The sequence below is a fragment of the Microtus oregoni genome, unplaced genomic scaffold (assembly GCF_018167655.1).
Source record: "Microtus oregoni isolate MIOR12 unplaced genomic scaffold, Mior012 000074F_002, whole genome shotgun sequence".
NCBI lineage: Eukaryota > Metazoa > Chordata > Mammalia > Rodentia > Cricetidae > Microtus > Microtus oregoni.
Genome location: NW_024543989.1, coordinates 10,017 through 154,195, shown reverse-complemented (window position 1 = coordinate 154,195; position 144,179 = coordinate 10,017). Strand labels below are relative to the sequence as shown.

The following is a 144,179-nucleotide window of genomic DNA, read 5'->3' as shown; positions in this document are numbered from 1 at the left end:
ATGTCTCCATCAAATCCCTTTCCTCAGGGCTCAGGGAACCCTGCAGAAGAGGAGGCAGAAAAAGTCTAAGAACCAGTGGGAATGAATGACACCAAGAAGCAAGACCCTCTTCAAAAGAGCAGGACTGCCATATATATGAGCTCACAGAGACCAGTGGCATGCACAGGTCTAAGCCAGATGGGGTCCCGGTGCTGAGAAAAGAAGTAGGCACAAGCCCCAATCCCTAACCTATGAGTTCTCTTTAATTGCTGCTCACAAAGGAAAAATTAGTTTTCTCCAACACAGTCTCACTGGGTACACAAAGCACTCTTAAGGGGTAGCCCCATGCCCATACTAAATGACCAACACAAATTGAACTCAGTGACATTTTTGGAGGTTCTCTGTCTCATAATTCTTGGTCAGGGCATTTTTTCAAAACAGTACAGGCTTTTCACATATTTATTATGGTTTCAGATTTTGTGTTTTTAAGAGATTTCTGTGAGTGCAAATGTATTTCTCTGCATCTATTTGTGTCTTCTGCTTTTGTTTGGCTCTTTTCTTTTGCTTGTTCATTTGCTTCCTATTCTTTTTTTAAAAAAATCTTATGGTATTTTATTATTTTTTTTTAGATGCCTGTTTGCTTTCTAACAAGAAAGAAGGCAAAACGGTAAGGATTTGGGTGGAAGAGGAGGTAGGAAAGATCTTAAGGGACAGGAAACCAGAACCAGAAAATACTTTATGAGAAAAAATATATTTTCAATTAAGAAAACAATGTTTTTTTTAAAAAAAAGAAACTATAGTTTTATTGTGCAAGGAGAATGTGCCTTTTCATGGACAAAACTATCAACTGAAAAAAGTATAAATTTCTTTAAAATATTTTTGTAAAATAGATCAGTGGTTTTACTGCTTCCCCCAGTAACTACTCTGTGCCAAATAAATGAAGTACTTTATCATATATTTTATTGAATACAAAACAAATAAAAACACTTTTAGCTTTCTCATGACATTATCAAAAGGCACAAAAGTCTGAATATGATATTTTCAAAGTCAGTTGTTATATTCTAAAATACATAATTATTTAAAATTTGTCCATTAAAAGAAGTCTACTTTAAGAGTTGTTATTTTTAGAATATGCAATACTGTCCTCAAATCTGAATAAATAGACAAACAGATCCCTGGGACCAAACTAGCCTTACTAGCTAGCTCCATGTCTTAAAGACCCTGTCTTATAAAGCTCCTAAAGAACAGCATTAAAGTTTGATCTCTGACCTCCACATTCTTGTCTGCACACACCTACACAGACACATACACACAAATATTGTTTAAATCTTAATAAGGTTTTGAGTTCTGTATAAATTGTAAGTAGTCTATCAAAACTTTTTGTGAATGATTCTTATTGAAATTGTAAATTTGGGGGTTAGTAACTTCTTGCTAGGACTAAGAAAAAATGTATTATCTGCTAGCAAAGTTGTAGGCAGCACTTCTATTTTTCCCTAACAAGAACGTAAAAAGGAGAGCAGGTTGAGGTGGGAAGGTTTAAAGGAATGAAAACATTAATTTTTTTAGTGAGGGGGAAATAAGTAAAAAAGGGAAATGGATAAGTTTTTCTTTTCATCTAAAACTCCGAGTGTTTTATTTTTATTGCCTAAGTGGGGGAAATGAGCAAGAAGAGAGAGGAGGTAGAACAGTGTTTCTCAACCTGTGGTTGCAATCCCTCCGAAGCCAAATGACCATTTCTCAGGGGTCGCCTATCTGCATATCAGATATCTACATTACAGTTCACAACAGTAACAAAATTACAATTATGAAGCAGCAAGGAGATAATTTTATGGTTGGAGAGAGTGAGGTCACTATAACATGACAACCTGTATTAAAGGGTCAGAGCATTAGGAAGGTTGAGAACCACTACTTAGAGGGTAGAGAGAATGGGTAATTGCCAGAAAAGAGAGGATATGCTATGTCATCCCTCCCCACCCCAATAGAATGCCTTGCCTGGAAGCTGATGGAGACAGAGACTGTGAGAGAAGCTGCAGTCCAGTTGTAAATGAAGAAGCAATGGGGATTTTAAATCAAAGCCAAGTCACAGAGCAGTAAAGCTGAGATGAGCTCAGGGAGTACAGTTCCACAGCAAGCAGAGCAGAAAGGAGCCAAAATTAGCCTTACTAAGAGCATTAAAAGGAGACTAGGCATCACTCTGATTATCAAACGGTGAACAAAAGAGCCATTTTTAACTTAGGCCGGTGTACTACCCAAATTACTATTCAAGTTTTAAATGCTGTCTGTTCTATGATAGAAGTATAATAAACAGATGCATATTCGAAACGATAGTGTAGAAAATGCATAGCTACTCATCCCTGAAAGATAATTTAGGCAGAAAACACAATGCAAGATTGAAGAAAATTGTTGGCCCAGCTACCCTGAAATATTACCAAGGCATTAGCACTAAATTGGATTTTAATGACTATTTGATGAAGAAAAAATCAATGAACAAATTAATAGATGAATGAATCTTTAAGATGGCAACAAAATTGTGCTAAGACTGAACGATGCAAACTCTGGTTCAAGGCTATTCAGTTATAAAATAACAGAAGCATACCCTCCCTCCAAGCATTTGAAAGCATCCCTCGGCATATGCATATTTACATTGAATGTAACATATACACTTGACAGCTTAGTTTGTAGTCTCCCCATCCCCACTTCGTTTCTTAAGAAATTTGCTAAACAGGAACAAAATGTCCAAGTATATGCACTGTGGCATTTCGAATGTTGAATGGTGATGAGAAACCTCTATGACATCGTGTGACAAGGATTTCCTCCCAAGAAAGCTTTTCCAGGATATAAAATGGCATCCCATTTGTGTTGCTTGAGACAGAGTGATTTGCCCTTAGTTAAACTTGCTTTGCGCTTAATCCTCTCAAAAGTGTGCTCCTAAGCCAACCAAAGAGTTCTGTGCATTAAAGGATTTGGTCAATAACTACGTTTTAATGACCATGAGATCACCAAGCAGTAGAGTTCTTTTCCCTGAAATTTCCCTTCTGACTGGCACTGTTTTAAAAATGCAGGCACAGGGAGACGGGCTAGGGAGTGAAGCCAAGAGGAGAGAGTGTAAATTTTCAGCACATCAGAGCCTGGGAAACTAATTGGCAACTCTAGCATCCTGGGTAGAAATGCCCCTTAGCACAGGCAGTCTGTTTCCCATTCCATGTTAAGCCTTTTACGTGTTCTTTTAAGTTACAAAATTTGGCATGGCAGGAGCTTGCCGCCAAAGGACAGATCCTCAAGCATAAATTAATGGCTCCATCAAAAATCACTAAAACTATTGGCTATGAACCTGAAGGCTAAGTAAAGCTGGCCCTACCATCCCTTTCCAATCTGACTTAGCACTTTTCCATGGTACACATGCCTCTGCCACTATGAAATAGCCCACCTCATCTTTATCTCCTCTGTAGTTATTTTATAATCTTTACATAGATTTTTGTGATATGAGTTAAAAATAAAGTTAACTATTAAAAACTCCTACTGCTATTTTGTTCTTATTTTGGCACAAATTCTGCATATCCTACACCCAGAGCTTGTGATTGGGCACTTGCTGTTTGAACTCAACATCCTTATTTTGACAATGTAAGAAATACCCTCACTGGGAGTCAGTTTCTTTATCTGAATGTGGAAGAATCCTTGTGTTGTAATAAGATTGGCGGGCTGGGCTGCATCCCGCCACCCGGCTAGCTTTACCCGAAATAATTACACAGAAACTGTATTCTTTTAAACACTGCCTGGGCCATTAGTTCCAGCCTCTTATTGGCTAGCTCTTACATATTGATCTAACCCATTTCTAATATCCCTGTAACACCACGAGGTGTCTTACCAGGGAAGATCTTAACCTGCATCTGTGTCTGGTAGGAGAATCATGGCGACTCCTCTACTCAGCTTCTTTCTCCCAGCATTCTGTTCTGTTTACTCCACCCACCTAAGGGTTGGCCTATCAAATGGGCCTAGGCAGTTTCTTTATTAATTAACCAATGAAAGCAACAGATTAGAAAGAAATCACTCCCACATCATCCTTGTATCTCCATTATGAGTTGTAAAATAAAATGGGAAATGCATGCAAAATGTTTAACAGATTGTTATTTATATTCATTCAGTAATAATAGCCACCTGTTACAATTATAACTATTATTTGGAATTATCAAACCTTAAGCATAGCAGGGTTATAATTTACAATAAAAGTAAAGTTTCCCTGTTTTAAAAAGTTCTACTCAAAATCTGGGGATATTGCTTAATTAGAAGAGTTCATGCCTATAAGGCATGACACCCTGGGTTTGTGCCCCAGCACCGCATAAACCAGATTATAGTTCCAGCACTTTGGAGGCAGAGGCTGGAGGATCTGAACTTTCAATGTCATCCTCAGCTACAAAGAGAGGTTGAGTCTCTGTGAGACCTACCTCAAAAGGAATTTCTTGCTATTATTTTGTTTTGTTCACTTGTACAAAGCCTACAGGTGCCTTCCCCAGACCTAGTGACTGAATTAGGATGGTGAGCCCCAGGCTTTAAGGTGTTTCCCTACTTCTCCAGTTGTTAAAATTAGAAGCCAAAGTTGAAAAATCCCACCCTGTTAATCTTACAGAAATGTGAATTGATATGGTTATGTTTTATATACATGACTTAATGACCATAGTAATATTTGCCATGACTTCAACTCAACTCTAAATTCTATAAATACTCTTGAGGTTTTTGTGAGTATAGTATCAGTTTTGTTGCTTTGTTTTGCTTTTTCTTATAATCTTAAAGTGGCCCCACAGTAAAGTTTTACATCTTGTCTTCCAAAGTACATATTTTTTCCATAAAATGGCTTTGGAGAAGAAAATGCTCAATCCTTGGGTGGCAGGTTACCCCTAAGAGGCAACCCAATCTCAACTCTGGGGATAATAAGAGATCAGGGATCTAGGACCTGAAGACAATCTCTGAGTCCTGGAAGCTGAAAAGATTTCCAGACAGTGTAATACACGAGGGCTCTAGAGTCCTGCAGGGAATGAGCACTGTAAAGTAGTTTCAATTTGTCACTAGAGGATTTTGTGACTAAGGGCTACTGTGGTACAAGTTATAGCCAACACACAGGACACCGACAATAAAGTTCCATTTAACAGAGCCTACTCGGTATCTAGGCCATGCTATTGTCTATTTCTACTTCCCCTCCCTTGTAGACTTCGGATTCCCAAGTATGAAATATGAAGACTTAAAACATAGATGTGTTATGCAGCAATCTTAATTCAGTGCAGGCTCATTTCTGCCTCTGAGTCTTTGATTATAGTGCACCACTCTTTATTAATATCTCCCTTTTCTTTTGCTTCTGTATGAAACTATACCACTTCTCAAGGTCCACTCTTGTCTTAACCATCGCTACCTTGAAATATTTCTCTTGCCTGTGCACTATCACAGTGAGTCAATATGAGAGAGTCCAATATGTAATCCAATTTAGAAACTCAATTAGGAGCTCCCAAGGGTAAGAACTTACAGGAACATTTTTCTGTATCTAATAAAACACCAGACTATGACTAAGAAGGCATTAGAGTCTTGAAAGAAAACTATGGTTTATTGTTGATTTCTTGTGCAACAATAAGTGGGGTAGTAAAGAAATAATATTTTGGATAAGCTAGAGCCTCTAAAAATTGAACATGGGGGGGGGGCAATAAACTGGAATGAGAGTGAGTCACAGAGAGTTTCAAATTCATTTGTGTAATGTTTAATTAAGAAATGTCAATGTTCTTCCCTGCCATAGATGAGATACAGCAAGGAGAACATAGACGGAAGTCAAAAATGTTTTTGTGTTATTCCCTAGTTGTCATGCATTATTTTCACTCATATGAGCCATGGAAGAAAGGAAAAGTAAGTGTCGACAGAACTAAATGACTGATATAATCCTAGAGAAAAGTAAAAATATGATAATAGGCTATTCTCAGGGCAAGAAATAAACAACCAAGAACACCAACAAAAATTTTAAAAATAAGAGAAAATTTCTGTGGGAATTCTTTCAACCAATAGCCTTTAAGATACCAACCCACTTTGGTTTTTTTTTTTATTTTTTTGTTTTATTTAAATCACTGCTTGGTCCATTAACTCTAGCTTCTTATTGGCTAACTCTTACATCTTAATTTAACCCATCTTCATTAATCTGTATAATGCCATGTGGCAGTGGTTTACCGGGTAAAGTTCCAGTATGTGTCTCTGGTGGGGTTACATGGCTTCTCCCTGACTCCTTCTCCTTTCTCCCAGCATTCTATTTAGTTTTCCTCTCCTACATCTATTCCCTGCACAGTCCCAAGATAGTTTCTTCATTAACCAATGGTATTCACAGCATACAGAGGGAAATTGCACATCACCTCTCCTTTTTTGTTTAAATAAAAAGGAAGGTTTTAACTTTAACATTGTAAAATTACATAAAACAGTTATCAAGCAAGAATCACAGTTATAATATTTATATCTATTTTATCTTTTATCATAACTAAGGAAAACTTTATTATTACTATCTATTCTTCAACTACATCAAGGACTCCAGAAGGATATGATATTACCTAAGTTAACAGGAAGTACATTGTAAGCAACTTCCAAAACTCTAGAAATGACAGAGACATCTCACTGCCTGGACATTCACCCAAAGTTCTTCTGTATTGTTGGGGCATCCATCGTCAGCCTAGAGGCCCATAGCATCCAGCAGACATTTCCATGAAGCAGGAAATTTCAAAGACAGTTCTGCCTATATTGACAGTTTGCTAGTCACTTTCTTCTGTATCCTGGAGAATGTCTGGTAGACTCTTTCATGAAGCAGGAACCCAAAGGATTGTCTCATGGGCGTGGTTTCATGTATTATAAATGCAGAGTTAAAGCGTTCAGGCACCTCTTGGCTGTTGGATTCAATTCCAATTCACAATGCACACAAAGGACTGTGGATAGCTACTCTTTCTGCGAGTTTATACCCTAACAAGTAAACCTTTGTTATACTTTATTGCTGGCTATTTTAGAACTCTTTTGTATGCCAGCAGAAAGTGATGCTGAAAAGCTAAAGGATTTAAAACTTTAACATCTTAGCTCAAACTACCACTACCTTTCAGTTGTATACACACACACAGGCACATACATACCTATTTACATTTTTAAAGATAATTGACAAGACTAAATGTAATTTATCACAGGTACATAAAACTGGCTCGCTATTCAAAAATCAGCATAATTCATCGCATCAATATAAACAGGAAAATACATGGTTACATCAATATATACAAAGTACATATGCAATATAATCCAGTGTATATTCATGACAAACAAAAGTCTCAGGAAATGAGGAATAGAGCAGAACTCTTTCAATTTGGTAGGATTATCTGGAGCAATGTATACAGCCAACATTATACTTTATGAAAAGAAGCTAAAAGCTGGTTTTGAAGTTTGAATTCAGATACAAAAGATATAAGACAGTCAATACCGTATTGGAGGATTACAACAAAATTGGAAAAGAAAATGAGGGTTTGGTAAAGGAGTATACAAATAGATCAGAGGAACAGAAGAGAGCCCAGAAACATACCAACACAAAGGCAACCAGCTAAAGCAATGCAGCAGAGCAAGGATGTTTGACGTGAAGACAAAAGAATAATCTAGACAGAAATATTCTATATTTTTTCCAAAATAGCATTGAGAAATGAGTATAGGTTTAAATAAAACACAAATCTATAAAGTTATTATAGAAGAAAACTATAATAGATGATCTTAGGAATGGCAGTAACATTTTAAATGTAAAAGCAAAACCACACAACAGTAACATATATGCAGACGGCCTAGGTCAGTCCTATGCAGGCTTTCTGGTTGTTGGTTCAGGCTTTGTGAGCCCCAATGAACCCAGGTTCGTTGATTCTATATGTTTTCTTATGATGTCCTTGACCCCTCTGGCTCCTACAATCTTTCATCTCCACCCCTATTCTGAAAGATTCCCTACGCTCTTCCTAATGTTTGGCTGTGATCTCTGTATCTGTTTCCATCAGTTGCTGGATGAAGCCTGATGACAGCTGGACTAGACATCAATCTATGAATACAGCAGTATATCTTTAGGAATCATTTCATTGACATTTTTACCACTCATGTTTGGTTCTATCGCAGGTCTTTTTCTTCCTGTGAGACTCTTAACAGTGAGAGTAGAGGTTGTCTCTGATTCTGTTGCCAGCTTTTGAGAACCATTCATCCTACAAGATGGCCTCATCCAACATTTGATAGAAGGAGGCCCCTAGGCTCACAGCAACTAGATTCACCATAGTTGACTGATGTCCATTGGAGGCCAGCCTGTCTCTGAAGAGAAACAGTAGAGAAGTAGTGGATGGTGGGGAGGGGAGGAGGGAAGGGAAGAACTTAGAAGAGGGGAAGGAGGTGAAACTTTAATTGGGCTGTAAAAACAACAACAACAAAATAAACAAGCAAACAAAGAAAAGTCACAGTCCATGTAAAGAATGTTAGGATGATTTTTATTAAAATTACAACCTTCTGTCCTATAGAAAACAATGTAAGAAGTTGAAAAGAACAAGAAGCTAAACTCAAATTTGAAGAAAATATTTTCAAAAGATGTACATAATAAAGTACTATTATCCAAATATGCAAAAATTTTGTAATAATAAGAGACTTGAGAATTAAAATAAAATACAGACCAGTAAGTAGGTACACAAAAAAAGTGTACCATATATCATCAGGGATATAGAAATTGAAGCAACAGCGAGAGACCACTACACACTCAGTAAAGCAATCAAAGTCTAGAACACTGACAACCCAGAGTACTGACAAGGATGTGAAGCAACAGAAATTTTCACTCATTTATTGATTGGCCTATAAAATTATAGAGCTACTTTGGAAGATAGTTTGTGGTTTTTATTTTTGGTTTCTTTTATAAAAATAGAAACTTACTGTACAAGTAAGCAATTGTAGTCCCTGGTATTTACCCAAAGGAATTGGAGACATGGTTACAAAAGCAACTGCAAACAGGTATTCATAGCAGCTTTATCAACAATTGCCAAACCCTGTAGACAACCAAGATAACCTTCAGTAGTCAGATGGACAAATAAACTGTCATATACCAGGCAGTGGTGGCACACACCTTTAATCCCAGCACTCGGAAGGCAGAGAGAGATAAAAGGATCTCTATGAGTTCGAGGGCAGCCTGGTCTACAGAGCGAATTTTGGGTCAGGCTCCAAAGCTAAAGAGAAACTCTGTCTCAAAAAACCAAAAACAAGCAAAAAAAAAAAAAACCCAAACAAATAAATAAATCAACTGTCATACATCCAGACAATGGAGTATTGCTCAGAACCAAAAGAAATGAGCTACCAGGCTAAAAACTGATAGGGAGGGATTTTAAATGTGCATTGTTAAGTGAAGTCAATGTGAAAAGAGCATATGCTATACAATTCCGACTCTGAAACCTTCACAGAAGACAAAACTATGAAAGTAGTGAAAAGATGGGGGTGGTGGGAAGGTGAGGAAGGAATAGTGAGAGGAACATCAGATTTTTAGAATTTTAAAAAATGTTCTGCATGATGCTCCAAAGATGGACGTATCATATACCTATCTAAAACCATAGAATATACATCTAGATTTGGCCCTAATATAAATTATGGATCTGGGGTTACTAAAAAAGATTCACACACTGTCAAAATAAGATTCATTCATATCATTGATGATTTATAAGTAGGCCATGATTTGTTGATTGTAAGTATGATGGTATATAATATCCCACTCTCTACATAAACATATATTAATATCATACTCATATACACATAAAGTGAAATGTCTGTCCAGTTCCCTGCACTCAAAAACCTGTAAAAGCTTTTACATTCTCAAATATGTATCTGTATATGTTAATGTGTATCTATACATATTTTCTCATAAATTTCCATTTTTAACAAAATATAGATAATATACTATATACATTACTCTATCTTCTTTAACTACATAATATGTCCTGGATAATTTTTCATCCAAGGACATAGAAAATGTCTTAAATGGCAGCATAATATTCTATTCTGTGATTGTTATTATGGCCTTTTAAACACCTAATAAAACTGTATGGTTGCTTGAATAATTCTAAGTTTTATATTTCTTAGATACAAATAGTTTATCAACACATTTATTAGAAATTCAAAGTTAAAATGCAATAATTACAGGATGAGTTTTATAGTTTCTAGAAAACAATTTCTGAAATGTCAGGACTCTTAATTCAAAAAGTTTCAAGAATGTCAAGGTCTTGCTAATGTAAAATACCAAGAGCAACAAACTAGAGGTTACCATTGCTACCAAAAGAAATGAAATAAGCGCATATCAGGGAAGCACCCCTAAAGCATCAACAAGCATGTCTTGTCTTACATGGCTGTGCTTGAAAATTTCCCTAAGCAACAAGTCAAATCACATAAAGCACATTCCTGCATTTTATTTTCTGTTAAGATTCTAGGTGTGTGGCTTCTGTTTCCAGGGTCTTTTGGGTCGTGTTTTCTTTTGCTTCTGTTCTCTCCCAGGGCACCATCTGGAATTGGATTCATGACTATTCAAACTCTTACTTTTGTAAGATCAAATTCTGTGCTTTTCAAAATCTTGAAAGGTTTTGAAAACCCTATAACAGCTTAAGCTCTTTTTCCTTTTGCTGATTAAATCCTTAGCTTAGTTTTGTCTCAAATAAATTGTAGCCATTATTATGGGTATTTTAGTCATCAATTTCCTGACAAATTCTACCAAGATGTAGCAGTTGAAGACAAAGCTTTTCTTTCCCTCAAAGTCTTGTGGGTAGAGAGTTTAGGAAAGGCTCAGCACAGAAGCTCCTCTGTGACCCACGTGATAATAACAAGGGGAGAAAGAGAATTGAGGGTGTAGATTAGTAAAACAAGGCCAATGCACCCAGAAGGCTCTGGGTACATCCTTAACACACACACACACAAAAAAAAATAAAATAAAATAAAATAAAAGCTTCAAGAAATGAGGGCAAAATGAGCTTTTAAAATCCTTCCATTCGTATTTGGCAGCTTCAGCTTCCCATGTAGGCTAGGCTTCTCTCAGTGTGGCAGTATATAGGTAAACAGGTTTCTTCTCTGGCAGCTCAGAGACCTCCGGGAGCATTGCTAGGGACGGGATATGGAACACACCCCTCACTCTGGGCATAGAACTCACCTCTTGATAGGAAAACAATAAAGCAGATATAATCCATTTTATTTCATAAAAATTTGCTTCCCTTTTAAGTTATGCTTAGAAATAAAACATTTTTATCAAATTTATTTGGGTTTCAAGAAAGTTTTATTAATTTGTACATGTCTATGCCATAAAGAGCAGCAGGGAACACAGTCTTGTGGATATACCTTAGTCACATAGCACTGTGTGTTCCTTCAGTGTCTCAAAATGACATCTTAGCATGATATTCAAACATACAAGAGAGTATCAATGAACTAACTTTAAGAAATTAACAATCTTTAAGTTTAAGAAACCCTGAATGGCGATTGTACTTAGAGATTGACGGTGAGAAAGTTTAATACTTTGTTCGACTAGTCATTCAAATTTCAAAGCTAAGACAGTCTTTTGGCTTTTGCAACAAGCTTCCAAGTCCATCATAGCTGCTGAAATTCAGCTGTCAGATGAGAGAAGTAACAGAGTAGGGGATCTTTCTAGAACGTCCTAAGGATTAGACCCAGATTTAGCGCAAGTCATTTCAAGGTATATTCATTCCATTGGCCAGGGACCCCTTCTAAATGCCTCGTATTGGTGAAATGTAGCTGTTAGCTGAAAGACACTATCCAGTAACATTATTACATTATGGGAGGGAAATCACAAATAGTTGGTAAACAACAAAAATGTCTTCCATAGTCCTCAGTAAAATTTGCTTTTCCCATGTAGTACAGTGTCTTCCATGCCCACCCCCAGCTACTGAGCCAGAAACCTAAATGAATGAATTGATGAAGAAAAAAAAGAAAGGAAGGAAGGAACAGAAAGACAAAAAAGAAAGAGGAAGCAAAAGAAAGAGGTTTAAATCTTCTCAAATAGAAATAAGCTGGGGTGTCAGATTACTACAGGTTATCCCTTCTGTCATACCCTGTCTATGCCATGATACTTGAATCTCAAATTTTCAAATCCTGAAGTGAATTCTCAATAGCTTCTTTGTCATTAGATAACTACAGTAAATTCTTCCTAGCCACTGTAGAATGAGCCAGCATCCTCACTGGGAAGGCTAATAATACAAGTCTTAGCATCCTCACTGGGAAGGCTAATAATACAAGTCTTAGCATCCTCACTGGGAAGGCTAATAATACAAGTCTTAGGTGGCATTAGAGAATAAAGTGAAGAATGGCTTTAGGCTGAGACAGGCCTTTGCTTGCAGGGAATTAGAGGAAACCAAGAATTTTCTTTTGAAGAAAGAGAGTTTCCCCAACCGGCCTTGTTGGAGGAGTTTGACACCAGTGATACAGGCTGAGTGAAATAATATCTAGGATTCAAACTTTAGATTTACACGTTTATTTGAATAAGTAGAATAAACAGAATATTTGTGTAATCAAGATACATTGTTATGTGTTACTAAGAAAACCTCCATGCATATTTGCGTTAATAGCTTTATTTTCATGTACTCTGGGAGATCTTGGGTAATTTCCAAAGGGTCTACTCTTGGAATTATGTGTAAATGTATATAGACCATTAACTTCTGGGGAGTAGAGGCCAGAGATTCTGCTAAATATTGGACCAGTCAACCCTCTACAAGGAAGACAGAGCCTGTCTGAAATGCCAGTTGAGAAACCTTAAATTAGATCTCACCATGACAATGTCTGTCCAGCAGGTCAGGAATTTCAAGGGCTCTGCTTCATTCCCCATTACTGACTCTGCAAGAAGGAGAGAACCTGAGAGAAGGCTTGTGACATATCATGAACAGATGAAAATGACCCCGAGAAATTGAAATTGGGGTGTGAGAAGGACATGGGAAGGATAGAAAGTTAACCTAAGGGCACATAATTAAGCTATCGTTTCTGCGGACAGTTGGAATTTAGCCTTCTAAAAATCCCGAGGGCCCATGCAGAGGATGCCTCACAACTATTTGCCCTAGGGGCCAATTTCTATCTGCTGACTGTCATCCACCATGGGTGGTAAATCCCTTTGAGTCTGAATATACACTCAGAACACATAAGCCATGGAGACTCCATGGATCAGATCATTAGTGTAGCTAATGGAAAACATTTTGTCTCCACCAACACACAGCTGGTTGGCATCTGAGGAAGACTGGTAGGCCATGAGGATATGGGCATGGGCTGCAAGATAACCTCAATATGGTCAGTCTACCTATTCATTTTGTAATAGGGTACCCAAGCATTGAATTTTCTCTGTGAATGCCTTTAATTTCTGAGTAAGGACAAGCTTCCCCCAACCTAGCACTCAGATTTACAGATGGAATCACATAATCAAGTTTCCAGTATTTTATCTACCACTAGTGTGTTGGTCCTTCTTCACTAGTGAGGGACTAGTTAATCTACAAGGAGCCTGCTTCCCTCTTCTGGAATGTTTCATTGCTATTTCCAAAGTTTTTTTCCCCAAAAAAATCTCCTAAGTAACATTCAGGATTCCATATCTTTCCAGATATCACAGTAGGGCAGAATCATTCTCTCCATCCATATTCCTCAGGACTCTGGGCTCTCAAAGCCTCAAAAGAAGGCATGGCCTGAGGGTGAATGTGTGCATACCTGTGGCTACCCTTCAATACCAAGAATTCTGCTCCCACAGTGAGCCTACCACTTGTAACTTCCAAATACCCAGCTTCTTAAACCCTAGTCATATTGTGACGTACAAGAAACCATGGCAACATTGGTCATTCTGGAGTTGAGTGACTTAGCCCAGCCTTCCAGGGGTTATGGTGATGAGATTACCATAGTCACCCATGGCTTTCACTCATTCCAAATGGACTTGATCTCCAGTCTCGTAGATTCTACATCTTTATCCCCAGGACGGGTATTTTCTGCATCTACCGTGGCCCGCTGAACAATAGAAATTCCTTTCATTTAGTATACCAAGTGAGAACATTTGTTGTCAACAATCCTGCATTAAAGGACTTTAAATAAATTCCACCATGTCATGCTACATAAAAAAAAGAAAAGAAATTTGTAAAGCCAGGGTAATGAGAGAAAAGAGGGCATACACGTCCCAGGGTCTCATTGACTACATGAAGAGGCATCCCAGGGCCATGTCAGGGGGATTTTGTCTAAGAAAAACTACTCTTCTCCTTTTAGTTTCAGTTTTATAACAAACGTGATTATAAGTGACTATAGATTCCTGGGTACCTAGGTCTGGTGATCTCGGTCCGATCTGGTCATGAGCAGAGCCTAGGAAACTGAAGCTGGCTGTATTATGGAATCCAAGAACAAGCAAGCATGGGTGCATGGAGTTAATTGAGTCAATCATCTACTGAATAAGGTAATACCTTGTTGGAAAGTGTCTCTCATTTCTGAGGAATATAATTATTTATTTCATACATTCTACACCCTGTTTTCCTAGTTGTACTGTTGAGAAACATATAAGCTGTTTCTTGCTTTGTTTTGTTTGATGGCTCTTTAGTTATCTACATTATTAAGGAAATATTGTCGCCACTTTGTTTTTTACTATATTAGGTAACATGATTGGATTTATGTCTCCAAAAATGATTTTACCAGGAAGGATACAGAAAAGATGAGCATTCATAAACTGTATAACCAGTAAGAGCAAAAGGGTATGCCTGTCTAGTCAGATCATTTTCTAAAGCAACATGATTGAACTACCAGGATCATTATTGTGTAATCTAGTTTCCTGCACCCCAGAACCATTGCCAAACACTAACATGCTACCAGTGACTTCATGCACAATTTCAGCAAACAGTTCTAGTCTTACACTAATGTTTACCATTCATATCTCCTGCTTAAAGCATTTTCCTTGCTCTGCACACACACACACAGATACAAACACACACACACACACACACACACACACACACACACGTACACATCAGATAAAACCTTCAGCTAACTATACTGATTCCTGAATGGGATGTAATCACTAAGGAAACATATTTTTAAGAAACTAGCCAAATGATCATCTAGCCCCTTAAAAATAACTTAAAGTCTAAATAATTAGAAGATAAATTTGTCATCATTGTAGGGAAGTAAGTGTTTGTTTTTTGTTGCTAAAATACAAGCTAGAGGAATTGGAAAGGGCTAATGCTGACTTTTCATATTGTGCAGGGATTCAAGGAGGATACACTGACAAGGAAAACATTGCCTCTGTCTACATTGGCTCTCTGGCCACTACTGTGTCCATTAATTTTCTGCCCAGATGAGACAGCATGCCTCCTAATGTTTGTCTTGCCACTTCTATTTTTCCAAATCAGTTACAGCACAATCTCCTCGAAAAAGAAAGTAAAACAAATGCCCAGAAAGGAAAACACAACTACAGCTTCATTGATCTAGACAGACATGTGCCATCATCAGCTCTGACAGCAGCCTTAGACAAGGCACAGCCCAAATGCTTCCTCTCCTCTCTTAAGACACTCAAGACACAGACAGGAACAGAGGGAGGGGGAAATGAAGAGGAAGGGGTAGAGGGAGGGAGGGAGGCAGGCAGGGAGGGAGTGGATAGGATAGAAATAAGAATGAATGAAATCATAATGCATATTGGGGAGTTTTTTTCCAAATGAAAGATGCAGTGAAAAAAAAATATTTCCATTGCATTTGAACACAGTTGATTTCCAGTGTGTTTATAGCAGGGTGAAATAAACATGAAGAACTGCAGGTAAACAAAACTGCATATGTCATTTAGTCCTGAAGGATGCTGCACCCAAACAGTACATGGAGAGAATCAGTAATCACGTTTTCTTTCAGCCTGTGGTTAACAAATCAGATAGACACACAGGGCTCTCTAGGTATAATGGTGTGCTAAAAATAACCTCCTTGCCTCTTTATGTAACCCAGAGGCAATCTCATTCAGATCCTAAATTTAGAGCCCTCAGCAAAGGCCAGTCTGGTGGGGAAGTGGCTGGTGGTGCCAGTTAGCAGAATGACGCACAGCTCTGAGCTAATAAAAATTAAATTTATCTCTCCCTGGAATAATGTATGAAGGAATCCAGGTATAGAAAGCATTTTTAAGAGCCCCAAATAAGATAAAGCGAGCTTCACTGTTGTAATCAGGGCAAGAAAGGATGAAAGGGGACCACTTAGACTCAAATTATTTTGTAATAGAAACAAAAATTATATTCTATTTATCTGGTAATCTTACGAGGTAGAAATCTGAAAGCATCAACAAAGCCACAGCAGGCACACTGTTTCTGAGTCTATAAAGAATTGAAGATGGGGGGATGACAATTTCTGAAACCAAAACAAGATTTACCGGCTTTCAAGTTTTCCATTAAACAGGCATATGCTTTCCTTCTCTGATCCCATTCCACTTCGCATCTCTTATACCAGCTCTCACACCTAGTTTATGGACAAAATTTCCTGTGCAGAAACACCCACTACACAATTATCCCTCCCTCATAACTCACCAGGATGATAAAACCATAAAGCCGTCTTTGTTCTATAGTCTCTAATCAAACCATTATTCGCTCTGACAATATTTTCATTCATCTAGCATACACAGTACCAAAATAATGAGCAGAATTGTTTTTCAGTAATAGTTCACAATAGTATTTGCTTACAATAGTTGTTGAAGTGTTACACTTTCCAGAAGCTTCCTTTGAATTCTGAGAGTTTTGGGATCAGGAAGAAAATTGTTTAATTGTGAATGGGAGCCAGGAAAAAAACTGCAACTTACGGCAAATCTTCTGTCATCTACTTCAGGAGAATTTCCTTAAGTATTTTAAGCCTTTATCTCTAAAATGGGACTTATAATAAATATCCGAGCAGAGTACTGCGTGTTTCAAGAGAAATACTATTATATACTACAAAATTGATGTTTTATCCCAAAAATAGAGTAGAATATAGTATTTATGACTTTAACCCCTTTCAAGACATCAAATATATTTAGAAAATCTTTATTAGAACAAAAACTCCTATACTTTAAAAGTAAAAACACTTATTTGTTTTTTGAAAAATGCTCCAGTATTTTTAACACTTCGACAAACCAGTAGAATAATTGAGGAATTCCAGATTAGGTTATGTGTATTGTCTATTTTTAAAACCATTTCCCACAGGGAACCAATAAAGTGTACAACGAACCCAGAGAAATATGTTTAATAATCATATACTTTTGTTTTCAAAGAAAATCTAGTTATCATTTTCAGTGGCCTGCCTTATTGTCACCAGATGCTAGCTACTATATGACAAATTATAGTATTTAAAGCACATTGACGAATGACAGCACTGCAGAAACTCAATGACTGGTTCATTCTAATATACTCTGATTACAAACAGCATATCATCCCATGATTAGGTTTTAAAAATATAACTTTGCAATCACAATGCCCTTCTTTTATGTATGTGGAGTTAATCAAGGAGATAATTTACATCTTTGATAATTATGTTTTCTTTGGGGAAGAACACTTAATGTGAGGCCTGCTCTGTTAAATTTTTCATGTGCACAATACAGTACAGCTAGTCATAGCCACTACAATGTACAACAGAGCTACAGAGCTTACACGCCTAACACGACTGAAGCATAATATGCAGTAAGAAACAACTTCCCACTTGCCTTTCCCCAGGTACCTAGTAACTACAACTCTGTTCTTTGTTTCTGTGAGATGAGCTATTTTAGTTGCTTTATATGAACAGAGTCAGGAAATGAAGTTCATGGGACTTAATCCATGTACTCGTATGAAAACAAGTTTGGAAATACATCTACAAAGGAAGAAAACATTAATCAAATTCATAACTTGAACTTTTATTTATGCACCCATTTCCAAGTCTAATTATTTATTCTGGGTATCTTCCATAACTAGGGCCTGCAAGTAAATATACTAGAAAAAAAAAGGAAAGCAGATAGTAACAACTAAAGCTGATATTTTCCTTACATTCCGAGTATCATTTAGTACCATTCTAAAAACTACACAGATATCAATACACCAACTCTTCCTAACATCCATCTGTGTAAGAACTATTATTTCTGTTTTACAGATGGAAAATTGCAAAGCTGAACATTTAAAAACAAATTCTCTAAAACTTGTTGGTCTCTGTTCAGCAGATGAGAAAAATCAGAGAGGCTCTGAATCTATACTACTTGGCCATGAACCCTGAATTTTCCTTTTTCTCACAGGAAGGATATACACAGACTGCTACCCTAAGCTTAAGCTTGTATTCAGAATTGTCCCAGATACTTAGTAGTTTCTTTTTCTATTAAGGATAAATATGACTTATAGAAGATCTTGCTGGATCTATATTAAACAATGACAGAGTCTCAGTTGCAACACAAAATGAAGTTCTCCCAGGCCACTAAGGCCATCTTTGCCCGAGAATCAAACATACTCAAGACCCACACACCAGCTCTTTTTCTCTACCTATAGCCTTTCCCTTTTGTGAAGTTTCTGATGCCCAAGTAAATAAAGCAATAATTTTCAGTGTGGTGAATGTGCATCTACCAATATTCCATAGCTGATGAGGAGATCATCACTATTAAGCTTCCCTAAACTTGACAAATATATTTTCTTTCTCCACAGCACCTAAAAACCAAGGAAAACCTAGTTTGACTAGTGTGCTAAAAATACTAGACAGCAAAACTAATCTGTGACCTACTTCTTTGTCATCTTTGTCACTAGCTTGGAAGTAGTAGCTCATTCAATATCAGAACTCCTTCAATACCATCTCTAAACTATGCTCATTGGGGAAGAAGAATAATTTAAAAGCCTTTTATTCAAATTCTGCACCTCTGAAAACATAATAATCTTGACTAAAAGAAATAAAACAAATAGCAGAAATAGGTACATAAGTGAGGTAGGAGGAGCGGGCAGTGTCCTGCCGCCCAGCTAGCTTAACCCCATAAATAACCACACAGAAATTGTATTAATTAAAACACTGCCTGGCCCATTAGCTCTAGCCTCTTATTGGCTAACTCTCACATCTTGATCTAACCCCTTTCTAATATTCTGTGTAGTACCACAAGGTCATGGCTTACCGGGAAAGATTCTAACCTATGTCTGTCTCAGGCCAGAGCTTCATGGCGTCTTCCTGTCTCCTTTCTCCCAGCATTCAGTTCTCTTTTCCCCACCTATCTAAGTTTGCCCTATCAAAAGGCCAAAGCAGTTTTCTTTATTCAACCAATGAAAGCAATACAAATACAGAAGGACCTCCTACACCACATAAGAGAAAGTATGATTTTTCCTTTGTTTCCTTCTACAAGATTGCCTAAAAAAACACTGTTGCCCCAATAGCTTCTTGTCCTGAAGGTAAATGAAGCCCTAAACCTCAATCAGAAAGTGATACTGTGGCATCCAGATTCAGAGTAAAAATATGTAAGAAAGCATGTGGAAATACCACACGATGAATATGCTTAAAATCTTACGGTATATACTTACCTGACAAGATAATTCAACCTTAGAGAAATTAGTTCTGTAATTACAGATAAAGTCTTTAGGCTACCAAATTAGATGGCATCATATGCACACATAATACATGCCTCTTATAGTCATAGAAAAGAGGGTCAGATCCTAACCATTCAGAATTGGTATATCCTAACTTTACTTGCTATTCCAATACCCCTCTTCACACACACCCAAAAGACAGTTTCAAGGTGGGAATAAAGTAGAATTAACGGGCACACTGACAGGAGTATGCACACAAACTTTAAAGGAAAAACTCAAGTAATACTCAGACACAGATATGATAACGGCAAGCTATTTCCAGAACCAACATTCTTTGACTGCATCTGTAGAATCTGAAAATTCACCATAACCTGATGCTGTTCATGATGACCCTAAATCATCTGAAACATTTTGGCTACATTCAAGGTTCATAAGCAAAAGAATTAAAAAGGAAGAGAATACATTAATAAAGATTCCCATCTTTATTAATTAAATTTGTTAATTAAAATAACAGAAACGTTACTCTGTCTTCAAAATGGAAAGTTTCTTTAACCAGATCACATAATTTCCTAATAACACTTGCCCACATATTTACTGGTTCTTATCCTTAAGAATGCTTGCAATGCACCACTTAAAAGCTTAAAGCAATGCCATGTAAATTAGGATATTTTTTGAGAAAATACAAGAAAGGGTTTAGGAGTTGTTTTCTAGGTCACAAACGAGAAAGGAGTGGGAAAGACATTTACAGATGGAACAAATTATTATTTTAGATACAAAATCCCTGAAGTGGTGATAACATTATCTAAGCTTTGAAATCCAAATCAGATACCTTATCACATGTGAAGCGATGCTATCTCCAAATCTCCCAAATTCAAATCTCTGGACTGCTTTGCTTTTGATTTCTTGAGATTGTAGCATCCAAATCTAAGTTTTCAAAAGATACTTAAAGGTCTCTGGAAAACTGTAATCATCTATAAAATACAATTCCACTGTGTTTCAATACAGTGGAATCCCATGTGGGATACCTGCTGATCTGCAAGCACCTTTAAAGGTGAGTGATGACAGTGATTTTGTGGGTGCAGGACTTGCCTGAACAAATCTCCCTTCACACTTCAAGCTGGACGGGAAATACCAAGCAATGTGGTGCATTTTTCTGCCACCAGAACTAGGAAGTTACACACACACACACACACACAGAGAGAGAGAGAGAGAGAGAGAGAGAGAGAGAGAGAGAGAGAGAGAGAGAGAGAGAGAAGGAGAGAGAGAGAGAGAGAGAGAGAGAGAGAGAGAGAGAGGAGAGAGAGAGAGAGAGAGAGAGAGAGAGAGAGAGAGAGAGAGAGAGAGAGACTAAATGAGCTCACAGCAAAGATGTTCCTTATTTCCTCTAGAGATGCAGAATACCATTCAAACACTGTCTAAGTAGAGACAGAACTGAGATGTCTTTTGCTTACCTTTGTGCTGAAATACTTCCCATCCAATAGAAGATAGAAAAGTACCCATATGATCGATGTGTACTTCTTCCCTCCCTCCCTTCCTTTTTACTTTTACTTTTTTACTGTCTCAAACATCTATATTTTCTGTACATAGGTAGGTGTACACCACAGTTTCCCTCATAACTATACTGAATTACAAGTTGGAATAAGGCAATGGAAATTACCCTTACAGAAATCCCTACTGTCAAACAGCATCTCTTACTGAGTCATTTGCTCCTCTAACTGTCTAGAAAATGGCCTCTTCCAGTGAACTAAATGGCATCTCAAGTTGCTTGAGGAATCTAATGCACCTCCTTCTACCATGCAATCTGTTCTCTTTTCATATGTAGCATTAGGCCCATTATCCTTAATTCTACACCCACACAGGTTGCTTCCTAGGCAACGGCATCCCCAGATAACATTTTGGTCAAACCAAAACGTTATCTGGCTTTGTGAGTCAAATGGGTGGCTAGTATAATCAATTGTATTAAAATTGACTCTCAAAACAGCTATAAATGGAAATTTGTAAAAGTAGCTAGAACCTCAGTGCTCAAAAGCTAGGCTTTGTATGTGTGGGTAGGTGTTTCAGCAGCTGTCAAACCATAATGAGAAGGTCTCTATAAACCAGTTTTGTCTATTCTCACAATTCAAGCAGCACCTGAAAGGTGTCAATGGTTCCAGAGGATTTTTCTGTTCTTTAGAGGAAGTGTTAGTTTGGGATCTCTCGAAAACAGATTCTAAGTTAAGGATTTGAACACAGTTTATTCAATAGGTGGTCCTGCGCAGAGTTCTAAGAGGAGAGGAAGGAAAAAATAAGACAAGATGGGATTAAGAGATGGAGTTAACAATGCATTCATGAGCTATTTACTTCTGTGAACAATTGGGGTGCAATCCCACCAGATACCCTCTGAAAACAATGCAGATCACATTAAAAATCATCTGGCTGATGGTGAGGAAAAGTCGATGATCTTCTGGTTCCTATCTCAAAGGTTGAGGGTCATTCTCATACCTTAAATATCCAACATTTGTCTCCTGACTTGCAAAGAAATGAGAGAGGGAGAGACAGACAGACAAACAGACATACCTATAGACAGACAGAGATAGAGACAGAGAAAGCCCTCCCCCAGCAAAGAAATACAAGAACCTTGCTATCAGTTAGTAGAATCATCTGCAGTGACCTCCAGAGTCTGCACTGCAGTACTGAAGGCAACTAGAAACATAATGAAATTCCCAACCAATTTCAACTCTGATCAATAAAATTTGCAAGAGTTTTCAACATGCAGTCAAAAGAAGATGATTTGAAATGGGATGAATGGGTGAAAAAGTACAGGTTTTATTTAGAGCCTATACTGAGTACATTGACATTTTTTCACAGCTCCTGAAAAATGTAATCTATTCTCTGAAGGTGACATTTTGACAATGGCATGTATATACTTTAAGTCTTTGCAGATCATAAAAGGCAGTGGTATATTGGGAGCAAAAAGAAGCTACCACATTAACAAAAACAAGTCAAAGGAAGGCTGATGTGGGATTCCCTTCTGTACACCATTGGTTAATAAAAAGTCTGCCTTGGGCCTATCACAGGGCAGAATAGAGTAAGTTGGGAATTCCGAGCAGAGATAAAGGAAAAAGAAGGCAGAGTCAGTGAGAAGTCATGTAGCTGCTGCAGGAGACAGATGCCCAGATGCTGGACGGACTCCTACCAACAGACCACAACCACGTGGTGATACACAGATTAATAGAAATAGGTTAATTTAAGATGTAAGAGATAGCTAGCAATACTCTTAAGTGATTGGCCAAGCAGTGTTTTAGTTAATACAGTCTGTGTGATTATTTTGGGTCTAGGCATCTGGGAACAAATGAGCAGTCTCTGCCAACAAAATGGTGCCCAACGTGGACAAGCAGTCTCTGACAACATAAGACTCACCTTACCAGACTCCTATTCAATAGAGGGAAAAACCTCCACTTCACCCCCTTGAAATGATCTCTGACATCTGGTTGCTAAATGGTTGCCAAAAATAACAACAGTCCAGAAGAGAAGCGTTGTACCAAAGGTTGAAAGTAGATTAGTTTAAGGCTTGTAGATATCCAACTTGAGATGTGACATCTGACCTAACAGGACTATTAACAAGCTCTTAATTCTCCTTATCTACCCTTACATGGTTGGCCTACATAGTGGAGAGATCCTGGAGAACAGAACAATGAGAAAGGAAGACAGTCCTATGGTCAACCCAATATTGCACAGGGTAGAAACACAGTCAGAGGACCCTGGGACTGATACAGGAAACAATATACTGAGAAAGCTATAGATGACAACCTGACTACAGCCCAGAATTCTGAGAAAGACTGGTCTTGCTCCCAGCAAGTTTTCTAACTTCTCTGAGCTTCAGTTTCTACATCTATAAAAATGAGAATTATACTACCACCTACCTCAGAATCTTCACAACTTAAATAAAATGATATTTATAATGTTTTCAAGAGCCTGTCTCACATACTAAGCAGTAGCTTTGGACGAGTTGAGGCGTTAGGCCTTACTGAGGTCTGAAGACAGACACAAGAGTGGGTGTAGAGAGTGAGATGTTGAAAACCAAGGGCAAGGAGGTAGAACAAATAACCAGGCACATTGTAATCTCTAGAAATTCTGTTCAAGGCTTTCTAATAATGATGCAAATTGTTATATCATGATTACCTGTGTAAGTCTGAATTGGAAGCTCAACTTTGAACTCAATCATGAGCCCATTCCTTTTGAGCTCAACACGTATTGGGCACTGTTCTAGACACTAAAGTAGAGTATGTAGCATACTATGCTGCCATTACAGGGTTTACATTATGGTGAAGTGAATCAGGGAATCAGGCAGAATGATACAGACAAATGTAATGCAGAAAATGGTCAAGGAAAGCTGAGTGAAATTATTAAGCAGAAAAAAAGTTAAGAGAGGGTGAAGATGATCTGGGAAGGTTTTGCTTATAGTGATATTTGAACAGAGAGCACATGAACATGGAAGACTACGTAGTTCTCCTGAGAGGATCGTGATAACAGGATCACTGAAGAGTGTTAGGAAGAATGTGGGGGCCAGTGGGACTGGGGGACCAGGAGGTAAGCAAAGAGGGAATGCCTATTAGGCAAACCCTAGGGCAAAATGCATTCACCTGTCAAGCTTGTCAAAGAACAAATTCCAGGCTGCAACATGAAGAGGTTTCATCTGCATGTGAGAATGGGACCCAAGCAGAAGGGATGTCTTAGAGATTCCTCAGATGATGGACAGGGAGCACAATATGAGAACCACTGACATCGCTTTTTAAAGGCCATGTAAGAATTTTCACCTTTGCTGTGAGATGAGAAGTTAGCGAAGGTTTTGAACAGAGGAGGGACATGATTTGTAGCTTCTCGAGTTCACTCACTGCTGTATGCCAAACGGGTTCACTGAGAGAGCAGAGTGACTCAGCAGAACCAGTTATGAGGCAAAACACTCGCATTGATTTTCTGTAGCCTTAGCACTGAGTGCATTTGCAGCCATAAAATTAATATCCCAAAGACAAGCCCTCTGCTTGAAACCTCCAGATCTATGAACGGTTTCGCACGCAATTCCTTCAGAGAGTTGTGCCATAAAATGCAGGATGTCCTATGAAATTCAAACTAGGGATGGAAATCTCAACACTCTCAGCATTGTTAGACATACATAAACTAAAAATGGTTTGATTTTATTTCATGTATACTGTCTTTAATTTTTTAGTATATTTTAAATGGACCCTGCTTTTGCTTTCTGTATCTGGCAGTTCTGCTTCCAAGGATTGCCTAGAGGAGGGTTTTCATAATTACCTGAAGCAGAAATGAAATACTGTTCTTCTGTATCCCTTATTGTCTTCATCTTATGTTCTATTTAAGAGCCCATTGCCTACACGACACAATACACACTAATGTGTCTTTTTGTTGTCTCACCCCCTAGAAAGGGGTGAGAACAGGAATTCTCTTACCATCACTGTGTTACCTACACTACTGTAACAGCATACAGTTTATGCCCAGCAAATAGCTGTGGCAGGAAAGAAGGAAGAATCAAGCATGGGAGGGAGAAAGGAAATGAATCAAGACGGCATGGGAAGAAAAAGAAAAAAGCTATGACAAGACATGTTTTCTAGAGGAGGAAAAGGAGTTTAGAAAGCTCAATTCTGAGAGGTTTTTCTACCCTCGGGGTATAGGAGTGGAGATTATACTTGGAAAACTGTAGGAGATGGAATTGGGCAGAAATTTCAATGAGAGGGAAGAACTTTTAGAAAGGTCAAAGCAGTAAATGGGAAATGGAAGTAAAGAGTGGAAAGGAAATGGTCAACAAGCATGATTTGGAGGAAGGCTCACTTGAATGAACTTGTAATTCTCTACAAGGAAACTCAGCTTCTAGGAATGGCAGACAGTTGGTTTAGGGACTAGCTTTGAAAGTGTCAAAGGACCTAGGAACCCAGAAAATTGATTCCTAATTCAAGATAATCGAAGATTCAGCCTTTATGAGTAGATAAGAGGATTTTGGGGGAAAGTATTAGATTTATCCCTGAAGAACAAGCTGAAAACTGAATCTTGATGCAAATGCTGTAGAGTAAAAATATTGCAGGCAGAGAAAAGATTTTGAGAGCTCCAGTCATTGGAAAGGGTGAAGTGGATAAGAGCAGTCAATCCTCACATCTCTGAGGCAAATCCAGAGTTTGGATCCCACCCCTGCCGTTTAATAACTGTGTAATTATGATCAAGTTGCTTTAATATTTCTGTGCCTCACTGCCAACATCTGTAAAAGAGGATAAATAACTGAATTTAGTACAGGAATTCTGTTAAGGTAATTCAAAAAGTTAATGTGTATACAGAACTTACACCAGTGCATACTGGATAGTTTGCATCAACTATAAAAGTATGGATATGGATTTTTAAATGAAATGAGCATAAAAGAGAAAGATCAAAATAAAACAAAAAATCAAATACATCAGAGCGGTTTCTTCTTAAGAAACAGACAATAATAATACCAATGAAAAAGTAGAAGTGAAACAAACATACAGAAAACAAACAGGAGTCTTCTTAACAACAGAATGACCTTATTAATACCTATTTTTAGAATATTAGCAATTCTATTTTTAAAGATAAAATTTTAAAGACCACTGCTCATGAAACACCAGATAGTCAATAGTCATGATAAGTTTTTATTTTGTGTTTGTTTTGACACAAAGTCTCCAGGCTAGCCTACAACTCTTCATAATCTTTTGCATGTATGTTAGTGTTTGTGTTTATATTCATGAGTATAGATGTAGCTGCACATATATCATGGTATATGTGTGGTAGTCAGAAAACAACCTTAGTTGTCAGTTCTAACCTTCTACCTTGTTTAAGACAGGGTCTCTTCTGCTGTTCACTGATAGGTACACCCGGATTGCCGGTTTGTGAGCTTTTAGAGAGTCTCCTGTATTTGGGTTTCATCTTGCCTTATGAGTACTTGGATTACAGATGTGAAGCCTTATGTCTGGCTTTACATGGATTCTGTGGATCCGAACATAGGTTCTCACACAGGCTCAGCAAGTACTTAACCCACTTCTCCATCACCCTGGACCCCTAGCATAGAACTTCTTTTTGGCCTTTCAAGACAGAGTTACTCTATGTAACTTTAGCTGTTCTGGAACTTGCTTTGTAGATCAGGCTGGTCTTGAACTCTCAGAGATCCTTTTACTTTTGTCTCCCAAGTGCTGGCGTGCACCACCACTGCCTGGAAGCATAGAACTCATAATCCTCCTTTCTCATCTTCCTGAGTGCTAGAATTATAAACTTTTACTCTCAAACCTTCTAAGGTATTATAATTATAGATGAGCTACTAGAAAATAATGGTTTTAAGTCTTTGTGTTGGCTGTGTGTTATTCCAACAATTCACTAAATATTTCTTGGATAAATGTATAAAATAAAGTAAAATAAAATAAACAAATATCAAGGAATAGCCTTTACTGTAAATAGACATTTCCTGTCCTGACAGTTTGTTGCCAAATACCTGTGAGCCACTTCCCAAATTACCACTCAGGTCTATTACTAACTAGCTCCTATGTTTAAGTTAACCCATATTCTTTATTTATGCTCTACCATGTGACAGTACCTTTATTAGCATGGCACCTTCATCACCTGCTTCCTCTGTGTCTCCTGGTGACTCCTCTGACTCTGCCCTTCTCTTTCCCATCATCCTTAATTTGGTCACGTCCCCTACACTTCCTGTCTGTCTACTGGCCAATTAGCATTTTACTAAACCAAATTGAGTGACAAATCTATACAGTGTACAAGAGGATTATTCCATAGAATTTCCACCTTTTTGTATAATTAAAAAGGAAGGTTTTAACTTTGACATAGTAAGTAACATATATACAACAGAAACAGTTTTTATTAAAGCAATTTGAGTGACAAATCTTTACAGTATACAAAATGATTATTCCACAGCACTTAAAGTTTATCATTAATTAAATCTAATTAATTTTAAATGAGGCATGTGTGTGTGTGTCTAGCTTGGGTATGTGTACATGAGCACAGGTGCTCATAGAGGCCAAAAGTGCACATCAGATCCCCTGGAGCTGGAGTTACAGGTGGGCCACCAGATCTAGATGCTGGGGACAGATCTACTGTGGTAGTCTGAAAGAAAATGGCCAGAAAAGGTAGTGGCACTATTAGGTGTGCCTTTGTTGGAATAGGTGTGGTCTTGTTGGAGGAAGTGTGTCCCTGTGGAGGCAAGTTTTGAGGTCTCACATATGCACAAGCCATACCCAGTCAGTCAGACCAGACCACTCTCTGTTCCCTACAAGTCAAGATATAGAATGCTCAGCTACTTCTCCAGCACCATCTGCCTGTACACTACCATGTCACTCCATGATTATAATGGGCTGAACCTCTGAAAATGTAAGCCGCCCCAATTAAATATTTTACTTTATAAGAGTTACCATGTTCATGGTGTCTCTTTACAACAATAAAAACCCTAACTAAGACATCTAGGATCATCTGCAAAAGCAGTACATACTTAACTGTGAATGACCATTTTAAATTCTATTCATGCAACAACAGACTAAGAATATGAGCTTGTTGCTAAGCAGATAAGTGATCAGAACTTAAGGTTTTAGGGACCCAGTGAAAAGGTGCAGAGATCTGAATCTTCTACTTAACAGGTTTTTCTCCCACACCATTTACTGAATTCTGATGCTGCACAGGGCAAGAAGCTAAAAAAGAACTATGTATAGCAGAGGGATAAATTTGACTAGATTTCCATGGTGAGCCGTTTACAAGTTTAAAATGGACCAGAGTAAAGGAGCTCCACAAAATATCCCAGATTCTCAGCCAGAACCCTTGGAGAACAATTATTAGATGCATTTAAGAAAACAATCTGTAGGTAGATACTTAAGCAAACATAACCCCTAACCTAACCTTGAGTGCAGTGTACTTGCCCAGTTAAATTGGTAGTCATCGTCCTTTATCTGCCTAGAGATTAAAAGAAGAAATCTCCGATGAAAAATGGAATTACCTGGATCCTCTGAAACTTCTCCTATACAGTATCTGAAATCAAATATTACCAGACATAAAAGCCCCCAAAAGTCCCCATTTGTGTGTGTTTCCAGTTTTTGTTGTTTGGTTTGTTTTTGTTTGCTTGCTTCTTTTTTAAATATAGAGAATAATAAATGTGATAAATAAAAAACAACAAGCCATACAGTCAAGAAGCGTAGTTTACTCCAAGAAGACAAAAGAGAAAGAAAGCCAAAGCTGCATGTAGTAATGAAACTTGTGAAATCAAAGATAAAAGGAAAACCTTTAAATTCATATATTGAAAACTACATGAAGGTCATATATTAAGACCTATAGTTAACTTCTCTAAGAAAGTGATAGAACCCAGAAGGTAATGGAATAACACTTCTAAGTGCCGAGAGAAAAGAACTGCCAACTTCAAAGGCAATACAAAGTAAAATATTTATAAAAATGTAGGTGAAATAAATATGCTGTCAAAAATTGAAAAAAATCATAGCCAGTATGCATGCCATTCAAAAATCACTATAAAAAGTTATCTTAAAAGAGGAAAATAGTTTCAGAGAGAAACATGGAAATATGGGACAGAATTTTTTAAAGGTTATCTCTAAATGAGTTCTGAAGATATATATATTTTTTGTATTACTATATATATAATTGAGTTTAAAATATATGTTTAATTAGATTACATAATAATATCCCAAAAGAAAAAAAGGAAGAAAATAAAAGTAAAATTAAATAAAACAAAAGCTCATCTATGATCCTGGCATTGTCAGAAAAGTAGACAAATTTTTGTTTAAATAAAAAAGGCATGTGTTAAAATAATTAAATTAAGGAAATATACTGTGGAACCTACAGTAAAATAATCATAAATAAATAATAAAGATATGTGCATGTAGCTAGCTAATTGAGAGAAAAAAATCAATAATAGAAAATTTAAGATGATTCCCAAAAGAATGTAAAAAAGAGAGAGGGAAAACATATAAAAAGCAGGGAGATAATTATAAATATACTATATAGTAATATAGAAAAAATATAACCTCAAATATATCATAATTAATAATAAGTCTCTGTGTCATTTTTTGTAAGCTGGCAGCTGAAAGAAAAATCTATCTAAATACTGTTGTGAGTTTGAGGCCAGCATGGATAGAATAATGAGACCCTATTTCAAAATCTAAAAAAAATGTTTTTTGCCATCTTTTCCTAGTGATTCTTATAGGAAGAGTCTATCAAAATTACCTAATAATTTGCTGTTAGGATAAGTCTACTTATCTTATTTTGAGTTATAATTGACTCACTTGGTTTACATATCTTTTTAGTTTCTCTATTGTTTTTTCATGTGTGGTCTGATAATTAGACATGTATATATATATACACTGTGCCTTGCTTTATGCTTACAATTTTCATGCACTGTTTCTAAATGTACTATTTCATCAGAAAGAAGCTATTAATCTCTTAAGAAATGATTTAATTAGTTTACTTTCTTACCTCATTCCACCATTTGTTTTAAGCTGGTTATATTTTATTTCTTACTGTTTATAATAGCATGACTAATTGAATTTCTATATAATTTGTTGGTTGAAAAACACTTGATGTACAGACTTAAAAAGATGAAGTATGTGCAGTCAATATATGCAGTAAGTAAAACCAATGAATTGGGAAATTTTTCAGTAAAACATTACATATAAAAGTTTAATTTTCTACTATACAATAGATCGATTAAGTATAATTCTCCTAATATTATACCATTGTCTATTTCTCCTTTTAGTTCTGCAAATGATTGCTTAGCATATTTTGAAGCTGTTACATATCTTCACAGTATACAAACATATTATTCTACAACATTTCCCCCTTTTGTCTAAATAAAAAGAAACAGTTTTAACTCTAACACTGTAAAGCTGTAATAAGAACAATTATCAGGTAAGAATTATACTCACAATGTCCAGTCCATTTGCATCCAACAGAGTTAGAGAAAATACTCCATTATCTATGCTATCCTAGTCCAAAGTTTTATACCTAGACCATTTTTTGTCATAACTTGTATTACCATCCTAAAAATATCTTTTCAGAACTTAAAACATCTATTCAGATTAAACAATTTAAGCTTTTATGGTTTTTATCCTTATAAATTTTAGAACTCTTACGTTTCTTTTCGTAATTTGGCAACAAATAAATCTGAAAAACTATAAATATCCATTATTCAATCTCCATTAGAGACCTAAGAAGGATAAAATATTACTTGTATAAACAGAAAGTACAGAGAAAGCAACTTCCAAAACTAAGAAACAACAGAGACACCTTGCTGCCTGTACAGTCACCCCAAGGTTCCTCTGTAATGTATGGGCAGCCATATTCAGCCTACAGGCCTAGAACATCTGATAGACTTTTCTGTGAAGCAGGAATTTTGAAGGACTAACCTACCCTGTCTTGGCAAGGTTCAGCAGTCACTTTCTTTTGTGTCCTGCTTATCCAATTTGGACAGCATGTTTTCATCAATTGAGGCTGGGAAGTTTCTTTACATAGTCACTAAGAAAACAAACCCCATATCAAGTTCCTTCAATGCCCATCATCTTTTCTGAAGTAAATTGGTACTGCCAGGAGCAATATGTCTCACTACCATGAAAACCCCTATGTTAAGAAAACATTTCAAGTCCCCAGATCATTGGGCTACCGGACGGCCCTGTTTAGTTGCTGAGGAATCCCATCTGGACGGGTGAGTGTGTGCTATCCAGGGGCGGATTGTCCCGGAAGAGAGCACAAACCCCCCTCCCCCAGCTACTTCTGCAGGGCTGTCTTTCTTACACACGACCCCCCCCCCAAGTCTTCGTTTTCTGCAAGGTCTTTGCTCAGGAACAGTTTTCTGCTCCTACACTAAGGCTACCCACCCAGAGCGGTGAGAGCCTACCTAAGGGGCAGGCCTCAAGGACCCCCGGTAAGGGAGCACATGCACCTTCAGCCTGTGCGGCGGCATGTCCTGTGTTCTACTCATCCCTACCCTGCCCCCCAAGCTCTGCCTTTTGTCCTAGGGTCATTGGACTACCAGGCATCCATGTTTTGGTGCTGAGGAGTTCACCTGGACGGGAACAGTTCCTGCTTCTACACTGAAGAGATACACCCAGAGAGTCAATCACAGCAAAGACTGGACCAAGACACCAGGCCTCTCCTGGCTCCATTTGAAGGAAGAGATGGGAAGGTGCCAATGCAAGAATTCCTCCAACAACCTGAAAGGCAACATGACACCACCAGAATCCAGGGATCCCGAAGTAAGAAGAATTGTACACCCTACACCAGAAGAATTAGAAGAAATCGACTCAAAAGTGAACTATATGAAAATAATAGAGGACCTTAAACAGGAGGTGAAAAACTGCCATAAACAATTAGAGATTACAAACAAAAAGGTAGAGGAAATGAATAAATCGCTCAAAGACACGCAAGAAAACCAAAGAAACAAGAAAAAGCAATCAAACAGGTTAGGGAAGCGGTTCAAGACTTGAAGAATGAAATGGAAGCAATGAAGAAAACACAAACCGAGGGAAGGATGGAGATGGAAAATCTGGGTAAATGAACAGGAACTACAGAGACAAGTACTAACAACAGATTACAAGAGATAGAAGAAAGAATGTCAGACACTGAAGATACCATAGAGAAAATAAACACACTGATCAAAGAAAACAGCAAAACCAATAAATTCTCATCACAAAACATTCAGGAAATCTGGGACACAATAAAAAGACCAAACCTAAGAATAATTGGGATAGAAGAAGGAGAAGAAGGGCAGCTCAACGGTCCAGAAAATATATTTAATAAAATTATAGAAGAAAACTTTCCCAGCCTAAAGAAAGATATTCCTTTGAAGGTTCAAGAAGCATACAGAACACCGAATAGACTGGACCAAAAAAAAAAAATACATCTCCTCGCCATATAATAATCAAAACACAAAACATACAGAATAAAGAAAGAATATTAAGAGCTACAAAGGAAAAGGGTCAAGTTACTTATAAGGGTAAACCTATCAGACTTACACCTGACTTCTCTATGGAAACCATGAAAGCCAGAAGGTCCTGGATAGATGTACTTCAGAAACTAAGAGACCATGGATGCAAGCCCAGACTACTATACCCAGCCAAGCTTTCGTTCACTATCAATGGAGAAAACAAAATCTTCCAGGATAAAAACAAATTTAAACAATACGTAGCCACAAATCCAGCCTTACAGAAAGTAATAGAAGGAAAATAACAAACCAAGGAGTCCAACAATGACCACAATAACTCAAACATCTAGAGACCCTTCATCAGCACAACTCAAAGAGGGGAAACACACAAACTCTACTACTAAAAAAGTGACCGGAGTTAACAACCACTGGTCATTAATATCACTTAATGTCAATGGACTCAACTCACCTATAAAAAGGCACAGGCTAAGAGATTGGATAAGAAAACAGGATCCAACATTCTGCTGTTTACAAGAAACACACCTCAACCACAAAGACAGGCACCTACTCAGAGTAAAGGGCTGGGAAAAGGCTTATCAAGGAAATGGACCTAAGAAACAAGCAGGTGTGGCCATACTAATTTCTAACAAAGTTGACTTCAAACATAAATCAATCAGAAAAGATAGAGAGGGACATTTTATACTCATAACAGGAACAATTCATCAGGATGAAGTCTCAATCCTGAATATCTATGCCCCTAATATAAAAGCACCCACGTACGTAAAAGAAACATTACTAAAACTCAAGGCTGCCATCAAACGGCACACACTAATAGTAGGAGACTTCAACACTCCTCTCTCACCAATGGACAGGCCAATCAAACAGAAACCTAACAGAAAAATAAGAGAATTAAGGGAGGTAATGAATCAAATGGACTTAACAGACATCTATAGAACATTCCACCCAAATAAGAAAGAATATACCTTCTTCTCTGCAGCTCATGGAACCTTCTCGAAAATTGACCACATACTCGGTAACAAAGCAAACTTCCACAGTTACAAAAAAATATTCGTAACCTCCTGCATCTTATCAGACCACCATGGATTAAAGTTAGAATTCAACAACAATGCTACCCCCAGAAAGCCTACAAACTCATGGAAACTGAAGAGTCAACTTCTGAACCACACCTGGATCAAGGAAGAAATAAAGAAAGAAATCAAAGTCTTCCTTGAATTCAATGAAAATAAAGAAACAACCTATTCAAACTTATGGGACACTATGAAAGCAGTCCTGAGAGGAAAGTTCATAGCACTAAGTGCCCACTTAGAGAAAACAGAAAAAGCACACATTGGAAACTTAACAGCCCACCTGAAAGCTCTAGAAAAAAAAAGAAGCAGACTCAGGAACATGGCAAGGCTGTCCACTCTCTCCATACCTCTTCAATATAGTGCTTGAAGTTTTAGCAATAGCAATAAGACAACATAAGGAGATCAAGGGGATTCGAATTGGGAAGGAAGAGGTTAAACTTTCATTATTTGCAGATGATATGATAGTGTACATAAGCGACCCCAAAAACTCCACCAAAGAACTCCTAAAGCTGATAAACAGCTTTAGTAACGTGGCAGGATACAAGATCAACTCCAAAAAAATCAGTCGCCCTGCTATACACAAAGGATATGGAAGCAGAGAGGGAAATCAGAGAAGCTTCACCATTCACAATAGCCAAAAACAGCATAAAATATCTTGGGGTAACTCTAACCAAGGAAGTGAAAGATCTATTTGACAAGAACTTTAAGGAATTGAAGAAAGAAATTGAAGAGGATACCAGAAAGTGGAAAGATCTCCCTTGCTCTTGGATTGGGAGGATCAACATAGTAAAAATGGCAATTCTACCAAAGGCAATTTATAGATTCAATGCAATCCCCATCAAGGTCCCATCAAAATTCTTCACAGATCTTGAGAGGACAATAATCAACTTTATGTGGAAAAACAAAAAACCCAGGATAGCCAAAACAGTCTTATATAATAAAGGAACTTCTGGAGGCATTACCATCCCTGACTTCAAACTCTACTACAGAGCTACAGTATTGGAAACAGCTTGGTATTGGTATAAAAACAGAGAAGTCGATCAATGGAATCGTATAGAAGACCCAGATTCTAACCCACAAACCTATGAACACCTCATTTTCGATAAGGAGCTAAAAGTATACAATGGAAGAAAGAAAGCATCTTCAACAAATGGTGCTGGCACAACTGGATGTCAACCTGTAGAAGAATAAAAATTGACCCATATCTATCACCATGCACAAAACTCAAGTCCAAATGGATCAAAGACCTCAATATCAGTCCGAGCACACTGAACCTGATAGAAGAGAAATTGGGAGGTACCCTACAACAGATGGGCACAGGCGATCGCTTCCTATGTGTAACCCCAGCAGCTCAGACATTAAGGGCAACATTGAATAAATGGGACCTACTAAAACTGAGAAGCTGCTGTAAATAAAGCAAAGGACACTGTCTCTAAGACAAAAAGGCAACCCACTGACTGGGAGAAGATCTTCACCAACCCCGCAACAGACAAAGGTCTGATCTCCAAAATATATAAAGAACTCAAGAAACTAGACTTTAAAATGCTAATTAACCCAATTAAAAAATGGGGCACTGATCTGAACAGAGAATTCTCAACAGAAGAAGTTCAAATGGCCAAAAGGCACTTAAGGTCATGCTCAACCTCCTTAGCGATCAGGGAAATGCAAATCAAAACAACTTTGAGATATCATCTTACACCTGTCAGATTGGCTAAAACCAAAAACACCAATGATAGCCTCTGCTGGAGAGGTTCTGGAGGAAGGGGTTCCCTCATCCATTGCTGGTGGGAATGCAAACTTGTGCAACCACTTTGGAAAGCAGTGTTTCGGTTTCTCAGGAAATTCGGGATCAACCTACCCCTGGATCCAGCAATACCACTCTTGGGAATATACCCAAGAGATGCCCGATCAAAGACAAGGGCATTTGTTCAACTATGTTCACAGCAGCATTATTTGTAATAGCCAGAACCTGGAAACAACCTAGATGTCCTTCAATGGAAGAATGGATGAAGAAAGTGTGGAATATATACACATTAGAGTACTACTCAGCGGTAAAAAACAATGACTTCTCAAATTTTGCATGCAAATGGATGGAAATAGAAAATACTACCTTGAGTGAGGTAACCCAGACCCAAAAAGATGAACATGGGATGTACTCACTCATAATTGGTTTCTAGCCATAAATACAGAACCTTCATCTGGCGATGGATGGAGATAGAGACAGAGACCCACACTGGAGCACTGAACTGAGCTCCCAAAGTCCCAATGAGGAACGGAAGGAGGGAGAAGATGAGCAAGGAAGTCAGGACCAAGAGGGGTGCACCCACCGACGGAGACAGTGGGGCTGATCTATTGGGAGCTCACCAAGGCCAGCTGGACTGTGACTGAAAAAGCAGGGGATAAAACCGGACTCTCTGAACATGGCGGACAATGAGGGCTGCTGAGAAGCCAAGGACAATGGCACTGGGTTTTGATCCTACTACATGTTCTGGCTTTGTGGGAGCCTAGCCAGTTTGGATGTTCACCTTCCTAGACCAGGACGGAGGGGGAAGGACTTTGGACTTTCCACAGGGCAGGGAACCCTGACTGCTCTTCAGACTTGAGAGGGAGGGGGAGAGGAGTGGGGGGGAGGGGGAGAGGAGTGGGAGGCTGGGAGGAGGCGGAAATTTTTTTTTCTCAATAAAAAAAAAGGAAAAAAAAGAAAACATTTCAAATAGCATATTCTATAGGTCTTTAAGGTGACTGAAGACCATCTATCTACCTAAAATGTATCTTTGTAACTTTGAAAACATACATAATAATATACTACAAATCTGATTATTATAGATGACTACTAACCTGCATTTCTTAATTATTCATTACATTTTTAAATAAACTGCATAAGTACAATACTATAAACAAAAGTAGTAACATACATTTAGTATAACAAAATAAATTTGTATCAATATACCAAAATCCATACCCATGTGAAATATTTGAGACTAGTTGTTCAAAAGTAGACTCAACCATTAGCTCTTTTATCCCATCATTTCTATACTATATCCTCGCTTTGTCCTTTCAGAAAGAGATCCTTAAATCTAATCTTCTTTGTTTATCTTTCTTCCTGACCATGACCAATAGCAACTTGTAACCAATCCCTCTAAACTATGACAAACATCCATAACCCACCAAATGAACAAAACCATCTACCCCACCTCTTTGGAATGTGGGCGCTCTGTTATATATACTCTCCTTTTGTCTGGGGGCACTGGCACCTTTAGGGTACCCTGAGAAAATTGGGATAGTAGTCAAGTGCTAAAAGAGATAGCTGTATCATTTGTTGTCCACTCTCTGTGTAATTGGGAAAGTGGGAGGCTAATCTGAAGTCCTTGCTATAGTAGTCTATGGGGATGGACCATCTCAGTCAGTAGTCTTGAAGTTGTTCTGGATGCAGAACTCTGGGAAAACTGGAACAGAGAAACTCTGAGAGACTGGATTACCTGGGCCACCTATTTTCATTGGTTTCTGGTTCCCTTTCTTTGAAAATACACAAACTTTTAAAGGTCACATACATATTTGCATTAACACAAGTATGGAATGTGCAGTGTGTATAAGTCAGTTAAAGATAATGTTTTGTTCTATGTTTGAGCAGGTAAAAGGTATCTGTCAACTTTATAAGTCCATTTGGACTTCATAACCAACTGTAATATACATCTTTATCCATGCCATATAAAGCTATAGCACATAATAATAAGTAATGAGGGCTCTGTAGCCAACAAGATTTATCATGTCTCATCTCATCTCTGAGGTGTTCCAATGCAGAGGGATCAGTTTACAAATCATCTGCCCTGTAGTCTTTCTTGGATTCCTCCCTCATGTCTGTAGCCAAGATACTCAAGAGGTCTTCCCCAGACAAATCTGATCTCTGTTAACCTGAAAGGAATCCCCAGCCTTTTCTTTCCTGTGGAAACAAAGAATAACCTCTTCCCCAACACATTTTTTACTTTCATTTTAAAATTAAGGCATTCCTAAACTATAGAGTTTTGTTTAATTCAGCAGTCCCTTCCACAACCCAATGTCTCTCAGCAGCTATTGTCTGCTCATTAATATTCAATAATATATCAAATTATATTCAATTAATATATCAAAAAATTCAAAATTAACAAAGCACCATATAAGGTCCAAGCTCCCTGTGTTATATTTCCCATCCTTACATGGCTTATTCTTTTTATATTATTATTACTTTACTTCTCTCTTAAAAGACTTTATTTTATTATTTTTAAGCTATTTTATGACTGTTTATGCTTTTTCTTTTTTTCTTAAACACACCATAACCTGTTTGAAGGATTTTTCTATCTGCAACCTTTTCTATCTGTCTGAGCAAAACCTTAAACTGCCATGCAGCTTAGCTCATGGTGCATTGTCATTTCAAGCACAGGCAATGGCCTGGAGATACATTGCTGCACCATGGCCCATATGAGAGGCTGAAAAATTAGGAAGCCACATTTGGCTCTGATTTTGTTTGCTTGAAATGTTTTTTTAAAGCTTTTTCAGGTCTTATGTTGAAATATGTGCTCCCACATTAATTGTTAGTTGTAGACAGATTTTTGTTTGGGTCACCAGCTCACAAAAAATGACTCAGAGACTTATTATTAATTATGAAAGCTTGGCCTGTAGCTTATATTGGTCCCACTAGTTATTATAACTCAAATTAACCCATATCTTTTAGTCTACATTCTTTTCTTTGACTCGGTTACCTTTACTCTGTATTGCCCATGCTCTTTCCTCTGCTTCTCCTCACATCTTCACCCTTCTTCTTCTGAGAATCCTCTGTGCCTGGAAATCCTGCCTAGTTATTGGCCATTCGAGTTTCTTTAAATTAAACCAATCAGAGTGACACATCTTCACAGTGTACAAAAAGATTATTCCACAGCAGCAATCCTTCTGTCTCAAGCTTCCAGAGAGCTAAAATCATAGGAGGATGTCACCATGCTTGGCTTGGCAGAGTAATTTTTAATCTATTTAAAGGGTTCATAATATTGGCAATGTGGAATATTCCTATACACTGTGTGACTATATGTCACTGTGATTGGCTTAATAAAGAAGCTATCTAGTCAATAGCTGAACAGTTTAAGGTTAGGTGGGAGAGTCAAACTGAGAATGCTGGGAGGAAGAAAGGCAAAGTCAGAAAATAGTGAGCAGATGCAGAGAGAAGCAAGATGGGCACGTCGTACAGAGAAAAGGTACCAAACCACGTGGAAAGGCATAGATAAGAAATATGCATTAATCTACAATGTAAGAGTTATATTTTAATAAGTCTGAGCTATTGGCCAAGCATTTGTAATTGATATTAAGCCTCTGTGTGGTTACAAGGAAGCAGTTTACAGGACAGAAACTTCCACCAACATGACAAGATAAAGATGCAAAATTCAGATGAGAATGGATGTCTTCAGAAATGAATCCTATGTTTAGAGTCTATATTTCAAGGTATGATTGATGGTCCTGAGAATCTAAGTAGTAATTCATTAAACCTAGTGAAAGTTAATTAACGGATGGTGACATAGAGAGCTACTATGCAATGCAGGGTAGGGTTAAAGGAATATCAGTTAACCTTCCTCACTCTGATGTGGATGCTATGATTAGCATGAATGAAAGCACATGGGCTTTTTTTTTTTATTTTAATTTATTTATTTATTAAGAATTTCTGCCTCGTCCCCACAACCGCTTCCCATTTCCCTCCCCCTCCCCCGATCAAGTCCCCCCCCCCCTCATCTGCTCGAAGAGCAATCAGGGTTCCCTGACCTGTGGGAAGCCCAAGGACTGCCCACCTCTATCCAGGTCTCCTAAGGTGAGCATTCAAACTGCCTAGGCTCCCACAAAGCCAGTACGTGCAGTAGGATCAAAAACCCACTGCAATTGTTCTTGAGTTCTCAGTATTCCTCATTGTCCGCTATGTTCAGCTAGTCTGGATTTATCCCATGCTTTTTCAGACCTAGGCCAGCTGGCCTTGGTGAGATCCCAATAGAACATCCCCATTGTCTTAGTGTGTGGGTGCACCCCTCGTGGTCCTGAGTTCCTTGCTCGTGCTCCGTCTCCTTCTGCTCCTGATTTGGACCTTGAGATTTCTGTCCGGTGCTCCCGTGTGGGTCTCTGTCTCTGTCTCCTTTCATCGCCTGATGAAGGTTAATATTCCTGAGGATGCCTATGTGTTTGTCTTTGGATTCACCTTATTTAGCTTCTCTAGGAACATGAATTATAGGCTCAATGTCCTTTATTTATGGCTAGAAACCAAATATGAGTGAGTACATCCCATGTTCCTCTTTTTGGGTCTGGCTTACCTCACTCAGGATAGTGTTTTCTATTTCCATCCATTTGTATGCAAAATTCAAGAAGTCCTTGTTTTTTACTGCTGAGTAATACTCTAATATGTATATATTCCATACTTTCTTCATCCATTCTTCCGTTGAAGGGCATCTAGGTTGTTTCCAGGTTCTGGCTATTACAAACAATGCTGCCATGAACATAGTTGAGCATATACTTTTGTTGTATGATAGGGCCTCTCTTGGGTATATTCCCAAGAGTGGTATTGCTGGATCCAGGGGTAGGTTGATCCCGAATTTCCTGAGAAACCGAAACACTGCTTTCCAGAGTGGTTGCACAAGTTTGCATTCCCACCAGCAATGGGTGAGTGTACCCCTTTCTCCACAACCTCTCCAGCAAAGGCTATCATTGGTGTTTTTGATTTTAGCCATTCTGACAGGTGTAAGGTGGTATCTTAAAGTTGTCTTGATTTGCATTTCCCTGATCGCTAAGGAAGTTGAGCATGACCTTAAGTGTCTTTTGGCCATTTGAAGTTCTTCTGTTGAGAATTCTCTGTTCAGATCAGTGCCCCATTTTATAATTGGGTTGATTAGCCTTTTACGGTCTAGTTTCTTGAGTTCTTTATATATTTTGGAGATCAAACCTTTGTCAGTTGCAGGGTTGGTGAAGATCTTCTCCCAGTCAGTGGGTTGTCTTTTTGTCTTAGTGACAGTGTCCTTTGCTTTACAGAAGCTTCTCAGCCTCAGGAAGTCCCATTTATTCAATGATGCCCTTAGTGTCTGTGCTGCTGGGGTTATACATAGGAAGTGGTCTCCTGTGCCCATGTGCTGTAGAGTACTTCCCACTTTCTCTTCTATCAGGTTCAGTGTGTTCGGACTGATATTGAGGTCTTTAATCCATTTGGATTTGAGTTTTGTGCATGGTGATAGATATGGATCTATTTTCATTCTTCTACAGATTGACATCCAGTTTTGCCAGCACCATTTGTTGAAGATGCTCTCTTTTTTCCATTGTATACTTTTAGCTCCTTTATCGAAGATCAGGTGTTCATAGGTTTGTGGGTTAATGTCAGGGTCTTCTATTCGATTCCATTGGTCGACTTCTCTGTTTTTATGCCAATACCAAGCTGTTTTCAATACTGTAGCTCTGTAATAGAGTTTGAAGTCAGGGATGGTAATGCCTCCAGACAATCCTTTATTGTATAAGATTGTTTTGGCTATCCTGGGTTTTTTGTTTTTCCATATAAAGTTGATTATTGTCTTCTCCAGATCTGTGAAGAATTTTGATGGGATTTTGATGGGGATTGCATTGAATCTATAGATTGCTTTTGGTAGAATTGCCATTTTTACTATGTTGGTCCTCCCAATCCAAGAGCAAGGGAGGTCTTTCCATTTTCTGGTGTCTTCTTCAATTTCTTTCTTCAAAGACTTATAGTTCTTGTCAAGTAGATCTTTCACTTCCTTGGTCAGGGTTACCCCAAGGTATTTTATGCTATTTGTGGCTATCGTGAAAGGTGATGCTTCTCTGATTTCCCTCTCTGCTTCCTTATCCTTGGTGTATAGGAAGGCAACTGATTTTTTGGAGTTGATCTTGTATCCTGCCACGTTACTAAAGCTGTTTATCAGCTGTAGGAGTTCTTTGGTAGAATTTTTGGGGTCGCTTATGTACACTATCATATCATCTGCAAATAACGAAAGCTTAACTTCTTCCTTTCCAATACGAATCCCCTTGATCTCCTTATGTTGTCTTATTGCTATTGCTAGAATTTCAAGCACTATATTGAAGAGGTATGGCGAGAGTGGACATCCTTGTCGTGTTCCTGATTTTAGTGGGATGGCTTTGAGTTTTTCTCCGTTCAATTTAATGTTAGCTGTTGGCTTGCTGTAAATAGCTTTTATTATATTTAGGTAGGACCCTTGTATCCCTATTCTCTCCAAGACCTTTATCATAAAGGGGTGTTGAATTTTGTCGAATGCTTTTTCCGCATCTAGTGAAATGATCATATGGTTTTTTTCTTTCAGTTTATTTATATGGTGGATTACATTGATAGATTTGCGTATGTTGAACCAGCCCTGCATCTCTGGGATGAAGCCTACTTGATCATAATGGATAATTTTTCTTATGTGTTCTTGGATTCGGTTTGCCATTATTTTATTGAAGATTTTTGCGTCGATGTTCATGAGTGAGATCGGTCTGTAATTCTCTTTCTTGGTTGGGTCTTTTTGTGGTTTTGGTATCAGGGTAACTGTAGCTTCATAAAAGGAATTTGGCAATGACTCTTCTGATTCTATATTGTGAAATACCTTAAGGAGTATAGGTATTAATTCTTCTTGGAAGTTCTGGTAGAATTCTGCATTGAAACCATCTGGTCCTGGGCTTTTTTTCGAAGGGAGATTTTTGATAACCATTTCTAATTCTTCGCGAGAAACCGGTCTATTTAGATCATTCACCTGGTCTTGGTTTAGCTTTGGTATATGATACTTATTTAAAAAAATGTCCATTTCTTTTGTATTTTCCAGTTTTGTGGCATACAGGCTTTTGTAGTAAGATCTAATGATTCTCTGAATTTCCTCTGTGTCTGTGGTTATGTCCCCCTTTTCATTTCTGATCTTATTTATTTGCGTGTTCTCTCTCTGTCGTTTAATTAGTTTGGATAGGGGTTTGTCGATCTTGTTGATTTTCTCCAAGAACCAGCTTTTTGTTTCATTGATTCTTTGGACTGTTTTCTGTGTTTCTATTTTGTTGATTTCAGCCCTCAGTTTTATTATTTCCAGTCTTCTACTTCTCCTGGGCGCGTCTGCTTCTTTTTTTTCTAGAGCTTTCAGGTGTGTTTTTAAGTCCCCAATGTATGCATTCTCCGTTTTCTTTAAGTGGGCACTTAGTGCTATGAACTTTCCTCTTAGCACTGCTTTCATTGTGTCCCATAGGTTTGAGTATGTTGTCCCTTTATTTTCATTAAATTCAAGGAAGACTTTAATTTCTTTCTTGATTTCTTCCTTGACCCAGGCGTGGTTCAGTAGTTGACTGTTCAGTTTCCATGAGTTTGTCGGTTTTTTGGGGGCAGCGTGGTTGTTGCCTTCTAACTTTAATCCGTGATGATCTGATAAGACACAGGTGGACACTGAGATTTTTTTGTATCTGTGGAGGTTTCCTTTGTTTCCGAGTATGTGGTCAATTTTTGAGAAGGTTCCATGAGCTGCAGAGAAGAAGGTATATTCTTTCCTATTTGGGTGGAATGTTCTATAGATGTCTGTTAAGTCCATTTGCTTCATTACCTCCAATAATTCTCTTAATTCTCTATTAGGTTTCTGTCTGATTGACCTGTCCCTTGGAGAGAGAGGTGTGTTGAAGTCTCCTACTACTAGTGTGTGTGGTTTGATGTCTGCCTTGAGTTCTAGTAATATTTCTTTTACATAAGTAGGTGCTTTTATATTGGGGGCGTATATATTCAGGATTGAGACGTCCTCCTGATGAATTGTTCCTGTTATGAGTATAAAGTGACCGTCTCGGTCTCTTCTGATTGATTTTAGTTTGAAGTCAGTTTTGTTAGAAATTAGTATGGCCACACCTGCTTTTTTCTTAGGACCATTTGCTTGAAACACCTTTTCCCAACCCTTTACTCTGAGTAGGTGCCTGTCTTTGTGGTTGAGATGTGTTTCTTGCAAACAGCAGAATGTTGGATCCTGTTTTCGTATCCAATCTTTTAGCCTGTGCCTTTTTATAGGTGAATTGAGCCCATTAATATTAAGTGATATTAATGACCAGTGGTTGTTTACTCCGGTTATTCTTATTGTTTTTGGTAGTAGAGATTGTGTGTCTCCTTTCTTTGAGATGTGCTCGTGAAGGGCCATTAGATGCCTGGGTTATTGTAGGCAGTGTTGGCAGTGGTGGATTCCTTGGGTTGCGATTTTCCTTCTATTACTTTCTGTAGGGCTGGATTTGTGGCTACGTATTGTTTAAATTTGTTCTTATCCTGGAATGTCTTGTTTTCTCCGTTGATAGTGAACGATAGCTTGGCTGGGTATAGTAGTTTGGGTTTGCATCCATGGTCTCTTAGCTTCTGCAGAACCTCTATCCAGGACCTTCTGGCTTTCATAGTTTCCATCGAGAAGTCAGGTGTAAGTCTGATCGGTTTACCTTTATAAGTTACTTGCCCTTTTTCTTTTGCAGCTCTTAATATTCTTTCTTTAACCTGTATATTTTGTGTTTTGATTATTATATGGCGAGGAGATGTTTTTCTTTGATCCAGTCTGTTTGGTGTTCTGTATGCTTCTTGAATATTTAAATGAATATCTTTCTTTAAGTTGGGAAAGTTTTCTTCCATAATTTTGTTGAAAATATTTTCTGAGCCTTTGAGCTGTGACTCTTCTCCTTCTTCTATTCCTATTATTCTTAGGTTTGGTTTTTTTATTGTGTCCCATAGTTCCTGAATGTTTTGTGTTGAGAATTTGTTGGCTTTGCTGTTTTCTTTGATCTGTTCGTTTATTTTCTCTATGGTGTCCTCAGCATCTGAGAGTCTTTCTTCTAGCTCTTGGATTCTATTGATTATGCTTGTTTCTGTAGACTCAGCTCGTTGGCCTAGATTTTCCATATCCAGCTGGTCCTCAGTTTGTATTTTCTTCTTTGCCTTCATTTCAGTTTTCAATTCTTGAACTGTTTCCATTACCTGTTTGATGGTTTTTTCTTGGTTTCCCAGGGTATCATGTACGTATTTACTCATTTCTTCAAACTTTTTGTTGTACTTCTCATCCATTTCTATAAGGGCATTTTTTACATGTTGTTTAAGGGACTCTATTATCTTCATAAAGTCGATTTTTTCCACTTCTTCTGTGTTAGGTTGTTCAAATACTTCTGTTGTAAGATCATTGGGTTCTGATGTTTTCATGTTGTTTTTCGGATTATTGGGTGAGTTCTTGCCTTGGCGCCTGCCCATCTCCTCCTATTGATCCTATCCAATGGATCCTTTAGAAACCGGATGAGGTTTCCCTGCTGGCCAAGGGCTCCGCTTACAAAATGCCCTCACTCTCTTTTGTGGTTCCTGCTGCAGGCCAAGAACCCTCTCACCCCTCCGAAGGATCTTCAGGACAGGACCAGGCTCCCCTTGTGCCAGTGACCTGGCCAACCAAAGGCCTACCTCTTTGATTCAATCGTAGTAGGGCGATCTGCTCTCCTTATTGCAGCCTGTCCCAGCTGCTTGGGTCTGGCCACCGCTCAGCCGCGTCTGGCGCTGCCGCGGTGCTGCCGCCGCCGCTGCGCCGCGTCTGGCGCCGCCGCCGCTGCGCCTCTGTGCGTCTGGCGCCGCCGCCGCTGCGCCTCTGTGCGTCTGGCGCCGCCGCCGCTGCGCCTCTGTGCGTCTGGCGCCGCCGCCGCTGCGCCTCTGTGCGTCTGGCGCCGCCGCCGCTGCGCCTCTGTGCGTCTGGCGCCGCCGCCGCTGCGCCTCTGTGCGTCTGGCGCCGCCGCCGCTGCGCCTCTGTGCGTCTGGCGCCGCCGCCGCTGCGCCTCTGTGCGTCTGGCGCCGCCGCCGCTGCGCCTCTGTGCGTCTGGCGCCGCCGCCGCTGCGCCTCTGTGCGTCTGGCGCCGCCGCCGCTGCGCCTCTCAGCACATGGGCTTTTGCATGGACTGTAGGTCATCTTCTAATCCATTCAACCTCTGATATTGAACAGACATAATTCAGACTGTTGGTGACTCTCAGAATCTGAAAGACACAAGGGAGAATCCTTTTCCAGGGGCAAATAGCATTATCTTGATTCTAACATGACTTCTACCAACATTTCTCCAAATATGTTGTCTAATATACAGGTAGAAGTTGGCAGGCCAGAGGCAAAAGAACATGAATTAAGATGATCAGGAATACACAAGAGAAAGAGAATAACAAGAAAAGATACTAGAGTTATCAAACAGTTTGAAATAAAAATGTATGCCACATTTGGAGAATTGTTAGAGACAAGTGTAAGTTATATAAAAGAATCAAAGTTATTCTCTATGCATCAAAAGTCTATGTGTCAAGTCTGAAGTTAAGTGGATAATCTCATAGCATTGGTATAGAAAATTATCAATTCACTTATTTAACAGGAATATTCTGAAATATTCTTTCTGTACAAGCTACAATTAGACTGGAAGGGAGATAGAAAAATAAGTTAGACACTGGAACTCTGCTATCAAGGAGTACATGGATTATAGCCACATTCATCACACAAATTATTTTAGTCAAAGAAGCTCTAACTGGAAATGCCTCAAGATTTTCTCTATGTTGTCTTCTAAATGGTTAAAAAAGGAGTAAGTTGTGATGCTAAAATTATATGTTCCTAAATCAGTTCTGGAAGAGAGTTGCTAAAGATGGATGGATAGGAAAGAGACCATCATTACTATAGCTGAGACTCAAGACAGTGCTATTTTCTTCCAGGGAAGATTCTCATGTGTGTGGTGAGGACGAGAGGTGGTCACCTTAATCCTGAATGCCAAGAGAAGAGTTACAATCATTCATACCCCAGAGCACAATGGTTTCGGTGTAAGTACTGCGATCACTCAGTACTTCAGCTCAGCACCATCCTTCAACCCACATAAAAGGCATTAGAAACATGGTCCCAACTATATCTGAAGCTGTATTGATTTGGGGGCTGTGAAAGCAATATATTTCTTTTCAATTTCTTTAAAACAGGAAACTGCTGGGAAAATGCTCAAATAAAATAACCTAGTCTCGATACTGAAAGGATGGTTGAATTAAAGCATAAGTTACTTAACATCCAACATAAATATCCTTCATAGCATTTGGAGCTTAGGAATGAACAGATATTTCTCAGAATTCTGAACTTCTCTTAGACACATTCATGAGCAAAGAGGCTGAGGAAAACCTCTCCTTCATATTCTTGTTATTTGTTCCAAATATACTACTGGCATGTTCTTTAGAAAGGAGCAGGGGTTGGGGGTAGGGATGTGACTCAGAGGCATGGCACTTTCTTAGCATTCATGAAAACTTGCATTAAATTTATAGTATTATATAGAAAGTAAAAGGGGGATGGTACCTAGAAAGAGTGAGCCTGAGCCCACAGTCTCTTCCCGGGGCCAGGGTGAGCATGCATGTCTCATTCATCTTCAGTTACTGGCCTATAGTCAGACACTGAAGGATTTGGGAAATTACTACCAGAGAACTAGTCCCCAGGTTCCTATGTCATGTCTGTGCTCGCCAAGCACAATCAAGATGTATACACACAGAGATAACACCTATACAAGACTTCAGTACCTTATGACAAGTCCACTTCAGCCAGTAATGCTAGGTGATACTAGCTGGAATCAAAGTCTGTGTACTAAACTTATTTCAGAACTCCATGACTTGACATGGCTAGGTATAGGGATGCTAGTATATGTCCAGTTTTAGGTTTTACCAGCCTAGAATTAAACTCTAAGGTGAAGTCCTAGGCTTGTGATTCAATCCTACCCCCATTCAGCAGGAACCGTGTACCATGCTATACTGCCTGATATTATAGTAGTGTTGGTAAAGGCCTTGTCCATGTAGACTGATATTAAACTAGATTTATCTCTTAATCTCACAACCACAACTTCAGGGGCACATAGAAGCCTATGCCAGAGTTGTCAGTGAGGCAGCTGATTTTGAGTCTGTTGTATTAAGAGTACAGGTTTTTGCCTGGTACAGCAGTTGACTTAGAACTCTGGTTGCAAACCTTGGCTCCTATGCTGCAAGCAATAACTGTAGTGCCCTGGATTGGGAAACGTGGTGTAGCAAGCCAGGCTACCAAAGCTCATGATTAGCTGGGTTGCACCTCATTCTTCCAGCTACAGGAGCCTGTATTGTATATCAGGAGGGGTGGGAGTTTTCCAGGCTCGCTTCGAGGATAGAAGATATGACATAGAGTGAAACTTGAGTCCACCCTTACCCTACAGTGCACAAGGCTAGGCCTAATTCTAGGGCTGGTCAGGAAATCTCTGAGCCTTGGCTTGTATCTGTGGTTTTCAAATTATACTGGATGCTTGTTCTTGCCATAATGGGCCTTAATGTGGGATTCCCCTTTATATACTGTGAATATATTTTATTGTCATTGGTTAATAAAGAAGTTGCTTTCAGCCAGCGGCTTGACAGAGTAAAGCCAGGCGGAAAATCCGAACAGAGATGTAGAGAGAAAGAAGGCAGAGTCAGGGAGACGCCATGTAGCTGCTGAAGGTGACAGATGCGCCAGAACCTTACCGGTAAACCAGAAGCCTCTCGGTAAATATAAAATAGTAGGAATGGGTTAATTTAAGATGTAAGAGTTAGTTAATAGGAAGCCTAAGCTATTGGCCAAGCAGTGTTGTAATTAATATAGTTTCTGTGTGATTATTTTGGGTCTGGGCAGCCAGGAAATAAACAAGCAGCTTCCATCTACAGGGCCTAGCACTGGGATTTGAGGCAAAGCCTTGTGTTAGATTTCCTTTACTGATCTTGGCAGTAATAATCATGCACCCCTCTTCTCTATCACTTATCTTGGAGAAGGGGTGTTAGAGGCAGTTTCTCATTCTCACCAGTCTTAAGAAAATTCCAGATTCTTAGTCTACTCATGGGCATTGGCCTAGCAGGGGGATATCTGGCTTTTCTCAGCATTGGATTTTATCTTGACAGGACAGTCCTGGGTTTCTAAGGCCTGAATTTATTCCTCCCTCTCTTCCTCAATAGGAAGGTCTCTCTCTCTCTCTCTCTCTCTCTCTCTCTCTCTCTCTCTCTCTCTCTCTCTCTCTCTCGTCTGTCTCTCTCTCTGTCTCTCTCTCCCTCTCTCTGCCTTGGGCTGCTTGGAGTTAAAGTATGACATTTTTGTTTTGTTTAGTCAAGTGACAACAAGGATTGAACTTAAGGTAACATCCCTTAGACTTTTGGCTGGTTGATATATTGCTATTACAAATACATAATACTACCAAATTGAATCCACAATGCCAATAGCTACTAAATTTCTGCAAGTAATAAAGCCAAAATTGAGTCACAAGAAGGAGGAGGAAGAGAAGGAAGAGAAGTAGAAGGAGGAGGAAGATGAGGGAAAGAAAGAGAAGTAGTAGAAGAAAGAGAAGGGGGAGGAGGAGGAGCAGAAGAAGAGAAGAAGAAAGATGTGATAATTGGGAAAAGAAAAGGGATTGGTGGCAGTAAAAGTCAGACAAAAAAGTTTGAGTATGATGAAAATAGATTATACATATACACAAAATATTTTATTAAGTACTTTTATAATGAATATATGCTTTAAAACATTTTAAAAGTTATTCCCGGGAACAGAACAAATAGTGTGGTGTCTTAATATCTTAATATATATGGTTAAGAATTGGGGATCTTATGTGAACTTTGCCAAGTATTCTCTCAAAAATATCTTACTTCAATTAAAATTGCAATACTTACTCTCTTCAACATGCTTAAACTAAAAGGAAATTTCGATCTGGCTATTTTCAATGGAAAATGTGCTATTTACCCAGTCTTTCTATTTTGATGTGAAAAAATGGTGAGAAATGTCAGATGCTTGTACCTAATAAAGGTTGCCCTCCTTTAAAATATCTGAAGAAGTCTTTCATTTCTACTTCTTAAAATTCAATATTGAATTTATAGTACAAAAGAAATTCAACTTGATTTATATTTAAGAATATTATATAAGTAGTTCTATAAATAAAGATCATACATAGCCACAGAGAGATTCAGAAGGGTTCTAGTAAACAGATAAAACCATTACTAAGGGATAAGTTAAAAAGTATTAAGGTTGCAATTCACTCTGCCTCATCATGTTACTATCCATGAATACATTTCTATATTGACCAATGCTGATCCCAAATGACCCTGCGGGGATGGTCTTTCCCTCCTATCAAAGGTGATATAGTTTGCATTTGAAAAGTATTATAAGCTTCCAGGTGGTCATTTCATAATATTCGATATTTAAAATTCACAGACTTTATAAAACATACCTATGCTCTATTTTCATCTCCCCAGATTTGTATGAATAAAGGGCATGAATGGGATCACTTCAGCAATATGAAAGGATTAAAAGTGCTGCACTATCTTGCGCTAAATCCCTTAAAGGCAAGATGGGACTGTAGAAGTTCTGTAGATCTCTTGATCTTCAGGCATGAAAAGAAGTAGTTGTGTAATGACTGTTGCGCAAGAGTCTCCCCATCACTCAGACTTACCTATCTGAATGTTCCCCGTTTCTCACCCTCACAGAGATCCCCCAAAGGCAACAGCTGAGGCTGACCTATAAAGATATGGCTTATGAAATGTTCCAGTCTTGGATCTCTTTAAAAGAACACATTCATGGCTGAAGACTGGAGTGTATCCATCAGTCAGCAGGACCACTAATCCATACTATAGCTTCCTCAGCCAAATGAAAGCACGGCTGCTATTTTGTGCTCTTGAGGAGTTCAGAGGTCATCATATAAGAGTCAATGCTTTCCTCCTGCCATATTGATGCTGAGGTGTGAATTTAGGTGGTCATGATAGGCAGTCAGAGTCATTGCTTGCTCAGGCATGCTGTAGATTGTCAAATTTTGAAATCAAATAATTAGGGATTCTGAGAGCTTACTCAGTAAAGAGGATTATTGGCAAGCATGATAACTTGATTTCAGTCCCTAGGATCCATGTAGTGGGAGGAGAGAACCAACTTTCAGAGGTTGCCCAGAGACTTCCACATACCATATAAGGCTTGCAAATACATGTGCATGCAGACACACACTCCATAAATAATTGAAACAAAATAAAAATAATCCAAACTTGATTTAAACACAACAAAATTTATTGTTTCTCAGGTATACCATATTCTACATACAATTTAGTCCCAAGACTCCAGACATACGATATTACTGCCCACATTCTGATTGTTTCTCCTCAGTCAAACCTCTGTGGAAACACCCTACCCCACACTCCACACACCTAGAATTGTATCTCCCAGACAATTCTAAACCCAGCCAAGTTGACACTGAAGATGAACCATCACAAAAACATATTCAAATTTTATTCTCTTTCATGGATGGCAATAATTGTGAGACTTTCTGGATGCTGGCAGCTGACCCCTCCCAGTCACTTGTGCCACCACAAGATTGGTGCCCATCAAGTAGTCTCTAGTTCTGTGATTTTCCCTACTGTAAGTAGATGTAGTTCCGAGCACATCTGAGGTAGGCCAGGCCTGTTGATGTTTCATAGCCCAGGAGGATTAACTGGTTTTCAACCTAGGGTGGATTTACAGCACACATTCCATCAACGGTTAATGAGTTCCTGCAGTTCTTCCTGTGGCGTGTTCCCAGTTCTCTTAGGAAAATACTAGTGCATGACCAGTGATACATGGGAGATTAGATCAGCTTCCCAGGAAACCGCAGACTCCTGCAAAGCTGATCAGGGTGCATTCTTACTGCAGTGTTGAAGCTGCTCCATGTCCATGCCAGCACTTGGCACTGTCGGTCATTGGTGTGTTTGTTCTCTTGTTTCAGCATTATAGTACACAAACAGCGATTGAGTTTGCATGTCACTATAGAAGGGACACTCAGTGCCTTTCACTTGTCCACTCACTGCCAGAATCTCTGCCTTAGTCAAGTTTCTGTTCTGATTGTTTAAGTCAGATTTGTTAACTAGAGAAAATCCTTCACATATTCTGTTCAAGCTCTTAGATTCTTCCTATACCTTCCTGGATATTTAGCAATGTTTTCATTTTAATTTTAATAATATCGCATTTTAGTTTCTTCAGTTTTAAAACACTCTAATAAAATATTCTTAGAAAAAAAAAAACTAAAGAGAGCAGTTTGCATTATCCAGGCAGGTCTGATGTATACAGTCCTGAAGTGGAGAGGAGGAGAACAGGAGAATCAGAACCTAAGAGAAGGCATCATGAGAATAGCTCAACCAGTTCTTGCTAGCTTTAAAGTTTGAGGAAGAATCCCAGAACCAAAGAATGATAGTCATTTCTTAACACTGTAAAAAGTACAGAACCAGTTTCTTCCTTAGAACCTCTAGAATCAACTCGGACTTGCATTCTTATTTTTGTATTGCTTTTCTGCTTCCTTTCAATTTAATGGCAATATGTTAATTTTGCCCAGTGATACTTCATTTCAGACTTCTAACCTTTAAACCTGTAAGAAAATTCACGTTATTATTTAAAGCTCCTAATTTGTAGCAGTTTGCTTCTTTAGCAAATTAATGGGATTATGGAAATATTTTGAAGTACTTCATGATTTACTCAATGCTGACAGTGTATTTATGCAAAGTTGGCATGGAGAACAATCTTCACACAGTATTCATGCATCTTCTTCCATATCATACCCGGGCATACCATCAAGGCTAGCCAGTCTCTCCTATCCCAAGATGCCCCAAGTGCAAATGCCTTGGACCCATTAACAGAACATTGGATCTGGGAAAGATCAAGAATTAGAATTTCTAAGAAAAAATTCTCTGAAGATACTGATGCTGCTGGTTAGGGGATACCACATCTGGATCATCCTGGTGGAGCAGAAGAGAAAGGCAGATAAACAGATGCAATATTTTGTACAAAATATACTGTAACTCTTTAAGTACAAAATATATCCAGGACAACATACTAAATGAGGAATGCAGCCATTAGTATAGAGATATAAAAATAATGTAGGTGGTTGGGAAAAGGTTTGAAAAAGAAGTTTAAACAGGAAGGGGGACAGATAAGTCAAAAGATCTGTCTGGAAGAGGGCTACCTGTTGATAAGGAAAATATACAACTGAAAGAAAGAATAATTGGAGGGAAATGAAGCCAGAGAGAGACAAAGACAGAGAGCACAGAGAATCTTTCTGCTCTAAAGTACCTCAATGCGGTATTCCAAATGCTGGAGCTACCTGCTGATATCTATATACAGACATTCATATCAGAGGGTATATGTGGCAGCTGCATCGGACAGTGAAACTGGTTATGAGACTAGAAACCGAGAGGGTAGGAAGAAGTCTCCTCCAGAGATGTCATCAATGACTGCTCTATATAGTAAAAGAAATGGCCTGGATGGCTTAACTATGAGAAAAGTATACAAGTTACCAATTAACCTTTATAAGCCTTTCCAATTAACTACAGGTAGTGGGGGAGGACTGTAGATATTGAAAGGGTGACTGCCAGGGTTCGAACTCACACATTTGGTTAGCTAATGGAGTCATTTACCAGGAGTCAAGGACCTATAAAAGAGTCCTTATTCGGAAGAAGTGATGGTTTCCCATTGTATGTAGATTCACAGTGTTTGCTTAAGGTGACTGGGTTATATGTAAGGGAAGATGGTCAGATGATAACTGTAAAGATCTACTATTTTTCAGGACATCAAATCATAAAATGAAATTTAGTATTCAAGTGAAATAATGTTTGCCTACACCCTGAGACCCATGCCACAAGAGTGAGCCCACGCCTGACACTGCCTGGAAGGCTGGAACCCAGAGAATGACCTGGAGACCTAGAATAGAACTAATCATGATGGGAGAAAATAAAAATGTCAGTGTTATGATGCCCAACGATATTCTGCTAGACTCATAGATTGGTGCCTAACCCAAATGTCATCAGAAAAGCTTAATACAGCAACTGATGGAAACAGATCAAGAGACCCACAGTCAAACACTAGGCTGAACTCAGGGAATCCTGTGAAAGACAGGGAGGAAGGATTGTAGGAGGCAGAAGGGTTAAGGACATCAAAAGAAAATCTATGGATCAACTAACCTGGGCTCATAGGAGCTCACAGTGTCTGAACCAAAAACCAGAGAGCCTGAATAGGACTGACCTTAGGCCCTCTGCATATATGTGACAGCTATGTAGCTTAGTCTTCTTATGGGACTCCTAAAAGTGGAGGCATGGGCTGTCTCAGACTATTTTGCTGACTTCTGAGACTGTATTCCTTATTCTGGGTTGCCTTGCCCAGCCTTAATACAAGGGGAGGTGCTTAGTCCTACTATAACTTGATATGCCATGTTTTGTTGATATCCATGTGAGGCCTGCCCCTTTCCAAACAGAAATGGAGGAGGAGTGGATGGAGGGGGCAGAGAGGAGGTATGAGAGGGAATGGGAGGAGAGGAGGGAGGGAAAACTGTCTTTGGGATATTGAATTAATAAAAAAATTGGAAAAATATCACTGAAGTGAAGTTTTTATCAGATTAATATTGTAAAGCAGTGAATAATATCTTCTCTTTCTTCTCAGACCAAACATATGAACAATCCCTTTGAGAGTCAACAGAATTGGAAAAAGAGTAGACTAAGAAATGATTGAGCAATAACTTCTTCATAACAGAATACAATTAATGGCGTCTGTATTGCCTTAGGTAGATGCGCTTCTGCAAACCAGATGCTTGAGGTTAGCTACTGCTTTATTCCTCTCATCTACACATGGGCATGGCTTTGTGGATGTATCCTATATTTACCCTAAAGATGGAGCAAAGCATTAAATGTCAGCTACATATGGAATAAATTAGGGGTAATGTGTCCAATTTGAAGAGGTCAGATAGATATTTCACTAAGAAATTAAATAATTCACATATATTGACCTCTCATTAAACCATATCAAGTGATAGTCACATCTTAAATGCAATGAGTAATATATGAATAATATTGCTTTAAAAGTTAAAAGTTTAAAGCTGGTCTTCTAATTTAATTCAAATGATTAATTTTTAATAAGAGTTAATTTAAAAGGTGCAATCTTGAATTTTTTTTAGCAGAACACGATCTAAATGCATGTAAAATGTGTATAGAAAACATCACATACAGATGTGATATTTTATAGGTAATATTAACTTTGATTTATTTTAACCCATATTGAACAAATATTTTATTTGATCAATGCTGCTCTTTTAAAACAATATGTGGAAAATACTTAAAGGGCTTTCCTTTTAAAAACTAAAAATAGTTAGAGCATATTACAAACTGAAAATCAACATTAACATTATGCAACCATCTAAATAGATGTTTGCTCAAATATCTAAATGCAACCAAATGTCATCCGACATGATAGCTTGGTGACAGACATACTGACTTACAAGACCTAAGGGACTAATAGCTAGATCATATGTGATTAAAATACAACCAAGAAGGGTATCTAAGACTAAATAGGAGAAAGGTTTCAGGGCATCAATTTAGAAAGTTGCTTCACAGTGTCTTCTGCATATGACATGGTTATTGTGTCCATGAAATCACTGCAGCTATGATTGCCTGCGCAAGACTGGAGCCTATCAACATCCCATCATGAATTAAGGAGGATTTTATAAAGCTCTACACTTCCCCAGAATATACTAACAGTTAATGATTGCTGGGAGTTAGGAGAGGGGACATCATTTATTTTAACAGTTTAGCCACTGGTAAGGTGTCCGTGGTCCAATAAATAAACCCCATCCATGCTTATGTAAGCAAACATAATTAAAAGCACTGGGTCACCAAAAAAAACATGAAGATAGGATGGGGACTTGTTAAGAAGAAGAAATGAAGATAGGATGGGTGTTTGTTAAGAAGAAAGGGTACAGTGAGAGGGAGAAGGGAATGAGGAAGGGTAATGGTAGGTGAAAATGCCCAAAATATATCATATACATATATGGAATTGTTAAATAATAATTTTTTAAAGCTGTTTCCAATTGTTGGGTCCCATGAAGGGATAAGGTTAAAAGGAGACTTTTGTATTCCAAGATATTCAATGCTCACTTGACCCTCCTTAGATAAAAAGATAAAGAATATTCATCATAGTGACTATGGCTCCATGGGCTCCTGAAAATAGACCTGTGAGTCCAGAGCATAGACTTTAATACCTCAACTATGTACAAATGATCCCCACAAATATAGGTGGTCCAAACATAGCAATTCAGAAGAGAAAATGAATTGATACTTTATAAGCTGCTAGTGATACCATGGCTGTAGATAATACCAGTCATATAGGTGATGTCTGCCTAAGTGGAATCCTTTGTAATTTATTCAAGGTTGCTATATTGAAGGCTAAAGACCATTCTTATTTTATTATTAGTGAAAAATCTAATAAATTAATATATAAAGATAAAAAACCTCAAGAAAAGGTTGAGTATTTTAAACCCTTTTGAGGATGATCTCTCTTCATGTCTAAACATTACATATTTGTAGTTCATTTGTAGTTCACCAATTCACATTAGAGGGAATATTAATCACACAGGGGAGCACTATGTGATTCTCTGCGGCAAGTAAAAGTTTAAAATTTGGCTTTTATCAAGCAGGTAGCTAATGTTGCACACAGCATCATGCCAAAATCCAACCTTAACCACTCAATGTTTCAAAACCCATGCAGTGAGTTTTCAGTCAACTTTGGGTTGGGTTGATAGTTACTCTAGTTTTAACTGAGCACTGTCACCTGTCTTGTTCCTGTCAGACTACAGGACAGTGCTGAATATGGGGGAAAGAGTTCTCAGTATACTGTCTCTCTTTCAGCAAGGTAGGCCAAATTTCTTGTCAGGATGGCAGGAACCTCACAGATTTGTATAACATATTTCTGGGCTTCGAAAGTTCTACCACATTCTATTGGCTTAAAACAAAGCGCGCAGCCATGTCACATCCAGGAAAGTGAGGAAACAGAACTTTGTACCCAGAGAACAGGACGTGTGAAGGGGTGAAAAATTAAGGCTCAACTTTGCAACCATTCTGCCACAAACATAATAGAAACATTACATCTACGTCAAATATTAGGGGAAATGGTAATACAGCTGAGTAATGGTCAACTAAATAACTGGACCGCTTTTTATCTATTATATGTGATATATACCAAGAAAGGGCCCAGTTTTATCAACAGAAGAACAAAGTTTTGCACCCGCACTTCACTGCAGCCAAATAGGAACTCCATCAATAGAACACTTTTACCCATCTGACCTTAAAAGATGCTTAAAATACGATTGAGCTCTTCCTATAAGAGATGAAATAGATCTATTGACTATTTTGTCAAAGAAAAATATGCATTGTTTCACTCAATATAACACTGTTGGAAGTGTTATGAGATGTGGCAAATTCTGAGACTTTCAGACTGATTCAGAAGCTAAAGCTTTGCCAAGAAAATTCTAATAAGTGAGACCTTTTCCCCCAAGGTATCCATTTAATGGCCAAATTATTTCTATTCTTTTGTTTTTGTAGATACAATTTAAGCAAGCTGTATTTTCCCATCTGGGACTCCAGAGCCATTTGACAATCAAGAGTAGCTGGACCGAGAGTTGGGAGGATGGCTCAGTGGGTAGGCACTTGCTGTGGAAAGCCAGACACCAGTAATGCCATCTGTACTTCCAGCGCTCATCCGGCAGGATGGGGGCAGAAGCAGGAGAATCTTTGGAAGTCTGCAAGCCATTAGGCCTGGTATATGCAGCAGAATAAGAGACCCTGTTCCACAAAACAGTGGAAGGTAAGGCCAGCTCCTCTGACCTTCACATACAAGCTCACACTGTGGTATTGACATTCATGAACACAGGCACCATTTCAGATGCAAGAATAGTAGTAGTTTGGAACTTCTGACATCACTAAGAGACAGAAATTCTCAGTAAAGCCTCTGTTCCTCTGCTGGCTCTTATAATCTTTCTGCCCCTCTTCTGAAATGATCTCCAAGTCTTAGGTACAAGAGTTACATTGCAGATGTAATATCACACAAACTAAGCAGGTTTAGGCAAAGGGCTGTTCCCATTGCCATTTAGACCCAGAGTTTCTAAAGGAGAAGGTCTGCTTCCTACAGGACACATACTGCCCCTCACTAAAGGAAGCAGCCGCGGTCATCTCACTTAGGTCTTGTTTCAGAGGAATTCCCAGAGGAATGAACTACTCAGCAGAGCTCAGCTGTAGCTACTGCCACTCTCTCTGGGCTCAGAAAGGAATAGAGGATTAATTGGAAAAGTGATGCATTTATCTTCATCACGGAAACTGTGCAGAGAGTCAGATCAATGGGAGCAATTGCTACCAACCACAAAAGTGCTGAGGAAAGAATCAATTCTTAAAATCTTCAGTCAGCTCCAGAAGTTTAAGTCAGTTTCATAAAGTACTAATCAAGGAAAAGTGCTATTTACTTCTCCTTTCCTCCTCTGGTTCCTTGCACTTGAACACTGGAGAGCCAATACCTCCATTTCATTAAGTAATGGCGAAGAAATGAAAAGCAAGTAGAATAGGAGGTTGACCCCAACGTTCTGTTTAACCGCTTCCACTAGTCACACATAGTTAGGGAAGCAGAGAAAGGCACTATCCCTGAATAAATCCCATATTCTGAGCATCACATAGGACGGGGCATTTTAATTAACTGTCTGAAGGACTTTCTAGTTATCTCAGAGTATGGAGAAAAGCTATGAGATGCCCCCAGTTTTCACCTCAAGCAGAATGAAGTATTTAAATGGAGAAGAAAACAGCAGAAAACAAAATTGGCTTAAAATTACACACCACTCTTCATTCTTCTCTGATGGACCAATACAAAAACACCTCTCATGGAGGAACAAAAATAAGAAAGCAAATAATGGCATGGTAATAGCTAGCAATAAAGCATAGAGGAAAACAAAGTCAGGAGCGAGACAAGGTAGTGTTTTATACAAAGTAGCCAGGGACAGCATTTGAAAAGATACATGAAGCAAGAGAGCCAGCTTTAGAAGGGTCTCTGGGAAGACAGTCAAAGTAGGAAATCCAAGAAGTACAAAAGTTCTGAGTCAGGAATGAGCTTGGCAGTCTAAATGTGTCTGTGTACATATACATATGTATATACACATATGTATGTATATATATATTTAAATATATATATATATATATATATATGCATATGTCTAGAATTGAAAAGCTGGAAAGTGAATGTAGGTCAAGAGTCCAGAAAATTCATCAGGAATCAAATCATAAACAATCATGAAAAAGGAACTGAACTCGAAATACAATTCAGAATTTAAGGGCTCATTTCTATTCTAAAATAATTTCCTTGGTTATTACTACATAAAGAATGGATAATGGGCCACCAAGACTGGAAGCTAACTCAACTGGTGAGGCACTTGCTTCTACGTCGCCTAGAGGTGCTTACAGAAGGGGCAACCATTCCAAGTACAACTATCATGAATCTTATGGGAAGAAGGCAGATTCTCCAAGGGGTTTGTTCAGGATGGGACCACCTTATACACTGAACATCTTATAATCACACAGAGAACTTATGCTCAGCATGAGACTTACACTCTCCGTGAAATGAATATGCTTCCATCTACCCTCTAGTTTAACACATTTCTTCCACCATTAACAGCAGTCAGTGCAGGACTTAGCAGCTCAGACTTTTCTTTAGTTCTAAATTTAACTTGGGCTCAATTTTACTATTTATATCAAGTCATTTCCCTCTTCCTCAATCTCAACTCTTTTTATTATTTACACATTCAACTCCTCATTTGAAATAATTTAGCTGCAGGGGCTGGAGAGGTAGGTGAGTAGCTAAGAGTACTGAGTGTTCTTGCAGGCGTTCTCAGCTCCCATGTTGGTGGTTCACAATCACCTGTAACTCCAGTTCCAGAAGGTCAGATACCCTCTTCTGGCCTCCATGGGGATCAACACCCATGTGCATGTACTCCATATACAAAAACAGCTAATCAAAAATAAACACAAAATAAGTTTTCAAACAATTAAACTGTAGCCTCAGTAGTCTTTAACACAATGCACTATGCAGAAATGTAATTTGGACTTATATCCATTCAGCTTTCACGTCTTTTCTGGTATAAGACAAAAATTAACAGCATTTTCCTTTTTAAAAATACTAATAGCAATTTTATTTTTCTACTCAACACTGTCTTTCAGAGAGTAATTGAATGAGTCCATACCTTATACCATTTAATTACATATCTGTAGACTGTTTGCCCTCCCCTGAACTCCTTATTCTGGCCTACAATTTAGGAATAAGATTTTGGCTTTACTGTAAGGAAACCAAGATCTAGGGACTCCAGGTTCAGCAGCTTTACAAGAGGCCAGACTGGTCCTTGGGACTTCAACATCCTCTTCCTTGAGCTCCATACTCTGACCCACAGCCCTGGCAGTTTTACTGTGGTTTAGGCTGGTCATAGGGACCCAAGCAACCCCTTCCCTGTGTTTCACACTCTGAGCCACAGCCCTGGCAACTTTACCAGAGGGCAGTCTTGTCCTAGGGATTCCAGGTAAGACACCACACACTGTTAACTAACACATCTAAAAGTCTGCTCAACAATCCCAGACTGCAGCCCCTCCCCTGGCCTCCATATTTTGGCCTACAACTGCAGAAGACGACTTTGGCTTTATGGGTAGGGCACAACAAAGCTAGAGACCTAAGATCCCCTAAACCCCAGTAGTCACACCTACTGAACCTGAAGACTTGCTAGTAACCAGAACCCTTGTCTACTGAGGCCAGAAGACTAAAGAGGAAACAGAAACAAAGGAACAAAACACAAACCCAACAAAGGCAAATACAGGAATCAGCAAGTAGACCTATAATCATCACAAAGCCATGTGCCTAAACACTAGTGTAAGAACACAGTCAATAACAGAAAAGGCAATATGGCACCACCAGAACCCAACTATCCTACAACAGCAAGATCTGAACAATCCAACTCAGCTTAAACACAAGAAAAAGATCTTAAAAATAACTTTATAAAGATGACATGGATCTTTAAAAAGGAAATTTAAAAATTCCTAAAAGCAATTGAGGACAAGACAAACAAAAAATTGGAAGAAATCAATAAATCCCTTAAAGAATGCCAAGAAAGCCAAAAAAAAAAAAAAACTAAACAGGTGAAGGAAGCAGTTCAAGGCCTGAAAATGGAAATAGAAGTAATAAAGAAAACACAAACTCAGGGAATTCTAGAAATGGAAAATCTTGGTAAGTGAACTGGAACTATAAATGCAGACATCACCAACAGAATATAAGAGATGGAGGAGAGAATACCAGGCATTGAAGACATAATAGAGGAAACAGATTCATCAGTCAAAAAATATTTAAAACTAAAAACTTCCTAACACAAAACACTCAGGAATTTTGAGACACTATGAAAAGACTAAAGCTAAGAATAATAGGAATAGAAGGAGAAGAACCCCAGCTCAAAGGCCCAGAAATTATATTCAACAAAATCATAGAAGAAATTTTTCTAACCTAAAGAAGGACATGCTTATAAAGGTACAAGAAGCATACAGACTGCCAAAGTATCTGTAAAATAAATTCCCCATACAACACAATAATCAAAACACTAAACATACAGAATAAAGAAAGAATATTAAAGCTGCAAACTAAAAAGATCAAGTAACATATAAAGGCAGACCTATCAGAATTATACCCAACTTCTCTATGGAGACTTTAAAAGCTAAAAGGACCTGGAGAGATGTCATACATAGTCTAAAAAACCACAGATACCAGCCCAGGCTTCTTTACCCAGCAAAACTTTCAATAACCATAGATGAATAAAACATAATACTCCATGACAAAACCAGATTTAAACAATACCTATTTACAAACCCAGAATTAAAGAAAGTACTACAAGGAAAACTCTAACCCAACGAAGTTAGTTACACCCACAAAAACACAGGCAATAGATAATCTCACAACAGCAAAACCCAAAAAAGGGAAACAAACACATATACACACAAAACCACCACCAACAGAAAAATAACAGGAATTAACAATCATCACTGGTCATTCGTATCTTGTAATGTCAATGGACTCAAAAAGTGTCATAAGCAAAGACACAAAATATTCCACAACAGACAATGGTCCTGATAATGATTTGAACTGCCGGGTACTATCTCAAGAGGTTGCAGAGGAGAAGAATTTTAGTATATTTCCTGGAGATTATCCCTATGATGTTTTGGTGAAGAAAGTAGCTGCCCTTTGCCCTTGTCTGAAGACTCTGCCTGAGGCTAAAGTGTTTTGTATTAATTCCATAAGCAAAGGAAATCTCAAAACAGCCTAGTATAGACTCTGTTGTGTAGTTATTAGTGCTAACTCTGATGAAGATTTATAATGAAAAGGAGCAAGCTGAGCAAGGAAAAATATTTGAGGAGAAAAGGAGCACCAGAAAGTGGAACTAAATTCTGTGTTCAAGGAGATAAAAATATTAAAAAATGGAATAAGGGGAGTAGTGACCTCTGGACAAGATTCTACTGAGCCAAGTTTCCAATCTGTGAAAAGGAACTAAAGAGAAGCTTAGAGCCAGTTGTGATGGGGCACACCCTTAATCCCAGTACTGGAAAGGCAAGAGGTTGTTGGAGTTTGAGGTCAGCCTGGTCTAGAGATCAGTTCTAGGACAGCCAAGCTTAGGCAGAGGAGGACAGAATCTGGTGAATATGTAATTGAATGAGGGGGCCGTGTTCAAGGCACAGTAAACAGCAGAATTTGGCAGATTCAGCCACATGGTTATGGCTTTAAAGTTAAGGATAGAAGAAATGGGTTGTGGAATTTGCCCCCATGAAACCAGGCATGTGTCAGGGATGTCCCTGAATGGAGGCCTAGCGAGGGCATTGCATGAAGCTATGACTTTGAAGCCTGGATTGCCTTGGAGAACCCACGATGTTAGAGATGCCAGAGCCATGGGATACCTGCCAAGGAAAGCTGCTAACAGGGAGTGGCACAAGCCCAAAAGAAAGAAATGTGTTGCAGTCAGCAAAGTTGAAAAGAGTTGAAGATCTAAAGAGCATTTTGACATCAGACATGGAGATACAGAGTTTGGAGTTTGCCCAGCTGGTTTTAAGTATTGCATTGGTCCAGTATTTTCTCACTATGCTGCCTTCCCTACATTTTGGAATGGTGATTCCTGTGTAAATCCCGTATATCCTGCACCATTAGATGTTGGAAGTATGTGATCTGCTTTTTTATTTTATCAGGGAATATAGTTAAGAGATTGCATGAATCTCTGAAAAGACTTTGAATTTCAGACTTTTAAACATTGTTGAGACTGTGATAGACTTTGGAAACTTTGAAGTTGAACTAAATGCATTTTTGCATTGTGGTATTGTTACAAGCATATGGGGGCAGGGGAGTGGAATGTGATAGTTTGAATGTAATTGGCCCCCATAATCTCATAGGGAATAGCACTATTAGGAGGTGTATGTAGAGATGAGGCGAGCAGGCCCGCTTTTCGTCCGGTCTGACTCCCGCATGGTTAGCTTAGCCTCAGAAATAATAACATGGAAACTGTATTTTTTAAACACTGCCTGGCCCGTTAGTTCTAGCCTCTTATTGGCTAACTCTCACATCTTGATTAACCCATTTCTAATAATCTGTGTAGCACCACGAGGTGGTGGCTTACCGGGAAAGATTCAGCATATCTGACCTGGCGGCTGGCTCCATGACAGCTGACCTGGAGAGGAGAGGCATGGCATCTGCCTCACTGCCTTCTTCCTCCCAGCATTCTGTTCTGTCTTCCCCACCTACCTAATTTTCTGTCCTATCAAAGGGCCAAGGCAGTTTCTTTATTAACCAATGAAAGAAACACATAGACAGATGACCCTCCTCCATCAGGTGTGGCTCTTTTCAAGTGGGTATGTTGTTGTTAGAGGAAGTGTGTCACTATGGGGGTGGGCTTTGAGGTTTCCTATGCTCAGGATACCATCCAGTGTCTCAGTCAACTTCCCATTGTCTGCAAGATATAGGATTCTCAGCTACTCCTCCAGCACCATATATGCCTGCATGCTGCCATGCTCCTCACCATGATGATAATGGACTAAACCACTGAAATGCTAAGTGAGCCACCCCAATTAAATGTTCCTTTATAAGAGATGCAGTGGTCATGGTCTCTTCACATCAACCTTGAGACAAAAACCACCAACAACAGCAACTAACTAAATAAATAAATAAAGTAATTAGCAATCACTTGTACCAGGCTTTTTCTTTTGGGATCACCAACCAGCTTCCAAATCATGATACTATGATTTAATAATAGTTATGAATACTCAGCCTTATCTTATGCTTGTTTCTTGATAGCTCTTATAACTTAACCTGTTCTTCTTCAACTACATTTTGCCTCAGGGCTTTTTTTCTTTCTGTGTGTCCTATTTTGTGTCTGCTGGCTGGCAGCTGCCTGGCTGGCCCTGGACATTTTCCTCTTTTTCTCCCTCAATCTCTCCCACTTCTTCTCTTCTCTCATTATTCTTTCTTGAGCCTAGATTTCTCCTCCTACTTACTCTCTGCCTGCCAGCCTCATTTATCCTTTCTCTGACAGCTGTTGGCATTCAGCTCTTTATTAGACCAATCAGGTGGCTTAGGCAGAAAAGGTAAAACAAATGCAACACAGCTTTACATAATTAAATACATACCCTTACATCGTTAAGAAATGCAGCATAAAAAAGTAATACACCTTTAAACAGTTAAAATAATATTCCACAACAATCACTGGTCATTAATATCTCTCAATATCAGTGGACTTAATTTGCCAATTAAGTTAGTTCACAGGCTAACAGAATGGAAATGCAAACAGGATCCATCCTTCTGCCGCATATAAGAAATACACATCAACATCAAAGATACATATTACCTCAGAGTAAAGGGTTGGAAAAAATTCCAATCAAATGGATCTAAGAAGCAAGCTGGTGTAGCTATATTAATTTTTAACAAAATAGACTTCAAACCAAAATTAATCAAAAGAGATGGGAAAAGACATTTCATACTCATCAAAGGAAAAGTCCACCAAGATGATACCTTAATTCTAAACATTTTTGCTCCAAATGCAAGAGCAGCCACATTTATAAAAGAAACAATACTAAGACATAAATCACACATCAAACCTCACATATAGATTGTGGGAGACTTCAATATACCACTATCACCTATGGACAGGATGTCCAGACAAAAACTAAAGAGAGAAATAATGGAATTAATAGGCATTATAACTCAAATGAACCTAACATAGCTGCAGGATATTTCAATCAGATACAAAAGAATATACCTTCTTCTCAACACCTCATAGAACCTTCTCAACAGATACAAAAAATTGAAATAACCCCCTATATCATATCAGATCACCAAGGATTAAAGATGGAATTCAACAGAATCTACAAAAACTCTACAAACTCATAGAAACTTAACAGCTCTCAACTGAATTACCACTGGATCAAAGAAGAAATAACAAAAGAAGTTAAAGACTTACTAGAATTCAGGAAAAATAAATACACAGCATGCCAAATCTTACGGGACAGAATGAAAGCAGTGCTAATGAGGAAAGTCCATAGCACTAAGTGCCTACATAAAGAATTTGGAGAAACCTAACACAAGCATCTTAAAAGCATACCTGAAAGTTCTAAAACAAAAAGAAGCAAACATACACAAGAGGAGTAGATGACAGAAAATATTCAAACTGAGGAATGAAATCAATAAAATGGAAACAAAGAGAACATTTCAAAGAATTCATAAAACAGTTTGTTCTTTGAGAAAATCAATAAGATAGACAAGACATTATCCAAACTAACCAAAAGGCAGAGAGAGAATATCCAACTTAACAAATCAGAAAAGATGTGGGGACATAACAACAGATACTGAGGAAATCATTAGGAATCATTAGGTCATACTTCAAAATCCTATACTCCAAAAAACTGAAAAATCTAAAAGAAATGAACAAATTTCTTGATATATACCACATACTAAAAATGAATCAAGAGCAGATAAACAATTTAAAGAGACCAATAACCACTAGAGAAGAAGAAGCAGTCATTAAAAGTCTCCCAACTGAATAAAGCCCAGGGCCAGAAAGTTTTAGCACAGAATTCTATTAGATCTTCAAAGAAGAGCTAATACCAATAATCCTCACATTATTCCACAAAATAGAAGCAGAAGGAACATTGACAAATTCTATTTATGAGGCCACAGTCACCCTGATACCCAAAATACACAAAGACTCAACAAAATAGAGAATTATAGACCAATTTCTCTCATGAACATTGATGTAAAAATATTCAATAAAATATTCACAAACTGAATAAAAAAACACATGACATACAAATCAAAATGACTTTCAGATTCCATCTTACACCTGCCAGAATGGCTAAGGTCAAAATCAAAAGTGACAATTTATGCTGGAGAGGATGTGAAACAAGAGGAAAACACTTCTACTGTTGGTGGGAGTGTAAACTTGTACAGCCTCTTTGGAAACCAATATGGCAGTTTCTCAGAAAATCTGGAATCAATCAATCTACCTCAAGACCCAGTAATACCTCTCTTGGGCATATACCCAAAGGATGCAGACCCATACCACAAGGACACCTGGTCAATTATGTTCACAGAAGCATCATTCATAATAGCCAGAACCTGGAAACAACTTAGATGCCCCTCAACTGAAGAATGGATAAAGAAACACATCTACATAATAGAGTATTACTTAGCTGTTAAAATCAATGACATCATGAAATTTGCAGGCAAATGGATGGAACTAGAAAAATAATCCTGAGTGAGATAACCCTGACCCAGAAAGACAAACATGGTATATACTCACTCTGTAAGTGGATATTAGCTGTACAGTGGAGGATAACCATACTACAATCCATAGACCAAGATTGGCTAGTTAACAAGGAAGGATCGGTGGGGGGGGGGATGTTTGGATCTTCCTGAAAAAAAGAAATAGAAGAGATATTGTGGGTGGACTGGTGGTAATGGGGATGGGAACTTGATTGAAGGATTGACTTGGCAGGTGGTTGCGGGGGAGAGTACTGAAAGAGATGACTGGAAAGGGGAGCATTTGGGGATCAGGAAGAAACCTGATGCAAGGGAAACTACCAGGAATCTGTGAGGATGACCCCAGCCAAGACTCCTAGCAATAGCAGAGACGTTGACTGAACTGGCCATCTCCTATGACTAGAAAAGACTTCCAATGGAGGGATTGGGACACCAAACCAGCCCCATAGCTTTTGACCTACAGTCTGACCTGCCTATCGGATATGGTGGGGTAATGGTGGTACTGAGATTGTGGGAGTGGTCAACCAATGACTGAGACCCATGCCTCCGGAGTGAAGCCACCCCTGACACTGCCTGGAGGGGTGGGCTTACTCTGGAGGCATGGGTATCACTCTGGGGGCTGGATGGCCCAGAAACTTAGGATATAACCAAACATGAATGAAAAAAACGTCAACATAATGATGCCTAACTGTAATCTCATAGATCGGTGCCTACCTCAATTGTTATCAGAGAGGTGTCATCTAGCAACTGAAGGAAACAGATGGAGACCTACAGTTAAAACATTAGGTAGACCTCAGGGAATTCTCAGGAAAAGAGAGAAGAAGGACTGTAGGATCCAGGGGTGTCAAAGACATAACAAGAAAACCAACAGAAACAACTAACCTGAACTCATAGGTGTTCGCAGAAACTGACCTGACCACCAGGGAGCCTTCATAGAACTGACCTCTACGTATATGGGACAGTTGTGTAGCTTAGTCTACTGTGGGACTCCTAGCAATGAAAGCAGGAACTGTCCATAATACTTTGGCTGGCTTTTGGGAACCTTTTCTTCATAGCGGGTTGCCTTGCCCCTCCTGAATACAACGTGAGGTGTTTAGTCCTACCACAACTCGATATGCCATGTTTTGCTGCTATGCATGGAAGGCCTGCCTCCTTCAGAACAGAAACAGAGAAAGAGTTAGGGGACAGACAGAGGACAGGTCGGGGAAGGAATGGGAGGAGAGGAGGGAGGGAAAACTGTAGTCGGGGATATAAATAAATGAATTTAATTTAAATAAATGTCTGTCTCCTACAGTATACTCAAATTATCTGCTTTCTCAGGTATGCATTAATTAAACCAAAGAGAATTTCAGACATTTTGAGTGATCTTTATTTGAGCACATGAAATTTCACCATAATGGTTATTTTTTTTTGTCCAACCCATCACCTAAGTGGTTTCATACAACATCCAATAAGTAGGGGTTAGTGAGATATCTCAGGAGGTAAAGACACTTGCTACCAAATCTGATCATCTGAGTTTGATCCCTGTGACCCACATGGTGGAGGAACAGAAACAATACCTCCAAGTTGCTCTCTAACCTCTGTATGCACACTATGGCATTGACATAGGCACACTTGCACATAGTAAATAAATGAATAAATCTAAAAATGGTGAATAGGTGATGAGTAAGAAAGGGAATTTGCCTACCTTCTTATTACATGAAATAAGGAATATCATTATTATATAATAGTACTGTCTTCTAAACAGGGCCAAAGGAAGATATAAGGTGTCATCAGTCTAATAAGTAATGGTAGAAGCATTTACCACCAGCACCTTATACTACCACACTCCATTTTTCTGATAGCAGGGCTTTCTCACTGGAAATATTGCATTAACAGTGGAAACTTAAATGACTAGATGTGGAAAATCAATTACTTAAAATCTATTAATTATTTCAAGCTGTCTAAAATAACAGACAGGTCAAGGTTAAAATGGTCATTTATATTTTCTTCTAACTCGAGTCCCAAGTTCAAAGGCATGTTTGCATCTATGAGCCAAGACTAGAATTTAATTTGGCTAAACCTGACAATAGAGTGACAAATTAGCAATCAGTTCATTCTGTACAAACAGAAATATATTCTAAATGTATATACTGGGAACTAGCAAATTATATCAATATCTTAATTTTCATATTTATATTATAAACCATTCAGTAGAAGGCATAATTCCTTAAAGATTTAAGTACTTAGTATCCGAAGAGAATTAATTATTGCATGTTAATCTGCATAAAGTATAACTGTTCATCTCAGTTTTATAAAAATAAGCCCCCTATGACTCAAAAGATGATTTCAAAGGTACTTTCTTTTTTTTTTAATTGAGAAAAGGAGAAAAAAAAACAAGTTTCCACCTCCTCCCAGCCTCCCATTTCCCTCCCCCTCCTCCCACCCTACGCCCCCTCCTCCCACCCTTCTCCCCCTCCCCCCACTCCTTTCCCCCTCCCTCTCCAGTCCAAAGAGCAGTCAGGGTTTTCTGCCCTGTGGTAAGACCTAGGACCTCCCCCCTCCGTCCATATCTAGGAAGGTGAACATTTCTAAACCAGAGAAAGTCATAGTTTAGGCAATATTTTTTTTCTCCTTTAATAAAAAGTCATCTAGTGACCCTTAAGTTAACTTCATGCTAAACGCTTCAAGGTTAGATTAATTCATCAATAAAACAAAGAGGAAAGAACATTTCTTAATTCCACACTAGAAGAAAATGCTTTATCATATAATAGAGCACAATCAAGTATAAATCTGTAACTGTATAACTGTGCCCTCATTAATATATTATACAAATTCCTCCATGACATTCAGATTGCACTCTAGACCCCAGTTTAAAAAAAAAACACATAAGCACAGGATCAAACTGTACTGTAAAAGGAAAAATTATAACAAAATCTTTTTAGTCCTAAATATTTAGCTTAGGACAATGAGCAGAGCAGGACACATTTTATCAAAATGTCACCATTTAACAGTACTATAGAAAAATGTTACTTAAAAGTAATAAATGAGTTCTGTTATATGACCAGCCATTCTGTTAAAAGGCATCAACCAACATGTAAGAACATTTCCACAAGCCTGAAGCCTACAGAATCAATTACTCTGGGCATATCTTTCCAAGTGACTTCGTAATTCCCTTTAATATTACAAACACAAGTCTATCATAGTACAAGAACTCCACGTATTTCAGTGTTTCTGGAACTGACTAAAAATGAAAAGGCATCAACGGGAAATGCATTATATACTTATTATAGCTCAAAAATTTGGTTCCTAACATGTGAGATAATTCTCTACCATTTAGCTGTCTGTCTTCCACTACAGTCTAGTAGATTTTAACTCCTAGGATCTTATTGTACTTTGGGCAATTATAGGTAAAATACAGTCTGAAGAAAACCAGCATATTATTATGCTTAAAATTCATACAAAATTGGCATTTTTACTACTATATTCAAATAACATCCTTTAATGTGAATTAATAAAATGTATTCCCCTTTTAAAATACAGTAATATGTGAATTTTTTGTGAAGCAACAGCTTTGTAGAAATGTTTGGCTAGAATTATTAAAGATCTTTTATTACCTTGTATTAATAAAAGAGATGATTTAATAAGGAAAATGGTACTTTTAAAGATGGAACAATGTACATTTATTCCTTTAAAAATTTTACCCCAGAAGAACACCTGTGAATCAATGTTCTGCAACAGTGGAACCAAGTTGTTCAAATAGAGCTCTGTCCAACTGAACCATTCATACTACAGCATAGACCTTAAAAGACATCCGTAAGTCAAAGTGTAAAATTATTTTAAGATAGATGTGCTTTATAGCTGTGTCTTCAAGAAATGTCTTTCCTTCCCCCAAACAATCAAAATGTGATTAATTAAAACGTTGACTCTATGAAGTTTTCCTTTCCCATCAGCTCTTCAGTTCGAAATCCTATCATCACTGACATGAGCCTTAAGACTCTTACAGATGAGCATGCTCTCTTGCATCACTAACCCGGGCCACCAATAAAGATAGAACCCCATGGGTGCTCAATTCTCAGCACAGGATTGCTACAGCCCAGTTATACCTTCTCTCCATGTTCTTCCTTTGAGTAGCACTGTTGCCGCGAAAACCATGTTTACACAGAATTACACACCTAAGAGTTTAATGAGTAATCAACACATTATTAACACAGAAATGAACTAGTAAGCCATCCCTTTCCCAAACTTTGATCTTTGTCTTATACTCCTCCCAAAGGTATCCAGGAGTTCATTTCTCCCCCAGGGGTTTATCATTCTTTGTAGACATGTCATCTTTCATTATACTTGTTACAAGTAGGCATCTCATTCATACTTCTTGGAGTTTTGGTGTTGTTGTTTTCAACTGCTCTTAGAAATAAGTTTTTGAACAATTTGTAAATTTCTAAGCCACACAACACTCCAGAAGTGTGAACACATGGCAGCCATTATAGAGTCAGTGCAATAGCTAGCGGTGCGCGTGTGCTAAACTGCATGCTCCCAGGACACTGAAGGAAAATCAGGTCCCTCCAGAGTTGTGGCTTTACCCTCTAAAAGAGTTTCAACTCTTCTCGCCTGCCCTGACCCACAACTGTAGGAAGAAGTCAGGGCAGAGTACGTGGAAGTTATAATTTACTAAGCCTTCTCTTCAGTGCTAAAAGGGGAAATCAGTCATTAGCTGCAGAAAAGGACGGATGTGGAACTGTGAAGAAGTTCCCTGAAAGCTCTGCAGAATGTCACTTTCTCAGAGTGACTTATTCTTGCACTATCGCAGATGTGTAAATGGCCTTAAATCTTTCACAGGAATGAGATAGCATTATGTGTCTATCTGTGTATGTACATATAGTATATAAAACAAAAATACATATATATCTTTAAGGTTTATGATTTCATAATACAATGAATTTTAAATCACCTCTATCTGCAGAAAGAGAGAATTGCACTAATCACCTAAAAATTAGTGAGTAAGAACTAGGTATTTGCTGTTCTTGTTTAAAGAACAGTTAGGGTGTCGGGGGGAGGGAAATTGTAGTCGGAATATACTGTATGAAAAATCTATTTAAAGTGAAAAAGAAGAATAGTTAGGGGTAGCAAGATGGCTCACTAGGTGTTGTATTAGGAGCACAGGCCCCTTGTTCCGTCCCACCCAGCTAGCTTATGCCTTAAATAATCACATGAAAATCTGTATTAATTAAATTGCTGCCTGGCCATTATCTCTAACCTCTTATTGGCTAACTCTCACATCTTGTTTTAACCCATTTCTAATGATCTGTATGTCACCACAAGCTCGTGGCTTACCGGAAAAGATTCAGCATGTCTGACCTGGCAGCTTCATGGCGGGCGGCTCTCTGCTTGCCTCTGCTTTCTTCCTCCCAGAATTCTGTTCTGTCTTACCCGCCTTCCTGAGTTTGCCCTATCAACTAGGCCAAAGCAATCTCTTTATTTAACCAATGAAAGTAACACATAGAAGACCCTCCTACACCAACTGGGTAAAGACACGTATCACCAAGCCTAGCAACCTGTGTTTGATCCCCAGAGCCAATCTGGAGGAAGTGGAGTAAATGACTCCTGCTGGTTTTCATCTGATGTCCACATGTGCCTCCACTTACACACAAAATAAATAAAAACTAAATTAGAAGCATTTATGCCATGGCTTTAAGCCTTCCTTGCCTGCAAGTAGAAACTGACTCTCAAAAATAGTAACACATCATATTGTTCTGGCTCCTAGTGTCTCTATACATAAGAGTATATCTCCCGAATACACTAATTTGCCTTCTTGTCTGTCATCTATCATGTTTCCCAGGAAAGGAAGGAAGGAGAGGAGGAAGAAGGAAGGGCAGGAGGAGGGAGGGAGGAAGGAAGCTGCCAACTCATTGATCAATCAGAGCAAACTCTTAGATTTCCAGAGATAGGAGTGAACCTTCATAGAGTTTAAATATTGTCTCAGAGGGAGAAGAGCAAGATAAGATATTATATACTGGGATGGGTGATCTTAGACCATGTCTTGATGAGGCTGCCATCGAATTTGGAGCATGGAGATTTTATGACATGACATTTCTTGATCAGTGAGCAAAAGGAGGTGAAAATATTGGCACGAATTGCAATAAGAAATGCTGGTCTTGTTAAATAAACTCTTAATTGGCTTGAGCTTTATTTTCAGGAAAAGGTATTTCCTGAAACAAGTGGGTAAATTTATCCTCACAATTGGTTAACACAGAAACAGAAAAGTATTCCCAGTCCCATTATTGTTTTACATGGTGACAAAGAATTATATTGGTTTCAGTACTCAATTACATTGTTGAAGTGATTGGTTTCCTTTATTCTGGCTCTGGCATACTAAATTGATTCTGGGCTACACTAATGGTAAAAACACAACATACAGAAAGCAAGATATCAGTGTTCATCAATGTCCAAGTACTGCTGTGAAAGCAAGGCCACAATGCCCCCTGAAATTCTTACTGCATCCAAAACAATAAATGGATTTTTGTGACTTCTTTTATTTTACTTTATTGTATAACCTGTAAAGCACTCCACAGTTATATTCCCCAGGATCATAAAGGGTTTTTTTTTCTGAAATTGCTCTTTTAATTTTAACTTACTCTTAATTATTGTTCTCTTTTCAAGGACTTGTTGGCACATGGTGGCTGATTTAAGTTTAATTAAACAATGCCACTTCTTGATAGCCTTCCCCACTTCTCGAACCATTTTAGTCTCCAGGCAATGTTACTCGCTCTTTGGGTTTCATTAGCCCACTGGTGGCATCTCCTTCTCACAAACCAAGCAATCCCTATGGGTACATCTCAAGATGCCAGCAACATACCTAACGTACCCCCACACTGACAAACACACATTTTACTCTCAAACCACACCTCTCAATAAGTGCTGAATGTTTGGGTCACTTAGAATTTTTCTGGCTTATAAAAGCTATATTTTAACAGATTATCATGGGACACTGTGTTGTTTCAGTCCACATGTGTATTGATCAACTCAAGTTACTTATCACTCAAGTTGCTCGTCGCTCAAACGTTTGTAATTTCCTCATGATGAAACTCTTCTATCATCTAATTCTTTTGTATCTTGAATTATAACGCACAGTATTTATTATTAAGTCTAATCTCTGTGTAATAGAATTCCAGAACATAGTCCTACTTTCTGGCTGTGACTTTATAACCATGAGGCAAGAGCTTCCCTTTTTCCTTCTCTCCCTGTCCTCTGGTAATCACTATTTTGTTCTCAACTTCTATAAGCTTGGAATATTTTATTGTTAATTTTCATATATTATGTTTTGATCATATTCTTTCCCCTCCCCCACTCCTTCCAGGTCACCCCCTCTCTACCTACCCCAACTTTATGTTCTTACTTCTCACAAAACAAACAAAACAAAGCAATCCAAAAACAGAAAATAAGGAAAAATAGAGTCTGTCTATTTCAAATTATTTTGTAAGGATATTATACATGAGGTTTTTATTAGCAAATATTAATTATACATAAAAATGGATTTCACTATAGCATTTCACACACACACACACACACACACACACACACACACACATCAGCATATTCACCCTAATGTCCTCTCTTTTTATATGTGCTAAATGTGTTTTCACACATGTATAGGTGTAGTTACATGTTTGGCTCTGTATATGTGAAGGCTTGACGTTGATAGCAGGTACACCTTGATTATTTATCACTGTAGTTTATTGAGATGGGGTTTGTCACTGAACCTAGAGCTAGTTAGTCCAGCTAGCAAGCTTGCTCCCTCCCAAACCATCTTACTTCTGCCTCCCAAGTACTCAATTACTGGAAGTCACCTTGCCTGCTCAGAATTTACATGGTTCAAGAGATCTGAATTCTGGTCTTCATGCTTCCATGGCAAGCACTAAATTATGATCCACGGAGCCATCTCCCAATTCCTCCTTCGGTTTCTCTTATCTCTTTCGCTCTTCCACCAGCACTGATTCCCTTCCACTTCCCAACATCCCTACCTATTACATTATTATCTGTGTCTCTCTATTACATTCTTATCTTGTGTGTGCGCGTGCGCGTGCGTGTGCGTGTGTGTGTGTGTGTGTGTGTGTGTGTGTGTGTGTGTGTGTCCCAACTAACTTAATCAAGGTTGCTTACAGAAAGATGAGTGGGGGGTTATTTATAGGAACATGGCAATTTACCAGTGGCTACACCACTAAAGAAACTGTCTCTCCCCACCTCAGCTACCGCTGACTGCCTTAGACCCTTAAGAAAGAGTGAGTATTCCTTTCCCTCCACTCCCTAGCAACATTAACTGTCTATAAATTATCAAGGAGGCCAGAGCCTTAGGAGCCCCTCCCTGATCCATGATGAAATGTTGAAGGGCTCAGTCTTGTGCACGACTCCTGCAGGTCATCACAGTTACTTACATTTCAAGAGTGCAATGACAACGCCATGTTCAGGAGACAGTGTTCCATGTCACTCCAGCCCTTCCTCGGCTTCCGCATTCTTTCCGCCACCACTGCTCCATGATAATCTATAAACCTTGGGAGACTTTGTTTTAGTCTTGGATACATGGTCCTGTGACATCAGGGCTGGCCTCAAAATCTGTAAGATCTTAAACTTCTGATCTCTCTGTCGCAAGTGTTAGAATTCTAAACTGCATCATTAGCATCCCTGGCTTATGCGTTGTTGGAACTAGGACCCAATGTCTAGTACAGGCTAATGAGCACTCTACCAAATGAGCTACAACTTCATTCTAACTTGTTAATGGAAATAGCTTTGCTACAGATAGGTGATAGCAGATCCTACTTCAGAAATCCCACCCCCAGGAAATGTCCTCGCTAGGCACAATGAAGATCTCTGGCATTTGCTTGTTTATAGTGCAGAAATCTGACCTCAAACCCCTTAGTAATTATTATTTGATGAAACTGTTGATAAGATTAAAGGCATTGACCTTAAATTTATCCCTGGATTTAAGAAGCTGCCTTGCTATACTTGAAAAGCTGCCTTTACGATTGATCTTTATTTGGTGTCTTTAAACAAAAAAAAAAAAAAATTAAATGGGTTTCCATTCAGCCACCTCCATTAAGGCACAGTGACTCCATACTTCAATCCTATTGCTCTTAAAAGTTGCAAGAGCAAGCATTCAGCTGTCAAAAGGAAGATTCAGTATCTGACTGGCTGGAACAGTGATTGGATAGGAAAAGGATTAGGATTGGAGATTTAAAGAGATGAGCCTTTTGAAATTGCTTGGATTTATGGATGGCTGAAAGAATGTGACTGCCTCCTAAAACAAAAGAAAAAAATTTAAATGAAAGTGACAATGAAGAGCTACATATTGCACAATGAGGGAGTATCAACATGCACAATTAATAGCAGGAAACAGGCTGAAGCATCTCCCGTTAAGCCACGTGCCATCTGGCCCAGAAGCAGTCATTCTACCAGACTGACACCAAAGGTCGGCAAGAGCAAGAGCCGTATGTCCCGCTGCCAGGCTCCTGGATTTTATTTCTCATTTAAGAGAATCTGATCTGTCATTCCTCTGGCTCCTGTGGGCTTTAAATTCACATAATCAACATATCACTGCCAGAGACTTAGTAATAGCCAAGGCAGTTTAAAGGTGAGTGGAGAATAATCATACTCCCGTGCCAGATGCCTTCAGTTCCACAAAGAAATAAAACGTCCATCTCCCACTCTGAAAGCAAGGCAAATTGCCTTGTCTAAAGGAAATCTCGCCTCTCTTCTCAAGTGAGCTAGGAGCTAGATTTTACTTGCTGGGAGGACTGGGCCTTCACAGAAGTTTCAGCAGCTGTTCTCCACATGTGGCTCCCAGGCCTCTGGGGATTTTCAAGGCCCTTCCTAAGGGGCCTAAAGCTCACAACTATTTTCCTAATATTTCCTCTACTTCCTGGTTCATTGTTTGACGTTTGTAGGGTGATCCAAAAAGTGAGGGTGGACAGAACCGCTGAGTCTGAGTCAAAGCAGCAATATCAAGTTATACTGGTAGAAGCTACACAGAAGACAGGGAGTGCCGGTTTTCTTTAAGAATATTCTCGATGGGGCTCTAAAACTTGTCAATTTCATTATTTCTGAGCCCTTAAGTACACCTTGTGTTCTTGTGTTGTGTGACAGTAGAAAACATGATGAATTACACATGTTTCACTACATGTTGAACCACAACTCTCATTCTAAGAAAAGTGTTTTGGCTACCATTTTAGTTGGAAGGTAGGTTGTCTGTCCTTTTCATGGATGCTACTTTTATGTGAAGGAATTGACAAACTATGGCCAAACAAAATTGAGTATTTGGTCAGCATCTGTCAAAAATGAACTAATTGATCCAGTTACTTCAAAGAACAAGAGTATTTGGTGTTGATGTTAAAATTGAACTTTTGCAATGAAAATTGGAATTTTGATAATCTTGTATCTGCAATCATGAGTGTAGCAGCTTCCAAGCACTAAAGATTTATCTGATGAGATGAGTGATGATTAATAATGAGCTCAATTCTTTTGGAGTTGCATAATGAAATGTGCCAGCATTTGAAAGATCTGTATAATGCAAACAACCAATATTCTCCAAATGTTCAACTGCTTGATTTTAGAAAAACAGGGATGATTAAATTACCCACTATAGGTCAAAATACTAACACAGAATGCAAATTCTGTTTTTATATTTCAAAATCCATATTGAAACTTACCATATTAAATCTTGGTTTAGAGTTTCAAAGAATAGCCACAGTTACCTAAAAGCCTATTCAAATATGCTTCTCCTTTTTTAATACTTTATCAATACAAATTTGGGGGTTCTTCCTATTCTTCACCAAAATTAAATATTATTATACATTGAATTAAGAAGCAGTATGAGAATTCAATCATCTTCTATTAAATATTGAAGAGATTAAAAAAACAAAAACAAGATGTCCCTTAAAGTGCAGGCATAAAATTCCACCTATCAGGGTAACTGAAGCAGGAGAGGCACAAGTTCAAGGCATGCTAAAGTGAATTCAAGGCCAGCCTGAACAACTAAGTGAGACACTATTTCAAAATATCTGATTATATAGCTAAGTGGCAGAGTACTTGCCTAGCACAAGTGAAACACTATATTCAATGAAAAGTACCACAGAAACATAAAGAATAAAATAAAACAGAAGTTGGAAAAAAGGGTGAGTGGGTAAAGTTTACTCCCTGGCATCCATATAGTTGGAGAGAACCGACTCCTACAGGTTGTCTTTTGACCTCCACACACATGCCATAGGATGGGATGTGTAATATATATATATATATATATATATATATATATATATGTGTGTGTGTGTGTGTGTGTGTGTGTGTGTGTGTGTGTGTGTGTGTAGCCACTCTTGGTAACTTTGCACAAAATATTTTATATACTGTACTAATATATTTTATTTTAAAATCAATTTTTGTTTCTTGATAAGCATAGTACACAAAACATAGTCTTATTGGGTTTCTCCATAATATTTAAGAAGCTAAGGAGAAGGACTCCTGTGAGGAAAATATTTAAGATTTACTAATCCATCATAGTAACCGCAATAGTGCAGTACTGGCATGAAAACTGGGCATGGTTGTGCACAAAGCAAAAGAAATTGCCTACAATGTGAGAAAAGCTTTACCATCCTACAGGGAGCTAATATTCTGAACATATAAAGAACGAAAAGAAAAGGCCAAGCAAGGAAAGAAAAAAAGCTTTGGGCTAGAGGGATAGATGAGCAGTTAAGAGCTCTTACAAATCTTGCAGAGGATCCCAGTTTGATTTCTAACATCTATAAGGGGCACCTTACAACTGCCTGTAACTTCAAGTTCCAGGGGTTCCAATGTATTCTTTTCATTCCTGTTGGAGGGAGGTCGCTTGTTGATTCCCGGCCGCATGACTAGCTTTGACCCGAAATAAACACACAGAAACTATATTATTTAAAACACTGTTTGACCTATTAGCTCTAGCTTCTTATTGGCTAACTGTTATATTAATTTAACCCATTTCTATCAATCTGTATATCACCATGTGGCTGTGTCTTACCAGGTAAAGTTGCCAGCGTCTGTCTCCAGGAACTCCATGCCTTCTCTCTGACTCCGCCCTTCTTTCTCCCATCATACAGCCTAGCTTTCCCTGTCTAGTTCTGTTCATCCCTGCCATAGGCTCAAAGCAGTTTATTCATTAAGCAATAAAAGCAACACATAGACAAAAGGACCTCCCACACCAGATTCCCAGGTACCTATACATACCACCCCCAACACACACAAAAAAATAATTAAAAATAAATCTAAGTGAATATTCATTCCAATCATGTTCATAGAACCATTGTTTATCATAGCCAGACCATGGAAACAACCAAAATTCCCCTCTACAGAAGAATGGATAAGGAAAATGTGGTACATTTACACAATGGAATACTATACTGCAGAAAAAAATGACATCTTGAAATTTATGGGCAAATGAATGGCTGTATAAGGTCACCTAGACCCAGAAAGACAAATATCATATGTACTCACTCATAAGAGGCTTTTAGACATAAGCAAAGAAAAACCTGCCTACAATTCACAATCCCAGAGAACCTAGACAACAAAGAGGATCTTAAGAAAGACATACATGGATCTAATCTACATGGGCAGTAGAAAAAGACAAGATCTCCTGAGTAAACTGGGAGCATGGGGACCTTGGGAGAGGATAGAAGGGGAAGAGAGAGAAATGTAGGGGAGTGGAGAAAAATATATAGCTCAATAAAAACAATTTTTAAAAATTACAAATAATAAACAAATATCTAGCTGCTCTAGGCTACCTGTCCTCTCAGAACCCCTGCTTTTTTGTCTGGTATTATTACTCCAAGCTCTGGCCCAACTGATTCGAATGATTCAGAAGCCCTAGAACTTTTCCACCTTCTAAATTAGCTGAAGTTGGAATGTGGAAATGAGAAAGAGATCGAAATCACTTAAATAGCAAACTCTGTGACATGCACCGTGTATGTGATATGTCATTTAATTCTCACAAAAGTCCTTATTATAATATGTCCAAATAATAGCATAACAGAACACACGAGGAGCCAAGTTTATGGACAAGGTCAATAAAAGCTCTCTAGAAATGACAAATGTTTGTAAGCCAAATAAAAACATCTCCCAAATAACAGCAATGCCAATTTTGAAACACATGTAGGTGATTCTCACAATACATATTTATTATAAAGCCTTAGCAAATTCATATAGGATTTTGACCATTACAGTATTTTTTAAAATGTTTTTCAATGAATGACATACATATAATTTTTGACAATGAAAAGATAACAAAGCAATCTTCACCCTGAAATATGCTGAGAAGCCCTGCATGGTTTAATACAAACACTATAAACTCTGAACATTGCAAACTTGGTGTCTTCAGGATGCAGGCTGTGTGGAACAATGCTTTGAACTCTGTAAGTCCCCCATTGCCAGCAAAATAGTTAAAGTAAAACTCTAATCAGTAATGTTTTTAACAACCTGTGGGACAGGAAAGAGGGCTCAGCAATTAAAAAGAACATACTACTCTTGCAGAGAACTTGAGCTCAGTCTCCAGAACCCATGTTAGGTGACAACTGCCTGTAACTCCAGTTCCAGGGACTCTGATGTCTCCATGGGCACCAGCAATCATATCACTCATACCCGTATACAGACTCAGATACATAATTTAAGATAATAATTTTTTAAAAAAAATAATAGCCTGGTATGGTACTGGTTCAATAAGAGAACACAAAAGAAAATACTGTGAGAGCACTAGGGAAGGCTTGGCCCCTGCTATGCAAGTGTTCTGCAACTACACTAAATGTCAGGTCAATGGACTTTCATTTTTGATTAGAGATCAAGTCCAGAGCCTGGTGGATGGCACTAGGCAAACACTTTACCAGTGAGCCACAGGCACCCCTTGGAGCTACATTTTAAAAATAAATGTAAATGAGCAGAGAAGAGAAAAACTAGCCTTCTAAGTCAATGAAGCAACACTAGCAGAAACACACATGGAAAGGGCAATGTATTAGCCACAGTAGAAGTCTCAAGGTAACAGTGAGATACAGCCGGGAAAGGCATTTGGGGGCCAATGTTGGAGGGCTGGATGGATTAATAAGAACTATAAGTCTTTCCTAAAGGCAATTCAAAGCCATTGAGTAAAGAAATAAAAGGGAGCAACCGAGAGTAGATGTGGTGTAGATTGGCAAACTGGGACAGGAATTAGAAAGTTCTATTAGAAAGCAATTCACAATCCAAGACTGAGATTGTTCAAGTCTGACTAGAGAAAATAGAAGTCAAAAGGAGTAAGCATAAGGGAGACATTGAAGAGTCACAGTTTGGTAACCAAGGCAGTGGAGACGCAGGAAAGAGAAGATTCCAAGATTTCAAGCCCAAAAGTCTCACATGGTACAAATGCACAGGAATCACTTGGCCTGGGGTGCATCTGCTTACCTCTACATCCTCCCAAATTTGGTGCTGGAAGGAAGGAGGCCTGGGTTTCCTGCCATGGAGGAACCTGTCTCTACTGGACAAGGTAGAGCAGCATACTGGCCTTCCCACTGGCCAGTCCTTCAACTGTTTGCAAGATGTCTGCTCCTTCTTATCACAGCACAGTGAAACCTGAGTTGCTTTACAAGATGGTAGGTGTTCGCTACTACTCACATCCAAGCTTCTGCCATCACTAAACACTTCTGCTGCCTTTTCCCTCGGGGTTTTCTAGTGACAAGGCATTTGTATCGGGCTTTTATTTTTAAGGTTGCTACCTTGCATTGTAGAACACGACTTTCTGACCCATGACTTAATTGGTCTCTGCTGTACTCAACAGCTGTGGACAATCAGTACCTGCTTCCAATTTCCCATTGCTTTTCCAGATTTGCTTAACCCTAACTTGTGAGTTAGCCAAAGAAGCATGGGGCTGACTGGCATTTCCCACATCAACCCTGGACATGGTGGTATTTATAATCCCAATGCTAGGGAAGCAGAGACAAGTGACTGCCTGGGGTTTACTGGCCACTGAGCCTAGCCTAAACTGTGAGCACTGGGTACCAGTGAAAGATGCTGGCTCAAAAAACAAAATGGAAGACTCCTTAGGAAAAACAGCAAAGGTTGTTCTCTGACATGCACACACAAAGAGAGAGGAAGAGGGATAGAGAGGCGGGAAGGAAAACAAAAAGGAGAAGTTGCTAGTACTAAAGATGAACTTTTTCAGCCTGGAGAACACTGGGGAGGGAGTCATGATGAGGATGAGATAATTGTCTTCCGGTACAGAAAGGACTCTGCTGGAGAGAGGAAGTCTGGTTGTCCTCCCATCTGGCCTAAAGGCAGACCAAGGGCTTTAGCTACAGCATGGGAGATTTACATAAGATCAAAGAACTTCTTGAACAAATGTGGAAATGGGTTTCAGAGGGGTTTGTGCAATTACCTTTTCCGGAGATGGCTAAAAATAGTGTAGCTGCCCAACAGCTGGAAGGCCAGGAGGTGTTCCGTGGGCAAACAGGAGGTAAGCTTTGCTTGTCACCCATCCCAAGCCCCCACCTTCCTCCTTCACACATCCTTTGATCCTCAAGGAAGCACTCTTAACCCTTTTCAAGAGCAAGACTTCTTAGACAATTTCATATATATATTTTTAAATTAGTTAATAAAGCCATTGTCCCAGTGGCTACCACCACACTTACAGAAAGAAAATTCCAAAAGTAACAGAGGCAACTTCTGACAAAATGATGTCCCAGGAAGACTCAAAATTGTTTCTTTAACTGAAGGGTTGCTCGGCTGGCTTTTAATTAGGGTGGATTAATGCAGCGTTCCCGTCTATAGAAACCTAAATTGAAAGGCAGGAAAAGCAATGAGGTCATTTGAGGGAAGGAAAAGCAATGAGGTCATTTGAGGAGGGAAATAGCCTCTTCGTCCTCTCCTTCCTAAATATAACTCTGAAAAAGATGGAAATTCGTATAAAAATTTGTCATTCATTGCATACCCTAATAATTTCTGTATCTGAAATCTCAAAGATGTTACATAACTTTCCAGAGTGTGTAGGCATATATATCACATGCATGTGTATATGTTTCTATATGTATACAATCATATGCATGCACAAAGTATATATGGCAGTACATATATGCACATCCCCTTTTTTCAGTTTCCACAAGGTCATTAAGAGAAGACTAGTCATGTAAATTGCCTGTGTCCTCCCTCTGCCCTCTGCTTCATTTGGCAAAAGCAAGAAGCTTGCACATTAGCGCATGAGATGACCTTCATAATCCTCGACTGTAAAATGTGTCCTTGGCATTCATTTTAAGAAGCAAGAGGAGGCAACTGGGAAGTGAAGTGTTGTCTTTTTGTCACAGCACCGTCCCTTGATGTATATAGTCATAGTAAGATATTAACAAGGGAAAGACGGAAAGAAAACTAAATACTTTTCATCATCAAAATGAGCATCCCCATCATCTTTTACTAGAAAAAAGACCATGTCCATATATCAATTCCGGAGGCACCAATGGCCAACTCTTTTCAGAAGAATTCTGTCTTGCTGGGGCTCACATCTCTCCTCACTTGTCTCTCTCAAAACCATCAGCATATCCTATCTCCTAAGCAGTACTGCAACAGCCTCCTATCTGACCCTCCGGCCTTTAGCCTCAGCCCTCTCCGAATGTTCTCACACTACCATCAGCTAAACAATGATTATACAAAAACCGAATCTTGTCAACAATTCAATTTAAGTTACTCCATTGTTCACAAAAGCCTCCGAGAACAATGCAAAGTTCAACGTTGTGATATTAGACAGCTAGTTAGAAATTAGCAGATTCATAGATCATTGAAGCTTGACCCTCCCTAATCAGTTTTGGGCACCACCTCCTATGTTGTGGATAACGCATTCATTTAAGAAAAGGGAAGTATCTCAGTTGCCCCTTCTTACCATTTGAAATACCATGTGAAGGAGAGAAAAGGCATCCTAATTGCTCCTGCTTAAGATTTAAAATACCACACAAGACAGAGGCAGGTAGAGATAACAGGGCTTTGTTGATGTCCACCAAGGGAAAGCTGGAAGCCAGGGCAATGGCTAAGCTGGTAAAAAGAGCTGGCTGTCCCAGTCCAATAACCTGGCCAGAGTTGAATCCCTGCAACCCAAGTACAAATGCCAGATAAAGTGACATTCATCTGCCATCCTAGCACTCCTGCATCAAGATGACTTGTGAGATAATTGGCCAGAAGCTCTCAGGCCAGCTAGCCTAAAGTATGCAGCATAGTAGCCGAAACAAGAAAGAGCATGCTACAGCAAGGTGAAAAGGGAGAACCAACTCCCAGAAGTTGTCCTATGAGCTCTACCTACACACACACACACACACACACAAACACACACAAAACAAATTTTAAATTTCTTTTTATTCTATATGCATGAGTGTTTGCCTGGATAAATATATGTATATCACATGTAAGCCTGGTACCTGTGGAGAGCAGAAGGTATCACATGCCCTGTACCCTGCAACTGAAGTTACAGTTGGTTGTGAGCCACGATGTGACTGTTGGAAACTGAACCCCAGTCCTATGCAAGACAGGCAAACACTCCTAACTTCCAAGCCACCTTTTCAACCTCATATTGTTTTTAAAGAGAAAGCTATTTACTCCTGCTAATAATAGGACTGCTTTTATAAATTGGTTGTTTATTAAATTTAATTCTTTCAAACCTGCTTTGTTAGAAGATTTTGATCAAAATGACGGGATCTAAGTTGTATCTTTGGCCCTTGGTACAGACATGAGATTCTAAACTGAAAAGATCCTAAGATTATTATCTAACCATGGGAGGCTTTCTGGTAGAGAACGAAGCCATACTATTATCTCCTCCAATAGAATTCATCCAAATGAGCCTGCCTGGTGCCTAAAGAAGAAAGTACCCTTCAGGAAAGCTATCCGTCCTAGAGACCTTGAGAAAATAGGATGAAGCCTAACTAAATATGAAGGCCGGCACAGCGGTCTCTCTAGAAGTAGTCTATCCCCATGAGAGGGTTTTCCTCCTTTTCAATAAATGGCCCTTTTGATCATCGCCCACGCTCATCCTTTGAGGGTATCTCATTTCATCCTGTAATAAGCCAGACTGGCTTCTACACTTCACTTATCTGAACTCATTTAACGGGAATCACAAGGACCAGGGGACTGAAAGGCCAGAGTGTGATCCCAGCAACAATGCCACTTCAGGACCATTCCCGTCAGGCCCCTGCCAAACTCTCTTCCTTATCACAAACTGCTCCTCCGTTGCTCTTCAAACTCTCGCTCGCTTCAGATTTCCAGGAAAGTTATTCTGGATTCTGTTGTTTTCGCAACTACACTTCTGTGCTTTCTGCAAGGCTGGACTTTCTGCCTGAACTCTTGGCGCTCTCCTTGTTTTCCCTGCTGTCTACAATGCATGCTAGGAATCTCTGCTCTAGGGATACAGGTGGCTGAGTACCGGAGTGCTCGTCTAATACAGACAAAGTCCTGGGAGTCCATCCCAGCAACAGAAAAACAAACAAAACTCTAAGGTTCCGTTTCCTGCTGTCTAGGCCAGGACCTCACACCAAGCCTAGTCTCTTAGCTGCTTTTCTTTAACAAGTATAAAACTGCCTAGTAATATCAAAAAGGGGCTTGAAAGAGAGGAAACATTTTGTTAAAAGAATTCAATACTTGATATTTGCTTTAAAAAATATCTGAGTAAAGCTGGGCGGTGGTGGCGCATGCCTTTAATCCCAGCACTCGGGAGGCAGAGGCAGGCGGATCTCTGTGAGTTCGAGGCCAGCCTGGTCTACAAGAGCTAGTTCCAGGACAGGAACCAAAAGCTAAGGAGAAACCCTGTCTCTCGAAAATCAAAAAAAAAAAATCTAAGTGATTATTATTTAGAACAAAAATCAAAAATCACTTGGAGTTTGTGCTTCTGTTCATTTAAAAACATTTATTGTTAAAATATCCTATGGAGTAGCTATTTCCTCCTGGCTTGACATGACAACCGCCATCATGAAACAGAGTTGTTGTAATCTATGGAACTTTATCATTCAATCATGACACCAAAATAAGCAGAACAATACAGTGGATGGCGAAGTCTGTGGTAAAGGTAATGAGACTGTACTAGTAAAAAGGGGTGGAATCCAAGCTTCTAGTCACTATTCTCTCATGCTCCAGCTGCCCCCGTCTTGCTATATAGGAAGCAGAAGGTGGAAATGTTTCAGTGATGCTGGTTTCCTTGAGTCAGATACACTGGGGGAGGGACTTCCTGGTGGATAACTGCCTTTAAGTTGTCACTGGTCTTGTGAGTAACCATGATAAACTCATTGCTTCACTGATGTGGACGTGAATGGGATCCTTTCTTTGATCTATCAGTGCCCTTTTGGCCTTGGGTAAATAGAAACATTTCATACAGCTCCCCAGGAAATATCACACAGTACGTATTTTTATATGTAATTGGAATCATAGAGTATGTTCTGTTGCTTTGTTTATGTGTGTGACAAACATAATGTTGCCTGCAGTTGTAATTTGTTCATTCGTACACATTTCTTATTTGTTTACTCTGATGTATTTGGATCCTTGCCAACATTAGACTCTTACAAATGGTGCTTCTAACGGTTTGACAAGCATACAACGCATAGGCATTTCTTTCAGGTATATATTAGGTTGAACAATATAAATTTTCCAGATTCAACCTTTTTTGTCTACTAAAATGACAACTTACTACCTTGGAATGACTGAATCATAGGATACATGTATACTCAGTTTGGGGAGGCAGTGCCAACTATGTGGCTGGGTTCTCTTTCTGGTCTCCTCTTAAGTTCTGTCAAACGAATTCAAACAAGATAGAGTGTAATGTTGAAGACAGACTTTATTACAGAACCACATGAGGTATTTTCAAGAGTTAAAGTAGACAGTGATCAAAGGGGCCAGTGCAAAGGGAAAAACACTCTCATAGGGTGAAAGTAGACAATGGCCAGAGTGTTGGCATACACAGTTTAGGCTTTATACTATTTTTCTCAAAGGCCTAAGAACAGGCAAGTTTTTCATTTAGGTGATTGGCAGGCCCATTTGAACTTACTCTTTCTTTTAAAGATTATCTGTCTGTCTGTGTGTTTGAGAGAGAGAAAGAATGAATGAATGAATGTACCCTCAAAAGCCAGAAGAGGGTGTCAGATACCCTGGAGCTGGAGCTGGAGCCGGAGTTCCAGGTAGTTTTGAGCTACCCAGCATGGGTAGTGGGAAGCATGAATGGGTCCTCTGTAAGAGCAGAAAGCCTTCTTAACCAGGGAGCTATTTATCCAGCTGCTAGTTTCAGCCTTAAGGAAGAAGGAGACAAATGTGTATCTTTGTTCTTGATCAGGAAGCCTCCTGCTATATAACAATTTCATAATCTTCTTTGGCAGTACAGAAAGTCATATCTCAATTCAGAGCCAGAAATATAACTCAGTTCTCATTGTTTTGACCAAAATCATATCACGGAGCAGTTTTTCACTATCACCATTTATGTTACCAGGAACACAGGAGGAAGGGCTCAAAGCTGACTTTGAGGAAAGGGCTCAATGACCTTCAAACCTGATCATTTAAAGTACTTACCCAACAAAATGGTTTACCAAGTTACTATACTAGTTGTATTTCCACGTTGACTAGATGAGAGGTGTGTTTGTCTAAGTCAATTTTTATTGCTGTCCTTCTGTGAAGGAAAGTGAGTATAACCAAGTCACTAGGTGGCCATCATTTGTACTTAAGGACTAGAGAAGCTGAGTACATTCCATGTGTCTTCATAATTTACATATCTACTATGGAGAATCTCTACCCATTTGTCCAACTTTCTATTGGTTCACTGCCTCATTCATTTTTATGACTACTTTGATTTCACAGCTGAAGGCATTATAATTCGCTCATTGCTTAGCTCTATAAATATTTTGATACAGTCCTTTCCCCCAAAGAACCCTGTGTTTGACTCTATTCAATTAAATATTACAGTACCGAAGTTTTATTTACATATCTTCTCTGGATTTCTAAGTAATTTTGGGGTTGATAAATAATTGAGAACTAGAAGTATTATTCATCATTGCACTCATAACTCCAGTTTTAATATTCACAAGTGATCAATAAATATTTGTCCAGTTTAATGAAATATATTTTTACATTTTATTCTTCCTAAATTTCTGTGAGCCCTTTTGTGCTCATTTGTTTGAAACTCATCCCAGCATCGGAAGTGGTGTGAAGCAGAGTGCTCTGCCCTGCCCCCTATGTTAGAAAGGAATAACCGTAGTCACAAATGGACAAAGGCAAAGACCAGACAGAGCTAGAACGTTTCTCTGAAAATAAGTGAATATAACATATAAGCAATAATTACAATTGACAAGACAGAAACCTTAAGATTCTTTTTGTATTTTAATACTGCAATGGGCAACAACATTGATATATAATTTACACCAGAGTGGTAAGGACTAATAAAGCTAATTACTAAAATTAACCTGCAACAGCCTTACACATGTAATAGAGGCAAAGATTAGTAAAAATGAACCTGATGACCTTTAAAGTTGTATAACTGTGGTGCTTTCTATTGTTTTTAATTGCACTTCACAGAGAAGTTGTTGATTTGCACTTCTGAATCTCCGTCATATTTTCACTTTCCTGTAGAAAAGATCTATTATTTCTAGTTTAGTTCTATTATAAGTCAAGTTTCTTCATATATACAATTGTTTTTATTTTCAGTATTTCTCTCTCTCTCTCTCTCTCTCTCTCTCTCTCTCTCTCTCTCTCTCTCTGTGTGTGTGTGTGTGTGTGTGTGTGTGTGTGTGTGTGTGTGTTATGGTGTGGTGTGCTGTATGTGTGTTTATATCTTGCTGGGGATGGAATCCTGAACCTTCCACAACATTGACCAATAGGATACAACCTCAGCCCAATACATTTTTACTGGGATGGTATTTTAGTACATTAAAGGATAGACATGCCTCCTTTGATCAGGTCAGGTAACTTCATTCTTAAATACTTACTCTAAGAAAATTAGAAGGAAGGGGAAAGCCCTATGCATGAAGATATTTATCTCTATGTTATGATAGTGAAAAAATGAAATCAAGAATTTCTAATAATAAAAAATTAATTGTAACCCAAGCATGGTGCTACAAATCTTTAATCCCTGAACTTGGAAGGCCAAGACAGGCAGATCTCTGTGAGTTCAAGACCAACCTAGTCTACATAGCAAGTTCCAGGCCAGCCCAGGCTACATAGTGATAGTCTATTTTTAAAAAAAATAAGTCTATGAATTATTTTATACAAACTCACCAGAATATTATGTTTCCATTTCCATTACAAATAGAAAATTATGATGTACATATAGGTACAGGCCAATGCTGATAAATTTATAAAATTTTATTGTGCTCCAGATAAAATCATCCCACACAATCATGCATAGACTCATATAGAACATTATTGGAAAAGCACATATAAAATCACTGGAAATTTATAGTGGCAAGATTATGAAGGATTCTTTAACGTTGTTCTTGTTTATTCAGTTACTTTCTCCCCTCTTCCCTCTTGTATACAGCCACCATCATTCCTTCCAAGGACGGTGACAACCACCTCCCAACTAGTCTACAAACTTCTCTCATGCTCTTTAGTCTTCTTCCATGATCTATGCACCCTCAATTTTCCTCACAGCTAGAATCATCCTGAAGATTATGAGTCAGCATTGCCACTTGTGTGCTCGAAACCATCCAATGGCTTTCCCATCTCATATGAAATAGAAATAAGTATTCTTACACTAGTCTGAACGAGCGTGAATGAGCTGTGCATTCACTTCCCTCCTGACATTAACTCATGTTTCACTTACCTGGATCCTCTGTTCCACCCTTAGTAGACTTCCTCTGATGTAGATGACATTAGGACCATTTCCATTCCCAAGTCTTTGTATTGAATCCTACCTCTACCTTGAAGGCTCTTCTCTGAAAGAATGTCTTTGCCCAAATTGTTTTTTATCCATTCTATTTAAATTTCCAATACCGCGACCTCCATATATGCTAACTCCCTTCCCCTGCCCCATGATAATTATTAAGATATATTAAATCATATGTTCACTTTTTTCTTGCCTTCCAAGAGTATGGACTCTACAAGGGTAAGGCCTTTTAACCGTTTTGTGTATCAAAGTCCTCAGCAGCACCTAAATATTGTAAGGCACATAGTAATGATCAAATTTATTTTTTAATGAAAAAATAAAATGATTCAACATATTTTCAAGGACATTTTACATGTTAGATACTGTTCCAAGTGCTAGAAGTGACAATGGAAAACAAGACAAAGTGCTTAATGAAACTTACAAGACAGTGATGGAGTACAAACAATATGAAGTAAGGAAGACAAGAGACAAGAGATAACGGGCAAACAGACAAAAGAAGGGGAAGAGGAAGGGAAAAGGCGGAGGTGGCACACGCCTTTAATCCCAGCATTCAGGAGGCAGCAGGCGAATCTCTGTGAGTTCAAGGCCAGCCTGGTCTACAAGAGCTAGTTCGAGGACAAGCTCTAAAGCTACAGAGAAACCTTGTCCCGAAAAACAAAAAGGGGGGGGGGGTAGAGAAGTAAAAAGTAGAATTACCAATTGTGGTTCGATCCAGGGATGTACAAACCAAGTAATGTGACAAACTTTATAGTGACGAATCTTGGAAGTAATAAAGTCATATAAAAGAAAATATTTAGGTAAAACAACAAAATCTGAGACTAAGAAGGGAGAAGAAGGGAAGGGAGAAGAAGGCTTCATAATGTTAGAGAGGCAGAACAAGCCCAGTGGAGTTGGAAGAAAGGCGATGGAGAAGCGATGCCTGAAGAGGAGAGAGAGCCAGGCTCATGGGCCTCCAGGTCGTGAGAAATCGAGTTTTATTGTAAATTGAAAGAAAAGAACACTGAAGAGTTTTCAGGTAAGGAAATGGCAATGTCATTATAATAATTTTGTTTGTGAGGTTGGGACTTACAGTCTCCAGAGTCTTGGATCAATCAAAATGAAATAAAGCAACTGGCGCAATGACTCATCGGTTGTGAGCAGACAGTAAATGATGGATATTTCCCCTTATTCTTAAAGCACATGCCTTCATACCCATCACCAGTGGTCCAGGTTGAGGGGACTGATTTTATTAGCAGTATGGTTTGCGGAATAATTATAATATTGCTGAATGCCAAAGAACGTTTTTCAGTGATTACGGTAAAATCGACACACTGAGTATCCACTTTTAGAGAAGTATTTGCACTTAAAAAGACATTTGATTGATCTCATCCCAACAAGCTCTGTGCATTAACTCAAACTCAGTCTGCGCCAGAGTCTGTGGATGCAGGATCTGAGGACTGAGCTTGGCCTTTGTTGAGAAGTAAGAATTTCTCTAGAGCATCCATGAGAAATCTCCTTCAACCTTCCCTACAGTACCCCATGCAGCTTTGGAAGGTAGACAGAGACAATCCTTTCATCTAAAGTAGATTCTCCACAGGCTGTTATATGTCTTCAGGAGAAGTAACCAAAAAAATGTTTATTCATGTGTTTACTAAAATAACTAAATATATGTCAGCATCCATATATCCATATATAATACAATATTCAGCGATTTAAAAGAATCTTTAAACTCTAAGAGATGGGGTTGGATAAAAGCAATCATTCAGGATAGAATGTTTCCTTTAGGATCAATTTTTTCAAAAACTGTAAACTTGCATTGAAATGTAAGGGACAGATGAGGATCTACTCTTCTTCCCACAAAATGACTATGTATTTGTGTGGGGTGTGGTTGTGGAGAAAATATATATATGAAGAGAGAGAAAATTTTTAGAAGAAAGTGTAGGCCTCAAATGGACAAAGAATGGCATCCCTACTAGGAGAAAACTGTAAACACCAGAAGGCCTTGGAATCTGGAAACTTTAGTTAACAATCATTATCAGAATGTTTGGTAGGGTTAAAAACAAGGTTATAGCCTTAAAGACCCTCGAATACCCTCAGGCAGCATTGCAAAGGTTTAGTTCTCTGGATAAAATGACCTGGAGACAACATGAGTGTGTGAGACCCGGTTGAAGGTAATCACAGCACTGGACACAGGTAGTTCTGAGGAAGCCTAGGAACTGCACTGATAGCGAAGGGACTCTAGCCCACTTGAGAACGTGGCTCTGGCAGGCCTTGCCTTTCTCCCCAGTCCCTCTGCCCTGCTAAAAACCATTAGATTCCATTCCTAAAGCTAACCACTAAGGTCTATTCACTTATTTGGCCACTTCCTTCTCCTGAGGCTGACTACCAAAGTCCAGCAATTTGCTCTCCGAATTAAGATTTCCAATTAAAATCAAACACCTCATCCTAACTCGGTGTTTCCTTTTCTACCTTTATAAACTGCCATTTCCACGTCTATCTCCTCTCTATCCAGAAGCTGTCCTTTGTCCTCCTCCGGGACTAATACCTGTTTTCTCCTCTCCCTTGTTCCCTTCCCCTTCTCCCTCATCCGCTATCTCCTGTCTTTGACTCTTATTTCCTGCCATCTCTCCTTCTGGGATAAACAAATCTCCTTTGTGCTGAGAACTTGGTCTTGGGGGTCAATACTTTTCCCTTCATTGAGGGGATACCCCAACTGGGAAATCTTATATATTCAGGGCAGCAATTGGGCCAAAATGAATTCAAGCCCAGAATTGCTCCTTGCCAGCTAAAAGCGGATAAGCATGTCATTAACCTCACCAAGTACTTCCTTACCTGTAAAACGTGGGTGGAAATGGGTAACTAAGTTGTTGTAATTATTACATAATATAATATAATTAAGGCGCATAGTTTAAATCTAATAATAAATCTCAATAAACAGTAGCAGGTAATATCAGTGTGGAGCACCTTCTAAATTCATTTTTTATAGGACTCAAGGTGAAAACTGCCATCAAATATAAATTCCTAGAAACCGATTCCATTATTTTCTAACAGAATATTACTACCTATAATCTTCAATAAGTCACACAATCATGTTTGTGAACATCCCCCAATGTCCAATAGGTTCTGAAATCAGACAAAACTATTTCTAGCTCCTCCAGTTGCTGACATGGTCTTAACAAGTCCCAGAGCTATCCTTCACCTGTGTAGTGAGAATATTAACTATCTACATGATTGACGTGAAGATTGGCTATAATGTAGGAACTAGCAGAGAACCTTGGACATAATGAGTCGGCAAACAGATGCGATCTTCATTATGATTACTAGGCAAAAATCATTAACAAATGCCTACTGAAAATGTGTTCAATTTGGGGATAAGTACGCTCTGGGATAGTTGTGCTATACCTTAGATGCCATGGGGATTTCATAGCTGTCTCTTATCTCCTGATTCCATTTGCCTCCAAAACAGTTTGGACATTAACACAATAAGGTTGCTACGTGATAAGCGATGCTTTTCTTTTTCTTAGGACATTACTGACACTTCAGTCAAATTGCAGTGCACATGGTATGCAATATTTTAGATAACTTTAATTATGAATTCTTTTCTCAGTGTTTCATATCGCCTAAGCAGTGGTTCTCAACCTTCCTAATGTTGTGACTCTTTAATACAGCTCCTCATGTTGTGGTGACCCCCAACCATAAGATTATTTTCTTTGCTACTTCATAACTATAACTTTGCTATGGTTATGAATCATAATGTAAATATCTGTGTTTTCTGATGGTCTTGGGCAAGCCCTATGAAAGAGTCAGTTGACCCTCTCCAAAAGGGTTACAACCCACAGGTTTAGAACCACGGCCTATGTTGTCCTTAAACTCACTATGTAGCCAATGGTAACGTTTAATTTCTGATCCCTGTCTCCACCTCCTGAGCACTTGGATTATAGGCATTCACTACCACACCCAATTCATGCAATGCTGGGGACTGAACTTCATGCATGCTAGCAAGCATTCTACCAAGTGACATACGTCTCTGGCCACCAAATAGGGGCTTTTTACCTATTTGGTTCTTTGTGAAAACAGAATCTCAATTCAGAATTGATTAGAAAACAACATTTGTGGCCTATACATGAACAATCACCTTCCTTTCTAAGACACATTCAGGGGGCAAATCATAAAATAAAAATGATCTGAGTAGCATTTTTCATCTCATAATAAATAAATGAAAATTATTTTATATAAGTTTTCTTAAAATAATAGAAAATACTGTATTCTTCAGCAATATTTTACATCCTAGTAGGTATTTTCCTTTCTCAATAGAATATAGCCTAAAAGCTTACAGCGTAGCTTGTAAACCTGTGGCTCAGCCAGATTCTTCTATTCAGTTACCTTCTTAATTGATCCAATTAACAAAACAAAGTACACGTTCAAATTAAACATGTATCTAAAGCATTTAGAAATGATTACAATTATAGATCAGGCTTTCTCTCTCTGATCAGAAGTTACTGGGATGCTTCTGTGGTGCTCAGCTCCCAACTCACTTTGGTATGTTAGTAAGGCAGGGCATTGTCAGATCCCAGGGAGTATCTCATTTTCCTTTTCATATCTCCAATTCTAAAGGGGATTAAATTATCCAATTAAGCTGTTAATTAAAAAGACTCCTACAGAAGAAACTGCAGGCTACTAATAGCATTTGCAGTTTTCATTGTGCTGTGTTCAAAAGCAATCTTCTAAACTCAGAAGAGTGCAAAGTTACTGTCCTAAATTTCACTTCCAAAGGCACCCAACAGCAGCAGAGAGGCCAACCAACCCCCTGGCTCTTCGTACTGGGCACACAGCCGGCCGCACTACACTATATGATGCATCTGCCCCAAAGATTGACTTCAGCCACATGACTGAGTTTTAGCCAATGGAACAGAAACAGAAGTAATGTAAACCATGCCCCGGGACCAGAACTAATCTTCCATTCTCCATGGCCATTTCCTTCCCATCAGCCTCTTCTTTATGAGCATGTATCGAATTGGGTCTTGAACATTGTACAATCACTGTATTGAAGGAGCCTGGGTTGCCAACTGGGGGAGGAAAGTTCAATAATCATTAATCTCCATTATGCATGTAATGAAAACAATATAACTTAAGTTGGGCTAAGCCTTTAAGACTGTCTGTTTCTATAACTAATGTGGCCTTAATCACTAGAGAAATCAGGTAAACTGGAAAGGCATGCAAAAATATCCTTAGCCTAACTAAACACATCAGCCTCCTTCAGATTTTGATGAGGGCTACTTAGATACATACCTGAAAATCTAAAGAAATTCAGTACCTCTTGAGTCTCTTGAAATCTAAGTTACATAAACCATGGTAAGGAAGATTCTGTGTCTCTTTCCTCTGTCTGCAGAGGAAATGTCTCTCTTAAACCACAACCTAGAAATCATTCTGTGATAAAGTCTCTCATTTATAGTCTTATTTCCTTCAAACCATGAGTTTATATACATGCATACTTACACAAACCCTCTCCCTCCCTTTCTCCCCCTCCCCCGTCTCATTTTGTGGATCAGTCCATGAACTAGAAACTCATCCTTAAATGAACACCCCAACAGAAGGCCACCAGGCTACAACTAGACACTTGTTAGCCATTAAGTCTAGAGCCTCTCACTTCTATATCCCATGCATGACGTCATGACACAGTAGATTGACTCAGGACCTCAAGAGCAGAACTTGACCATATAAATGCTAGGAATTTATTTAAGATAATTAACGGGATCCTCTATTTGCATTATCAGCCAAATCCCAGCAGGCTCCATTGAGAAGTTAGCGTGAATTGTATAGTATACCTATAGATTTGCTTGAATTCAGAAGTGGCCAACCTTTTCGATTCCTGTCCATCTTATTGTCTCAGGGCACCAGGAAATTACAGTTCACTGAAAGTGGGCTGGACGAATAAGCCTCACATGCAGGAAGGTATGTATCTAGAGAGCCATAGCCAATTAGGAACCAAAGTACACAGAAGGTGAGTTAGGGCTTCTTGTCAAAGGACTTTGCTAGAATCTTGACAGAGGGTGAACTGATAATGTACACCATAGGAGAGCTGGCTGAAAATTTTTTTACCTGTGTCCCAAACCATACCCCAAGGTACTTACACATCATCAGATGCTATTCAACAGTACAGTTAACAATGTCCATAGCCCTGTTAAACCAGGCAGCCCATTGAAGCCAGAAACTGCATATTATCCACCTGAGTATAGCTGGCTTGGGGATTTCAGTAGAATGGATGCTCAGTTCCCATGTGCTGGATGAATGGCTACAAATTGCCTGTATTATTAAAGCACACTGACAACACATAGAGATTCTTTGCTCTGCTAGCAATGATCTTGTGCATTGTCACTTTTGTGAGACCAGCCCCACTTCGGAGGTCTCTCTTTCCCTCTACAGGAATATTATTGCAAAGGAAATAAACTACACCTGTTGACTTGTATTCTAGAAGGTATGTAATGACCATCTCTCATTGTCTACAGAGAAAGTCACTGCGTTCAAGTCCTACACTCCCAAAGCAAGAAATTCAGATTGTTGTAGTGGTTGACATAGTTTTCTGGCAAGTATCTTTAAATCAGACCTGAATATGCACATATATAATAGATTGTAATTGTTCACAAAAAGGAGAGCAACAGAAATCCTTTAACCAATGTTTTATTGTCCTTACAATGATGATTCTCATTGTTTCACAAGGGGAAAAAATCACATCTACTAGTTTTCTAGTGACCCCATAGATTTGTTCTTTAAATGCGCAATCCAAGAACATCTTTCTTCAAAACAGTAGGGTAGAGCCACTGCTGACCAGGGTGTTATTCTGTGAAACAGCCATATACTCTTTCAGAATTTAAGATGCATCGAGACATTATGTTCAAAATATCAAAAATGGTGGCTACCAAATACTAAGTTACTTTAGAAATACAGGCTGAATAAACATATTAAGAAAGATGATAATCTAAGAGATGCAAGTTAATCCAAAGGTCAGAAGCCCAAAACACGGAGATTATTTTTCGAGGCTCTGAAATATTTGACAAGCAATTTTAAGCCTTCCCATTTCTCTGGCATGAGCACCATCCGTCTGGAAAGCCATGGTTCTTAGTGTCTTCTTAGCACTGCTCCAGGGCTAAATAAGAGAAAAGTTATGGGCTGTGCTGTGAGCTTCATTGAGGTAAGGCACTAAATACGCTTGGGGATGAATTCTGAGTTCTGAGCTTGCATCAGCCGTATCCGAATCCATCTCCTAAAGGGGGGTGGAAATAGGAGGCCTATGCTGAACACGTGCTGAAACGCTCACCAAACTTTAGACAATGGCAGCAAGGCCAAACAAGACAGCTTCAGCAGCTTTAAATATACAAAATCCTTGACTCACACAAGAGAATCTCCCACACATAAAAAAATAAAACCTCGTACATGCCCGGTTAATAGTCCACTTGCAGAACAGCTGCTATGTGAGTCAGAACAGTGTGTTGTTGCAGCCCTAGCCTGAGAGCCAATATTTAATTTCCATTTGATTTCCCATAATTAGTTTTGAAGATTTTGTGGCTCTCCTCCGGTGGCCATGTTTAGCAAGGATTACCAAAACCCTGTCTTGTTTTCCTTAGGCCAGCTACCCGGCTTTTCTTCCATCCCTCCAGGTATGTCTGACCTTCTCTCTACCACTTAATTGGTGTCTATTTCTTTACAAAATCAGTCGCACAGGAGAAGAACAATACTGTAAATTGGAGGGTCAGACAGAACCAGTTGGAAAGCTAGTTCGTGTAGAAAATGTGTGTGGCTACTAGGAGTGATTCTGTTTGTCTTCATAAGCGAAGTTGTACCGAATTAGTCACTAGTTCTGCCATCCAGAAACTTGGAGAGCCCCAACTAATCACAAACACCAATACCATTTCAAAAGTCATAATGCTATAGTTTTATCAAATACTCTCTCTGACCTGCAGGAATGTTTCTTTGGAATTTTTTTAAAAAAAGGACATCTACAAGGAATGCACTATTTATATAAGCATGACAAACCAGCTATTCTGAAGTGCCCGAGTACAGGAATAAAATGAGGATTATCAAATCAAAATGCTTACACCGGAGAAAGGCACATATATTCCCAACACCTGAAATAATACTGTTTGCTTTTAGAAATACAAACCAAGGTCACATTAAACCATGGTTAAGGGGAGGAAAAGGCTGCTGCCCTTCAGAAGTGTATCCACTCAGAGAGGAGGAAGTCAAGGGGAAAATCACTCTCTTCAGACTAATGCAGTGTAATTGTTTTCCTCATGATGGTGCCCTTCCATTTTCCTCCCTTCGGAAGTTCCCATGGTTACAAAAGGACATGGCTCACACTTACTTTTTTTTTTTTTTTTTTTTTTTTTTGCAAAAGGGTAACAAGTCACAAGGATACAAAATGACCTCCTGTGGTTCATCTGAATTTGTCATTTTGCTTTAGAAAGTTTTCTATTGGCCCACTTAACCCAGCACCCCATGCACAATGGTTAATGTGACGGGGGTAGGGAAATGCCTATCCTAAATAAAACTAAAACTAAACAAGAAATACCAAGTAGCCACTTGAATGCCATTACAATTTTATCCTACACACTTTCTTAAATGTGATAACAATTTCATCCTACATACATACATACTAATATTACATTAACCAACACTAAAGATGCTCATTTAAAAAATAATGCTCTAAGGATCAAAATACAGCACTGCTTTTTTAAAGATAAACCCTTCATAACACTTAAAGAGTAAATTTGTGCACCTTAGATCTAGGCAGGATTTTTTTAATTGGATTCATATAGACTAAAGTGCCTTAATTCCAGAAGTTTTTGAAAGGGATTTTCTTTTCCAGGGATGTAACATTAAGTGGGCTGAGATGGAAGAGCCTTTACTCCCTCCTCAATGTGGTGTTTATATAGTTGTGCTAAAGGGAAATGAAAGCCATATGTTCTTGACATGGAAACAGAAAATTCTTTTCTCGATGTCTGCTCGGTTCAAAATTAGGAGATACACATTGAGGGTAACAGTTTCCAGAGACTGGTCCTTTCAATGGATATACTCAACTCAGGTCACCTGCAAAGCTGTGGATTGGAATTCTGTGCCACCGACCTGTGGCTAACCAAAACAGATAATAGGGATGCCAGTTTAACCAAATAGTTTTGACATTTGTTTTCATTGGTTTGCCTTTCTCATGAAATATATTTGGTTCAGCTCTTGAATTCTTTTATAAGCCCAAGGACTTTGAACAGATACTGTTTAGATCCAAGCAAGTCAACTACCCAAATACTAAAAATGCATTAAAATAAAAGTTCTCAAAGAAATAAAGGCAAAAGGCAGTAGGTGCTGAGTCCGTCGTTGCCATCTCTACTGGCATCCCTCAGCTCTGGCAGAATGGTAGGAACCAGCACTCCCAGCTACCAGAGTCGACAGGAATTCAGGCCTCTGTTCATGCTGGAATTCGGAGGACAGTTAAAAGCTTTCTGAAATTCCTCAAAGTTGCTAACAGCACCATTGACCCTGAAAATAAGAGATGACAAAAGTACATTGTTATTCAATTCATACACATCCACAGGTTCTGGATAAAACAGCCAGTCCATTGCTTCAAAAGGATCTTTGCATGCATTTAATCCATTTACAAGGAAGACAGCTAAAGCTCAGCTAATTAAGAAAAGAAATTAATATCATCGAGAATGAAAACCAACATTTCCTCAAAGCATGGCCAGAATTCCTCGTACGCTTCTAAGTCTTAAAACTCCTACACAACTAGATCATCTCCAAGACTTTGTTTTCTAGCTTTTGAAAAAAATTACTTTTGGCCAAGTGTTAAGGATAGAATATAACTGATAGTAAGTGTACTCTGTAAATTATTTGCACAAAAAAAAACATTTCAGTCAACTGGTTAGTAAAATGAGATTAGTTTCTAAAACTTAAATATCTGGTACAAAGGGCACAAATCATAAACATAGAAACCACTATTTTATCCAGATGTGTCTGTCATTACCAATTTGGGATCGAGGAAAGGTATCTCAAGCACTCCAGTTCCTTTGTCTCTCTTGCCAAGACTTCTTCAAAACTACAGCACTAGCTGTGTTTGAACTCCATATGAATGGAAAGTCCACTGCCTACAGCTCTGTCTTTAGCACTTTCCCTCTCCGTAAAATATTATGAAAGCCATCCATCTTGCTGCATTTCCAATTAGTTTTTAACAATGCATTTAATGTACAAAAACACTCATTTGGAGATTCACACTACCTAGAATTTGGCTAAGAATCAACTAACAGATAGGATCTAGCTGTTACAGAAGAATCATTCTGACCTGGCTTTTAGCTCCAGAATCTGGTGTACACGCGCAAGTTCCTGACTGCAATGAGGACCGCCGATTCCTCCTCGGCCCTTTGGTTGTAACTGTCTTTTGGAAATGCTATTTCCATTGTATGATTTTTTTCTCTGCATTCAAAATCTACACTGACTGCAGATATCAGTAACAAGTCAGCTCAAAACCTCCCTCTCATCCATTTCTTACTCAGCTGAATATTTAAAGGGTTTACTAAAATTTAACTCAGCATTTTATTTCTTCCATAATGGCATGATTACCTCAGGGCATCTGAATGAATGCAATGGCCTGTATCCAGCAAATCCCCATAACGGCTCCGGCTTAGCTGGGGTGTATGGATAAAGATTCCTAAATCACGGAATGAGTCACCTTAGGCAGGTGTGAAAGATAGACTAGAGCTGATAATCAGGACGTGCACTCTGGAAATTATTAGCAAAACTCCAACATTTCAGGCAACTAGCTAGTAAAATAAAAGTTGTTTCTAAAACTTAGCTGGTGAGCAATTAATCTACTGTGTGGTTTCCTCTGCTGCATTTTTCAGTGGAAGCACATTTTAGTCCATTAGAAACTGTCAGCCTGCGTGACAGTTCAGCCCAGTGGGGGAGAAGTTCCAACACAGTGATTAGATTTTTATGCTAGTGGGTAATTTATAGTCGATTTCGAAGCATTTCTAAAGCAAGGTTTTAGGAATACGATTTTAAAATACAGAGGAAATCCTAGATTACTTTCTTATGATATGCTAATGGATCATTTAAATATTAAACATAAAGATATTCAGGTATAATGTGTTCTAAGCAGAGTAACTATAAATTAGCATGGTTTCTTGGATTTCTTTATATAATTAACTATCCTCTACTGTATGAAATTTTCTCTCAAGCCATAGAACCTAGTCAAGGATAAGTAATATCAACCTTAATTTTGTTTTTACTTAATAATTTATACATTCTGAAATTACAGTTGTTAATCTTTTTCTTTTTGTATATAAGCAATTGCTTCAAAGGGTAATACAAGATGAAAAACAAAATGCAATGTCTCTGGCCTTAGATATGAATTATAATTGCTTAAGATTACCACATATATCTTCCTTTGTGTTGAGAATGAGGGCATATTTGTTTATGTTTGATAATTTACAGGGTAAGGGGAAAAACAAGAGCTATCACAGAGAATACTTTTAAAGAGAAAACAGACCAGAGTAAACCAGAATTCTAGAAGTTGTAAGCAGACTAGTTCACTAGATAATGAAATCCATTCTGAATTTATTTTTTGCCCAAACCTCCCTGCTAAAATAAATGGTTGGATCAATTCAATACTCCTGTTATTGAGCAGTGACCTCATGGCACCTATGGATTATTAACCTCCAAAGGCAAATTACATAAACATATATATATATATGTGTATATATATATATATATGTGATCATGTGTATGTGTACAATGTGCATGCTTACAGGCCTTGGAGACAGGAAGAAGAATTCAGATCTCCTGGTGTTTAGTTTCCAGGTTGTTATGAGCCATCATGTTGATGCTGGAAATTGAACCTGAATCATCTTCAAGAACAGCAATGCTCTTAGCCACCAAATCATCCCTCTGACCCCATGCAATTCTAATTCGATATCTGAATCTTAATATTAAAACTGATTTGGACTGCAATTACTTCTGAGGCATCACAATGATGAAACCTCATTACGCAACTTCACTTGGAAGGGAGAGGCAGGGAGGGGAGCAGAGAAAAATGTAGAGCTCAATAAAAAATCAATAAAAAAAATAGAAACTTCACTTGATGTAACACTAAGCAGAAATTTAGTTGAAAAGACACTGAGAAGACCAGCTTACTTCTAAGGAAACAAGAGATGCTTAGTTTCTTTGGCTAGATTCCATTATCTACACAATGAAGATTATGTATTTATTTTATTGTGTGGACTTTTGTTCATAACTCCCATCTGGCAGCACATGATTGGGAAGCACAGAATGGGGAGAGACCATTAAAACCTGCTGTCCCCCATTTGCGCATTTACCGAAATTGTGGAGGACTGTGAGCACCAATTTGGACTTGTTCTCTGGCAGCTTCTGGTCTGTAGGAATTGCACCTCACCTAAAAGATAAAGACACCCCTGTAAATATACTTCTACTCCAATCATACCTTTCTTACTTTCTTAACTCATCCAACTTGAGCTGAAGAATAATTCTGGAATTAATTGATAGCAAGCATTTTTAGTGCATCAGCTAAAACTTTAATCAACAGTAACATCTATTATTCAAATCCCCAGAACAGAAGGAATTTATCAATGTGAATTCCACAATTTGAGTAAATTAAGAAGGTTTCCAGGCAAATGATTTAAAGCAAGAGAATCAAATGTGCCCTGGAATTGAACAATGTATTCAACTTATTAATTTAATGTTTTAAATAACTTTTTATCAAATTTAATCATATACATTTTAATGAATAAACTAAGTGAACAATACCATGGCTTAGCATAATCAGGAGGTATACTGATTATAGATGTCCCTGAATGTCTTGCTTGCCTCATCCTGGTCTGGACTTGAGATAAGAATACATGTCTCTACATCCTTTGAAGTTAGTTATGACTATGTGCTTTGTTCTAATCAGTAAATATGAGAAACTATATATTCCATTTCCTGATAAAAGTTTAAGAAAACTTGTCATTAATTTTAATATTCTTAAGACCAATTTAATTTGCAACATTAAGAGTCAATTGGGGCTGAGTAGATGACTCAATCTGTAATGTGTCTAGTACAAGCATAAGGACCTGTGTTCAGAGCCCTAAAACCTATGCAAAAATGCTGGGCATAATGGCATGTGCCTGTAACCCCAGAGCTTGGAAAATGGAATGGGAGAGGTGGTAGAGAAAGGTGGAGCTCATTGGCCAAACAGCATAGCCAAATTGATCAATTTTGTGTTTAGTGAAAGAAACATGTATTAAAAAAATAAATGTGAAAAGCAACCAAAAAAAGACATTCAACATCAACTTCCGGCCTCCATACACACATACAGCTACTAAATAAATAGAAATGGACATTGAAAGAACCAGAAGTATAAAAATGCATTTTAAAAAAGCATGAGAAACAAATTAGCAGGTCATGGCTTCTACAGGCATAGAGAGGGCAGGAAAGCTAATGGGTTACTGTTATTTTGATAAGGACAAATCGTCTCTCGCAATATTTATGAATGTTTTTAAAGATCTTCTTGTAATGCAGTTTCTTAAATTTCTCAGAAGTTAGCCCATGTGAGCTTATTTTTCACATTCAATTTTGCCTCATCTCTTAGGTTATTTTCTCTTTTATACTTTGCTTACATTATTATATAGTATTGATGATGCTTCATAAGTCATTTAAGAGATTCCTGGAAATACATTATGGTTGTTACTGTTCTCGAGTACTTTTCAAGGGTAGAAAATAACATATTCCATATAAACAGATGTAATCCAATGTAGAAAAGAGTGAAAAATCTCTTTTTTCTGTAAGAAGGAGGGACTCGAAGAGAAATTCCTCAATGGTGATTTAAAAAAAAAAAAAATTAGGATTACTCTTTTTCCCCCGAATTGCTTCAATTTGACAAAAATGTTGTATTTGAAAACATCATAGACATTTTAATCGCAGCATCTCTCTCCATTACTTTCATTTACAAGAGTTACTATAGACTAGAATGTAAGCAGTACGAACAGATGGACCCTTGTATCTTGTCGTCTAGATCAGAGCTGATCAAAATTCTTCTGAAAAGAGAGAGATAAGTACTTGAACTTTTAAAAACCATAAGGTCCCTTTTTCAACAACTCAACTCTGCTACTGTAACACAAAGTAACCACGGACCACATGTAAACGACAGAGTGTAGCCTTTTTCCAATCAAAGCGTGATTTATAAATAAAAGCAAACAGCAGGTCTTAATTTGGCCCAGTTTGCCCATTCTAACTAGGGTGTGCTTCTTTGGTACTATTTTTATAGCTGACCCAGTACTGGCGCAAGATTAAATGGCTTTTGTCAGTTATCACTGGGAACTTTTCTTCCACACCTTTGAGTTGAGGGCATAAGTTAACAGCATCCAGTTCGTCTTTTACGCCCTTCCCTCGGTTTACTCACATGAGCATAGCTCAAGAAGAACAGCTGGTTGTTGGTGAATGTGATGCCTGGTAGGAGAGGCTCTTCAACCCCCTGCCGTTTGTCATTTACCCATTTCCTGTAAGCCTGGTGATGGAAGCAGAGCAGGTGAGTCTCATCAATGGCAGCTCTTCCCTCTTCACCATTCAGCACAAAAGTACTAAATACATGTCCTCGCCGTGTAGAAAATTCACTTTTGGGTTTTTCTTTAAGAAAACAAACCTGGAAATACAACTCAGTGCCATTTCACCTGTGCTACCAGAGCATGGTGGTACACATCTGTACCCAGCATTTGGGAGATTGTGGCAGGAGCATTGCCAGGAGCTTGAGATCAGCCTGGACTACAGAGTGACACTCGGATTCAAAATCAAAAGCAACTCAACAATGGGGCGCCTTATACCCTATACATAGCAAAGTAACTGGGCCATAGTGGTCAGATATTAAGTTGCTATTTTAAAGGTGCCCTTCTCATTCCAAGGAGGGACAAACAAATTTACCACCATGCACGACTGCTTTAGCAATAAATTGGAGTGGTGTCAATCTACTATTCTATTTAAATGTTCTCATCAAGAAAACATATCTTTTTTAAACCATTATTTAATAAAATAAAATTCATCTTCAGTAAAATATAGAAAAGATAATGCTTTAGGATTATAGCCTGGTCTGTAAAGTAAGTATATTCAGTTTTATGCAAGTCTTTCCATGTTATCGTTGTTTATTTCTTAACCACACACTGGGATATGATGCAAACACTTCTACGGACTCTCACTGGCCCAATGTATGAGAATGAATAAATAGCTTTAGCCATAACTTAAAAGTTTGAGGCTTTATGATAAAATAAGGAAGGATAGAGAGAAAGCTTTACTTCAAGACAATTTACATGAACTTAGCCCCAAGGAGAGTCCTATGGCATTCTTTAATATGATTCTGAGTATACTATCAGTAAACCACATTGTAAATTTACAACTCTTAACAACCATGATTATTTAGGATGACTCAATACTCCAAAAGAAAAAAATGCAGCTCTATTTATCTATTTATCAAGTATAACAGAGTTCATGTAGAAATACAAATGGGTTTTAGAGAGTCCAAAACACCGCACTTCTCAACACCATGTAGGTACTATGCACTGAAGTGCACCTATGTGTGCTTCCACACGTGATTTTTAAAGCTCAGTAAATGTAATGGTGTGTACCCTGAAGGCCTCCCGCAGACCTCCGTTATCAGCAATATTTTCTCCCAAGGTCCTCTTCCCCTTTACCTAGAAAAAAGGAAAACAGAAAGTGTTCCACAGTCAACTAGCATTCAGCAAAAGGTATGTAAATATTATAGGATCCAAACCTGTCATATTTTAAAGAGAAAATGACATTCAGTGAATCAGAAGTAGACATGATATGTTGTAACATGGCAAACTAACCCCAGCAGGGGTCTTCTGAATGTAGATGTTTTTATCTTATTACTCTCTGCATTATTTTCTCAGCCACCTCTTTATTCTTGCCACTTGAGTCAGCTCGAATAAAATGTTTTTGGTTGTGAGCCTAGCTTTTAACGGTTGAGCCATCCCTCCAGCCCAAAATGCTAACAATATTCTCAGTGGCTCTGGTTTAATAGAAAACTAGAAATTTCAATATTCAGATGACTTCTCTGATTAACTCACATAATTTGAGTCTTTCTCATTGTCCCTGTGTCTCTAAAAAAATCGCCATTCACACAGAAACAAGATTTCAGCACCAACCGTTATCATTCTACCTTCAGCTATTTCTACAAAACATTAAAATGAAAGTTGTTCTCTTAGGGAACAAAAAAATCAAGTAGAAGTGGTACAGACTACAAGGTCAAGGTTTGAAATATGTGTAACACCCAGTCAAGCATGGGGAGACATTCTTCTCAACTGTTTCTTAAAACCATAAATGAGCTAGGATAGAAAGTCAACGTTTATACATCCTACAAGCCAAAGTCAACCTTCCATTTGCTTTTATCTAGTCTAGATTTTATCCTTGTCAGTGATTGAAAGAAAATCAAAAGAACAATATCTTATGCACATAAAAATGATGTAAAATTCAAATATCAATGTCTATAAATCATCTTTTATTAGATCACAGTCAAGCCCACTAACAAACACAGTCTGTGTTTCCTTTTTTTCTTGCTACAAGGACAGTTTAGTATTTCCTACCTAGCTTAAGGCTTTGCTAACCCCCATATAGCACGCAGAATAATAGTAGGCAGAATAGTGGCTTCTTAAAGACATCTACGTTAAAATCCCCAAACCTTCAGGAATAAGTTACCCTACAATGACAAAAAGTGACTTTTAAAATGTGATTAAGTCAAGGATATTGAGAGAGAGAGAGAGAGAGAGAGAGAGAGAGAGAGAGAGAGAGAGAGAGAGAGACTGCCTTAGTGACTTATTCTGGTTTGTCCAGATAAGCTCAATGTAATTACAAAAGGAAAAGGAAGACAAGAGAATACCAGAGTGGTACACCAGTCATTGCTGGCTTTGAAGGAGGAAGGGGTCATGAGCCAAGAAAAGTAGATAGCCTCAAAAACTTCGAAAATGCAGGAGACAGACTCTTCCCTATTTCCCTCTACAAAGGAAGACATCCATGCCAACACCTATCTTTTAGGTCACTGAGACTTGTGTAACACTTCTGACTTAGAGAATAGTATGAGAATAAAATTGTATTGTTTTAAGCAACTAAATTCAAAGTAATTTGCTCCATCAGCAGCAGGAAACTAACATACAACTCCCAAGCTATGGATCCTACTGACTTAATTTAAGTTAGACCAACTTTTGACATATCAAGTGATGTTAACAAATAAAAATACATCTTAAGAAAGCAAGAGTCTATGTTATCACCCAGAACCCCCACCATTCCTTGCTTTAGTCTCCCAAAGTTCCCATTCTGACTCCACCTACATTCATTTTCTACATTCCAATGAGTTAAGGACTATTGTCAACACCTTTGATTAACAAACAAGCATCTGATTTTCAAAGCAGTTTATGGATTGTATATATATTTGAAACTAAAATATGATACATTATAAGCCTTTCCTCCTTCCAGCCCTTCCCGCTTTGCTCTCTCTCAAATCCATAGCCTCTGTTTCTCTAATTGCTATTCATAGAAAGTTACTTGTATATATATATATATATATATATATATATATATATATATATATATATATATGATTTCAGGATCATCCAGTAGTTCCCCTTCTCTACCAAGACTCTGCAGCCATCCCTGTGACTGCTAACCTTAACCTATGGGAGTACTACAGCCCATCTCCTAGTGACTGACTGATGTGCTAGTGCAGATGCCCAACTACTTGCCCCTGCGCTGAACAACTTCGGGGATGATAGTCATTCTCCAGAACCCTATTTAGTATCAAGAGTAAGGCTCAGCTTCCCTCAGAGCCAATGGCAGGTTTCTCATAAAACTACTTTCTCAATGACTCTGTCACCTAAGGAACCCCATCTTGGGTTGTGCTTATCATGAATTTGTCTAAGACAGAATGATCAAGGGAAAAAAATGCTCACATTCGTCAGGTATTCAAACCCAAGCAGACCTCTTCATCTGGAGTTTTTGGTGTGCGGCACATGCCTTGTCAAGTCTGGGTTTTTCTTATGTATGCTTATATATTCTCATGCTTGAATCGATCTCCTTTTCTCACTCTAAACTTTACATTTAAATTATAGCTTCTGGCAGAGCCCCATCCCTTTTAACTCCTCACACTCTGAACCATCACCGTGGAGTACATGAGACCTGGTTTGACCTCTCCAGACACACTAGCTACTGACATTCTACATCTGTGGTGACCCAACTAAGTTCTTCCCTAAACACTGCAAAGAACGATTTGGGCACTGGGAAACTTACTCTTACAAATAAAACCTGAAAAATAAAGCCTGACCACTTATGTCCATAAAGGAAACACACACACACACACACACACACACACACACACACACACACCTTCTAGACACATAGCCCTTCTATGGGAAAGAGACTAAAGCTGTTCTCTGATGGTTGAATGAATTTATACTGAGACAGATTTGCTCTATAATCATTGTCCTAGTGACAAAGATACATGATTTCAAACTTACATTACACTTTGGGCAAACAAAATATATGCTGAAGAACAAAACTAAATAAATGTATTTGAATATATTCATATACGTAAATAAACTTAAAATAAGAGAACAAGAGCATGCTATGGACGCATGTAAAATGACTCTAGAATCATACAGTATTAAACTCGAACCTATACTTTAACAGTATATGAACTCCCCTATTGAACTCCACAGAAAAATAAATTTCACATTCATGAACATTTAAACGTAAAATATCAGAAAAATAAAAACAAAAGTTTTTGGGAAAAAATGAGAGGCTCCTGTGATGGTTTGAATGTGCTCATATATTTGAATACTTAGTCCCAGTTAATGGAGCTGTTCTGGAAAGATTAGGAGGTGTGACCTTGTTGTAGGAGGAATGTCACCGGGGGATGGGCTTTCAGGTTTCAAAAGCCCCTCTAGTTAGCTTGAATAGCTTTAATCTCTCTCTCTCTCTCTCTCTCTCTCTCTCTCTCTCTCTCTCTCTCTCTCTCTCTCTCTCTCTCTCTTTCTCTCTTCCTCCTTCTCTCTCTCACGCCCTTCCCCCCTCTCTCCACCCCATATTTACCTGCTGCTGCCATGCTCCCCACATGATAATCATGGACTCTAACACTCTGAAACTGTAAGACCCAAATTAAATGCTTTCTTTTGTAAGTTATCTTGGTTGTAGTATCTTACCACAACAAGAGAAAGGTAGCTAAGACTATTTCCTATACAATCTGAGTAGAGCAGACATCTTCGTAGGCAAGAACAGAGAGACAAAAAGTAATTTTAAGAGAGATTTAGTATTTTGAAATATTGAAAATGTTTTGATTTTGTGTGCCAAAAGATACTACAGAAAAAAAAAACCTTAAAGGATAAGTAATACACTTCAGGGAGATACATATAATGTGAATAACAGAAGTTCAGCATCCCTGCTATTTTAAAAGGCTCTCATAAATTGACAAGAAAAGTAAGGTTTCATGGATATAACATTCCTTAATCTATCACTTGTAGAAATATTCAATTTTATTCTGGTGACAATAGGAATAGGTCCTACAGGGAAAAAGTATTACACAATAAGGTATTTATTGCATAGACATTTTTAACTGAAAATTCAATTCCTGGGTAAGAGGTTAGTTGACTAGGTTATGGTATATCCACACCAGGAATTCTTAGGCCATCACCAGAAGCAATTAACTAAACCTGTGTGTATCTATCTTTACCTGAATGCAGGAGGAAGTGTATCAGAGCTACTAACGCTGACCTTAGGCAGAGAAGATAAGAGAGAAAAGAAAAGGCAATGAAGATAAAGGCAAAAACAAAAGGAACAAAATCTCACATCCTCAAAGTATGTATACAATTGCATTTTGCCTTCACTGAAAACTATATACATACACATGCCACAAAATAAACATTTCAAAAGTATATTTATTTTGTTCAAACTTCTATAACTAAAAACTTGATTTAATTCTCAGACCCTTTGACTCAAAGTAATGAGACGTTATCTCAGTTAATTCAACCTAAAAATGTAGGAGATTTTTTAAGAATGTTATTGTTTGTTTGGGCTAGGGCATTTGTGATGTCACTAATGGGTAGGCCTACAATTCTCCAAATTCAACCATCTGTTAGAACCACCTGAGGGCTTGTAACAGAATCCCGAGTACCAGACTCCACCCCTAGAGATTCAGTAGGTCTAGGCAGGAGTCAAAGATTTGCATTTCTAACAAGTTCCCAGGGAACACAGATGTTGTAGATCCCAGAAGCATACTTGGAGAACCAATGGTCTAAAGCAAGCTAATGTCTAAATGAGGAAAAATGGCCCACAAGGTGCCCCCACCACCACCACCAACCACAGCTGTACTCACATTTAAACCAGCTTTCTTCCAATAATAGTTGCTATACTGGCTAATCATGCACTTTGTTTTTTCCTTAAACTTTTCTTCCGAGTCCACAGACCACCAAGGATCAAGGTTTCCATTTTTATCGTATTTTCTACCTAGCAAAAAGAAAAGTTACAAGAAATCTGTGTTACTTTCTAGAAGCCAAAATGATCCTCTTGCCTTTCCTTCACCTCATCAGACTTTCCAAAGCAGCCCCAACAGCACAGGATGCTGTCCCTGAGATCAGCTCCCATGTCATCTCCAATGTCATGGACTAATTGTAGAAAGCAGGAAAGGGAGGCACAGAATTGAGCGAGTTCTTTCCTTGAAAGGAACAAAGGGCATTTTCAAAATGAGATTCATCAATTTAACACGTGCACCAGTCTCATCCAATCTCGGATTCTTTGTTTTCATCTCCTCTGACCTGAAACATTTTCTGGCAATCAAAATGAGTTTCCTGTATTCAAAAAGCAGAGGGAACTGGAGTAGCACTACCAGTGAAATTCCAAATAATCCATAGGAATAGCCCCAGTGAGTCATCCAAACCATAGGACCACAGAACCTGACTCAGCCCTATAGCAACCTGCTTCCTCTCAGTTGCCAGGAGCGAAGAAACACATAAACCCTCTGCTATGAATCATTTCACAGTCATCGGTGTGGATGGAAGACCCATCTGTCCTGCTTGGATGAGGAATGTTGGTCTAAAAAGAGAACTTGGAACTGGAATAGAAATCTCTAGAACATAACTGGGGGAGGGGAAATCGTTTTTCTTGCTTTGTGGTCTCTTGCTATCTACAGCCTTCCCATCAATGATTTGGGTACAACTCTTCTATTTCCAAGGTTATTGCTAGAATCAAAGGCATGCTTTTAATTTAATTACACAGAAAGCCCCCTACACAAGAGGCTCCAAAGGGAGAACTTGTAAGAAAAGGCTTACATGGAAGGACCCTAAGCAAAAGCATCCACTGGACCAACCCAAAGCTCTTCAGTAAGGTTGCTTGCTACTAACACTACCCCAAATAATGGTGTCACTGTCCTCCATCCACTAACACATCAGCCATCAGTTCCTGGACACATACTCATATGTGCAACACATTGTGCTACGTATTGTTTACAGGATGGAATTGCCATCGTTAGATTCTATTCCATGGGAGAGACCTTAGAAGTAAAGTCTGGGACCAATGAGCTCCATATGCCTTTGTTTCTTAGTTAAGAATCTTCTCCCTTAGCCAGGCAGTAATGGCACAGGCCTTTAATCCCAGAACTCAGGAGGCAGAGATAGATGGATCTCTGTGAGTTTGAGGCCAGCCTAGTCTACAAGGGCAAGTTCCAGGACAGCTAGAACTTTTACACAGAGAAACTCTGTCTCGAAAAACCAAAACCAAAACAAAACAAAACACATGAGAAACAGAGAAGCAATCCCGCAAGTTATCCCGTGACCTACATACACTCACACTCACAAACACACACAAAGAAATAAATGTCAGAAAACCTTAAAAATGATGACTCTCAAAGGAGATATTTTTAGTTGTTTGTTATTATCTTGCCTTTCCCTTTTGCTTAAATACCATCAGGATACAGAGCATATGTGTATGTTATTAATTTTGAATATATGCCAATATGAAGAAAAATAGAAAAGAAGCACTTGAAATTATACAAAGCAATCAGGCAGCCGAGTTCCCAAGGCTAACTTCTTAATTAAGCCGCACATACAATCATCTCAGGGGCAGAGCTCACACCTCCAGGGAAAACAACATAGGCCTGTGAGGAGGAAACAAATGACAAAGGAGAAAAGCTACAGCGAGATTCCTGCAGCCACTGTGGGAGCCCTGGAAATCCCATCCCAAACGCAAAAGTGATTTCATGGAAACTACAAAGTCTTTCTTTTTTTCATTTGACCCTAAACACCAACTGGAATAGTTATTTATTGCAAGCTATCACAGCAAACCATGAGACAAGTTTTCAATCAGCAATCACATTGCTTGAGATAATCTTCAGTTTATGATGATGCCACTATGAAAAGGTAATAATGACAATTAACACACTCCAATCAACATCATTATAAAAGCAGCAGCTTGTAAAATAAACTAGTACTTACCATTATTATCAAATCCATGTGTAAATTCATGTCCAACAATTACTCCTATAGCACCATAACTCAGGGATCTATGTCAAAAATAGACAATTTGGAACAAATTACAGGCATGAATCTGAGAACATAAGTCTTTAAATTTTTAGTGAAAAGCCAAGATAATGAACCGTTTACTAATAACAGTAAGAATAAAAGTATCCAACAATTATACCCATAAAAGCATAAACCAATTTCTCTAAGCATGCCAGTACTTCTAATGAAAACAAAGGAGTATAATTTCTAACATTGTCACTGTGACCTTGTATGGGTCTTGGTGTCCCACTCAGTGAAATGAGGGATTTCTAAAGACATCTGGGGTTCTATATCTGTTGCAGTGATGTCTTGTATTCATGAACACCTAAAACAGGACTTAAAAACAGTCAATATACTATTTTTTTTTTTGGAAAATTTGTGGCAAAGTCACTATAATCGTAGAAGTCAAATTGTTTTCTAAATGTAGTCATAAAAAAGGAATAGAGCAGAGATTAAAAAGGAGCATTCTGTTTGGGAGTTAGTCATGTTCCTCTGTTTCTGTGACAGACAAGCTGACAGTTGGAATAGCTAAGACTGTGAAGCCTTAATCAAATTCGGGGAAAGTGTTATATTATTTCTCTTGACTTCTGAAGAAGCACGTGATAGATCATCTCTAAGGATGGCCACCAAAAACTCCAGCTATCCTTAAATACAAATGCCCCCACTCCTACCTAGATGTGATCTGATCTCTTACCCTTGAATCTGAACTGAGAGAGGCTACTGGAGCTAGACCTTAAGACACCTTGTAGTTTCCTCCTTTCTATAAGTTAGCAATAATGTAAAGAATCTGACTGCCTGGTTGAAGGGAAAGGGGCCTGGAAAAGCGATGGAGAAACTCCAAAACGTAAGGAACTCTGAAGGGAAAGGAAAGACTTTACTGGGCCCCACCTATTAGAAGAGCAGGAGGGAGGGAAGGTATCCTGAATAGTTCAGCCCAGTGGAGCAGCCCCTGTCAAAATCATAGACTTGTGAGGCAGAAGATGGCTGTTTGACAGGGCTTTATTATACAGTATAGGTAACTGGAGCACAGCACAAACACAAGAGCTGAGAAAAATCAATGGCCTTCCAGATGCACGCGTCTAGAATGTTCTCTCTAGCATAATCTCCATGAAGACCAAGCCCTCCCCTTAGTCATTTACCGCTAAATTCTCTGTTCCTAGTACAACAATAAGAAAATTAACTGCGATTTAATTCATGATTAATCAGCCTTTAAATGTCATGGAAAGGACATGTCTTATATGGAACTTACTTAAACCAGTTAACCTATAGGTAAGAATTATAGACAATTTAGACCTTTTAGTCTAAGATTTGTAATTATGCTAAAAATATTTCACAGTTGGTTCGTGACATATAATATCAACATCAACCAGCACACAGACAGGACCAAAGCTGGAAAGAACAGAATTTTTTGAAGCAACATGTTATTACAGGACGTAATGATCCTTAACATGCTAATTGTTTGTCTCAACTATACCCAAGGAAGTGCTGTGAGATTTAATTTTTCCCCTTGGTGGCAATTCTTTCCTTTGTTATTTCTTTCTTGCAAGGTAATTTGCATTTGAAAAAAACGTTTCCTACTGTTTTTCCATCATTGCAAACCTTCATTAAAGAAGTAAGAGTAAAATTATGCATTTCAATCATAGAGCTATCATGGCCTATGTGGGACAAACTTGTAATTTCACATGGTGCTAATTTTTTGCTGTAGTAGCCAGCATTGTGTGACCAGCAACATTTCAATTTCCAAGATTTCTCAGTCCTCCACAGCCCTCAGTCAATGCTGTTGACTGGATAAGTTTAAGGGATGGACAATGGGAACATACAGAAAGTACTCCACAATAAAAATCCCTTAAGAAGGGCTGTTCCAAAAGTTTATTTGTGAGGAAAACAGGGAATTTGGAAAATGATTGAATCATTGTAAGTCTCAATTTTCAGTTACAAAAACACAATCCCTTGAACAAGAGACAAAGAAAAGGTAATTTTGTATGACTAGATAATGTTTTATATTACATTGATGTCTTCTAGTTTTCAATGGAAATTGTTTAATTTAGTATGTCATAAAAAAAAAACCCTCACGTGCCTTTTAGAATACAACTGACTGACTAGGCAGAAATTGGAAGACTTCCGGCCTTAAAAATAAAGCCCTTGGCCAGTACTTGGAAGGGAGAGGCAGATGCATCTCTAAGTTCAAGGCCAGCCTGGTCTACAGAGTTCCAGGAAGGCCAGGACTACACAAAGAAACTGCCAGGAAAAGGGAAAAAACAAACAAATAAAAAAAAGTGTTCTAAAGGGGAAGGTAACAGTGTTACTTTATTATCTATTCAGTTTCTCTCATTGTGAGCCGGCTTTAACACACACATGAGATTTGGTCAAATATATTGCTGTCTGGACTCACCATGAGCTCAGGCTCTTATCAAATATGGGCTACCCTACTCCGGTATCTAAAATCATTAAAAGTTCTGTAAAATCCTGTTCAGTGTCCTGTCACCTACTTTGGAGTCAGAGAGAATAGGATAAAAAGTTAAAGGCTAGCCTGGACAACTTAGTAACATTGTATCTCAAAACCGTTTTTCAGGTATGACATAGGAACACATGCCTCTAATCCTGGCACTGCATTTGAGATACTGATAGGAGTGTGAGACCAGCCTGGGTTATATGTTGAGCCTGTTTCAAAAAGCCCAAACCAACTAACCAAACAGTAAAACCTTCAAAGAGTAGTAAGACATCGGTTTGCATCTTTCGAATGATTAGGAGTTCACTTCTCTAATGGAACCTATTACTTCTTAGGGTAGTTCCAAATGAAAAGTTTCTTCTACACATTTTTCTAGAGTTTCTCAACTGTGCTTTCAACCTATTGGTTCAGTACAGTCATGGGATGAACACCTGCCGACATCCCTAAACACAGAAAAGTATTTGTCACTTAATTTTCTTTCCAAAAGACAAAATAGAATTCCTGTAATCCTGTAATTTAGGGGGAAAGGCAAGAAGATCACAAGTTCAACGTTAGCCTTACTTACATAGAAACTTCCAGACCGGCAACTTTGAGGCCACAAAAATAAAAAAAATAAATAAAAAAAGATTGCAAACCCCAAATTCAAATATTGCCAAGTTCCTTCTTTGACTATTGATTTTATTTTATCTGTATGCGTGTTTTGCCTGCACATGTCTGCATACTATGTACAAGGGGAATTGTGAGCCACTGTGTGGATGCTGAGAATTCAACCCAGATCCTCTGGAAGAGCAATCAGTGCTCTTAACAGCTATGCCATGTTGCAATCCCTCTTCTAAGTTCTTATTTTTAAGTCATGAACCAAAGAATGGCATTTCCCCCAAAACACAGAAAGCAGAGTCATCAAGCCTTGAGGTTAACCATATCCAAATAAGTTTCCTATAGAACTTGGGAAATGAAGATACTAAGAGGGAAGCGAGGGTGACAATTTCTGGGAACACCTTTGGGTCATGTGGCTGAAGGTCATTTCCATTCCTAATTCTTGCCTTTGGAAATGATTTGGCTTATCTCTGACCTCCCAATTAGACCCAACACTCACACGAAGGCAACTATCAGCAGGTTGAGCAAAAGGAAACCTATTCCTTCAGTTCTGGAAGCTATCCATCAACTAAGAGAAAATAGATGGGAAACTCACTGAACTGTAATTTCTATCCTTTCTATATTCCCACAGCAAAGTACACAAATGATGTTTATCAGGTACTCACTGAAGTGGTATATTAATAGAAAGTGGGTGGCTCACTCAGGTATCAGCTATGGCGCCACCCGATGTAGTTCTAGCAGACACTATCAAGAATTCTTAAGTTTCTGATTTGTATGATTCTATAAAAATCCCCTGTCCTTGGACCAAATAAACAAATCACTGAATCAATAACTTGCAAACATAACCAGACTATTTCCAAGTTTTCAGGTAAAGTTATATAACAATTGGAAACTCAGTTAAATTATCTATGGTAAGCAGAATCAAAGAATGCCAGGATTTTTTTTTCAGTCTGAAGTGATCTTAGAGAATTACTTAAGTGTCTAATTTCATGAATTTAGTGTATACATTTCTAATCTTAATCATGGAAAAAATCAGAATCCAAATGCCTGAATACTGCAAAAAGCTATTCAGCTAAGGATTGGGGGTTACAAACCCAATAACTTCCATTTTCACTAACAATAGAGGCTCCCTGCCAGGCGGTGGTGGCATAAGCCTTTAATCCTAGCACTCAGGAGGCAAAGGCAGGTAGATCTCTGTGGGTTCAAGGCCAGCCTGGTCTACAAGAGCTAGTTCCAGGACATGCTCCAAAGCCACAGAGAAACCCTGTCTCAAAAATAAAAAAACAAACAAACAAACAAACAAAAAAAAAACAATAGCACTTCCCTGCAGTAGACTCTATTGCTGCCTGCCTACGTTCCCTCAGCATACAGCATGTCTCAGTGCACTGGCCTCTCTGCTTCTAAGTGCCAACTGAAAAGGAGCTGCCTAAGGAGCTTCTCCAGCCACGTATGGTGGGTACTACCAGGGAATCCCCTGGGCAGCACCTCTAAATCACTGATGTAATGTGGCCTAGAAGACAGATAACCTAGCCCCCTTATCTTGAAGCATGTTCTGTAGTTCCCCAGCAAGACTGATTTCCAGTTGCCCATTATGATCTGTTAACTTTATAGCACGCATGAGTCAAGCAGAATAATGGCTTCCCCACGATGCCCTGATGCTAATTCCTGGAACCTGTGAATATGGTATGTTACATGACAAAGATAAATTAGTGTTGCAGATGAAATTAAGGCTACTAACCAGATGACCTTAAAAGAGAGAGATAACTCTGAATTATCTGAGTGGGCCCAAAGTAACCCCAAGTGTTTTTAAGAAAAGAAGAGACAAATATTTATGTCAAAGGGAATGCTACTTTGACATTTTTAAGATGAGGAGGAAGGCCATGGACAAAGGAATGTGCACCCTGCTCTAAAAGTCAGAAAAGATAAGGAAATACTTTATTCCCCAGAAATTAAAAAAAAAATGCACCTTGCGTTTAACCTAGTGAAATCTAGGTTGGATTATACAAGGATAGGCTTCGTGCTTGTATAGTTTTAGTGCTAGCTCACTTTTCCAGCCATAACAGACTCATAGGACACATGTCATTTTCCTCCCCTCTCTGTGGCACCTGCCCATCTTCTGCTGGGGTTTCCGGGCACCATGTTCCAAAAGAGCTATTTAAACCCTCATGGCAGGGGCAGCTTCTGAGGAAGCCCAATTAAAACACAACCATTATATCTCTCTGATTACTATATGTATGAGACATTTAGCTTATAATCATATAAAAGTCCTCATATATCAAAATGCAAACACAAGTGATTCAACTCCTAAAATCAAGACGAATTTTTTCCATGCATTAAAGGACCACAGAACATAAAAAGGCATATAAGAAAGTAATGGTACTGTTGACAAGGAATATTATGAGAAACTCCACTCTATAGAGAAAGTACCAATTACATACATCTATGGCCTGTTTGCGAACAGCTGTCCCTAAGTCCAAACGTGTCCCTTCTGACCTATATGGTACAGCTATGCTGGCTGTATTTCTAATGACACATTTAATCACCTCACTTCTTTAGAAACTTTAGTATTTTCTGTTCTAAATTCCTCACTAGACATTCAGAGCCCTCCGATATGAAACTAAAATCTTTTTTACATGACTTCTCTTTGTAGACTTGAGCAGCCAAGTCACCCTCTGCCATCCCAGAAAGCACCTTTCTCCCCTTTCTTCAGTTTCTTCATCCAGAAAGGTTTTAGCCCATTTCCTTCTATCCCAGCAATCTTTCAAGTGATGAAATGCAATGAAAAAGAAAATCCTGTGTAGAAAATTGACTTTCCCATCTAGTCAAATACTCTGGGAACAAGGATCAGAAAACAAATACCGAATGAAAACTAATAAGATCTCCAATGCCTTCTTACGGCTGAATAACCATTGACTTGGAATTGACTGTTTAAAAGATTACCGTGAGTTTCAGAGAAAACTTTCAACTTTGGACTTTTAAACAATACTGAGACAGTGACAAACTATGGGAGCTTTTGAAGTTGAACTAAATGCATTTTACATTATGATATGGCTACAAGTCTATGGGGGCCACGGACTGGAATGTGGTGGTTTGAATGAAAACAGATCCCAAAGGGAGTTATACTATTAAGAGGTATGGCATTTTTGGAGTAGATATGGCCTTGTTAGAGGACATGTGTCACTGGTGGGTAGGCTTTGAGGTTTTAGAAGTTCAAGCCAGGCCCAGTGTCTCTCTTCCTGTTGCCTGCTGATCAGGATGTAGAAGTCTCAGCTACATCTCCAGCACGATGCCTGCCCGAATGCCTTTATGCTTACCACCATGACACTAACAGACTGAGCCTCTGAACTGCATGCCAGCCCCAATTAAATGGTTTCCTTTGTAAGAGTTGCCATGTCACTTAGAATTTGAAGACAGTCTATAGTCTGTCATTGGCCAAAGTGACAAGTTCTCCTTTGCTAACTTGTCAAGGACTGGAGACCTTTCTAATTTACTCACCGAGGGTATTCTGTTCCCCAAAAGAAAGGCTTCTGCAGCTCACCAGCTGGAAATCCTGAGAGGATGGCAAGCAAACAAGAAAAATGTTAAGGATGCAGAGAAGATGATTCAATAGCCATACTCTGGTACCAACTACCAAGCTCAGCCAAACTGCATTCCTTATGAATTCATCGGATATCCAAGATATCTACTTAAAAGTGATGTTAATTCACCTTTCAAACTCAGAATCATTTCAAGGACAATTTGCATAGATAAGCTATTAGTAGAGTCCAGCCTACTAGGAAGTGGGCCCCTTCGTATGGCACCCATAGGCTGCAGGATAGCCAGTAGGTTCCCAGATGTCTATAGGTTTCTGCCACACATGACAGACATAAAGAATAGTTACACATTCGATATGGTAGTTTATGTCATTGCCTTGACTGTCTTTGTAGTTGAATCTTGAACTTGTGTTTCCTATGTGGGTTCAAAGGCAATCATGAAGCATGTGTGTGCAAAGAATAGATGCACATGATGTACACCAGCTGTTCCTAGGGGCCCTTTGCACACCCAAGGAGTACAATATTTCAGTTGTTTCACACAGGGGGGAGTCTAGCAAGATGCAGCCTAACCAGCATATTTTCGTGTTACTTGGAACTCAACAGTTCTAGACTTGGATAGCCTCAAGAGGCTGTGCTTTCCCTGTTAACTGGAATTTGCTTAGATCACTAAAAGAAGTTAATATTATTAACTTCTAAGAAACAGAATGATTAGAGTTCTCCATCTCATTGTCTCTTCATACTTTCCCATATTGCCCAAATTTTCAAACTAAAATTGGTAACATAGAAGGAAAGGAAAGCATATCTCATTTCTTTACCTCTTAGTCTCTCCTTATTCATCACTAATGTAAAGGTGAAAAGTGCTGGTAGATAAATAATTAAGAATAAAAGGCCAGCTAGGCGGTGGTGGCGCACTCCTTTAATCCAAGCACTTGGGAGGCAGAGGCAGGCAGATCTCTGTGAGTTCAAGGCCAGCCTGGTCTACAAGAGCTAGTTCCAGGACAGGCTCCAAAACTACAGAGAAACCCTGTCTCAAAAAAACCCCAATAAATAAATAAATAAAATAAAGAATAAAAGACCGAGGATACAGCTCAATAGTAGAACACTGTATAGTATTTGGGGGGCAGCACTAATACCACCAAAAAGAATGGACTAGTAAACTTAGTAGTAGCAGTAACAACAGTAGCATAAAAATAACTGAATTAGTTATGTGTAGTATTTCTAGCTTTCTGATTAAAAACTATGCCAGGTATGTACTGCATAATACAAAGTGTGTCATTTTAGAAATTCCTTACACAAGTTAAAAGTGATCCTATTCACATTCAAGACTTGCTTTGGAGCATACAAAGATAAAAGGTAAAATTCATGCTAATGACATAAAATTTTAGCGTTCCTAAGAACAGCAGTAAATGGCAAATCAAAACACTGTTGATGAGTCAAAAGAGAGGAGGACACTCTCCATTTTAACCCTCGTGGCAGCATTCATGCAGCTTCCCGCACAAGAGGCCACACATCTTCATTTTACACTAAGCCCCAGAAATTAGTTAGTTGGCCTTGGAGATAGAAGAATGCGAGAAACACTCGGCTTTGTCCTTCCAAGTCACTACTAAACTGTGTGCCCTGAGCTGATCCTTGGAGTTGTGCGAAACAGTCATTACAGCTGGGAATTCAAAGGCGAGAGAAAGAGGAGGGAAGAGGGAGAAAAGGGGAAAGAGGGAAAGAGACTTTCTGCAATGTCCTTGTCTGCTTGAGAGCAGCTGCTCTAGGCCCCATGAGACGAAATGTTCTTTTATGAATTAAAATGCTCCTCTGCGCTCTGCTCAACCTTCTACCGCCCCTCCATGCCAGGACACTTCGAGGGGAAATGAAGGCAGGGAAGCAAGTCTTGCATTTAGAGATGAAGTACTCGTTTCCCAAAACTCTTCTATTCTGTGTCTTTTATTAATAATATCAGACTTTGAGATTTCAAGGTACATAAACCTAATTGCAAAACAGAGATGGAGCGAGTTAATGCTTCTCTCTCCCTGCTGCTTTCAAATAAAGGAAAGCATAGCAAATATGTTTGAATTTCAAGGGGCAATGTTACTTTAATCTTTATAATTTTTACATTCCCTTAAACATCTTTGGCATCTTTACATGGATAGCCCATCCTCTTTTTCTGGAGATTTGATTTTAGTAAGCTATTCTGATACATATATATATATATATATATGCAAATATATTATATATAAATGCAAATCATGGTGTTTATATGAAAATTCCACTTCACATAATAAATCACCCCAAAGCAATGATATTTTTCTAATAAGAACAATGATCAGAAACCAATGTGATTTAATTATTCAGTCATTATGGCTTCCCTGCCTGGTAATGTGCCCAGCTGGAAGCAGTTATGTCCACCGCCAACCTTGTCACAGGAAAACATCTGACACCTGCATAAGCCTTCACGGCGGCAGCTTTGGTGTCTTAGGGGTCCCAGTCTCCAGTGCTGAGGCCGTCACATCAGCCTGATCAGCTACATCTTCTCAACTTGTCAGGGCCTTGAAACTCAATAGTGATAAACGGAAGAATCCGATGCCCTTAGGCATGTTTTGCTGAAGTGAATGGATTAACAGTGTAAGCTGCATCTTTTGGAGATGTCAACTAGCAAGAATGATAGATGGAAATCCCAACAAGGTCAATTCAATATCTTATCTTATAAAGTGAATAAGTTGTATTAGCAAAGGTGGAAGTGAGAAAGAAATAAATGAAAAGGGAATACTTTCCCACCACACACTCTCTCATAGGTGTCTGTTCTGTTTTCGCACAAATTCATTCTATTTCAGTGTTTCCCCATTGCAAAACCACTCATCACATGTCCCAGACTTTTAAAGTCCCCTTTTTAAAATCAGTGTATCAATGTGTTTATGGGAAGCATTCCTCACACTGTGTGTGTGTGTGTGTGTGTGTGTGTGTGTGTGTGTGAGAGAGAGAGAGAGAGAGAGAGAGAGAGAGAGAGAGAAATTGAGAGACGGGCGGAGGGTTGGAAAAGATTACTTTGTAAGAAGTATGGTAGGAGGGAAAGTTGTTGCAAGCATTTTTTAAAGGATTAAATCTCTGTGATGTTTTGAGAACTCTAAGAGATAATAAACTAAAGAGAAACATGACATTTGGTGCAGTATATGACATTCCTATGTAGTGTATATAATGGATAGATGTATGAACACATGTATGATTTCAATTCTACTCTAACAGACTGTGTTTTATTAGTGAAAAGACAAGACAATTTTCTTCCAACACAGCAGATAGAGTGGGGCAATTCCGAGACGAAGCTCCGGTTTTGCATTTTTGCTTATGCGCACCTCCATTCCTGCCCAAAGCAGAAGCCACCTGTCCTGAGCTACCTGGGAGATGACAAAGTGCTCATGTCCGTACACTTCGGCATGCTCAACTATTTTCCGTCACTTTGTGCTTTAAAAGCCACATCTGTTGTCAAAACTGTCGACTTCAGGTAACTCTTCTACCACTACATGATAACTCTTGAGGGGAGAAGGGGAGGGGGGAAGAGAACTTGAGGAACACGATGGTCAAGATGGGGGAAGGAAAGAGGCAGAACAAGGAAAGAGATGTCTTGATTGATGGAGCCATTATGGGGCTAGCAAGAAACCTGGCACTAGAGAAATTCCCAGGAACCCACAAGGATGACCCCAGCTAAGACCTTAAGCAATAGTGAAGAGGGGGCCTGAACTGGCCTTGCCCTGTACTCAGATTGATGACTATCTTAAATGTCACCATAGAGCCTTCATCCAGCAACTGATGGAAACAGAGGCAGAGATTCACAGTGGAGCACTGGGTTGAGCTCCCAAAGTCCTGCCAAAAAGAGGGAGGAACGATAATATGAGCAAAGGGTCCAAGACCATGATGGGGATACCCACAGAAACAGCTGACCTGAGCTAAGGGGAGCTCACTGGCTCAGGCCTGACAGTGAAGGAACCAGCAAAGGACCAAACTAGGCCCTCTGAATATGGGTGACAGTTATGTGGCTGGGGCAGACTATGGGGCCACTGGCAGTGGCACCAGGATTTATTCTTGCTGCATGTACTGGTTTTTTGGAACCTATTCTTTTTGGAGTAATACCTTGCTCAGCCTAGATACAGTGGGGAAGGCCTTGGGCCTGCCTCAAAGCAATGTGCTAGGATTTGTTAACTGCACATGGGAAGGAAGCCTTACCCTCTCTGAGGAGTGGATGAAGGGGATGAAGGAAACGGGAGGAGGGGAGGGAATGGGAACTGGGATTGATATGTAAAATGAGAAAAGATAGTTTTTTTTAAAATAAATAAATTCAAAAAAGAGGCAGCTCCCCAAACACCAAATGTCATAGCAAATACCACTTCCTTCCAAGAGAAAGTGGCAATTTTATCATAGTATTTGTATATTTGCCCATTTAACACATAAAAATATGCTATGTTTCTGAGTAGGCCCCCACTTTTCATTTGAAATTTGTGAGTGATAAGGTTTTTTTCATATTTATTTTTAATCATGTGCCGGTGTATGGGTAGGTATGTTCATGTATGTGCCATTGTCCTCAGAACCCAAAGACATTGGATCTGTATGGAGCTGGAGTTTCAGGAAGTTGTGAGCAGTCCAGTGTGCATGCTGGCAACTCAACTGGAGTCTTCTATAAGAGCAAAATGCCCTCTTAATAACTTAGCCGTCTCTCCAGCACCAATTAATAAATTTTTGATTGTTGTATGTCCCATACTCATTTCCCTGTAAGCTCTGTGGCTTTTATTACATAATTTTGTAGACTGCAGTGGTCTTTACAAATTCATGTCATGGTATAGCAGGGAAGTACTCACATGTGGTAGCTGCCCTCAACTGTTATCACATAGAAGAATCAGATCCTGTTTAACTTTACTAAGCGTCACTTTGTAGGTCTCTCTAGTTACTAGTTAGTTTGGAATAGGGCTTCAAATGTCCATCTCTACCACTGTATATAGTAGTCTAGGCACCACACTTGAAGTACCACTGCCCAAGAGTTTGTCCAAGAACACTCTGGAGTTCACTGTTGCATAGTGTATAGTTAAGACCACACCAAAGACTATTATGTAGCAAATGAAGAAGAAAAAGGCCAGTCTTAAAATTCTAGCATGAAAAATTTTCCAGGAGCTGTTGTTGGAATAATGCCAGGTATGGACATGGAGATATAAACAGTATTTAATGGCTAACCTGTTAGTATATACATATACATGCATATTTTTGTGTATGTGTGTGCATATTCAATGTACCTGTCAAATACAGGAAAAAAATGGTTGCAGTAATCATCTTTTGGAAAAAATTTAGATTCTGGGTAAACATTTTGATCAATCAATGGTACCAACTTTTATCATCAAAGTTAGCTGTTTTAGAATTGTGTGTGTTTACCAAAAATTCTTCTAAAATCTATATAAAAACAGTTAACTAAGCTTACATGGTGTTGTTTTGTTCTTCTATAGTTAACACTCACAAATTCCATTTCTATTTCTAGCAAAAAATAAGGCTTGTAGTTATAGAATTTCAATGAGTCCAATTATAACAAAATAAAATATTGGCGCCTCTATGCTGTAATCCCCTCATTATTTATTGTGATCACTTCTCTTTCTCTAATTTGCACCCGGGAAAGCCACAAGGCCCCGCTTCTAGGTTTCTACCTGGGTCAACATCTCATTTTGACTAAAACTTTCTCATTATAACTCTTCTATCAGTGAATACTGACTAACTTCACTGGAGCGCAGCCAAATGCTGACCATCGAATGTAAACTGCCCTGGTTGCTAGCATCATTGCTAAAGAACCAATCACATTTAGTGGGTGATAACCCCAAGTTCAACCATCTGACTTCCATAGTCATCAAATCACAGCCTGACTCTAGCTACAGTTTTTCAGGGGAAATTAAATGTCTCAATGTTTCAGAGCTTTCGGCATCCATCTTATTGTAAAATCACACCAATTAGATTTCTTAAGTACAAAGCATATAAAGAAGAAAATAAAATTAATCAATTATCCCATCACTCAAACATTGAGAAAGTAAATGAATATACTCAGGGCTAACAAATTCACACTATATAGGGATATGTCAAGCAGGAATAATTCTCCCTCATCTCCACCCATTTCTGCCCAACATTGATCTATCTTTCTGCCACTCTCTGCAGGGCTTACTTTAGCTATTTGTTCAAATGTCACCTCACCCCCCTGGTGCTATCTTCTGCAACTCACTGTAACACTCAGCTACTCTCCATCTTAATAGACAACCAATCTCGCCACATGAATTTCAAGTTTCATAATATAATGGGATTTTTAAATTCTTTCTTTTGTTTCTAAGATTATAATATAATTACACCATTTCTTCCTTCCTTGTCCTCCCATCAAACCTTCTCACATGCCCCTCCTTGTTCTCTTTCAAATTCATGGCCTGGTCGAGGGATTTTTCATTTTATTTAGTCTTATTATTTTTTCAATGTAATACCCTCAGAGCTAGAACACCTGGCAATTATCTGTGAAGTGGATGGAATCCCTACTGTATGAACTTTAAAAGGGTGGCTAAGGTTGAAGCATTACCTGTAGTTACGATAATATTTTGTTGGCAGAAATCAAAAGTGCATGGTGCATTAAGTGCTACCAATGAATTCCTTCTTGAAGCTTCCATCCTCAGTGCCAGATCTGGAATGTGTTCCATTATTCAAGTTTGACTTTCATGTTCTTTCTAGATGAGAGCTGTGCTGGCTCTTGCTATGATGGCAGAACTCGTATGGTTTTGAAGCCAACACAGAGTCCATCAAAAAGCAGTGTGAAGGCTGGGAAGATGGCTCAGTGAATAAAATGCTGTCCATACAAGCATGAAGACTTAAGTTGGGAATCCCCAGCACCCACGGAAAAGGCCTGTAATCTCAGTGCAGCAGTCTAGCCAATCGGTGAGAGACACTGTTTTAGAAACTAGGGAGAACAATCAGTGAAGACACTACTCATAATCTAGCCACAACACTCACGAGTGGACACACATGAGAACATAGACACAATGGGCAACTATGAACACACCAAGAAGTCCTGCCTACCTTTAGGTAAGTTCTACCACACTATTTCCCCTGGGTCCTCTATACTTTCCCAGCAAAGAATTGAAATGAAGTATACTGTCCTTTCTAATGTTTATGGAACAAACTGAGGAGGGAAAATTGGACAAAACTAGACAAAAATTCTTGACCTCTGAATCCTGACCCTAATAGCAATTTCTTTCCTCTCTCGTTTTTGCTCTTTCCCTGTAGCTGCAGCATGCATTTATGCCACGTAACCTTGAGACTACAATTCAAGGTAATCATCTCATAGCAAATGCTCTGGAAACACTGCTTTGCAGAGGTTTCTCTTATTCAGAAGTTTCACTTTTTCATATCGACACAAATCCTATTGCTTTTCAAGACATCCTTGAGGAGGACTCCCACATATTTTCCTTTGGTTTCCGTGTTTAGTCACACTGCTCAAAGACGGAAGGCCTCAAACTTCTATTGCCAGTGTTCAAAGCCCAGCACACTAACATTCTCCCTTCTTCCTGTCAAATTTCATGAAAATTTATTAACAAAAAGCAAGGCAATGCAAACGTTTCTAAATCCAGAACCATTTCGTTCAATATCCCTTCTGACTCTGGTGAAGGGATTAGCATTATTAAATTATTTAGTTAGGATTCTTCCAGATGCCTCTATGGCAGAAATGACAGTGGCAGATGCAAAGTTCAGTCCCCCACAAAAAGTAATAGGGACATTTCAAAAGGAGAATCCAAATGGGCTTGAGATTATGTAGGCTGCGGTACAAAGTCAAGAACTGAATAAAAGGTTTGGACTTGCTGTAACTCCTTTCTATAGAGATAAACTTGAGGTTCTTCAATGACTAAGTATATGGGTCTTTGAGTTCTTATAAAAATGTGCTTGCCAGAGGAATCTAAAATAGCTGAAAGACACTTAAGGAAATGTTCAACATCCTTAGTCATCAGAGAAATGCAAATCAAAACAACTCTGGGATTCCATCTTACACCTGTAAGAATGGCCAAGATCAAAAACACTGATGACAACTTATGCTAGAGAGGTTGTGGAGTAAAGGGAACACTTCCGCATTGCTGGTGGGAGTGCAAACTGGTACAGCCCCTTTGGATGTCAGTGTGGTGATTTCTCAGAAAATTTGGAAACAACCTTCCTCAAGACCCAGCAATACCACTTTTGGGTATATACCCAAAGGATGCTCAATCGTGCCACAAGGACATGTGCTCAACTATGTTCATAGCAGCATTGTTTGTCATTGCCGGAACCTGGAAACAACCTAGATGCCCCTCGACTGAAGAATGGATAAGAAAAATGTGGTACATTTACATAATGGAGTACTACAAAGCAGAAAAAAATAACGACAGCTTGAATTTTGCAGGCAAATGGATGGAGCTAGAAAACACCATTTTGAGTGATGTAACCCAGACTCAGAAAGACAATTATCACATGTATTCACTCACAAGTGATTTTTAAACATAAAGCAAAGAAAACTAGCCCACAAATTACAATTCCAGAGAACCAGAAAACAATGAGGACCCTAAGAGAGACATACATAGATCTAATCTACATGAGAAGTAGAAAAAGACAAGATCTCCTGAGTAAATTGGGAGCATGGGGACCTTGGGAAAGGGCTGAAGGGGAGGGTAGAGGATGGGAGGGGAGCAGAGATCTCAATAAATACAAAAAAATGTGGTTGTGGGTAATATTTGTTGTTCAAGGACTGATGATGTCCATACAATATTCTACTGCATTATTACTTTTTCAGTTAATAGAATATTTGGCTTTTGAATGGAGTTGTTCATTATTAATAAAGGCTTTGATTTAGTGCATATTATGACAACTATTTTATTTTCAAAGGCTTAGGCACTAGTCTTATATGACCAAATGAATCCAAATATAAGTCTATACTTGAAAGTTATTGGTGATCTGCCATCCTAGTGAGTAAGGCATTGCTTCTTGTTGAGTTTCACTTGTAGCTACATTCTGCTTATACATTTAGTTGTTTCATTTACCCCGTTCAATAGTTTCTATCTCTATAACTCACTAAGTGAATGTAACTTATTATTCTAAATTCAGAATTGTCAGCGTATTAAACACATTATAAAAACTATCTCAAGCATTGGGTTTGGTCATGATGATGGAACTACTGACCACCAATATTTACCGAGTCTCTGTGATATTCTAAGCCACATAATTAAGTTCTGATAATACAAACATCATACATTATCAAAGTATATATAGTCTAGAGAATAAGAGAATGCTACTGAACAATGGTATCTTGCAAGACCTAAAGAAAAAGGTGAACCTATTCTATGCTTTCTAATGTACAAAGAAAAGAAATACAGGATTCAAAGAAGATGTACAGAGGAGTTTGGAGAGGGGGCATTATTTATATAAACATCTATACTAATGAGTAGAAGATATAGTTGATAAAAATAAAATCAATTGACTTTTGAGGCAGGAAATCTTAGGACACTTGTTTTCAAAATGTGGTTTGCAGACCAGCAACATCAGAATTCTCTGGGCACTTGTTAGAGATGGAAATATTGAACCCCTGTCCCAGACCTGCTCAATCAAGAACACTGGGAATGGGCTTCTGAGTTTCAACCAACCATTTGTATTACTGAGTCCCACCAGTTTCTATCAGAATAACTATTCTTAACTCCAACTACAAATTAGAATACTGACCAATGCTCTTGCCCAAATCTATTGAGGTGTAATATCTATGATGTTGTCCACTTGTAACTTGACCGTGCAAACAGTAAAGAACTGATCATGTTTAAGATAACTGAATCATAGCTCAGCCCTCCTGGTTTATTCCACCTCTGTTATCACATATTTGGGATATGGTATTTTTCCATGAACTTTCTTCAGGCTATGCTTTCCAAGATTAACCTTTATATGACCTAAAAAGATATGATTGTGCTAAAGGAAAAATATACATTTAGTTGTAATTGCCTTGAAAAGTCCAGGATGAATGCTAAAAGAGAATAAGTATTATATCCTGTTCAGTATCAATTCTGGTTATTGGCTAACCTCAATAGCACTCTTCTTGAGTGGTGGCATCAGTTGGGGCATGAAAAATGCTGCAGTTACAAAGCACTTTGGGTTATGCCTTTTTCGATGTTGTTATAAAAGGATTTCATTGTCATTACTGCTGAGATTAATAGCAGCTTTTTACTCAAGTTGGCATCTCGCAATAGTTTGGTGAATGCCAACCTTCCCATTTCCAGAAAGTATCTCGTTCTACCAGCTGTGTCACCTGTCATGGGATTCAGCAAGATGTCTTAGCCATCTGTTGGCATCCTGCAGGTAACCTCCTGCCACCAGATCTAGCGGCCTCGAGCGGACAAACAGAAAGCAGATTCTGAAAACTGCCCTCCATCTCGCAGCTTTCTCTGATGACCATTCTATTCTATGTCTGTCATATCAGCCTTATTCCACATCAAACGCCATCTCTCGCCTTTCCCAGAGTTAGCAACCAACCCCATTTGTCCTGGACTAAAAAGATGCCTGGAATATAGTAGTTTTCAGTATTAAAATTGGAATAGGCCCTGGCAAATGAAAAGAAATTAAAAACACTGCTTTCATCCTCTAAATAAGTCTGACCTATTTTGTATTGGCAGAATTTTAGGGCACAATCGTTCTCAGCATTTGGCATCTTTCAAAGTCATTTGGCGATTAAAATCTTACTAAGATTCAAGGGGCTGGTGCATAATCACCAGAGTTTATTATTTAGTAAAAAGGGTCCAAACAATACCCATTTGTCACAAGTAGTGGTGATGTTGCTGGTCCCCAATAAACACACTTTAAGTAGTTCAACTTTCTGAAACAGAGAAAATACAAATCCCTGCCTCCACCAGTATGAAGCTCTGTCTGGTCCTTTCATATAAATAAGTGCTACCCTAGGTAGGAAACAATGACACTAACATCAGTGATGCTCGGCCTAGTCCTGGGAATATTAGGCAAATATATATTAATGAATGCCTGTGTGTCCCACTAAAGCCCTATCTGTTTATTTGATAATGATTTCATCAATAATGACACGGCTCCAATTCCCCCATATAAGTTATATAAAAACAAAAAACTCACAGTTTCTTTGTTAAGTCTCTTCCAATGTCATCCCTTAAGATGCAAACTCACCAATACATATGTCTGTTGATGGTAAAGGCATAAAATGAAAAAAGAAAACAGGACTGGGAATATAGCTTAGTGTTGATGTTCTTCCTTAGTTGCTTGAGGTCCTAGATTCAAGTTGCAACATTAAAAAACAAACACACCTCTTGGGTGGCAAAGTACTTTTTTTTTCAATTCTGTGACCTTCTTTAGGGTACGTTCCTAGAAGTGCAAGAGTTTCTGTAGTAAGTGATATTTAAGTTGCATCCTACAAAAATAAACGACAACTTTCTTTTTCAAGGGAGGCCACATAAGGCTGGGAACATGAAGATAGATTAGTGAGCCTGACCCTGAGTTCCTGTCTCCCACGGTTGTGTTCCAGGATCTTGGTGCTCACCTTCTAGCTCACAGCCAGAGCGCTCTCAGCCGGTACCCACTCACACCTTCACTCGCGTCAGATAGACCCTAACAATCATCCTATTCTTTCTGTTGCCTACCTGCAGCAAGCCTGCCTGATCCATTACAAGGAAGCAGCCCTTTGCAGATACCTCACAGGCAGCAGACTGAGGCCCTACAGCCACTGCTCCTTAGTAATGGGCTTTTAGGAGACTGTGGGCTTAGCAGTTGCAGATACTACTGTTTACTAATGAAGACTTCACAGAATATTGTTCTTAGCTGTCTCCTGGGTCAGAGATAATCTTAAAACACCTCCAGCAGGTGCTTGTTAAGTATACCATCTGTCAATTTTGCAAACTGTTGCGAGTTTGTTCATGACTTAACTTCATCCGTCTCAACAAACTTTTGAAATCTTATTGTAAATTTTTGTGAAATGCTCACTTTCTGGGGAATACACTTTAATATTCTTTCTAAGGCATGTTACAGTATCTGCCTATCAAGTAATCTACCTTCAATCTCCCTTATTCTAAGGGACCAAGAAAGCGGTGGACTTAAATCCAGGGCTTGCAGTGTGCAGCATGCTTAGAGGTGGCAAAAGGAAAGTGCATTCATTGTCACAGCCTTTCAGTGGACGTGGGATCAATAGGACATGGGTTCCATCTCACCTTCTGATATTCAACTACCTTCTGGCTGACCTCACATCCTATAGTCTTGCCATATCAAAAGAGAAAGAATCCTCCAGTAGTGGAATTTGTGAAAGTATATTCAATGATTATTTGAAGATATCTTGCTAAACACTCACATGTGTCGCTCATATAATTCTCATATTTCTTACCCCATTGAACAGTATAGTGTAAGGATTAAAAGAATACAATCAATAAACTGGGTTACCCTCCCATACCTGCTTTGATGCTTCATCTTGGCTGTCAATTTAATTGGATCTGGAATCAACTAAGAGATGTACATCTGTATAGATAAGCTATTCTCTGGTTTGGATTCAGTGAGGAGGGAAAAAGCCCTCCCACAGAGTGGGTGGTACTCTCCAGCAGCAGTCCCGTTTAAGATTGTCCCAAGGAAAAGCTGTTGCTTTTTACCTGTCCAGCTTCACTCCTTGCTGGTGAGAGCACCTACTTCACTGATGTTATTGTTGCTACCATCCTTTGCTAACATCAAAGCCAAGCTTCTTCAGCCTTTCAACACGAACTGAAGCCCAGTCCAGGATTTCAGTGTCATCTTGAGATAACTGAAGCATCTAGCTCAAGAACAGAGCAGTTACTGGGTCTCTTACCCTGACTAATACACCTGCAGTTCACTAGTGTTGCATCTTCAGCAAATTATTTCACCCCTCTGACCTCTAGTTTCCTCTTCTGTAGAATGAACGCATTGTACAAAGTTGTATAGCTATTGTGGAAATTCTACATAATAGACGTGCACGTAGTAGGCACATTAATAGGTTCCCAGCATAGATGAGTGCACAGTGTGACCACTATACCCACTTGGTGTGAGTTTTTCAAGTAGAAATGGAAATGGTTGAACATGATATTATATATTATCATTTTTCAGTTACTAGAGAAGGCTCTCGAGATTTAACTTGCCCATTCCCTAACTCTCTCTTAGCGAGGTCAGTGCCCAAGATTAGGTCCTCTCCATCTTTCTCTTAGGCCATGTCAGAAACTCTTAGCTTGTCCAGGCAGCTTGACTTTCCCCCTCTTTGAGCCATTATCTTTAAGAATAAAACTAAGAAAATAAATTGATTTTATTTTTTTTTACTTCCTAAAGAAAATACACCGATCCCCTATTCTTTAACATGATCTATAGTCCAGTATCAACTTTTCCCAAGAATCGTATTATGCCCTTTGCTCTCTAAAGCACCAGGCAGCCTGTGTTTCAGCATACGTGAGCATTCTCACGGTCCACTCCTGCACCGTGCACAGCTCAGCACGCTACCTTTACAGCAGTCATCCCTCCCATATCACTTCTGCCTAGAGAACTTTCCTTTCCTTCAAAAGTCTTCTCAACCCGTTTCACCAGAAATCCAATTGTGGCTCAGCCAGATTAAATTACTCCTCTGCAGTAGCTCTCAGAATACATTGAATAAGTCACTATGATGTCCTCTAAATGACCAGGTCACAAGTCTCTCACCCAACTCATCAGAAGCAAGCATTAGTATCTGGCTATGAATTACTTACTCTGATCCGTATTTTCTTCTAAGCATTTAATATGTTATTTCACATTCACAGTTCTATAAGATAGTTATGTCACCTCCATTTTATTTAAAAAATTGAACTATTAAAGATAGATGGATTAAAGATGTTGAGAAACTTGGCCAAGACTTAAAGCTACTAGTGACCAAGTCAGGATTCAAAATCAAACTGTCCCACTTGAGAGCACACAGTATCAGCTATCAGTATTGTACCATGCTCTACATCCATGTTTAAGCTCAGTACCTGGCAATGTTATAATGCTACATATAACAAATCATCTCCAAACATACTTTCTTAAAACCATAAACACTCTCTCTCAGTTTCTCTGGGCCAGGGATTCAGCAACAGCTTTTTGGGGGGAGGTTGTCTGAAGGTCTCTTGGGAGACCACAGTCAAAATGTTTGACTTAGTTGTGGTCACCCGAATGCTGGGACTGAAGGACCTGCATGGTGTTTGAAGTGGACAGAAAGCCTACGGAGCCTCACCCATGAGCCTTGAGCTGCTTGAGTGCCCTCATGATGTGGTGATCGACTTCTCCCAGAGGGATAAATCCAAGAGAGCAAGGTTCAGTTACGATGTCTTTTATGGCCCAGCCTCAGAACTCATACTCTGTTATGTTTATAAAATCCCACTGGGTACAAAGCTGAGCTTTCACTCACTGTGGGAAGGGGCTTCAGAGAGCTGTAGATACCAAGAAATAAGGAATACTCCAACTCCTAGAATGTTAAATGGGAACATGTTCTAGATCATGGCTTCTTCAGCTTTTCTACTCACAACTCCTTTACACCCAAGAAATTTTTATTTGATTTTGGCATATGCATATGTGTGCATATTTATGTATATTAATCAAGTATTTCCTGATAATAAATGATAAATGTATTATAAAAATAAATGTATTATAAAACAACTTTTTGGTATACACACATTTACCATGTATTAAAGATAAAAATCTGCATGCTAATGAGATGGATCTTTTTATTTATTTTTACATAAGAATTAAATCTTGGATGAATATTTAATGCTGTGGGATATAAAGTATCTTCAGCATTCTCAGAGTTTTTAATTGTTTCTAAATATGTATTTATTTTATGTTTATGTCTTGCACCATATACATGCAGGTACCTGTGGAGGCCTGCAGAGGCTTGGATTCCCCTGCAGCTGAAGTTAACATACATAACATACAAACCAAGTACATGTGAGCTGCAGGATTTGAATGTTGAAAAGTGAACCTGGGTCCTCTTCAAGTGTAACAAGTATTCTTAACTGCTTAGTCATATCTCCAGTCCCAATATTTATATATATACACATTCATCAATGCTGAGACTGCCACTTTGTATAAATATATACTACACAATGTTGGATTATATTCAGATCCATTTCAAAAATTATTAAGAATTCTACCTTATTCCTAAACCAAAATTCGTTTGCTGATTTTCTATACAACTCAAGTCAACCATTCACATAGAATGTGTGTATTGTATGCATGTGTTCAAGTGTGTGTGCTCATGTGTTGAAGTGTATGTGGAGGCCAGAGTTTGTCAATGAGGGTCTTCATGGATTGCTCTTCACTTTATTCTTTGAGACTGAGTTTCTCACTGACCCATGGGGCTCATCTTAGGGGGCTATCAGTCTCCATCAATCATCCCTAGAAGTGGGGTTATAGATATGTGTCACCATGCCCACGTTTTACATGGGTACTGGAGATCCGAGATGAGGTCCTAATGATTGCACAGGAGGCCCTTTTCTGATTGATCCTTCTTTCCAACCACTCAAAGAGCAATTTGTAGAATCTTTGGATACGAGTCAGACATTATCCATTGCACCATTAGCTTGGTGCTTCAAAAAGCAATGTTTTAAATCAGATTTTATAGAACACAGAACAATTCAAAGATATACTAACTTGATATCTGCTGAAGAATGCTAACAGGAAAACAGTAAAAATCCTTTATTTCCATAACTAAACTGTTCTGTTTCTGTAATAGCAATACAACATAGGCAGTACTGTCAAAAATATCTTGGGCAAAATGTCCCTCGACTGAAGAATGGATAAGGAAAATGAGGTACATTTACACAATGGAGTACTACACAGCAGGAAAAAATGATGACATCTTGAAATTTGTGGACAAATGGATGGATCTAGAAAACATCATATTGAGTGTGTAACCCTGACCCAGAAAGACAAATATCATATGTACTCACTCATAAGTGGCTTTTAGACATAAAGCAAAGAAAATTCAGCCTACAATTCACAATCCCAGAGAACCAAGACAACAAATAGGACCCTAAGAGATACATATAATCTACAGGGGAAGTAAAAAACGACAAGATCTTCTGAATAAATTGGGACCATGAGAGAGTGTAGAAGGGGAGGGGAGAGAAAAGGAGGGTAGTAGAGAAAAATATAATAGCTCAAAAAAACAATAAAAATATCTTGGGCTTATTTTACACTTGATTGGGAATTTTTTGTCAGTGTTCAGAAATCTACTAGTCCACAGTTTTGAAACATGTTCAAATACACAGGTTACAGGTAAATTGTGTTCTAGATAATGATAAATTGGTGTTGATCACTGACATGTCTCCATAGGTCCATAATTTTGGAACGCTGTTCCCAAATTCTAGATGTTTGCCCTGTTTACTCATGTCTCCAAATGGAGCATCAAATGAATTCAAGACTTTAATTCCATTAAATCCCAGTACAAGTCATGGGTGAATATCTACTAACTTGGCTTCCATTCTATGGTTTTAGGCTGAGCCAACAAAGAATGAGAAATTCTCATAGTCTGAAAGAGTTATGTCTGTAACAGGAAAACAAAGCTGTTTGGTTTCAGGATTAACTCTATGGTCTGCTGCCAGTATAAGCCCAAGCTCCAGACAAAGGTTTATTATCTTCTTTAGCACAATATCTGTAATTAAACTGGAGCAACCAAATCTCTTAGATATAAGAGTAAAGATAATAAAAGTGTTGGGTTTAGCCCTCAGGCCATGCTTGTTTTCAAGCCAAGGTTGAATTTGCTTAAAATAATTATTTAATATTGTAGTGGCATTTCAATTGCATTTTAATAAATAAAACTTGCCTGGGGAGCGGGAAAGTAAAACAGCTACACTGGCCAGCCTTATAGACCAGGGAGCTATGACTTGCACCTTTAATCCCAGTAGCCACACTAGTTTGCCATAGAAACCGGCAGGTGTGTGTCTTTAATCCTAGTGGTGCATGTCTTTGATCCCAGAACTAGAGAGGATTATAAAATGGGAGAAAACAGGTCTCAGGCACAGTTTCACTCTGAGATTTCTGGAGGCCAGATCACCGTTTTGAACCGAGTTCAAGGTAAGAGCCAGTGGCTGCCTGCTTTGCTTTTTGGATATTCAGGTTGAACCCCAATTGCTCTGAGTTTTTAAATCATGCTTCAGTTGGTTTCAGATATACAAACATACAAACCAAATATTGGAATGAGGCATATTACAAATTCACAGTGACATGAATACATATAACAAACTTTATTCTAAAGGCTGGTACGTATTACTAGAAATAAAAATTGGATATGAGCAGCAAAGAGACAGCAAGGGCTAGAACGGCTAGCTCTACCGTGCCACGTAACTATACCCAGGGCACTCAAGTCCTTCTATTGAGGCTTTTACTTTGTCCCTTTCAAATGTGGGCTGATACATTTTGAAGTTATTACAAAGTTAGGAAAGCCCAGGCGGAGGTGCTAATGATCTCAGTCCCTTGTTCTCTTTGAACTACCAATTTAAATGTCATTAGGACTGGTGACAGCTCTTTCCTACAATGCCCAATACAACCTGTGTAAATCACTAAGACTTCACACCACCCTCCATGTCAGAAGACGTGGATACTTAGCTTGACAAGGACAGAAAATGAGCTTTAACCACTTAGCAAAAATAATTGAACATCAAAAGATGGCCCCAACTTCATGGTTCTGCACAAAACCATGGATTGGGAATGAATAACAACTCTATAGGTTTTCCTATTTGCTACTCAAATCTTTACTGCATAAAGCAGCAGACTTAGTGGCATAAATCAGAAAATGATAATGAGGCATGAAGGAAATTCTCATAAATCACGTTACTAAGTATAGTTACATTGTAGATGTGGAACCCAATTAAACAGATGGCCACATGCTGTCAGAATTAGCCCCTAATCAATAAAGATGTTCACTTTAGGAAATCACCTCAATTTTTCATTTCTTCAGTGAAGCACAGAGGAGGCAGTTGGGAGGGGATGGGGGAGTCCCAGGAAAGCCAGGGGGGAAATGTGTAAGGAGAAATTCCACCTGTCTTAATTTGTAGTCCAGAAAATCAGAAATGAAGGAGGGTGGGGGAAAAGTCACCCAAAGGATTCCTTGTCATCTTGCCTGGTAATGTAATTTACAATGAGAGCAGGCACTGGTCATTAGGAAAATAGAAACAGCTTGAATCTCTTAATTAAAATACTGCTTCAAATTGTTCATTTTAAAACCCCTCTGCCCATGAGCTTTCTAGAACCCATTGGGTTACCCTGAAATGGCTACTTCTTCAGGAAAATTCTGATGGGGTCAGCCCTTCCTAGACAAGACAAAGGCAGTGGGCAACCCTTGAGACAGAACTACTATTAGATGTGCTTAACTCTCCAAAAGCACAGTAAGCTCCTTTAGTGACATTTGAGAGAAATGGAAACACCAGTGAAGGGACAATTTCATCACCCTCTTCTTGCATAAGAGCTGACCTATTACACACGCTAGACTGGTAGCAATTAAATCTGAAATACCAAAGGTTGATGAAAGTGGGGAACAAAAGGAATACTATTGGAATTTAGAATGCCCACGTTAAAAAGCATCTGGCAATACCTGGTTGAGAACTTGCAGTCTCTCCATGCAAGGAGTTCTGCCCCCAAGGACTATCAGCCTGACTGGCTTCAGAAGACAACGCACAAGAATAGCAGAGAAGCACCATTCCAAGGAGTGAATATTTGCAATGGTGGAAGATATAGAGGGTATTAGCAGCATAACAGATTGCCTGAGTATATGTATGGTCAGAGAAATGAATACTATACAGCAATATGTAGTGAAATCGGGAAAAATACTGCCATACACTCCACGCATATACCCAAAAAAAGAATGGGGCTGGAGAGATGGCTCAGTAGTGAAGAGCATTGGCTGCTCTTCCAGAGGATCCAGTTTAGATACCTAGCCCCCAATTGGCAGTTCACAACTTGGTGTAACTCTAATACTAGGGAATCTGATGGCCTTTTCTTGCCCTTGCAGGTGCCAACCAAACATATGGGCACAGGCACACATGTAGTCCGACATCTACTTAATATACTGATTGGAAAACCACAATTTCTGAAGATTATTTACAGTATGATAAACTTTTATTATGTTGAAAACAATATCAGTTAGGGGTACCTACATAAATTGCTAATATTTTAGTATTTAGAAGATAAACATGGCCTAGCACAGTGGTGCATGCTTTTATCCCAGTACTTGAGGGAAGGGGAATCTCTGTGAGTTTCAGGCCAGCATGGTCTACATAGCAAGTTCCATGGCAGCCGAAGTTATATGTGAGACCCCCCCCCCCAAAGAAAGAGAGACATAAAATGTAGCATGTTGGTTACCTCTGTGGTGACGAGGAGAGTAGGTCAGGGAGGCGGACTGGCAGCTCAGGTGACAATGGTAAGATTTCCGCTCTTCACTGAGTCGCACTTTATTGAAACTTGTTGATTTTCCATCCTCCCAGATGCTTTCTAACTTAACATGGGCCAGCATAGTACACAGATTCTCTTGAATGCAGCAAATATTGCATAGTAAAAGATGTCCCATTAAACTTTAATGTCACTTCAGAACCCTGAAGACAGGCTTGGAGGAAGTCCCTTGATCTCGCTGTCCCTCTTTCCAGTGTGGCCATGTTAAACAGATTATTTTCTGCTTACCAACATATTCCAAGTAGACTTGTGGACTAGTGGCTAAATCTGGCTTAGGACACGGGTTGTGAAACCCCAAATTCATTGATAATATAGTAACCACAAAGGGACAAAAGACACATTTGGGGGATATCTGCCACCCCAGTAAGCTGACCTCAAAAGGAGAGGAAAGAAGAAAGATCCCAGCCATGACTGGAGTCATTTTACTCTGAGAATATTTTTCCATCTTTCCACTTCACCTGCCATCAGCTGCCCTTTGCTTCTACTTGCTCGAGCAGAAAAATGAGTATTTGGACATTGTTTTGGCTTCTCAAAGAAATTTGACCCTTGCAGCTATGAGGAAGTTGGGAGGAGAAGAGACAGACTGACAGAGAGAGAGAGACAGAGAGACAGAGAGAGAACTGAAACAATATTTTTGAGATGCTAGGATGTTACTGACAGGTAGTGCAGAACAGACTTCCGGATTCCTCCAAAGCTGTTCTGCCAGAAGAACAACATTCGTCCTTTAAGCTCAACACACTTCTTTCTGAAGTCTTCCTGACCAGGATGGCCTGACTTGTGCCCCTCTAAGACATGACACCTGTGACAACCTTGCCTCTGCTTTATCAATCATATCAAGATACCAGAACCCTCCAAACTGGTATAGAGACTACTTCAAGTGAAAAGATGAGCTGCAGGAGAAAGAATTGTACCTGAGCTTCCCTTGTCTGCTAAGAATGAAAAGCAGGATACTGCAAAACGCCCTGGCAAGGTAATCTTAAGGTTACACTCGAACAATCTGAAAAATGATTGGGTAAATAAGGTGCCAGACATCTTTGCCCTTCCTACAGTAACCATACAAACTTTACTGCCAACTCATCTGGGGACAACTGCTCATGCAATACAATGTTCTTCTATTAAAGTGTTCTGTTAAAATAAACAATCTGGATCAGTGGAATGGTTCAGTAGATAAAGGGGCTTGCTGCCAAACCTCATAACCTGAGTTCAGCCCCCAAAATCCACGACGTAGAAGGAGGAAACTGTTTCCAGAAGCTGTCCTCTCACTTCTGAACATATTCCATGGCATGCCCCACCACACACAGAAATAAAAAATAATACTAAAACTAATAGAAATGAATAGTCTAATCAGTATTCTACTTCTCAATGGACATTTTCTACATAATGTAATTAGATAAGTGCTATAAATTTTAATTGTAATTGATAGCTCAATATCTTAAGCCTCCATGTAACATATGCAGCTTGGTACTCAACTTGGAACTTTGGACCCTAAGAAAGCAACAACAATATTTTCAGCATAATTAATATTTACATACTAAGGAGTGACACTCAAAATATTTAACAACTTCTTTGGTTATATTAATTAATGTAGAATCAAAATTTAACACCATCTGCTTGGTTTCCATCTGTAGGACTCTCAAGACAGTCCTACAGATTACCATTCCCAACAGTAGACGCAGGAGGGCAACTCTAGAAGCAAGCTCAATCCTCCAATGGCATGTGAGGCCACAGAGTCCTATAAGGTACAGATCTAACTTGGATGAGCTACGACATATGGGGCTGACTGGACATGGGACAGGCCTGATACCTCATTGAGAAGAGATCTTTCACTTGAGGAAATTTCTAGGGGAAAAAAAGGCCAATGTCTTGAGAGAAGTATATGTGTCCCCTGTGTTCTAGAAGCAGAAAGGAAGCCAGTGTGGCTACACATGAAAAGAGATGGGAGTGGAGTTGGTAAAGGTGGAGGAACGACAAACACTGGGCTGGCAATGGAGCTCAACAGGCATTATGCTTGCCTAGCATGCACTAGGCCCTGGGTTCGAGCACTAGCACCTCACATGCCTCCCGTGGTGACACACATGCAACAGCAGCACTCGGGAGGTGGGGGCAGAAGCATCAGAAGATCAAGGTCAATCCTTACCTACACAGGTTGTTTGAGGCTAGCCTGGGACACATGAGACCCTATTAGGCAGGGGGGAAAGGCATGTTTCTAGGTCATTGCAAGTAATCACTTTTAAGCTAAGTAAGATAAGATGTGGATAAAAGGATTTGTAGACAGGGTGACATGATCTAACCAACCATAAAGAGAACAGCTTGGAGGAGCGGAGGACAGAAACAAGAAGGCCAAGGGAGGCTCTTCTTAACATCCAGCAAGAAAACAGGGAATCTCAGAAATGCCACATCCTGCGTTCACCAATGTAGAAATGCTATTGGAAGTACATATATCATCACTAGAAGAGCGAACAAAGGTGGAGAATAGGGCAAATAGAATAGGAACCAGGACTGAGCACTACGACATCATGGTGGAGAGGTGAAGGACATAAGGGAAAGCAAAAGGAGTTTGACTTGGAGCAGTCAATTCTCCCCACAAGAGCTCACACCACCAACCTGAATTTGATGTCTTCCCTCTTCCTAAATAACTTTTACTACAAATGGATATGACTGTAAATGACATATAGGATTATTCTGCATTTATTAACGAGGTCTCGTACTCCGTATATTTTCTCCAGTTACTGATTTGCTATACAACCTAATTAGTGAAACTCATCTGTTAGTAGGCGTCACAGCAGGCCATCTAACTTTCACTTTTGCATGCTCTTCCCTTACATGAATGTGCCACATTAGTTCGTTTCCATGTACAAGGACACAGAAGCAATTTCCCTCTCCTGCTGCCATCTGTGACCCTGCCACGAATATTCTCACATGGGCTTCCTTTTCCCTTCCTTTGGGTTCTGTTGGGAAGGTTTCTCAAACTTTAGCATTCAGTAGAAACAGTTGGAAATTTTATTAAAACCAGTTTCTAAACCCAGCATTCAAAGATTTTGTATAAGCTAGAGCCTGAGAAGTTGCATTTCTGACAAGCTCCCCCAGGGTGCTTTTGTTCATGGTCCAAAAATGACACTAAGAATCAATATCCTGGAATAGACCAGGCATGAAGAAGGAAGTCACAGATGTGCAGGTACCTCTCTGGCTTTTCTACACGTTGTCAACTTGCCTTGCAATGTGGGTGGCCTAATTTATGTTTAAATCAGTGGCAGGATCTTTAAGACCAATTCTGGATGCTGTCAGATTTTTAATTTTTGCCATACTAGACTTCAATAATTTAAAAAAATGAATCACAGAATTGGTTCTGGCTTTAGTTCTGATGTTGTGATAAAACATTATTATCAAAAGCAACATTGGGGAGGATGTTTGGTTTACAATTCCAGACCATGATCCATCATTGAGGGAAAGCAAGACAGGAACTTGAAGGTAGGTCTGATTGTCATTCCACACAGGATTACCTCTGACAAAGGAACTCACTTCACAGCTAATGAAGTACAACAGATACCACGGAAGGTGCTGCTTGCTAGCTGACTTCAAAGAAGGCTTACTAGCAAGCTTGAAGACTGCTAACTTTCAAATGGTGCTCAGGACCTCCTGACTAGGAATGGTGCTTCTCAAACTGGGCTGCCCCCCCCCACACACACACACGTGCGTGAGTGTGTGTGTGTGCATGTGTATGTGTGTCTGTGTAAATAATCAAGACAATCACCCGCAGGCCAATCTGATCTAAGAGATTTCTTAATGGAGACTATCATCTTAGATGATGTAAGCTTTTTCAAGTTGACACTTAAAACTAACTAGAACAGCATATATAATTACACATACCCAACACACAGAAATAGACATTACATCCTAAAGCTAATCAGAATACATTCAAGCTTCTTTATTCCATAGAAATTGCTCCCAGTTAACTGCCATTTTCCCTATCAAGCAAAGATGGTGTGGACAAGACCATCAAAATAATTATGAAAGGAAAAAGAATGTGTGCTCTTTTTAATGAAGAACTTCACTGTGGTTCTGTTTGTTATAGTTTGAAAAGCCAATGATGATATGAATTTTTTATGGACTACTAAGGAGAAAGGAAGTGAATGACCTATACAATGAAAACACTGAAGAAACTGAAGAAAACACTAGGAGATGGAAAAATATTCAAATATTGGAAAAATTAATATTGTGAAGATAGCCAACCTACCAAAAGCAAACCACACGATAAAAGCCACCGCCATCATCTAGTACTCACGTATCTGGTTAGTGGATGCACTGTAAAAGGCATTGACTGTTGTCGGATTTGTAAACCACCTGCAGAAAGAAAGACAAATGCCACAGGTAGCCATCAGTATCCAAATAGAAAACCAGTAAATGTAAAACAACACAATATTGCTGCAAGGGAAAATTATTGTCTTATTTATGGCTCCTACTCCATTGAATGAACAATTTTATCAGAAAGTAAGCACAGTTTGGCATGAATATGTTAGCAGGGCTGGAGAAATGGCTCAGTTTAAACACACTGGCTGCTCTTCCAGAGGGCCCAGGTTCAATTCCCCGTACCCACATGGAAGTTAACAACTGTCTGTAACTGCAGTTCCAGGGAATCTACGGTGCACAGACATTCATCCAGGCAAAACACACACACACATACACACACATATATTATCTCTTTTAAAAAAGAATACTAGCAAGCCTGGATTTTCACTGACAAAAAAAATGATTAATTAATTGATTGATTAATTAACTAATTTTATTTTTTTAATTAACTAATTTTAAAAATGCAACATGAGTGCATCTGAAAATCCTTTAACAAGAAGTTTACAATCAGAGGTGCTCCCTCGAAAAATCAAAACACACAGTAGCAAGCTGATGCTTGTCAGGTTCTGTTCAGATGATCCAGGCAACAACCACCTTTCTGGCCTGTATCACCCCTGACCTGCTATGAAACTGTTGCTGCCACAGGGTCCGCCTGCTCCCGTGAAAAGTTTAGTGATTTAAGTTGCAAGTGCCTGAACTATCTCTATAACCAGCTGAGTTTTGAGGAATCCATCACCAATCTTTCCGGGGTTTGCTTTCAGCTGTAACGTGAAGGTGTTGGGCTGGTAGGATGGTGCTTGCCCTGAGATCCCGAAGAACTGAGTCTCTAGTTACCTAGAGCAGAATATAGCACTTTCTTCAGTAAAAAATCAGAGTGTAAATGCTTCAGGCTTTACAGATGAAGAAGCAAAACTAAAGATAGTATACAGATAGGAAATACTAAACTTTCTACAATGATTAATAAAATTAAAATATAATAATAACTATCATCTTTATTCATCAAAATGACAAAATTCTTTTTTTTTTAATTTATTTATTTATTAAGGATTTCTGCCTCGTCCCCACAACCGCTTCCCATTTCCCTCCCCCTCCCCCGATCAAGTCCCCCCCCCATCTGCTCGAAGAGCAATCAGGGTTCCCTGACCTGTGGGAAGCCCAAGGACTGCCCACCTCTATCCAGGTCTCGTAAGGTGAGCATTCAAACTGCCTAGGCTCCCACAAAGCCAGTACGTGCCGTAGGATCAAAAACCCACTGCAATTGTTCTTGAATTCTCAGTATTCCTCATTGTCCGCTATGTTCAGCTAGTCCGGATTTATCCCATGCTTTTTCAGACCTAGGCCAGCTGGCCTTGGTGAGATCCCAATAGAACATCCCCATTGTCTTAGTGTGTGGGTGCACCCCTCGTGGTCCTGAGTTCCTTGCTCGTGCTCCGTCTCCTTCTGCTCCTGATTTGGACCTTGAGATTTCTGTCCGGTGCTCCCGTGTGGGTCTCTGTCTCTGTCTCCTTTCATCGCCTGATGAAGGTTAATATTCCTGAGGATGCCTATGTGTTTGTCTTTGGATTCACCTTATTTAGCTTCTCTAGGAACATGAATTATAGGCTCAATGTCCTTTATTTATGGCTAGAAACCAAATATGAGTGAGTACATCCCATGTTCCTCTTTTTGGGTCTGGCTTACCTCACTCAGGATAGTGTTTTCTATTTCCATCCATTTGTATGCAAAATTCAAGAAGTCCTTGTTTTTTACTGCTGAGTAATACTCTAATATGTATATATTCCATACTTTCTTCATCCATTCTTCCGTTGAAGGGCATCTAGGTTGTTTCCAGGTTCTGGCTATTACAAACAATGCTGCCATGAACATAGTTGAGCATATACTTTTGTTGTATGATAGGGCCTCTCTTGGGTATATTCCCAAGAGTGGTATTGAAAGGTTTGATCTCCAAAATATATAAAGAACTCAAGAAACTAGACCGTAAAAGGCTAATCAACCCAATTATAAAATGGGGCACTGATCTGAACAGAGAATTCTCAACAGAAGAACTTCAAATGGCCAAAAGACACTTAAGGTCATGCTCAACTTCCTTAGCGATCAGGGAAATGCAAATCAAGACAACTTTAAGATACCACCTTACACCTGTCAGAATGGCTAAAATAAAAAACACCAATGATAGCCTTTGCTGGAGAGGTTGTGGAGAAAAGGGTACACTCACCCATTGCTGGTGGGAATGCAAACTTGTGCAACCACTCTGGAAAGCAGTGTTTCGGTT

General features: G+C 38.8%; 1 protein-coding gene across 1 annotated transcript; it reads right to left on the bottom strand.

Annotated features, from left to right (window-relative positions):
- Positions 1-95,616: 95,616 nt before the first annotated feature.
- On the bottom strand, positions 95,617-141,901 carry LOC121441229 (phosphate-regulating neutral endopeptidase PHEX-like; the record flags this gene model as incomplete). The annotated part of the gene is made up of 8 exons (XM_041642387.1): positions 95,617-98,474; positions 101,306-101,382; positions 103,387-103,491; positions 104,600-104,665; positions 109,354-109,484; positions 111,467-111,534; positions 118,074-118,128; positions 141,843-141,901. Coding segments are annotated over 8 exons (664 nt in total), but the record flags the coding sequence as incomplete, so codon positions are not given.
- Between the last annotated feature and the right edge of the window lie 2,278 nt (positions 141,902-144,179).